Source organism: Sylvia atricapilla, chromosome 19 (assembly GCF_009819655.1).
Source record: "Sylvia atricapilla isolate bSylAtr1 chromosome 19, bSylAtr1.pri, whole genome shotgun sequence".
Classification (NCBI taxonomy): domain Eukaryota; kingdom Metazoa; phylum Chordata; class Aves; order Passeriformes; family Sylviidae; genus Sylvia; species Sylvia atricapilla.
In genome coordinates, this window is record NC_089158.1 from 11,015,065 (window position 1) to 11,136,960 (window position 121,896).

Consider the following 121,896-nt stretch of genomic DNA (forward strand, 5'->3'; position numbering starts at 1 on the left):
CACCCCCCGGTTCCCAAACCCCCCCGGTTCCCAGACACCCCCCGGCTCCCAAAGCCCCAGTGAGAGCGGTGCCCGCCCGGGGCTGTCCGGGGCCAGGGGCAGAGGGTCGGAGGGTGGCCGGGAGCCGTGGGCGGCCCGGGGCGGGCAGGACGGGCCCGGGGCCGCTCCCCGGGGCTCCGCAGCCTGGTGCCCAGCCCCGGGACCCGCAGCCTGGTACCCGCAGCCTGGTGCCCAGCCCCGGGGCCCGCAGCCTGGTGCCCAGCCCCGGGGCCCGCAGCCTGGTGCCCAGCCCCGGGACCCGCAGCCTGGTGCCCAGCCCCGGGGCTCCGCAGCCTGGTGCCCAGCCCCGGGGCCCGCAGCCAGTCAGAGCCGGCCCCGGCTGCGCTCCCCGCTCCCGGGGCAGCCGCGGCTCACCGGCGTCCCTAAATGCTTTCCTCACTGCGGGCAGAGGTGTTTCCTTGCCATCTTAGCTCAGGTGTGAGCTTACTTATTGGGGGTTGTTTAGTTTGAGGTTTTTTGTGGGGTTTTTTGCCTCTGCTTTTAAAATTCGGGGAGATTTTCTTTCGAGTTCACCCTTCCAGTCTTTACTCTCAAATTGGTGTTTCGTTCACTTCCCCCCAGCCCAGGATTTATTATTTACCCACACAGGATTCTAAATTTCTCTCTTCCACACACTTTGATAGAAATAGTTTTCTCCCTTAGTAATCAGTATATTACTCACCTCCTTAGCACCCTACAAGAAGTCAGTATTCATTTCAGTATTTGGTTTGTTAGAATTCTTGACTTCAATAACATCACAGCTGAGATTTTTATATTACCTACCCAGCTCAGAAAACTGGTGGGGGAAAGGTGGGGGGTTTTAAACCAAACATGCACTTAAACACATCTCAGATGCCAACAGCCATTAATAAATATTTCAGGTGATGCTCTGCATTGAGTGCATATTCTTCTGGGCTGGGCAAAACATTTAACTTCTTAGTTTTGCATAATGTTACCTTTTTTTTTTTTTTTTTTTTTTTTTTTTTAATGCCCAAATTTGAAATGAAAAAGCATCTTGGGTGTTTTAGTGATAGACTTGTTAAAGATCAAGACATCTCCTATGCACTTGGGTAAAAATTTTTAACTGAACTTGAAATTTAAAGTGTCACAGGAGTTTTTGAAACAGTTCGCCCGTGTTTTAACCCAGGGCTCACCGAGGGGATGTGGTGCTGCCCTTGGCAGCTGCTCCTGGTGCCTGCAGAAAAAACACTGAAGGCTTTCAGACCAGTTTGATCCAATCTCATCTAGGAGATTTCTAATCTGAGCTGCTCGACATATCCAGAATGGTTTATTTGGCTTCTGGCTGCAATTTTGCCCTGATACCCCTTTACTGGAAAACCACATTTAGAAAGGGAAAAAAAAGAAAAAAAAGAAAAAAAAGAAAAAAAAAATGTGTGGGAGAAGAAGGAAATACAAAGAGATTTTGCTGAAGAACTTGTGTAAGTTATGGATTTTGAAACTAAACTAAGAAAATCCTCAAAGATACAACCTTTGTTGTATTGCCATGAACACGAACACAGAACATGAACCCCCAGCTCCTGAGTGAACACAGGGAACTGGCAAAAGCAACTGCTTCAAAGTCAAATAGCTGCAGCACACAGCATGCTGCTGCTGGATGTGGAGCTTTCACTCATGTTCATCACTGTGATGAGCAGAATAGTCCTCTGCAATCAGCATCCTTGGGAAATCAAAGATACAGCTCTGTTCAGATGGCTTAAAAAATAATTTTCAAAACTATCCTCATTGAAAAATCTAAAGGTACTTTATTACCAGTAAGAATGAAGTTAAACTTTGTTTTTACTTAATTCTAAGCAGATTAATAACATATATTAATAATATATATGAATTCCATGGAACATCTTGCCCAGACAACTCCCTGATGAGGAAAAGGAGATGCCACACTCCATTCCCTGTCCTTTCACGTGCTTTTCGTTCCCTGCAATTTACGCTGCAGTTTTAGCCAAAGCAGCAATGACTCTGTTTGAACCTATATCTTAAATTCGGCTGACATTTTTGGGCTAAGCTGCTCAAACACGACTAGAAACACGAGCCTTTACCTTGCTGTGCTTCGAGGCCGCGGTGCCCGAGCTGGGAGCGGAGCTGGGAGCGTGGAAGGAGCCCGTGGAGGATTTGGGTGTGCTCAGCCTCTCCTCAGACAGGTGCACAAACACTTCCCCCTTTTAGGTGCTACCTGCTCTTTACTGGACGTTTATTACAAGTCGATGCAATTTCACAAAGCACCTGCATGCAATAAAACCCTATTACATGTGTGAGGCCTTAAGGAAATTAACAGTTCCTCCCTAGGGATGCATATTTTGTTAAGATGTTTATTACAGATGAAGTGGTCCTGGGGTAAAACATTAACAAGTTGTAGAGTGATAAAAGGAATTTTATCATTTCTCAGTGACACAAATAGGAAGAAACCTTTAACTAAATCTATAAAATTCCTGTTTCCTAATGAATTTGCTTTAACTATTTATTAACTGGATGAACTTACACAGGCTGCAATTTGGATTTTTTCTTCCTTGTCCCCTCCCAAAACCCAAGCAGAAGGCATTGTCCATGAGTTGATGTCAGCTCTGTTGCTCTAAAAAGAAACTTTAGATCAATAACACTTTTTTAAAAAATCATTTATTTTTCTCTGTGGGTTTAAGGCAGGGCCCTAAAACTCAGATAGTTCTTGTAATACTTGATTTTAGAATTAAATGCAACATTAAAATTCTGTGTTATAATAGTGCTAACTCATATTACTGAAATTATGTGTTGTATTTTTGGGTTCAATCTCAGGAATTTATTTTTGGTTGCCATTCCTTTTTTTAGCACCATATTAATGAAGTTTGCTCTTTACCATTATTAGAGATGAAAGCAGGAGCACTGCTTTGGACTGAGAATGCTCCATCTAATTGAATTATATGAATGTAGTTAAATGTCTACTTCAGAAAGGCCATATTCACTTTCAAGATTAGTTACTCCAAGAGTTAATGGCCTATTTAAGCAACATAGTCCAAGAGCCAAACACAGGTGGGCTGTGTTAATAACTTTATTTAAACCGTTTTTTCCCCTTTTGAGAGGCACAAGCCATCCATTAATGCATTCATTAGAGTTTATGGCATAGTTCTGCTTTTCTCCTAATGACACTATCCAGACTCAAACTTGCTTGGCTAATTTAGCCCAGCTGCCCTTTGCCTCTCAGCAACAGGTCCCTTGTTCTTCGGTCCTACAGGCTGAAGTGTCACCATGATTAGTTTTTGGTCGTTGCTGCCCTTTGCGATATTGTTTTGTGTTTTCTCTGCATCAGAATTTACTTTTTCCTCAGAGTTTTTGCCGAGGGTTTGTTGCAGCAGCTGTAGAAGGGGCACAGCAGTGCAGAGGCATTGCTGCAGCCCTCGCATTCCAATGTGATTGAACATTGTGGTTTATGACTTGACTCTGACCAAACAAGCTCACAGGTTTTAATATCCCGCTCTGCCAAAGGTATTTGTGGAAGTTCCTCACAACTGCAGCATCTGAGCTTGCCTGGATTTTTCAGTTTTAAGTCTGATCCAAATGTGCCTCTCAGTGATGTCATTACAGCTGTGAAATGTGTGACTGTGTACAGAAGTGCCTGTTTCCTCCAGTAGCTGCAGTGGAGCTGACCTGTGTGTGTTTAGTAATGAATTCCCCAGGTACTAATGAACCTCACAACAAATCAGAATGACCGATGCATCACTGGGAGAGGAAAAACCAGGGTGGGTCACACTCTGCACCGGCAGCTCCTGACACTTGCAGTGTTTATTTTGGATTATTTAATCAGTTTGGGTATGCATGTCTGATGTTTCTGGGAGTCCTGCATTAGCTGTTGGCTTCCAATCTGAAATCTCGCCTCTGGTAAACTCGTGCAAACAGTGGGGTGGCCTTGGCTATCATGAGATACTGGACCAGCCAGTCCTGGCCAGATCCCAGGATCACAGTGCCTCTGAACTCCAGCGAGCAGGGATCAGTGTTCCTGGGTGCTCCCAACAGAGGGCCTTGTAGGGAACAACGGCTCAGAACACTCCTGTGCCTGCACCTAGAGATAAGTAGCCCAACTGCAGTGGGGTGGCAGCGATGCTGCAGGTGTAACACTGTCACCTCTGCACGAGCCGTGGGAATCCTCACTGCGGACTCTGCACTTGCCGACTGCCACACCGAGCTGTTCCCTGACCTTCACAGCGGCACGCGTGCCCCTGATCGTCATCATCGTCATCATCATCGTCATCACCACGTCTCCGCTGCCCATTGATGGCTCTCTGCATTACCTGTCGCGAGTAATGCTGTGGGGCGTGTTCTGCCTGCTCAGGGCTGCGGTGCGCCGGCCCTTCCCCGCGGGGAGCGGGCTGCCGTGTCCGTGTCGTGTCGTGTCGTGCCGTGTCGCTGTCCCCGTGCCGTGTCCCTGGCCCCGCCGTGCCGTGCAGTGTCGCTGTCCCCGTGCAGTGTCCCTGGCCCCGCCGTGCCGTGCTGTGTCCCTGTCCCCGTGCAGTGTCGTTTTCCCCGTGCAGTGTCGCTGTCCCCGCCATGTCCCTGTCCCCGTGCAGTGTCGTTTTCCCCGTGCCGTGTCGCTGTCCCCGCCATGTCCCTGTCGCTGTCGCCGCCGCCCGCGCATGTCCCGGTGTGACCGCTAGGGGGCGGCCGGGGGCGCTGCTCCGCCCGGGCCGAGTCACCGGCCGCGTAACGGCGCCGTCCGTGCGGGGACACCTGTGTGTGACACCTGTGTGTGACACCTGTGTGTGACACCCGTGTGCGACACCCGTGTGTGACACCCGTGTGTGACACCCGTGTGCGACACCCGTGTGTGACACCCGTGTGTGACACCCGTGTGTGACACCCGTGTGCGACACCCGTGTGCGACACCCGTGTGTGACACCCGTGTGTGACACCCGTGTGTGACACCGGGACAGACACCCGTGTGCGACACCCGTGTGCGACACCCGTGTGCGACACCCGTGTGTGACACCGGGACAGACACCTGTGTGTGACACCTGTGTGTGACACCGGGACAGTCACCTGTGTGCGACACCTGTGTGCGACACCCGTGTGTGACAACTTTGTGTGACACCCGTGTGTGACACCGGGACAGACACCCGTGTGCGACACCCGTGTGCGACACCCGTGTGCGACACCCGTGTGTGACACCGGGACAGTCACCTGTGTGCGACACCTGTGTGCGACACCTGTGTGCGACACCGGGACAGTCACCTGTGTGCGACACCTGTGTGCGACACCTGTGTGCGACACCTGTGTGCGACACCGGGACAGACACCTGTGTGCGACACCCGTGTGTGACCCCGGGACAGACACCTGTGTGCGACACCTGTGTGTGACACCCGTGGGTGACACCGGGACAGTCACCTGCCCGGTGAGGGGCCCATCCCTGCTGGGTCTCAGGAGGCTTTCCCAGCCTAAAGAGTTGTGTGGTGTCTGGGCAGTGCTGGAATGAAGCCGCAGGGTGGGGGGAGCCCCCAGTGGGAGCTGAGGTAAAAGGCCTCCCGAGGAATGCATTTGGGGATTGGTTGGAGACTGAAAGCTCCCTCCTCTGCAGCAGGGCGTGCTGCCAGCCTCCTGCCCCATGCTGCTGTCACATAGAGCAGCTGCTCACTGCTGCTCCCGCCAGCTCCGGAAAGAAAGAATGGGAAAGGAAGCTCTTGCAGCTACAGGAACACCTCTGCGTTTCTGAGGGCTGCTGGGCAAATGTAGTTAAAGAGTGTTCCTTCATCCAAAAAGCGTTTGGGTGCAGTTGCAGCTCTCCTTGACTCTGGAAGGACAACTGCGACCAGAGACAATTTTTCATTATGGACAAGAGAATTATGAGGTACAAACGAGTGTGCACAAGAAAGTTCATAAATTACTGGGGATTAGCATCAGTGATGGGAAGATCTGCTGTGTGCAGCCTTTGCCTGGCAGAACAGGCAGGATCCTGCACAGTGTTTGTCACAGATCAGAAACAACAGCCCTTTGACAGATGCCACGTAGATCTTCATCTCCAAATTCACCCATCTGAGAAACATCTGTGTGCTTAGGCTGGCAAATCTCAAGGAATGCTCTGCCAAGCAGCCTCCTTCCGCTTTCATAGCTCTGTAATCCTCATTCCTCCTCTGAAAGGAACAGGAGTGTGTGCGGCTCTTCAGGAAAACTGTGTGGGTCCAGGAGAAGTCTGCGAGGAAAAGATTCATGGCGTGATCAAAAAGCACCCAGGCCTTTTACAGGCAAGGCTCAATAGGTGCTTCAAGCAGTTATAAATAACAGCGAGGAGTGAGGGAGCAGATTAAAGAGCCGAGCCCTGAGGTCTGTGGGGAGTTGGAGCAGGGACAGGCAGCACAGGCAGGGATGGCCCTGGCCCCTGGGCACAAACGTCCCCAGAACCGGGGACAACGTGGGCTCAGTGCCCATAGCTGCTGCCAGCCCAGAGAACAGGGCTTTGGGGCTTGGCTCGGGCATCTCCTGTTCCAGCAGCGTGGCTTTTCCCTGGAAATTCATGGCAAAACGAGCACCGTCCCTCAGAGTGCCCCAAGGCTGCCCAGGCTCTGTGCACATGCCCTGGGGCTGCAGCGGTGGTGCCCGTGGGGAGGAGAAGCACAAGGAACACGGGCACAGGTTCTGGAGCAGCTCTGTCACAGTTTCCTCCCCTGTCACAGCCTGGGGGTGAATCTCCCCAACCCCAGCTCCCTGCTGTGCCTCCACCCCTTCGGAGGCTCCTGGTTATAAAACAAGGCCCATTTCCTCAGGGGTTTTGAATTTGAAATAATTCTGGGAAGTCTATGGATTTTGCATACAGTCTGCAGCAGTCCTAGGGATTTTTTTGTAGTTTTGTTTTTTGTTTTATTTTGAGAGAGACCTTTGGAGAAGTATTACTTGCCTAGGGGCTGCCCCAATTTTTTCCATTTGCACAGGCAAAAGAATATTGATGGGGAGGGGCACAGGCACACACAGCACCCTCAGGGCTAAAGATGTTTCATAGGAAATTGTTGCTTTCAGACAGATGAAAGCAGATCCCTTTAATTTTTTGTTAGTGCACGCAAGGAACAAAGTGCTGTTCAGGTGTGCTGGATGTTATCCCTTGGGTCAGGCTTGCTCTCCGTGGAGCTGGCTCAGAGCTAGTCTGGAAATGAAATGTTAAAGAACAGCAGAAATGTTCTGTTCGTAAAGGAGCATCCCCTGCAGATGGGTCCCAGCAGGCTGAGGTCCCAGCAGGGCTGTCAGCTGCCCCGGGGGGGACACGGGGACAGCCCGTGGCAGGGGCTGGCCCCTCTGAGGGACAGTGAGTGCCTGGCACTGCCTCACTTGGAGCTGCTGAGCTCCCAGCCCTCAGTCTGCCTCCAGAGCCCCAGCTCCAGGGAACACTCACCTGCTCCCTCCTGCAGCCCTGCTGCCTGTCTCTCCTCTCCTGCCAGCCAGGAAGGCAGCACGTTTGCTTAACTTTTGAGGGTGTGATTTATAAACAACCCTTAATGCACCCTTTCACCTCTCTTTTTCATTGTTTAAATTTCAATTTTTTTGGATGCAAACTCCTTAAATCAGTTCAATATGCTCTGAAGGGCTTTGCTAGAATTTGGGCTGAATTGTTTCCAAATGGACACACAGCTCCAAAAAAAAATCATGTCAGTGATTTTAATTGACTCTCCACTCTGTGTGTGCCCTGAAATAATTGAAGTGTTTCCAATAGTCATCGATGCCTTGATTTGGCAGTTGTTTGGGTACAGGCATAAAAAGGCAGAATGTAGAAGTATTATACCTTGGGCTTCACAAGGGATTCCCTCAGGATTTAATTGGGATTCCTGTAAAGCTGTGCAGAATGTGGCCAATGAAACTGGAAGCCAGGTGAGCTCTTGGTGAACCTGTGTGAGGTTTGGTGTGACCCCAGTGGTTGGAAGGGTTTGGATGAGAACCAGGCAAAATTCTCTGACTTCACCTGAGCCTTCTTTGGAATTTTGGAGTTTTCTTTACTTGAAACACAAAACCAAATCTGAGGGCCCTCTGTTTCTCTGTCTGGAGCTTTCTTGAACGAGGTAGATTGTGAAGCAGATTTGAGGATTAGGCTGTTTCTCGCTGGAGGATCTGTGATGGTCTCTGCCGGCTCCAGCTGCCCCGAGTTGGCTTCTGCTCCCATCACACCAGGCAGGTGACATTTCTTTGCTGTCCTGTGTCAGCTCAGCACAGGCCTGAGCTCTGGTTGCAAACAAGAAAAAGTCATCAAGAGAACAGGAAATTCATCCCTAAACACCATAACACTGCAAGATTTGCTCTCATCAAATTTTACTGAAGTGAATTCCTCTTAATCCATTTAACATAACACTTAATAGGCATGATTTTTGACTCCTGGAATAAGACAGACAAGGTGGTGTCTTGTACAGGAGCTGCTTTCTTGGGTAACAAAGCTCTCAGCTGAGCAGGAGCCTGTTCCCCTTGTCTGGCTGCTGACCTTCCTTCTCATTTTTCAGAGGCACTGCCCCTGCACCCTGTGCAGAAAAACCCTTTCCAATGGCAGGGGGCTCTGGGGAGAAAGAGAAGAGAAACTTATTAAATGGAAGGAGGACTCTTTCTTGTGTCTTTCCTCTTTCCATGAGGAAAACTGTGTGATGAAAAAATTATTTTCTGTTGATTGCTTTTTACAGTCAGGAAAACAGCAGCTACTACTTTGTGTCTTTCCTGTTATAGAAGGCTACTTTACTAGAGTGGAAAGGAAGAACTCTTTTTATCGTGCTTGTGTTCAGGCAGAGAAATATCTGATATTCTTATTTTCCTCAGAGAAGGAAGCTGTGGTTTAGTAGTACAAACACTGTAAGCATGCTAAAGAAATGCCAGAAACGTTCAGAACACATGTATGATCCCATGTTAGTTTAGTCTCAGCTGAAGAATGTCAGGATGCTGCTCAGGGCACTGGCTGTGCCCACGTGGAGCCTCCCCTAGTTTTACTCCTGTGCACTCAGCTCCAAGGAAACTTGGAGGTCTTGGAAGCACACTCCATGGGCAGGGAATTGATGGGCTGCTGGGGCTACTCACCCCTCAGTTGTTCTCACAGGGTCTGGGGTGGTGCTGCCAGCCTGGGGCACGAGGAGGTCACCACCCTCAGGGGGTTACAGCACTGGGGGAGATCTGGAATTGTCTCTGTGCCTCCAATTTAAAAACCTCTGACACAAAATGCAGATTCCAGGCCAAACTCTGCCAGTCTCAACTATTTAATATCACAGCTTTTTCAATAGGTTTCTATTGCCAATAAAATAAAGTTTGGTTTCTAAAGTGTGTTTCACTACCCAAATCATGCAAGCCTCAGTGGCAATTATCTCCCACTCATCCTGTCACAGCACTTCTCACAACCTGACTGTATGTTCAGATCTCAAACAGATCCCCCAGTGCCCCCAGGACTCAAATGACCAGGCAATAGAGGGATCTGGCCCACCATAATTGACTGAAATGTTTCTCTCCTGTATGCAAAAGGTGTATTTTACACACTGTTTTGATAATGTGTAAAATAACCTTCCAACTTACATTGAAGCTTATGCTGCATCATGGCCTGTGTCCTGCACTCCAGGGAACAAAGGTGTCCCATGGATTGCTCCATCATTCCTGGCTGGAAAGGAAAGCACAGTAGATGTGCTGTACCAGAGCAAAACACACTCATGCAGATTTTGCAGACCAAAGTCCAGAGCATCACCTGCTCCCGCAGCACTCCATTCTTGGGATTTCATTGTGCCCTGGTGCAGTTGTTCAATCTTTCCGTGTCTGGGAGCCAAACCATCAGGAGAGCATCTGGGAAGGGCAGCTCATCCCCTGGCATGCAAACTATGCACTTGGGGAAGGATGCTGAGGAAGAAGAAAAAAGCGTGGAATTTCCACTGGCTGCAAGTCATGTTGCCCAAAGCAGTCTCAGAGGACGAGTGCTCTAATGAAGCACAGAGCAGGCCACTTTTCTGGGGCTCCCACACTCGCCCCATCCTCTCGCCCAAATATTGGCTGCCCAGCATCATCTGGGGCAGCAGCAGCAGGGAGTCCAAGGCAGAGACCCTTGGGGGATTTGCTCCTTCTATTTCCTCTTGTTTCCTTCTCTGTCACCTTGTGCATTTTCCTTCCCTGGTCTCGTGTTTGGATCCCAGCAGGTCTCAGGTGGCCAAAGGGCCCCATCCAGTTGTGCTGCAGCAGCATTAATCAAACCAGTTACTGATGCTCCCTTCCCTGTGGTATGGGAAAGCAAACTTTAGGCAAATAGAGACAGACTTCTTTTCAAGGCTGAGGAGGGAGTCCCCTGTGAGGCCAGGGAACGTCCCCCAGCTGTGTGTGTGGCAGGAGGCTGCTCCTTCCCCCGCCATGGGGCTGCTGTTGCCCTGTGCTGTCCTGGGCAGGGTGGGAAGGAGAAGAGGCAAAGCCTTTGCTGCTCTGGCTGCCAGTCGTGCCCTGGGTGTTTTGCCTGTTCCCTGTCACTGCCCCCTGCACTGAGTAGCTTTTTCCTGCAGCTCCATTGCCTTCCTACTTTCTCCTGTGCCCTGAGCTTCAGGAACAGAGGAAGAATCTGATCTTGGCCAGGAATTAATAGATAGCAAAACTTCTCTGCTCTAGCTGCTGACATGTTTCCAACCTGGAATAATTAAGAAGTATCAAGCATCTTGGAAAGCAGTTGACTCCCATTAGGTTTCCTGCCTGATCTCCAAGTCAAAGGAATCAGATAAGATGTGGTGATGTTGGGGAATGTTTATACAAACCAGACTCACCCTTCTCACATGCTGCATACATGAATCCATTACAGCACTCATCTTTCAGCAGACATCTCAATAAATAGCCTCTAATGTAGAAAACAATTAAATCCTCCTCATCTCCCTGTTAAATCCTTGTGTTTTTTCTCCATTGCGCTGTTCCTTCCCTTCTGAGCACTCCCAGTCCTTGGTGGGTGTGGTGGGGCTGGGTGTGGCCATCTCCCCTGTGCCATTGCCCTGCTCACCTTTGCACAGCTGGAGGGTCTCTCTGGGCAGGGGCAGGAGGCAGCAGTACCAGCTGTGACCCCAGGAGCCCCAGGGTGCCGGCAGACCCCTGGGCTGTGCTCTGGGCGTTGTGTCTGCACTCTGGGTGCTGTACCCACGCTCTGTGCCTGCCGTGGGGTGGCAGCAGGTTCTTCAGCTGCTCTGGGGCCGTGTGCCAGGCTCTGGGTGGTGCTGGTGGCCAGCACACACCGCAGAGGCTCAGCTGCAGGAAGCCTTTGCTTGGTTCTGCACAGGGGCAGGGACCCATTGCACAGCCCCAGCACAATGTGGGTGCTGCAGGAGTGCAGAGCTGGGCTCCAGGTCGTGGCCAAAGCACCCTGAGCTGCAGACAGCCTCCCCTTCCCTGTTTGTGCAGCCCAGGGCACAGAGGGGCAGAGGCAGGCTCAGCCTCTCCCCACGTCAGCTGCGTACCTGAGGCAGCCCGTCGTGGTTCTCACACCTTCCGTTCAGGTTGTGACGAGAAATAAAGTGTTCTGAGGTTTCTCTGTGTCACACATACAGGACATTTGCACGATATAATTAATTGCACCCACAGTGCAAATATCCAAGAGGAAATAAATAGTTTTAAAGGTGCATAATGTCTGGGAAGCATGCACTGATCTCTGGGGAGCAGCTTGATTTCCTGAATGCATTTTGAAACTACCACTTCTGACAGGTCTCAGTGTTTCTACAAGCCATTTTCCCATCAGTTACAGAACCCACTTCAAGCCCGAAATAAGGTTACCAATGTTTTCTAGTATTTTTTTATTAACCACCTCCACCATCTTGTAATTTAAAGCACCTGTCCATTTAAATTTTCCTCCTGACCTACTAAATAACCCTGCATGATACATACAATGAAACTAATGGCTTTTGGATGATGTTGTTGAAAACTAGCTTATGAAAAGTGAGTTGAACGAACCACACTGCAGGAAATCCTTTTCATACCCCCTGGAAAACTGAGCTGGAACACCTTTCTGCTTCAGCATACAGGGCTGAATTCTTACACAGTTATCACTCACTTTGCACTTGAGAAATGAGGACTGTCTTGTGATTTCTTGTGTTGTTGGTGTCACTGTGCAGCCCTTGCCGTGGTATTTTGTGAGGAATGCCAGAGGCATGGCACACTCAGGAGCACTTGCCCACTAAAGACAGCCACGCAAAGAGACTGTCTGCTGCCTTCTGCTTCACTTACTCTTGTTCTTACCAAAACAGAAAGCTTTGGCTTTTGTCGAGGAGCAGTGAGTCGATTTCCTCCCAGCCAGCAAAGGAGCAGCTCTGTGCCTTCCCTCCAGTCACCACTTCAGTGTTGGTGAATCCTAAAGCCTGGTGAGCCCCTGAGGGGACGTGGGCAGCACAGAGGTGAGATGACAAGTGGCTGTGGTGTTCCAGACGCTGGAAGAGGGGGTTTTTAGGTCCCTTGGAGCTGGGAGTGGCAGTGACAGCACAGGTGTGTGGCTGCAGCTCCATCCAGGAGGCCACAAAAAACAGGGACTTGGTATTTTCATGGAAAGCCACCTCTCCTGATGGCCAGTCAGGCACTGTTACCTACACCCTGCAGGGGCTTGCCACAGGCCCCTGAGATTTGTCAGAGCGAGTAAGAAAAAGATAGTTCAAGAGTTAGGTAATGATGTGCGCTGAGAATTGGAGACTGCAGAGATAAAAGGCAACTAGTAGCAAAGCATAAAGACTGACACCACTTAAAAGGGCAGGAGAAGTAAAATGGCTAGACACATCATAGCCCTAATGGGAAACACATGAGAGATGTTGATCAGAGAATGCTGGCAAACAGATGAGGTCTCTGAAAAAAAAGGAAAAAAAAAAAAAAAAAGGAGGAAACAGAAAACAAGATGGAAAGATAAAATTTCAAAGCAAGCCCTAAATGGATAGCAGCTCCAACTACTAGGAAGACCTGTAGTGATTTTGCCAAGTAGTACACAGAGAAGCTGATGATCATTAATATCTTGATAAATTTATTATCAGACAATTCAGTCCTGTCAATGTCAATTCCCTCCAAGAGATTAGAGGTGGTTAATGTGGGTAAAAGCATGTGAATTCCTAAAACCACTGATCCTCCTTGTCTGCATCTCCATATCCATGAAGTTCAGAGTTATATGCTAATGCGGTACAGAATCTGAAAAATGTGAAAGCTAAATGTTAAGGCACCAAAACACTCAGGAGATAAGAGAGGCACAAGAGCAGCCACCAGCAGCTTCAGGCCTGCCGTTGTGTCACCTTCCTCTGCCTTGTCCCTCCTGTGTCCCCCCAGGGGTGTCCCCCCCCAGGATTGCCCGCTGGCTTCTGGCACAGATGGAGAGTTGGGGACTCAGTCCCTGCTCCCTGACAGCTCCCTGCTGCCACAGTTTCTGGGAAAAGCCTTTTTAACACCTTCCCAGTGCACGTGGAGCTGGAGGGACACGCCCGTGGGCCCCGGACTGCTGTGGGGAGATGTCAGCAGGGCCAGGGAAGGCTCCCCCGGGAACACCCTGCTGTGTCCATGTGATGCTGACAGCGGTGTGCAATGCAGAAGCTGCATCTCCACAGCCCCACGTGAGCAGGGACACAGCCACTCTCCACACACACAGCCACTGGACCTCATGGAGAGAGAGAAAACTGAATTTCAGCAGTGCTGTCTACTCCTGCCACCACCTGGAGAGCTGCTCCTGAATTTTCCCCATTGCTTTCTGAAGGATATGCAGGCCCTGACCCTGTGCTGAAGTCATTCACAGGGCAGGGAGTCACTAACTTGTAACTTGCTGCCAGTAAGACACAATAAAAGCACAGAAGTCCAGGGAGAGCCAAAGCCTTGGCTGTCCCACAGGCAGCACAGCTGTGACACTGTGCTCTGCACACCGCGTACATCACAGCCAAGGCCAGCTCTGGGGAGGAGTCCCACGTTTGCTTTATGGCCTTTGGTATACCTTGATTTTTAAAAAAAGTTACTTACTCATGACTTACACCATCTTTTGCAGCCAGGCTCTGACACATTTTAAAACTAAAAATACTCTTCTTACATTTTTAATCAGGCTTCATTATGAATGGCAGATGCTTGGAACTGAAGTGAAAATCATCATCAGTTGCATTTATTGGCTAAATTCCTGCAACACTCAAAGCTACAGAAAAATCAAACATGTTTGACAGCTGGCAGAATGAAAGGAAAGGATAAATCTTACCCTGACAGCATGCACAGTATTTATCAGAAGCTGTTAAACTCAGAAGCATCAGCCTTCCACTGGAATACCATCCCTGCTCTGACAGGGCCCCTGAGCAGCTACTGGGGCAGAGGTGTGTCTGCAGGTGCTGGGAGCAGCTGTGGTGTGCCGGGGCACCTCTGCCCAGCGCTGGGCTGGGCTCTGGGATGTCCCTGGGCACAGTTTGGGTGGGCTGAGCTGAGCTGGGCTGAGCTGAGCTGAGCTGGGCTGGGCTGGGCTGGGCTGAGCTGGGCTGAGCTGGGCTGTGCTCTGGGGACATGGCTGTGCCCACCAGGGGCTGGGCTGTGCTGAGTTCTGGGATATCCCTGGGCACAGTTTGGGTGAGCCGTGCTGAGCTGGGCTAGGCTGTGCTGTGGGACGTGGCTGTGCCCAGCAGGGGCTGGGGTGTGCTGGGCTGAGCCCTGGGATATCCCTGGGCACAGTCTGGTCAGCCGTGTTGTGCTGTGCTGAGCTGTGCTGGGCTGGGCTGAGCTGGGCTGGGCTGGGCTGAGCTGAGGGACATGGCTGTGCCCCCCAGGGGCTGTGCTGTGCCCCCCAGGGGCTGTGCTGTGCTGTGCCCCCCAGGGGCTGTGCTGTGCCCAGCAGGGGCTGTGCTCTGGGGACATGGCTGTGCCCACCAGGGGCTGTGCTGTTGCTGTGCCCACCAGGGGCTGTGCTGTGCCCCCCAGGGGCTGTGCTGTGCCCCCCAGGGGCTGTGCTGTGCCCCCCAGGGGCTGTGCTGTTGCTGTGCCCCCAGGGGCTGTGCTGTGCCCCCAGGGGCTGTGCTGTGCTGTACCCACAGGGGCTGTGCTGTGCTGTGCCCAGCAGGGGCTGTGCTGTGCTGTACCCACAGGGGCTGTGCTGTGCCCCCCAGGGGCTGGGCTGTGCTGTGCTGTGCTGTGCCCACAGGGGCTGTGCTGTGCCCCCCAGGGGCTGTGCTGTGCTGTGCCCCACAGGGGCTGTGCTGTGCTGTGCCCCCCAGGGGCTGGGCTGTGCTGTGCTGTGCTGTGCCCACAGGGGCTGTGCTGTGCCCCCCAGGGGCTGTGCTGTGCTGTGCCCCCCAGGGGCTGTGCTGTGCTGTGCCCCCGAGGGGCTGTGCTGTGCTGTGCCCACAGGGGCTGTGCTGTGCCCCCCAGGGGCTGTGCTGTGCTGTGCCCCCCAGGGGCTGTGCTGTGCTGTGCCCCCGAGGGGCTGTGCTGTGCTGTGCCCACAGGGGCTGTGCTGTGCCCCCCAGGGGCTGTGCTGTGCTGTGCCCCCCAGGGGCTGGGCTGTGCTGTGCCCCCCAGGGGCTGGGCTGTGCTGTGCTGTGCCCACAGGGGCTGTGCTGTGCCCCCCAGGGGCTGTGCTGTGCCCACAGGGGCTGTGCTGTGCTGTGCCCCCCAGGGGCTGTGCTGTGCCCCCCAGGGGCTGTGCTGTGCCCACAGGGGCTGGGCTGTGCTGTGCTGTGCTGTGCCCACAGGGGCTGAGCTGAGCAGGGTGTGTGCCGGCTCTGGACACTGGGCAGCACTCCCGGTGTGCCCCGGGCACGGCTGGCCGTCCTGCAGCCGCAGCCTGGGCTGGTGGGGCCGTGGCCAGCTCCTCGCTGCTCTTTAGGCTCCTTCTTGGCACCAGGCTGTTGGCTGTGTGACAGACGTGGTGGCTCAGGTGGCCTCAGAACAGGGGGCAGCTGATTCCCCGGCCCCAGGAGGCGAGGCTGAGGCAGGAGCCGTGCGGGGCTGCGGGTACCGGGGCCGTGCCCGAGGCTGCAGCAGCCCCGGGGAGCGCAGGGACCGTCCGTATCTCCTCCATCAGGGCAGCGAGATGATTTCCCAGTAATTTAAGTACAGAAAGATAAAGTTTCAGCTAACTTGTTAACCTGATTGGTGAGCACTAACTCCGGTGTCACATTTCACCTCTAAATAATCGGGGGATTGTGATTTGCATTCCTTCCCTCTTCACCTGTGGGTCAGAGGTCCGTGGCATGTCCTACAGCATTTGAACAGCTGGTTTGAGGTAATGGTGCTGTGTCGGTGCCTCGGAGCCTGGGCAGGTTACAGCACTGCGGGCGACCTCTCCATCCCACCTCAGGAGCACCGTGTGGCTCAGGGTTGATTCCCTGTCACCAGCAGTTGTGTCAGTCCAGGAGACATTTGCAAACTTTTTCTTGCTATGGGCTAATATTGCTTGAAGGCTGTCTGTCTGTAAAATGTATTCTGAAGAGAACACTGGAAAAAAAAAACCCTATCTAAAATAGAAATACTGTTACAGAAAAATCCCGTTTTACTACCAGAAGAAGTTTGCAGATTATTATTTAGGTCTGTTTTCACTTGATTTTACATGATGCAGATTTATTAGGTTACAATTAAATACTGGGGCAAAATAATTCTGCAAATGAGTGATTTACTGTGCTTATAACCTCACGATCTGTATCTATAGCAATTATTATGTTACAACTTAAGTATTATATTTACTTTCTACGGAATGTAAGCAATTCCAAATTCTATCATCTTTCATTAAATATACATAAAAATACTGCAAGGGCAATAGGAGTGGTGAACTTTGTCTAATCCAAAAATGAACTACTATTTTACACTACTAAGAATCAACCCATTTCCCAATTAGAAAACATATTATTTCCCCAAGCTTCAGCACTGATGAGTTTCCAGCGACCCACTAAAAACCCAGAAGACCTACACGGGTTAGATTGACCCTAATTAAACATCAATATGGGTGAGGTAGGCTGCTTCCTGATCCTGGGACTGCTGACAGGAGCAGGAATTTCATGTTGCCTCTTCCCCGTCAGCAAACTGCTGCTGCTGTCTGCCAGAGGAAGGCAGAGGGGGCTCTTGCTGGGCAGGGTGCACATCTGGGGCTGCTCCTCGCTCTGGGGGCACGCACACCTTTGCTGTGCTGGGAATGGGCTCTGCCAGCTGGGAGCAGCCTGTGTGCGCAGGCACAGCCAGAGCAGCTCCCAGCCACCTGCAGCTGGCGTGGGCTGTGGGGTGCCCCTCCCGTGGGCAGTGCAGGGGGCCGGGACAGGTGGGGTTGGGTCTCCCTCCCTGGGTCTCTCCTCCTGTTTGCAGAGAGGGGCTTTATGCACAACCAGAGCACAGACAATATGTAAACTGTTGGGAAAGAAGAAAATGATTTGGGGTTGAGAGCCTTGTCTGAACTTTGTCCTTTTCTCAAGCAAAAGAAAATATTATTTCACCTTTTAAAGAGCCACACATAATAAGAGGCAAAATGTCAAGACCAATGTTGATATAAACCCCCAAGGAAAACAAACTCTATGTGACTTCTCCAAAAGGTCTCACTTCCTCACCCCTCTCCCCTAGTTTAAACAGATTTAGTAACTGAGGAGGAAGGGAGGAGGGAAGGCTCTCCTCTGGTCACTGAAGGTCCCGTGCATGGACCCACTTCTGCAGCACTCTTGGTGCAGGGGTCTAGCCCCACAGAATGCAGAATGCACGTCCAGGGTGGGAGAATCCCTGACTCTCCTGAGGGGCTCTGGCTGCACAGGGCCGAGCAGGACAGAGCCACGGATCCGTGGGGCAGTGCACAGTCTGCCACAGCAGATCTCTGTGCTGCGGGGCCCAGGGCTCCCTGGGGACACTGCTTGTCTCCCAGCACGGTGGGCACACGGACACCCTCACACTGTCACCTCTTTGGGTCTGTTGGCTTCTCCACGGACTCACAGGAGGTTAAAGCTGTTGGCATCTGGCACAGAGGAATGAAAAATTGCTTGTGTGTAGGGTCATCCTCTTCCTGTGTTACCTTTAGCAGGAGGCACAGCCAGGTCTGGGGCCACCCCAAAAGTGAATGCTGCACCTTTGCAGAGCAAGTTCCCATCTGCTTCTGCCATGTGTCTTCACAGCTGCTGTTGGTCTCACCTTCCCCCTTGGGCTCTGCATTCCCCAGCATCCTGATCCTGAAGGATCTTGTTTTAAATGGCATGTGTCCTCTTGCTGGGGACAGGTTAAAGTTCTTCCAAAGTCGTTCAGCAGTTAGCCTGAAATATGAAATTCCCAATGACAGTGCTGTTACTGGGGAACACAGCCACAGTAATTCCTACCCACAGCCCACAGTAAGTGTCACGTGGTGCAACACAAAGTACAGAAATTAATAATTAATAGCCTTGAAGAGGCTTCAGAAGAGCTGTGTTATTACGTGCATCAGAAGCAGGATAAATCACAAGCAATTCAGAAGTATATTCCCAGGTTCACTCATAACCAGCATGGTATTTGGAGTCGCTTTGGGAGCAATAAATGACAGAGAGTCCATATTATAAAAATAAACATGAACTTAAGTGGCAAGGATTCATTTAAACCAAAAGGGAAAAGACTTCTCTACTTGCACTATCAGTTTAACATAAGTAGAGCAAGTTTTACCTTGGAATATCTGCCCCATTATTGAGAGGAGGGAACCGTAGTGGAGGGAACTGATTGGCACTGGCTGCTTCACCTCAAGGGTTTTTAACTCAATTCTCCAAAATACGAGCCTCAAAATGCTGTTTCAAAGTGAAAATAAAAGGCAAGATGCAGCTGTTTGTCTCATGGCACTTTTACTCGGTCTTTTCTCGTATGTGAGAAAAGATTCCCCTCTATACAGCACTGGGGTTTTATCACAGGCATCGTGGCATTCAATAGGCTTTAGAACTGCCAGCCCAGGAGCCCTCAGTGAGATTCCCTGCGCTGACATTCCAGTCCTTGCACTCACAGCCAGGCTGACTGTGCCCCCCGTGCTGCTCTGAAGGCAGGAGGAACTCAAGTTTATTTTTTGACATTAATGGTTTTAAGCCACCTGAGTGGATTTTAAGAACCTGGTTTGAAGATTTTTGCTGAATAACAATTCCAGCATTTCGTCTGAAAATTCTTGTTGAGCTTTATATGATGACAAGTTTTTCCAATCTGACGTTCCTATTTTTTTTTCCTGTGGCAAAAACAATCCTGCAGTGTCCTCCAGCAGACCAAAGAATGCCAGTCAAACCATCGCAGTCCTTGTTCAGCCATGGCAGCTGTGAAGGGCCGTCAGTGCCCTGCTGGGAGGGGGCACAGCCTGGCTCCGCGCTCACTTGGCACAACAGGGAGCGCCTTGGGAGGGAGCAGGAGCCAAGTGATAGCCCTGGTGGAGGCAGAGCTGTATCTGTGCTCCGGGAATTACCGAGAGGCTTGAGGAAACAGGCGTCCCCTGACAAAGGTGCCCCTGGCACAGCCCACCCCGGCTCGGAGGGTCCCCGCTGCTCCCTGCTGCCCCAAACCCACCGCCCTCTGATCCTGGCTGCTGATGCCGGCTCCTCCTTACCGCCTCCCTTTCAATTAGCCCCCTAAATAAATACAGTTTTGATGTGTGGTCTCATAGAGGGTTATTAAACTGGCTCCAAAATGCTTTTCAGCGAGAAGCAGCTCACTTTCCGCTGGATTATCCTACTTCACACTTCTGATGTAAAAACCCCGCAGGGTAAACACGCACAAACACTTGTCTTTTCCTTCACAGCAGATTTTTTTCCTAATCTCCTGAAGAATTAACCTTTAAACGATTCTCGGTGGCGAGCAGGGAAGCGCCGGTGCCTCAGCCGTGTGCAATGTGCGGCGGCAGCAGTAGATGGAGCCAAGCGAGAAAGGAAAGATTTGGGGATTGCAGCATTTCTCCCACGGTGCAGCTTTAGCGCTTGACTTAACTCGATTAAGAAAAAAAATTTCATTTAGTTCCTGATGCTTTGAAGGTAATACAGGGAATAATTATGTGTAGCTCTGCCAGCACAATACCCGGTGGAAAACTGATTTTTGGAAAAGTAACAAGTTGGAGGCAGTTTGAGGGATGAAGTATATAGTGGAAGGGAGAGAGGATATTTGTATGATTTTGGGGGAAGTTGAGAAAGGGAGGGTGGCAATAGGGTTTTGAGCACTGGAATGTTCCTCTCTCTCCTGTGAGTCCTGAAAAGTTGCTTAGCTGGGCAGGAGTTATCCTCAGCAGGCCCAAGGATGCACTGGGAGTGTTGTTGCAGGCAGCAGGTTCAGAGGTTCAGCATTGCTGCCATCACCCATTGTCCAGGGCTTCCCCAGGGACACTGTCAGCAGCAGCAGGAGGCACGTGGAAGGTGACAGTCACGCTCTGTGCTGGGCTGGCACAGGCCGTTCTGAGCTGTGGTCTGAACTCACTGGTGCATGTGAGGCTGCCTCCTGTAACCGTGGGCATGCAGCTCCCCGAGCTGTGGAGGTGGTGTATGCTCAGCAAACTCTGCTGCAATGAATGTCAGAACAACATTTCCCCAAGGCACATTCTAGAATATGTGCTGGCTTGGTGTAAGATAGTTCAGGTCTGTGTTTTGGGGGGAAGCAATTTGCTAACCGGGGGAATGGAAAAAACCTCAAGTGAAATGTTCACAGCAGCCTCTTGGTGCAGGGTAGTTACTCACTGACCCGGCGCCTGCTCAGAGTTGTTCTGCTTGGGCTGCTCCTCACTGAGGGGGCAGAACTGCCCCCACCCAGGGCTGCCCCATCTTGTGCTGGCGGATTTGTCCTGGGCAGCTCTGGAGCTCTGGCACTGGGGTGGGGGAATGTCCAGGTGAGAGCTCAGCAGAACCGAGGAGAGCATTTACCCCCTGTCGCAGCGATCCTGGGCCAGGTGGGACTTGTCCTGGCCCTGGCAGCAGGAGATGGCTGCACAGAGCAGAGCAGGGACAATCAGCACCTGCACGCCTCGAGCAGTTCAAGCAGGTTGTGTAAGGGGCTGAAACAGGAAAAATGAATGAGACCATATTGAAGCCTCCATGCAACTCTCATAAACCATTCCCTTGTTTAATGTTTTTAATTGGGTTTAACTCATGCTGAATGTTGCTGTATGAAGATGCTGTTTGTTTGGCGGTTGCTGCATTCTAGTGGTCAATGAACACCTCTCTGTGTGCTCCAAGTTCTATTAAACATCACATGGAGAAAGGTGATGGAGAAAGAAAAGATGTAATCTAGGCCAGTCCTTTCTGTTTCTGTGTTTGTTTTATTTTCCGCGTCTGAGGTTTGAATCCTTACCAGGAATGCTCTGTATGGGGAGAACTGAGAAAGACAAATCACTCAGCATTATTCCCTTCTCCCTCTGCTGTTACCTGTCCCTGTCCCCTCCCGGGCTGCAGAGGATGTGACAAGGCCAGCGTCACTCCACAGCTGCAGGCAGCTCTGGATTCTCACCCAACACTTGCAGTACATGTCCAAAGGTGCCAACAGACCCAAAGGAGATGAGTGAGATGTTTTACAGAGGTACAGAGAGCACTCAATCTGCACAGTTTAATCGATACTTGAAGCAGTATTTGGGGCGGTATGTGGGGCCCCTGTGGTGCAGGAGATTTGGGGAGGAGAAGGTGGCAGCAGGAGGGCTGGGGTGTGTTCTCCCTTCGCAGACCCCTGGGCAGGTCTCTGGGAAGCGCTGGCCGGGCCTCCCCCTCCCCATGCCACTTCTCCATCTGCTCTGACCACGTAGAGACAGAAACAAATGAGTAAGATCTTTTCATGCACCCAGGGAAAAAACATGAAAATATTCTATTCCTCCAAAAGTATTCAGAAGGTGAATAACAAACATAGAACTGTGGTTTTAAAAAGATTTACAGCTCCAGCCTTTTCTACAGTCCATTTCTACAAACACATTGTGCCCGTGGTGCTCCAATGTCAATCAGTCAATGCAACTGGCAAACAAAACAATGCTTTGGAGTCGTAATTACCTAAATGTTCTACACTTAGCAAATAAATGTTAAATCCTCATAAATAATGTTGTCAAATCTATTTGATTTCAACTGCATTGTATTGTTGTTAAATGAAACAAACACTGTATTTAAATATATTCCCCTTGCAGTCCCATTGTTCAGCTTTATTTTGATTTCTTTTAAAAGACAAAGAAAAAGCACATCCATCCTATGAAGAAGGCTACAGCCAAAACAAATGCACATCAAGTAAGTTTATTTAAGCAGATGTGCTCATAAAATGTTAACAAGACACGAGATAATTACAGGAAAAGGCTGAAGTCCAACTCAGTATGGAGTCCAAAGGTCTGAGTTTTATTTAAGACTGAGATCAAATAAAATATGCACTGACAGTGTAACACCAAGTCTTCTATCAGTAGTGATGCAGCCATTGTTTTCAAGGCCAATAAACTTTAATGTACCAGTGGAGTTGTATCCAAATCACATAAAATGCCTGGCCATAGAACATGTAGAACAGACTAAAATGGGGGTTAGGGTTCAAAATATTACCCTGGTGCAGATTTGTTTATTCCCACTCGCATTTTGACATGGGGGCTGTTTCTTACACTGAGGTGGTGCTTCAGGTGTCGGCGTTCCTACTGCAAACACACCTTTGTTCTTCGCACACCCATCGTCCCCGCTCACCTACACCAGCGACAGGGGATGCAGCTCCCTCGGGATGCCACCCGGGATTCCTCACCAGGCAGCAGATGTGACCTGTGGCTGTCTCGGTGGCAGGGGGAGGGCAGAGGCCGTGGGCAGGGGGTGACTGCAGGGCCATGCTGCCTGTCACCCCTGCACGGGGACACTTCTGGTTCGAAATGCTGGCTCGTTCTGCTCCGCTCTCGTGGACATGGGCACGGTGCCCTAACACTTGCTGGAAGCTCCGGGGCCAAAGAGGTTCCTTGAAGGTCTTGAGGCTCTAAATAAATGGCTTATCCTCTCTTTGTTTCCATCCTTTACTTGTGGAAAGGGTTTGAATGCTCTCCCCTCAGCAGAGCTCGACTCTCCTGTCGTGTGTGTCTGCACCTCCCAGCGCAGGAGAGAGGGAGCCCTGGCGTCTCCGTGCCTCTGCCTGAGCTGGCGTGGAGGGGACCCTGATAAAGGCAGAAGCCTGGCTGGAAATGCAGCTATTAGCAGGTAGATGTGCCCTGGAAATGCGGGTACGAACGCTGGTCCTGGTTCTGCAGTCTGGGATGACTCTGCTCAGTCTGTGCAGAATCCAGGTGGGATGCTCAGGGGAGAGAAGTTTGGCTTTTCCCTGCACATCCTGAAAAATGCTTTAAATTTAAGAAAATCCTTTTTCTGGCTGCAAAGAAAACTTACAAATGTGACCAGAAAGGATGCTCTGCTTTAGCCAGTAGGAAAGAAAATAAAGGATGATTTAAGATCCCGTGCTTTTAAATTGCTCTCGTAAGCTCTCTAAAGCTAAGTGATGGATTTTGAGCACCTTGGCTTAGTGCTACCAGAACTGGCTTCCCCTCACTGATTATTTTATTTCTATTAATTCACTAACAATGGGCAGCATTCCTGCCTCCACCTGCTGGAGACACGCCGGTCTCAGTGTGTCACGTGAGAGAAATTTGGGTAACATCTTTCACTTCATTCCAAATTAGGGATCCAACAGATACAATTTGCATGTACTAGCAACTGTAAATATTCCAGATTGGTGTTGTAGGATGGCGACCAAAATCTGTGTGTTACCAGATGCTCCTTTTTAAGTGTTTCACTGTAGTGAAATTCATTCTTTTTTCTTCTTTTTTTTTTTTTTTCTTCTTTCTTTTTCTTTTTTTCTTTTTATTTTTTTAAGATGCCTACTTGATTTATATAATTTTAGAATATATAAACAAACCTTAAATTGGTTTCCCTGGAGACTGTCGGGATTGGAACAGCAGTCTCAGAGGTGAAAGTCTTGTAATTAATACAGCATGCCAATCAAATCCCATCAGTGACACGTATTTCTTTAATATCTCTTTTTTTATTGTTGAGCTACATTATAAACATTTTAGCAGTTCCCATCTGTCTCTCGTAGAACAACTGTAATTGAAATTAAAATGCTATTTTTCCCAACGTAATTATATTTTCGAGGCACATATCCTTGCTCGAGGATACGATGTTTTCAGCTCCATATCTCACAGTGCCGAAAACTCTAACCACCAATGGCAACGGCTCTGTACGTCTTTCACCTGCCACAAGGAAACAAAATGTTACCCTGAAAATTCCTCTTCATCTGTACCGTGTCCTGCCCTCGATACCTCCTGCTTTGGCAGCAGAGATGCTTTAGGACTCCCCAACAAAATGATAACGTGCAATGTTTCTCCGTTTTCTTTGTGGAATTGACCTTGAAAATTCAAAATCTTGCAGATTTCCCACCCGTTTCTTTCCCATTTAAGAGTAGCATTTTAATATCTTATCAATAACTTAATACACCTCATTAATGGATTGTTTAAATATATTCTTTTACTAATTAACCGCAACTTTTTCTTAGCATTTTTGACTACAACTCCTACTTCCCCCACAAAGGCGGGGAAAAGATTCTCTAGTGTAAAGGTGTGGGAAGGAAATCCCAAGGCGCTGCAGGCTGTGCGCTGGCCCCGGCTCCGGGAGGACCCCTGCCCTCCGTGTGCCCTGCAGATTCCCCCGAGGGAGAGAGGGCCCTGGCCGGGTGACCCCTCATCTCTGCCTTCGGCAACCTCCAGAGCTCCGGGAACGCGCTTCGGGGGCCGCTTTCGGTGGTCCCCAGAGAAACCCTATCACCTTCATCACAAACCCATCCACTCTCCCGCTCTGCGCCTCCGCTCGTGAGCGAGGCTTTGTTCCCTGACACTCATAAAACTGCACACCCCGGAGCTCGTGTGCCCTTGGGACCGAGGGGTCCGGGCCCGTGTCTGTGCCGCGGGTTCTGGCCCCGCGCCGCCGGGGCAGCACCGGAGCCTCCCGGGGGAAGGTTCGGGGCGCAGTGCAGCCGGGCCGGCTCTCTGCTGCCTGTGCCCTGTTAGCTGTCCCTCCGAGCCCCGGGGCCGCTTCCCGGGCGGGGCCGGTTCCCGAGCCCGGCTGCCCCGCGGCCGGGGAGCGCAGCCCGGGCTCCGCCGTGCTGCCCCTCTGCATCAATCGCCGCAGCCGCAGTCCCGGTGTAAATGCATTTATGGATCCGTTGGTGCGATGGGCTGCTTGGGACTGAGAGGTTGGTGGGGTTTGTTTGGTTTGGTTTTGGTTTGGTTTGGTTTTTGGGGTTTTGGGGTTTTTTGTTTTCTAAATCGGGCTCAAGCAACGATGAGGAGTTGAGCATGCACGGAACTCGTTCTGTGTGGCAAGTGATTGAACAAATCGGAGTTTTTGCAACGGAACTCGCTTTGTCTAAATCATAAGATGATTCCCGCGAGGGTGGTATGCTGACCCCGAGCGAGCTTTCAGGTGACCGAGACTGAAAACGCGAATGTGTTCATATCCACAGGGACCACATCGAAAATCACATTTTGGCGTTCTCAATCCAGTCTTTCAGTTCTCTCTTTATAGTCCCTTTCACCCGGGTTGGAAGGATGCTCCGATCTGTAGAAAATGTGACTGTTTGGGCGCGTGTGTGTCCCATAAATACTGAACTTCAGAAAAACCCAGGGAATCCCTACGGAAAGAGCAAAGGCAAAACTGCTCTGGGAACGGGGACCCTGCTCCATCTCCCTCTGACTCTTTCTCCCCATTTTCACAACTGAAGACTCGAGACACTAAAACGCCTCGATCGAGGCAGAATCTATCAACGCGACTCAAACGAAAAATTTGCGGGTCCCTCGTTTTGAGATGAGCAGGTCTGTGTTGTGGGGAGGGATTTCACAGGGACTCGTCTGACCTTGAATAACTGAGGCTCAAAGTGCTTATTGTTCATTATGACTTTTCGCCGCAGGATGAGTGGGGTTCTTTCAGGAAAAGACCTCGGGAAAGGGATTCCTCAACAATTCGATGCCACAACCGAGTTTACATAAATTTACGTCTAGAGATAAATAGAAATAGTAAGCAATGAGCTGGTGTTATTGATAATGGGAGGGAAAATTAACCGTGTCGCCCCGTGCCCGCCGGCAGGAGTGCAGGCAGCGGCCAAGGCAGCGCTGACGGCAGCCCTCGGCTCCCGGAGCTCTCCAAGAACCGCTCCGGGTTTCGCCATGCCAGCACCCGGCATGTCAGGGAACTCAGATATGCAAGAAAAGGAGACAGAACAAGGAAACGCTGCCAGAAGAGCCTGCAGCCTCAAGTGTGTCTTCCGAGCGATCAGCTGGCAGCAGGTGAGGAATCCCACGCTGGGAATTGCATCACGCACCGCTCGGCGCCACGAGCTGCCAGGAGCGAGGTGCTGGAGAGCAGGAGGCTCGGAGGGGAGCGGGGCAGGAGCGGCCCCCGGGACTGGGCTCGGCTTGGGGGGCAGGAGGGCCGGCCTCCCCCGGCTCCCTCCGAGCCTCTCTCGGGGTTTGCTCAGCGTTAGCCCCGCTTTTTGTGAGGCACAAGGCTGCAGCGTTTCGCTTCTCTCTTGAAGCGCTTGTGTTTCGAGTCCCGAAGCAAATCCTTCCACCCCTGCATTCCTTAATGACAGCACAATAATCGCTAATAAAAACCAGAGCGGAGCGCTCCGCTCAGGGCAGCGCTGCGTATTCGCGCGGCTTCTGATATCTCGCCGTTGTGCGTGATGGTTTTCTATTGACAAAGGCAGCTCCGGAGAGCCTCAGCAGCTGCTGCAAAGCCGTCACCCCTGACTGCAGCTCCCGCTGTTCATATCTTTACGTAAAAGAGACGTCGTCTGCAGGCAGAGTCCTCTCCTCTTCCTCCCCAACACGTTTTTTCATGTCTCTTTTCAAGAGGAGCCGGGGCAGCGGCGCTGCGTGGGCGCGCCCAGGGCGCGGTGAAGCGATGTCTGAGCGGTCCTGCCTGGCCCACGGGCTCCTGCCTGCCCCACGGGCTCCTGCCTGCCCCACGGGCTCCTGCCTGGCCCACTGCTCCGCTGGCCCTGCGCGGAGCTCCGGCTGCCCCGGCGGGAGAAGAAGGGCCCGGGGCGGCCGCCGCCCGCGCTGCCCTCGGCACGGATGGGGCAAACGTTAATCGTAACGGAGAGGCCTCCCAGAACCAAACAGAAAATATTTCTCGTTGATGTTATTTTTTTCTCCTGAAAAGCTGCATTTAGGTTCCTCGATTCAGCCTACAGAAACGATCCCGCACGCCTCGGAAAAGCAGAGGAGCGGCCAGCTCCCTCCTCCTCCTCTGAGGAGCTCCTCTGACGAGAGCCCGCTTCCATCGGGCCCGACGGCCCCGGCGCCCCTGGGCACGGCAGCCCTCCTGCCCCGGGAGCCCCGGAGGCTGCTCGGGGGCCGGCGGGTCCCGGGGAGCCGGGATCCTACCGGGCAGCCCGGCGCAGCCCCCAGCCGGCGGAGCGGGCTCCCGCCCCGTTCTGGACGCCGCCCGGTGGGCGCCGAGCGCTCGCCGTACCCCGCGGACAGCCCTGGCCCGCTGCCCCCGCCCGGGCTCCTCCACGCACCTGGCAGTTCTCGGGAGAAAAAGCAGCAGATTGGGGTGGCCCGGTCCTTTCCCGTCCCACTGCCCCGCTCGCGCCAGCTCAGGAGACTCGGCTCTGCCGAGCGTGGCCCTGCGGGAGCGCGTCCCGCCGACAGACAGCGACAGCCCCGGGCCAGCAGCGCCCGCCCCGGCCGCAGGTCCTCTCGGCCCCCGCCCGCTCTCCGGGGGCACCTGCCGAGCGTCTGCGCGGGGAAGGCCCCGGTGTGGGCACGGCCTCTGCCCAGCCCGCTCCCCGGGGGCAGCGGGGCACCGCCAGAGCCCCGGCAACGCCTCGGAGGCTGCCGCGGCCGCGGAGGGGCCCCGGGGGCCCTGGAGGGCAGCACGGGTGGGGGGCGCCGCCGCCCCCGTCCCGCTCCGGCCGGCGGGGCCGCTGCCGAGGCCAGGCAGATGAAAGGCTGCGCTCGCAGGCGTTCCCCGCGCCGTCAGGTCCTGCCGTCCCCCCCAACCCCCCCGGCTGCACATGTCAGAGTTCACAGACCTGGCTGCTGCCTTTTACAACACCGAGCTGTAAAAGAGCGGATATTAAACCCGTATAATGGATCCAGCTCCAAGGAGAGGTTGAATTTCCCAGTGAAACGAAGGTATTTGCCCTGAACTGGGAAAGGACCCCTCCCACACCCCCTGGGCTGGGAAACCCGCGGAGCCGTCAGAGACCGGCCGTAAACTCTGCCCCCAGCCTCGCACCTGGCATCGGTCGCCTCGGGGGCACATGTGCGCGACACGCTGCTGCCAGCCGGGCTCGTCCCGCCCGCCCCGTCGGGTCCCTGCTCCCGGCGAGCGGCCGGAGGGAGCCGCTTGCGTTCGGTGCGAGCCCGACCCGAGCCCGGCGCCCGCCGCTGCTGTCACGGGGCCTCCGCCGCCTGCCCGGGACACGGCTGTGCCAGTAACACAGCCCGAGCTAGAGCTGTGCGAGCGGGCAGCGAGAGCCGGAGGCCTGATGAGGCTGAGGAAGAGCAGCAGCCTCGGGCGCAGCCCTTGCGGGTCGTGCCCGGCTCCGGGTTAGTCGAGGGCACAGCGCGGAGCCGCCGGTAGCCGCAGGAGGAGCCGGGTGGCGGAGCTGCTCCGCGCCGGAGCCCGGTCCTGCGGCTCCTGGGGCGGGCGGGGGCCTCGAGCCCTGCGATCCTCCAGCGCCGTCCCGGACGGGCGCTCCACGGGCGGAGGGAATGCGGAGCCCGAGCTTGTTTGCCGCGCTGCCCTCAAAAATCCACTTAGGGAAGATGAAGGCGCATGCAAATGCGTGGCGCCTCCTCGCCTGTGCCTTTAATCATGGTAAATTGGCTCCCGTTCCTCCAGGCCCCCCGAAAAGGCGCACGGCGGCGGGGCTGGGGCTCCCAGCGCTGTGCAGCGCCCGCCGCTCCCCGGGGCTTTCCGGCTCCTCGGCGCGGCCCCGACGCCCTGCCCGACCCGCCTCGCTCAGCAATTTTCCTACCCAAATGCTGTCGTGACGGGAACAGAGCGCAGAGATAGATAGCATCAAGCGGCCTGTATCAAAGAGGTCCCGCTTAATTAAAACACCGGCTCGGTGCTCGCCGCTTTTCACGCGGTGCGGCCTCCGACCGCATTCTGCCCGATACCGCCTGCACCACCTCCCCTATCGGCCACCCTGGCTGCCCCCGTCCCTGCTCACTGGCCCTGTCACCTGCTCCGTGAGGCCGCCGGGAGAACAGGGTCGTTTCCCTGCACCGGGGAACAGCCGCTCGTCAGACGGGCCGGTCCCGGCGGGACTGCCGCCAGCCGCGGGGACACTCCGCGTGGTTCACGAAACATTTGTTTGCATTACTGAGCAACAGTCCGATAATTTATTGTTATTGTTATTAGTAACTACACTTAGTAGCTCGTTCACATCCATCCTTCCGAGGGGGGAGCGCGGGCTGGATCCGTCACCGTCGTGCGCCAGCGGCTGCAGCATCTCCTGGGCCGGGCCCGCTCCGCTGGGGCCACCGAGGGCCACCGAGGGCCACCGAGGGCCAGTGCGGCCAGGTCCTGGGAATGCCCCGCACGTCGGCGGCCGGGGGAGAGGCCCGGGGACGTGGAGGCACCGGGCAGCGGGCGCCGGGGGCTCGGTGAGAGCTGCGGGCTTGCGGAGCCGGTCTGGGGAGCGCCCTGTTGTGGGCAGCACAGAGAGCTCCGTGGACAACCGGCGGCGAGGCCGCCCGAGGGGCAGCCGCCGGTCTCGGTGCCGGTGCCGAAGCTAGGCAGCTGTCCGCCGTGCCGGGGCCCCGGTTCTCTGGACCCTCCCGCCGCGGGCGGTTTTCTGCGCATCGGCGTCGGTCGCTGGCGAGCGGGGAAGGCCGAGGCTCCGCAGGGGAGCGAGCTGCAGAGTCTGGCTGTGCGTGGAGAAAAACAGGACACAGTGAGCCGGCGGCCCGCGCCTGCCCGGGGGCTCCCCGAACGCCCCAGAGCAGAGCCGGGGCCGGCGGCCGGGCACCGCCGGGCTGGAGGCCCGTCCAGGGCAGGGAAGCGCTGCCGTCTCCGCGCTGTACAGCGCCCGGTCCGGCCAGCCCCGCTCCCCGAGCCCGCCGCTCCTCGGCCCCGCCGCTGCCCGGCCCCGGCCCCGCCGTTCCCCTGTCCCCGCCGTTCCCCGGCCCCGCCGCTGCCCGGCCCCGCCGTTCCCCGGTCCCGCCGTTCCCCGGCCCCGCCGTTCCCCTGTCCCCGCCATTCCCCGGTCCCGCCGTTCCCCTGTCCCCGCCGTTCCCCTGTCCCCGCATTCCCCTGTCCCCGCCGTTCCCCGGCCCCGCCGTTCCCCTGTCCCCGCCATTCCCCGGTCCCGCCGTTCCCCTGTCCCCGCCGTTCCCCTGTCCCCGCATTCCCCTGTCCCCGCCGTTCCCCGGCCCCGCCGTTCCCCTGTCCCCGCCGTTCCCCTGTCCCCGCATTCCCCTGTCCCCGCCGTTCCCCTGTCCCCGCCGCTCCCCTGTCCCCGCCGCTCCCCGGCCCCGCCGTTCCCCTGTCCCCGCTGTTCCCCTGTCCCCGCCGTTCCCCTGTCCCCGCCGTTCCCCTGTCCCCGCATTCCCCTGTCCCCGCCGCTCCCCGGTCCCCGCCGTTCCCCGGTCCCCGCCGCTCCCCGGCCCCGCCGCTCGCCCCGGCTGACCCCGGCCCGCGGGCCCTGCGGTGCCGCCGCTCGCCGGCAGGGGGCAGGCTGCGCCCGGGCCCCGCTCTCGGGCCCCGGGCCCGGCCGAGGGCAGCGCGACCCCGCCCCGGGCGGCCCCGGGCACCTCCGCTCGGCCGGAGCGCACGGCCCGCACCCAACCGCGGCCTGCGGGGCGCCGGGAGCCCGGCTGGCCGTGCCCACCTCAGCAGGGGAGCGGGCAGTGCCCGTCGGTACCGGGGAAAACGCGCGTCCGGGCAGTCGGGAATGCGCGCGGACACCCGCCCACGCATCGCCGGCACCGCACGCTTATGAGGAGAAAGGCCGGAGCCCCCGTTCCCTCGTGCGGAGATGCCCGAGGCTCTCCCGGGCCCCGCGCGGTTCTGTCCCGCTCAGGACTGCGGTCCCGTCCCGCTCCCCGCAGCGCCGGTCCCCGCGGGTGTGTGCACCGGGCGGCACCGACGGGCCGGGAGCGGGGACGGGCGGCGCGGCCCCCGGCCCGTGGGGTGTCGGTGCAGAGGGCTCGGCCGTGCTTACTTATCCCGATGGTTCCTTCCTCCTGCCCCGTTTGGGAAGCGTGGGGACACGCGTTTCTTCTTCGACTCCCAAATTTAACTCAAAACAAAGAGATTTCCCTTGCAAATAAAAGGACAATTCGAAGGAAGCCGCGGGGAGGTGGAGCCGCGTAGTCTGGTTTGGGTTTTTTTCTGTGATGGTTTTGCGCGTGGGTGTTTTAATTGCATTTCGTTTTTCGTTAAAAGCATGATATAAACCTATATAACACCTCATCGAATTGTTCTCGGGGCAGGAGCGGGGATAACAATTACCCGGCGCAGTGATCGCACACACACACGGAGAGAAGCAACAAACCTTTGGTGTGATATTTGCGAGTAAAAGCCCACGAACAAAGCTGGAATTACTGCTGCGGGTGCAGGGCTAGGGGCTCTCGCTCGGCTTCCCGGTCCCGCGGCTCCGCGCTGCCTTTTCGTTGGGTTTTGAGGTGGTTTGGGTTTTTTGGGTTTGTTTGGGTTTTTTTTCCGTTCTTTCATAGCGAGAATTTATGAAAACTCCTGCGGAAACAAGGGCTTTAATTTTCCACGTAATTGTAGAAGATAATTTGATGGAAGCCCGGTGTGATGGAGAACTCCGAATCCTTACGCGAAAATAGGAAAGGGACATAAAAAATTAATGTGAATGAGCAGCTTTTGCGCCGTTGATTGAACTGTGAAATCTTAGCAGCCTTTATCTTGATCTCAGAATTAAATAATCATACATTATTTTTTCAGCATTAACGACAAAGATGTTCCGATTTCTAGCGTCTAGAACAAAAACAAATAAGCTCTATTTCTGAAAACCTTTCCCAAAATAATTTACTAAAACACAGCGACGAATTTTTTTCCAAGATTTTTTTCTGTACGAAAACGACATAAAAAGAAGTTTTATCTTAAGACTCACGAAATAGAAGCATTAAGTAATTTAAGTTAACACTCGTCCTTCTCATTAAGAATCAGTATTTTGGGAGTATTACAAAATATACTCCTTCTTTTGGCAGGGCCATTGCGTATCACGGGTCACATAAGAATCTCTGCAAAGAATCTTTTCTGGATTTTCATTTCCTCATATTTAGATTTTTAACGGTATCGGGGGGGGGGGGGGGGGATGCACACAAAAATAGGAACAAAAACGAGAAAAAAGGAAAAATAAAACCCCCAACGAACACGAAAGGGGAGCCGGCAGCGTAGGCTCCGGCGCTCCGTGCAGGATCGCTGTTCCCATCGGTTTTTCCTCGGAGGGAATCCCGGCGCGGTGAGGGGGCCGGCGCCGTCCCGCACACGGGCGCGCCGCGCACCGCACCGAGCCCCTTCAAAAGCGGCGGCCGCCGGCCCGAGCGGGCAGCGCTGCCGCGGGAGCGGGCTGGGCTCCGCCGCCGCCCTACCCGCCCGCAGCCCTCGGGCCGCTGCCCCGCCGGAGCTTCCCCGCTGGCAGCCTCGGCTCCTCGCTCCGGAGCCGTCCAGCGCCAACTCGATCCCCGGTGCCCCGTCCCGCGTGCCCGCCGGGGCCGCTCGGGGCCCGCCGTCAGCGGGACGGAGCCGCGTCCCCGGCGCCCCGAGGGAGGGTCCTGCCGCCACCTGCCCGCGGCCCGGCGCCGGACGCGCGCTGCTACCTACCCCGGACAGGGCAGGAGCCAAGAGCCGCCGTCGGGCCGGGAGCACCGCGGGGCGCGGAGCGGGGCGCGGAGCGGCCGGGGCCCCGCGCATCCGCCACCCTCGGTAGCCGAGATCGCTGTCCCCGTCCGCGGCCGGCGGGGGCGCGACCCGGGCCCGCGCCGCCCGCGGCCCTCGGCCGCCCCGGGCTGTACGGAGCCGGCCGCCCGGGCGCCGCCGCGCTTCAGGGGCCGCGGGGGCCCGGCGGGGCCAGGGCACTATTTGACGTCGAGGAGACGAATCACCGCGGCGCAGCGATACGCCGCGCACCAATGGAGTTCAAATGTCAGCAAGTTTGAGGAGGGGTGAGGCGCCGGGGGGTGTGTTCCTCCGCCGCGGCCCCTGCTCTAAACGGCGCGGCTCCTCGGGCCGCCGCACGGCTCAGGGGCTGGGAGCGCCGGGAGCCCCGTGCCCCGCCCGGCCCGCGCTCCGCCCGGCACGGCCCGCCCCGGGAGGGCCCTCCGCGCCAAGCAGGGCGTGGGTCCGGCGCTGCCGGCGAGCAGGTGACACCGCGGCTGCCCGGCGCCGTGTGCGCGGCATGTGCGCGCCCGTGTAGCGGGGCGGCCCCATGGGCGGCGGCGCCGGCTCCTGCCTCTGCCCCCCGTCTCTGGAAGCCCGGGCAGGAAAACGCTCCTCATGTCTTCCAGATAAAATAAAAGCGACTCCTTCCTCCCGGCCGCAGAGTGTCCCTGCGTCCGGCCCGACGCGGGGCTGAGCTGGCCCCGCCGCCCGGCAGCGCCTCTCCCCGCCGCCCGGAGCGCCGGGCCGCGCCGCCGCTCATGGACATCGCGACGGGTCCCGAGTCCTTGGAGAGGTGCTTCCCGCGGGGCCCACCGGACTGCACCAAGATGCTGGACGGCATTAAAATGGAAGACCACCCCCTGCGCTCGGGGTCGGCCACTCTGGGAGTGCTGCTGGGTGAGTTGCCGGTCGCTTCTCGACTACGCCGAAAGCGGCCCCGCGCACCGCTCTTTGCTCGGGGCCGCGCTCCGAGGGGCCCGGCCGGTCCGATGCGGGCTGTGGCCGCTCGGCCCCTGACCGGTGCGGGGCGCGGGACTGTCTCGCCGGCATGCGCGGGGCGCGGGACCGGCGGCAGCCGTCGAGCTCGGTGTGACCGACCGGCCGGGCCGGGCGGACTGCGCTGCCCGGGACGGGCACTGGGGAGCGGGGCCGGGTCGTGTCGGGGCTGGGAGCGGGGCCAGGGCCGGCGCCTGACGCCGCCGTCTGCCGTTGCAGGGTCGGAGTGCCAGCACCAGGCCGTCTGCGAGGGCTGCCAGCGGCCCATCTCGGACCGGTTCCTGATGCGGGTGAACGAGTCCTCCTGGCATGAGGAGTGCCTACAGTGCGCCGCGTGCCAGCAGGCGCTCACCACCAGCTGCTACTTCCGGGACCGCAAGCTCTACTGCAAGCAGGACTACCAACAGTAAGGGCGCGGGGGGCGGCGGGGGTCCCGCCGGGGCGGCCCGGCCCGGCCGGGGCACTCGGCGGGCTCTGGGCGTGTTCCCGGCCGGGCCGCGCCCCGTGCCCGGCGGAGCGGGGCGGCCCGGAACGGGCTCACGGCCGCGGGTGGCGGCCGCGGCCAGCGGGAACCCCGGCGTAGGCTGCGCGGCGGGCACGAACGGGACCGAAGACGCCGGAGCCGTGGCGTCCGACCCAGGCAGGGCGCTGCCACCGGCCCCGGGCCCGCTGCGGTCCGGTACCGCGCGGCGCCGTCGGAGGGGACGGCGATGGGGCGGCCCGGCCCGGTTCGGGCTCCGCTCGGAGCCGACCCGCGGCTCTCACAGACCCGCAGCGAGGCCCGTGCCGCCGCCGCCCGCTGCCCCGGAGCCGCTCCGAGAGGGAACGGCCGCTGGCCGGCGGCGGGGGCCCCGGGGCTCGGCGGGGCCGCGGCTCCGCTGCTGCGGGAGCGGCCGCTGGAACGGCCGTCGGGCGCGGAGGGGGAGCGGCGGGGCCCGGCCCGGCGCTGAGCTTAGCCGCGGCCCCGGCCCCGCCGTTGCCCGCGCTCTCTCTTATTCCGGCTTTATCCCCAAATGTCAGGCGCTGTCGGGAGCGGCCCCCGCCGCGTCGCGGCCCCGCGCAGGGATGGAGCCCGGCCCCGCGCCGGGCCGCCCTCCCCTGCAGAAGCCCACTTCATGCTTGTCACCTAAATTGAGGATCCTTTTTGTGCCGGGAGGGGGGCGAACATGGGCATTTCAATCACTAGGACATAATATGGCTCTGCTAGAAGTCTGGCAACAAACAAAGAACAACAACTATTGGTTTGCATCAACTTTTGTCAGGCATTCAGCAGGCATCCAGAAAGGCCTGAAGTGGCTTAGTGGCAACAATGTGCATTTCATAGCTACAGCATGAAAATCCATCTCCATGGAAACGGGTAGTAAATGCTAACATGACATGCTGAGTATAAATATTGTGAGGGTTATAACTCTTGTATAAATGGCCCAGATAAATGTCCCCTTGTTTAGGAATTACAACAAAACATGTTATTTCATGCTGCAGCCCTCGCTAGCTCCCGGAGAGTCTTCCCGAGCCCGGGCGCTGTGCATGGGAATAACTCGGGGCTTGCCCGTGGGCTGCCGCCATCCCGCCCTTGTGGGGCCGGGGCCGTGGCACCGCCAGGGTTTTCTCGGTTTAGGGAGCCCGGCCACGGCCTTCGCTTTTCATTTCTACACAAAATAAACCACCCTGGGCTAGCTGTAGATGTGGATCGGCCAAACTTCTTTTTCTGTAGGTAGTAACACCTTACATATTTTTGTTAGTTAGCAAAGAATGTCGAATAGTCTTCAGGCTACCTAAAAAACCCCCATGATTTGGCAATGTAAATATTTCCATTAACTGCAAATAAATGTACCCTCTAAGTTTCCAATTTAGTTTCTGTAAAATAAAGAATTGTACTTAGTGACCTAAAAAGCAAGATCGGACGCTATTGCTTTGTAAAACAAAAATACTTTTCTGACTGAAAACAGAATCGTTACTGCTTCAGAAACTTCCCATATTACCCAAAGCGTCCAGTTGTAGAGGGGGAAAATGGGGTAAGCAGGCTGCCGAGCAATAAAAAGATATCAACATGTTGGCCTTTGTTGAATCCCAGCACCTAGTGTGACATGACATGGTGCCCTGCTGTGTGTGCCCCCGAGGACTGACAGCGGCAGCGGCTCGCGGCGAGGGGAGGGGAGACACGGTAAATCAGAATTTGTTTTCTCTGAGATTTTATTAGCCCAAAAGAGCAAACATGTGAAACTGTGCTGACACGGATTGTGTGCCCTTTCAGAGCTGGGGAAATATTCGTTTCTGGTAGCTAGAGGATAAAAATAGCTGTGTGTCCGTGCGAGTGGCCCTGGGCTGTGCAGGGCGGAGGGGCAGTTTTAGCCGGCAGACCGCGGGCAGCGGAGCCAGGAGCCAGCTGAGAGAGGCCACTGCAGCCAGGGGCAGAGCCGATGCTGCAGCTCCGCCGTGGAAGTGCCTGTGAGCTCAGTGAGAATGCCTTGGGGTACCGAGAGGGAGCAGAACCCCTACGGAGGAAGACAGGGATCAGGAGTATCAGATGCTTTTTGTTATCCTGAGTCCTATTTACACATATCTGGGAAAAATAAAAATTTAAAAAAAATACAAAACAAAAAAAGGAAAATTACTTTTACTTAAATATCTCAGTTCCTGAAATTTGCCTTAAATAGAATTTTCTGTTCGTAGTAATGTAATTTTAAAGGTCAGATTTCTCCAGAACTCCCAGGACTATAATCAAGTGCTGTGTATATATCTTTGGAAAAATGGTGTCTCATCTTTCTAATGAAAGCAAGCTTCTGATGGGTCAGATATCAGACCTTACACCTTTCCCTGGGTCAGGAATGATTGCTGCCCATCCTTGGATGAGGGCATTTCACATTAGGGGGAAGGGTGAAAACAGTTTTTCTTTTTTCTTTTTCTTTTTTTTTTTTTTTTCCTTTTTCTTTTTTTTTTTTTTTTGGAAAAATGTTGGCTGTGTGAAGCTACCCTTGTGCTTGGAATGTTACAGCACGTCCTGGGGGACGTGGATTAGTGGCCCAAGCCCAGTTTGAAGTAGTCAGAGGTGCCTGATAAATGTAATTTATCACAAAAATATCATCAGTATGTCAGTGGGATAAACTGGGCATGTATTTTGGTGTCTTTTTAAAGAAGGAATTGGACATATTCTTGCATGAGTACATACTGATGTTTTGAGTAAATGCAAAGTACTTATTTTACTAAAATTTAGGATTTTGAGGATCAGGTGCATTTGATGGTGAGGTTTTTAAGAAAAAAAAACCCAACAAAAACAAAGCAACCCAGAGCACTGGAAGCAGGGAAGACTGGCTTTCACAAGCCCCAGTCATGCAGAATCTCTTTGATTTTAATTAGAACTTTGCCAAATTGCTGCACTTTTGGAACCTTACACTTAAACTGTGTGGGGGGTTTTTTTGTTTTGTTTTGTTTTGTTTTTTTTTTCTTTAAAAGAAGTTTTCTCTCTGACAAACTGAAACCCTCAGAATTATTGTTGTTTTGGTTTTTTTTTGGTTTTTTTTTTTTTTTTCCCAAAAATAGAAGGCTTATGGTAGTTGTCTTTTGGTTCTTTGCTTAAATGAATTTACTTATTGTATCATTCATAACAGTGTTTTCTACTACAAAGCATTAGTATTTATAAATACTTTCCCATTTGTGTATTTTTGTCTTTTTTTTTTTTTTTAAGTTGTGCTTTTTTGGTTTGTTTTTCTCTCACTACCCAGTGTTATATAACGATTTGCCCTAGTTGTTGCTGATAGTAAAAAAAAAAAAAATGTTATGAAAAGTAACTCTTCCAGGATATGAATTTCATATGTAAATAATGCATATAATTTATAGAAAGATCTGTATTCCTGGTTTGGTTTTGGAAATAAAGGCTCAAAAAGAGGTTTTTATTCAAGGGACCACATAGCAAATACCCACAGTTGCTATTTCATAATTTTTCATTAATCCATTCTAAGTTTTGCTTAGGGTGAGAAAGATAAATATTCAGGCTTTTGTTCTTTTAGATGTGTCAGGTATTGTTCTAGCATCACTTTTGGATGCTATTTGAAAAGACCTGCCGTGTATTTCTGTTCTTCATCTTTGAGCCCTTTCCTGTCGCTGGCCGGGCTGAGCCGCACGTCCCCGGCAGGAGGGGAAGGGAAGGGAAGGGAAGGGAAGCCCATGGAGCCTGGCCCTCTCCAGATTTTGGGAATGCTTTCACGCGAGCGTAGCGCTGAGGCGGATGTTTCTCAGTTCGGTTGCGGCTCAGATGCAAAATACAAACTAAAACTCGCCGTCGCTGTCGCTGGGTTTGTGCCTGTCGTTTCTCGTGGGGCACGGGCTGTGGGATGTCCAGGAGCCCGGTGCCGGAGGGACCAAAGCTCCCGGCCTCTGCTGCATGCACAGCGGACAATAGCGATCGGCTAAGGGCAGGATTTGCCGTGTTTGCAGTGTTCCTGTTTGAGTTTTACCGGAGGGGCTGCTCGGCTCGTGGTGCAGCCCAGCAGAACCGCGTGGATCGGGATCCCTCCAGCCGCCTTCGCCCGGGGCTGGACGGGCACTGGCCCTTGTGTGCGGGTCACTGGGAAACGGCACAGAAACCAGGTGAAACTTGGAGACAGGAGCAGCCTGGGCACATGTTCAGGACATGGAGTAATGATTAAAGTTATGTCATCCGCTAAAAATGCTTTTCCAAGTCACTGGAATACTCCGGCATTTTTTCTGAAAATCCCACCAGCCCTGCACCGTCGGTCTCATCAGCCCCATAAAAACCCCTCTGTAGGATCAACTTTTGTGGCATCTCGAAGCGGGAGCCCGGAGGAGATGTGGCTCTTACTGCAGCCGTGACGTCAGGGCAGTGGCCGTCCTGGGACCGGGGGCTCTGTCCCCTCTCTCGGGGACTGTCCCCTCTCTCGGGGACTGTCCCCTCTCTCGGGGCTCTGTCCTCTCTTTCGGGGCTCTGTCCCCTCTCTCGGGGACTGTCCCCTCTTTCGGAGCTCTGTCCCCTCTCTCGGGGGCTCTGTCCCAGGATTCTGTCCCCTATCCCGGGGCTCTGTCCGCTATCCCAGGGCTCTGTCCCCTCTCTCGGGGGCTCTCTCCCCTGTCCCGGGGCTCTCTCCCCTGTCCCAGGGCTCTGTCCCCTGTCCCGGGGCTCTGTCCCAGGGCTCTGTCCCCTCTCCCAGGGCTCTGTCCCCTGTCCCGGGGCTCTGTCCCCTGTCCCGGGGCTCTGTCCCCGGGGGTGGCAGTGGCCCCAGCGGCACCTCGGCAGCGCTGGCCACGAGGCACCCGCTGGGCCGGGGCCGGGCCGCCTCAGCGCTGGCGGGGATGTGGGATGGAATGTGTTCTCAGGATTTGGGGAGACATTTTGGTTTGCTGCTGCCATCACTGTAACGTTGGATAAAATAATTGCAAGGGGAAGGCGCGATTTGCGCTGATCCGTGGCAGAGAACGATCGGGAAGATCTCCGTGCAGTATAGGCAATATGCAAGTAAATTAACAGGAGTATAATTTATAGTGCTTTACTTCTAGCCTGAGAAAGAAAATAATCATAGATATGAAATACATTGCAAAAATTTCTTCAGTTGTTACAACAAACAGGAATATTTTACATTCTGTTTAGAAACTGAGCGTTATTTTTTGGTCTAAATTTTTGAGGCAGTTCAAAAGCATACATTCCAGCTATCAATAATATATCATGATAAATCATCTGGATTATAATGTCTCTTTTTAAACTAATTACGTTATTAGTGTATTTCAGTGGTAAATACACACCCCTGTCACTTCCCTCCGTTTTGGAGCAGCCTGTAAAGCCTGGTATCTCCTCAAGTGCTCACTGCTCTGGTGAACCTGAAAGTGGAGGGGCAAATTTAACCAGCGGCTGCTTCATTTGGTCAGACATCTGGGCAGAAATATTCGGGAGAAAAAGTAACATGCTTTTCCTAACGCAGCTGTGATTTTTTTTTTCTTTTCATTCCAGACAAAATTCGGATTTATACTAAATCTGTTGGGGTTTTGTTTGTGTTTTTGTTTGTTTGTTTGTTTGTTGTTTTTTGTTTTTTTTTTACTAAATGCTCACTTTCTTGCGGTACCCAGAACGGATAATTTAATTCCACCTCTGTGGCTCCGGCGCGGGGGCCGCGGCAGCTGGGGCTCGCTCCGAGGAGCCCCGCGGTGGGGCGGAGGCCGGGCGCTGGGCGGCGATGGAGCAGTGGCCCTGGGCGGCCGCAGCCAGCCCAGCAGCCTGGGCCGGGGCTCGGTGGCCCATGGGGCCGTGTCGGCCCGGGGACAGGCTCGGTGGCCGCCCCCGGCCGTGTCGCCGCCGTGCGCGGGGCTCCGCGGGGCTCGGGGCCGAGTGCCGTGTAAATGCAGCAGCGGCGGCTCGGGGCACAAACACAAAAGGGTTTGACGCTGCCGGGGCCCGGCCTGGACCGTGCCACGAGCTGTTTAGAAGTGCCGAGTCAGAGAAAGGCTGTGGATTTCGAGCCCCGTGGAAAGAGGCCGTTCCGTGTCCTCTGTAGAAGGGGTACAAGGGCAAACGACAAACTTCCGAAAAGCAGAAAAATTCTTCTCTTTGCCTACAGTTTTTTTCCCCCACATAATAACTCCTGTTAATGCTCAAGTGAGTTAATTGCTCAAGAAACAAGCAAATAAATAAAAAAAACACGGTGAAGTGACTTGATCAGCAATCTCCAGTAAAGGTAAACAAGCCAGGTATTGCTCTGGGATGGTTTGGTGTGGTAGGAAGGGGTTTTGGCATGATTTGGGATGATTAAATTACTCACAAGGCAAAGATTGACTCATAATGAAATGACAGTTTCTTGTTCATTGCAGAACATAAAAACATAAAATTTCCACATTTGTTTTGAGACAAAGGACAAGATCAGTTCTAAGTAACAATGTGTTGTGAGCCCCAACAGCTGAGTGTGAGCAGCCAGACGAAGGAACTAGAGGAGTCCAGATAAATGGGTGCGATTAGGAACAGAATTTTCCTTTCTCCAGGTGGATTGAAATAACTAAATGAAGTGGGCAGGAAGTTTTTATTGAATATCCACCTTGTGGACTGTGTAGTTGTGGTTTGGTATAGCCAAAGCTATGAATGAAAACTGATCTTTTTGATAAAAAGGTATTCGAATTTATTTAGAAAGCAGAGGTGTTTTCTGAGTTATGGTATTTTATAAAATGTAACCGAGAGATAACCTCATTTTGCAGCAGTGGAACCTTAACAGCACTGGTTACATTTGGGAAAGAGACATCACTTTTCTCCATTAGTAACTAAGTAAAAAAAAACAAAAAAAAAAACATTAACAGCTTCACATCTAACTTAAAATAAATGTTGAAAGTCAAGTTAGACTTCCGAGTCTGAGAGGAGAAAGTATAAAAGAGAAAAAAGACGAAAATACCCATAAGGTAAAATTAGCCTGTTTTTGTTTGAAATGCAGTATTAGTGTTTCTAACATGCATGCTAATGTAGAGCTGAATCTTCAGTGCCTTGTTCAGGCAAATTATTCACTGGTTCTAGAAGCCTCTTTAAATTCAATACAAAATTGAGACAGATACTTGACTTTTTTCCTTTTATATAAAAAACTATTCTTACACATCAACCTTACATTTACTTTACATTCCTGAACTTGCTTTAGCTACACTCCTGCTTCTGAAACACAGCCCTGTCTTAGCCTTGCCTTGTTCTCTGGCATACCTGCAGTTGTTCTGGCCACACCACGAGAGCCACGTCCCCCCGCCGTAGCTGCTGCAGCCCCGAGCCCAGGGACAGCCCCTGGCCCCAGCAGCTCTGCCAGGAGCAGGGTGGGAGCACCAGGGCTCCTGCCCCTGGGCCTCAACAGGCTGCTCTCAGAACAGCCATCTTGCAAAAGAGACCCTGGTTGTTAAAAAACAAATTACTGGTAACTGTTTTCTCCTCTTGTATAGTCAACACACCCCCCGAATAGATGTGCTGCCACGGCCCTTTCTCGTGTGCTGAACACACCTCATAAGTAGAAACACCATGTGTGGTATGTTGTGCAGTTCTAATGCAGATCATTTTGAAGCAAGAGCCTTAAAATGAAGTATCTGTAGTCAGCATTAATGTCTGCTGTCCCAGGAGGGTGCGGTGTTGAGGTCAGCACTGCCAGTGGCACACAGGCTCTGGTTGCCCCAGCCCAGCCCACCTGTGCAAGGCGCATCCCCTCTCCCTCACAGAACGGGGGTTTTACCTTTCAAAAACTATTTGCCTGTGGGCAGTGAACAACTAGGCTTTTTTGAGATTGTATTACGTTAATACGAGTAATTTCAGTTCATTATTTTCTTGGGTTTGAAATTTTACAGTGATCTTCCTCACAGATACGGCAGAACTGCTGCAGCACAGGCTGATTAAATGCACTTGATATCAGCATAAATAAGGTATAGCACATTTCTTTGGGACTTGATAAGTGTTTGTGCTCTGATTCTCCCGTAACAGGCAAATAGAACGCTTGTCGTGGAGGTCATTTCTTTGCTTCCAAAACACAATGTTTTCTTTAATATGCACAAAATTTTCCTCTGCAAACATCGACATGAACTTGTGAACATGCAATTCCTGTTGGCTTCAGTGAGAGCCATCCTCGCTCATCAAAGGAGGGAATTTGGCTCTTGATTTTACTGCAATCAGTGTTTTATTTATAATGTACAAGAGTGCACGTGCACTCTCCCAGTAAGAGCTGATGGGATTTATGTGCACATGCTGAGGACCAAATCCTCCCAGTAGCTCTCAGGAAGTTTACTTTCACATGTTTGTTCCTTGGTGTAACCTGAATCACCATTCACTGATGACAAAGACAAAACCAAACCAAACAAAGAATAATTGTCTACATCAGTAATTTTTATTTTTTTTTCAGTTGTTACTTTCATCATGTTAGTACTGTGATAGGGAGCAAGCAGACTAGAATTCGCAGAGGAAACTATGAAAATCGTTATAAAGCATTTTTGGCTACAGCCAGGGATTACTCTCACAGAGAGAAGCACCACTGCTCTTTGGAGGCTGGCACTGGTGCATTCCTCGTGTGTCAGTGACAGAGCAGCCTGTGGATGGGGCAGTGTGATGGGGCAGTGTGATGGGGACAGTGTGATGGGGACAGTGTGATGGACACAGTGTGATGGGGACAGTGTGATGGGGACGGCTCTCCAGCCCCTGCACAGGAGCTGGGCAGGGTGCTGGACTCTGCCTGCACAGCTGGAGACAAGGTCTGGCAGCTCAGTGGGACTGGACCCAGGGGCTGTGGCACAGTTCCTGCCAAAGCTCACCAGTGAGAAAGGCCAAGCTCTCCTCAAACACTCTCCCCCAGAACAATTGTATCTAACCTGTGGGATCCTGGCAGGATGGTGTGTTCAGGGTACTGGAGCTGTGGTGATGTGGCTGGTAGCTCACAAGGGTCCAAAGGCATGGGCTGTGGTGGATGGATGGCAGCTGGAATGGGGCAGCAAGCTGCTTCTCCCTGCCTGTGTGGGGTGGGGTCATGCAGGTTACCTGTACAGGGGGTCTGCTGGTCTTCCAGCATTTCTGACTGTCCAGAAGAGGAAGAGCTGATTCTCTGCACTCCTTCCCCCCACTGTTAATAATCATGGTTTGCAGACTAAATATCTGTTCCATGAAGGTTTATGTGTACGTGGAAGCTGGAGTCAGTGCCTGCCATCCCTGTGAGCCCTCCTGGGTGCGGTGTGTGCAGTGGGTACGAGTGCCTGCAGGGCTGCCAGGGCACTCTCCAGCAGCCAGGGACATTCCCTGCACAGAGGGGCTGGTGCTGCCACCGACAGGCCCGGGGCAGGGGCTGGAGCCAGCAAATCCCTGCCTCTAGCAGTGCCAGGGAAGCCACTTGCCCGGGCATGCAGCAGCTTGCAGTGTCATGCAAGGTCAGTTTACCTGACAGCAAGTGTCTAGGGAGGGCTCAGTGGAGCTGCTCACTGCAGGTTTTGGGGTTGTAGCTTTTCACAGGCCTAAGCTTTTCACCCACCCTAATAGAAGTCACAGTTCAACATCCGAGTTGTCTTCACAGCTGCATCTTGGGGTGGGCTTCATCTGGCAATAAGAAGTTTTCCCTGTGGAGTTTGACCCTGTGGGGTCAGGTCCCACTCACACTGGAGTCGACACAGAAGTGTGGTGGGACCCTACATGAATGTTCGCTCTGGCAGTGAAGCCGATTATTGTTAAGTGTGCAAACAGTGCAAAAATACAAATGGGCTAAAACGATTTGAGGGAAGAAATGGCAGTGTAATCCTGCAGCAACACTCTCTGCACAGCATTATTCATTCGAACCTGCCAGGCTCGCTGCTTGGAGCTGCAACAAACAAGTGATTCAGCTGATGGGAGCAGAAAGTGTTAATAGCACTGACAGCTCCTTTGGTAATGGAGGAACAGGCGGATCCTACTACCAGGGATTCCCGCTGCGCCCTGGCTGCTCCTGGCCGGAGCTGCTGGAGAACAAAGTTCCACAGAGGAGGCAGTTTGTGTTTCCTCCATGTCTTGCACTGGGGCTGCAGGGGCAGGCATGGCCTCCGCGGGGTCGCTGGGCTGTGTGGGGGTGCCCTGAGCCGTGGGGAGCTGGCACTCTCTGGGCTGTGCGGCTCCCTGCAGCTCCTTCGATCTTGCCTCACCTCGCAGCCCGTGCTGGGGCTAGTTCCCAGCACTGTTTTGTGAGTGTAGAATAAATTAGCCGTGATGGCGCCTGCATTAATTTAATGTGGGAGAATCCCCAGGGATTCCAGAGCAATTACAGGGAGTGCAGTCTTGCCCAGTGCAGCGTCCTTCCCGTCCTGCCGCTGCTCCCCAGAGGGGGAAGCAGGAGGGCTGGGTGCTGCAGTGCTGGAGCGGCAGCATCCTTGTGACAAAGGCAATGCAGGGAGCTCCGTGCACTCCACAGCTGGCCCAGGCTGCCTGGACTGGGCGCCGGCAGCTGTGGGGCTCTCTCAGCTGATGTGTCCTGCAGAAAGGCTGGAGAACAGCCCCAAGGCAAGTGTGTGCTGTCTTGGCTTCACTTGTGTCCCTCGAACACTGGTTGTCTTGAGTCATTGAAGCCTGTCCCATTTGTGGCTTTTTTCTTTAAAAGATCAGCTCATGCTTTGGCAGGGGTTTGTGTGAGTGCGTAGTGGATACATTCAATGACAAGAGTTATAGCATTCAGTTTGTTGGATGCCACAATTAAACCTCAGGTTTTTCACCCAACCATCCAAAAGCTGACTGGACGCTGTCACTCAGGCAGCAACACACACAAACAAGGGCAATCCACGGCCCCGGATCCCAACAATGTGATTTTCATCACCTCACCAGTCTTTGGGGAGTCTTCAGCTTCCATCTGGAAGTACCTTCAACCCTTTCCACCTACAGATCTTGAAATAGCTATAACAGAGAGAAAACCAAAATTACATGGAGTTTATTGCCATTTCAGAAGGAAAAAAGTGTTTGAAAAAGTTTATTCAGGAAGCCAAGGGAAGTTAAGTGGGAGACATTTGCCATTTCATCAGTCTGTTGGTGATAGCCATTCATGTCATAAATGGCTTGTGTCATTTGATGCCAAAAATAACACAATTTTCCTCCCCAAAGGCCTATAGGGTTTTTTTGCAATAAATGTTTATTTGTTAATAATATACTTTAAACAGTCCAGCCTTGACCTCAAGTCTCCAAAAGAATCCATCTTCTCTCTGAAAAATCCTGCAAAGTTTGTGTAATTTTTTCTGGGGAGGTGTAATTGATGGCGCAGTGAAGGGCAGTGTGTTTGCTTTAACTACTGCAGCTGCATGGATTAACTGTTTATAAGGGCCTACTGTGCTTTGAATGGCGACTTGCTTAGATTTCAGGCTTTAGTTGACAGCACTTCCTAATTGTTTCTTGGATTTGCCTAAGTTCAATCAGTAAAAATAAATTTCTGCACTGAGCTCACCCATCGTTCTTTCCTCACCGCTGCTTCAAAACCTTTGAAATGCTCATTTGTAGGAGTTTGAGTCCATGGATCACCCTGCAGCCTTGAAATGGGGGTGACCCATTTCAGCATAGGGGCTGAATTTGTTCTACATTTCCTGTTGATTTCAGAAAAAATACCAGAGGAATTTGGGTGCCGAGCAAAGAACCTGTATGCAAATATTTTTGACAGACTTTTGGGTGTACTAATGGGAGTCTCTAGAGTCAAACATAGAACTGACAGATATGAAATGAAATTAAACATCCAAAAATGTAACAAAGGATTTTGTAAATATCCGTGATATAGAAACTGTTGTTTTGGGAGAAAATAGTAAGCAGGACAATTAATTTAAAAGATGTTGCACTGTTATGAAATTGCCCTGCCGAAAGCTGGAATTGGATTTCTACTGGTAAAGTGTTTGTGGAATGCCAGTGACATGTGACCAGCACCACAGTAAGGCAACAATTGTCTCTTCACTAAATCATCAACTACCACTGATTTAACCGACGTTAAATCACATTTATCAGCTGCTTTTGTTCTGCCATCAGCCACTCTGATCCTTCTCTTCCGATTTTCCATGTGAACTTTCACTAAACAAGCAAAGTATTAAGGCATTTGTCAGATATTTTTTTTCTAGTCCTCAAATGAAAATGTGGTTTTCTAGAACTCTGAAGGACTTATTTCCTTTAAGATCATCTGAGTTGTGGGAGAGAATTACACATTTAATTTCTCAAAGCAGTTCAGCTCCCTGTCCTAGTTTGTTTTCAGTTTGACAGGCACTTGGATAAAATAAAGAACAGTATGCATAAAATGAATGGAATTTATTTTTTCTTTGAACATTTTGCATTTGTGGAGCTAAATCCTTTGGATAACGTGGACACTCAGTGCTCTGTATAAACCTGATTTTATTGGGACTCCGTAGCACTAAATGGCACTAGTTGTTTGCTGTAGTATTTTTGTAGTTTATTAATTGTAACAATTATATGATGCTTTAAAAATCTTTATTTTGAGAATCAAAGCTTCTGGCTTGGGCTGTGCTGCCGAAGTTGGCGAATTTTTCTCAGTCTCCTGGAGTGCATTTTACAAGGCAAGTTACACACACACAACTGGTTGAAGAGCTGGGCTCCTTCAGGTGTGCAAAGTGATCACTTCTCCCCAGGGCCATTCCCTGGGGCAGTCTAGGGCACAGTAACCTGCCCTGGCCAGGGTTTGGCTGTTCACAGAGTCCCAGGATAGGTAAGGCAGGAAGGGACCTGTCCAACCTCCCCACTCCAGCAGGGTCACCCCAGAGCCCGTGGTACAGGATTGCACCCAGACAGTTCTGGAATGTCCTCAGGGCGGGAGACCTACACTCTGTCTGGACAATCTGTTCCAGTGCGTGGTCACCCGTGCAGTGAGGAAGTTCTTGTCACATTCAGGTAGAACTTCATATCCCGTGGTTCCTGCCTGCTGTCCAGGGCAGATGCACGTGGAGGCTCATGCAGCGGCTGCACAGATCCTGACCCGCTCCAACCCGGTCCTGACCAACTCCAGCCCGGTGCTGTCCCGGGCCAGCCCGGTCCTTACCCGCTCCAGCCCGGTGCTGCCCCGCTCCCGGCCGAGCCCGCAGCACGGAGGGCACACAGCCTGCGGAGGGCACACAGCCTGCCGAGGGCACACACGAGGAGCGCACACAGGAGGAGCGCACACAGGAGGAGCGCACACAGCCTGCCGAGGGCACACAGCCTGCCGAGGGCACACAGCCTGCCGAGGGCACACAGCCTGCCGAGGGCACACACGAGGAGCGCACACAGGAGGAGCGCACACAGGAGGAGCGCACACAGCCTGCCGAGGGCACACACGAGGAGCGCACACAGGAGGAGCGCACACAGGAGGAGGGCACACAGCCTGCCGAGGGCACACAGCCTGCCGAGGGCACACAGCCTGCCGAGGGCAGAGCCTGCCGAGGGCACACAGGAGGAGGGCACACAGCCCGCGGAGGACACACAGACCGAGGGCACACAGCCCGCGGAGGGCACACAGGAGGAGGGCACACAGGAGGAGGGCACACAGGCGGAGGGCACACAGCCTGCCGAGGGCACACAGGCGGAGGGCAGAGCCTGCCGAGGGCACACAGGAGGAGCGCACACAGGAGGAGGGCACACAGGAGGAGGGCACACAGCCTGCGGAGGGCACACAGACCGAGGGCACACAGCCTGCCGAGGGCAGAGCCTGCCGAGGGCACACAGGCGGCGCAGACACCGACGCTCCCCGACCTGCCCCTCCCGGCTCCCTGAAGCGGCTCCTGATTCACTCTCCGGTGATTCACTCTCAGCATCAGCTGCCTCTTCGTGTAACTGGAAAGAAGCAATCTGAAAGTGAAACAGTCACATTACTGGGGCTAATATGGATTTGCTCCTGTAAGAGGATGTTAAAAGTCCTTTTGTTGTATAGAGACCGAGCTTTGCGATGTTTTAGTCTTTTTGTCAGCATTCTTTGGTATTAAATCAAGTGACAAAACATTTAACTTTATCCCTGTGCATGAGCACTTGTGCTAATTAATTCAGTACCTCTTTTGACCTGCTGTTTAGAAGATCACGACTGCTGCTGTTCCTGCCCAGACACCACCAGCCCCCAGCAGCCTCGGCTGCTCATGGATTTGAAGCGTGGCTGTGGTGGGGATGGCTGGCATCCGTATGCTGTTATATTCTTGTAATAGCAAACATTAAGAAAGTTAAATGGACAAATGAATAAGAGAAAAAGCACAAAAGCCAAGGAGCAATTAAACGTAACTTTTCATCATGAAAAGGATTTCACTGGTTTATCTTCTAATAAGATTATGTCACCGACACAAGTACCTAGGAGCCTGTGATTGACAGCCTCCTGTACTTTTATCAGGCAGTGTGACACTAAACCTCGGGGCCCTTTGTCCGATAGAGTGAGCTCACGGAAACTCCCCGTCCTAATCCCCTTATTCATGTCAGGCACAGAAAAGAAGTTCTGATCAGATGGCATCTTACAAGAGTGTCACCTCCACCCCCTTGGTGCTGGATGGACATGGGACATGGGACGCTTTGTTCGCTTCTGCTCCCGGCCCGGGGCACTGCCCTGCACCACGCACTGCCCTCCCTGCCCGGGGAAACTGTGTCTGCAGGGCAGGACAACACACCCAGAGAGATGGCACCACGGTTTACAGGCTAGCCGATTTTGCTTCTATTCTGTTTTTATTTCTCTGAAGGATGTAGGACCTTTAAAGGAAATACTTCCTTTTGTGTTGTGTCTGTGAGATCATGTAGTGAAATGTCTCACTGAGCCTCTTCAGACTTTGCACCCAGGCAAAAGAGTAAGTGGAACTAAACCCCCAATCTTTTCAGAAGCGCAGGATCAATGTTGTAGAAGTCAGCAATCGATCCCAGTGCTGGTATTATAAGTTTCATAGCTCCAGCCCTTTCTTAGTTGTAGGAATTCCTTTGTGCATATCCCTGCGGTAACCTATTGCAAATAGCGGTTCCCTGTGGTGCTTTATTTACTTGTCCAACTGTTTGGAAGTCTGTTAGTCTAAAGATCAGATGCTCTGAAACAAATCTTATTACCTTAACCAGCTCTGCAAATTCTTCTTTCTCCATTTTTATTGACTTCTTTTCAGCTAGAACTAATACATGTGCAGCAGGTGGGCAAGTACATCTTTCAAAGTTTAGCCCCTCAGATTTAACATGAGAAACTATAAATCTTTTTGTTTTCCTTGGAAAATGTGGGAAACCACAGGTATTTGAAGAGTTGCCTCCTCAGTGGATTTGTGAAGTTTATACTGGTTGCTGTGATTTTTGAAACAGAAGTCTGGGAAATTTTGAAAGAATGCTGCATTCTGGGGCATAGTCCAATTAATTACTTTTTTTCCTTGCTGAAGTATTTTTTCAAGCTGAAATCAAAAGCAGTGGAATCTGAAATCAAAAGCAGTGGAATAGGAAAGTTTTAAGATTTTTTTTTCTTTTCATCCAGCCTGGCACCACTGGAATAGAAACTGTATCCAACTTCCTCCAACTCATCTGCTAGGAGCTGGTTCTGTCAGCACTACTCACCAGTCCCCACTTGAGAAGACATGTGCAGCTCCTCTGTATTTTTCATCTCTATGCACATTTGAAAATTAATTTTAGATGTAAAAAGTCAGTGCTATTTAAATGTTTTAAGAAATCATCCTGCAGGAATTCCCCTTGCTCCTCCCTGTGCCCCGGCTCCTGGTGACCTCGCGGGTGCTCCCCGGTGGGTGCTCACATCCCATCCTGGGCAGATGCTTCATCTCCTGTGGCACTTTGCTCCAGCAGATGTCAAAGTCCTTTGCAGAGCGACCTGCCCGGGGTTCCTGCAGGCTGGGGCCTGTCCCAGGCACATCCCTGGGACACACAATTTCTTCCCGTGTCCTCTGAGGACCAGGCTGCCCCAGGAGCCAGGCAGGAACGTTCCCATGTCTGGGTGTGTGGAGCCATTCGCTGCTGCTTTGCCTGTGTTTGTTTTTCCACTGTAAGCACCACTGGCTGCCAACATGAAATGCAAAAGGGAGCATACACAGGACTTTATTTTTAAAAAAGAGCACGCAAAGGAACCTGCAAGGCTGTGGCTTTCCTGCAGCAGAGCGTGTTTGCTTTGAACAGCCAGCTCTGCTGGGATCCTCGGAGTGCACTCTGGTGTCAGCTTGCTGTGGCCTCCGCAGCACAGACAGGGCTGGAGGTGCTCTGCTGAACAGAGCATTATGTACCCCGGAGATGTGTGAGGCTGGCACAGTCCATAAATGTCTGTAAACTTCCCAGGTCAATTAACTGATAGGTGAGTTGAGCAGACAGTGGGATGTCAGGGTGAGCTTGGGGAGAAGGTTCAGTAAAACTGTAAAGGGAATCAAAACATTGGCAAAAGCCTTACTGAAATACCAGAGTGTTGAACAGATCTGAAGTGCTGAATGCAAGCAGAAGTGATGTGGAATGAAGCTGTGTCTATGTCAGAGAAGGGGACTTGAGAAAGCATCTGAGGTCCTGCTGATATCCCAGGTTTGAGCCTGAGGGCTGTTTAGCACTCTGCTCAGAGCTCCTCCAGCTGTGGTGCCAGTTTGGGGTGTCCTGCCCTGACACTGAACACGTCTGCTGCAAAAAGGTGCAGGAAACAAAGGAGGGAACCAAGGCTCACCGTGTGCCCTGACACTACACAGAACAGCTCCTCTTGTTTTCCTTCATGTGTTCTGCCCTTCTGTGAGCAAGAGGATCTGTAAACGGGGAGAATGCATCCACTCACCGTGGGTTTAGGCTGGTATTCCTGCACTAGGAGCACTTGATGCTACAGCATTCTCATTGAAAGAAAAATAACGTTTGTTTGGACCAAAAAAAACCACACACAAAAAAACCCCACCAAAAAAACAAAAAACAAAAAAAAAAACGAAAAAAACCGATCCCACCAACAAAACTCCCCCCTTTGGGGATTGAATTTCAGAGCCTCCCTGCCTTACTCTCAGCCCCCTCTGAAGGCTGAAATGATTTGTGAGCCAGGTCCTGTGACCCAGGGAGTCATCAAGCAGCAGAGAAGGGAAACATTTGGAGTTCAGAGGGACAGTGGGTTTGATGACCAGTGTAAGACAATGCAGATGTTTCAGATCACAAGGTCCCTGAGGATGATAAGAAAATGCTCCTAACAGCCTCTGGGCTGGGGTCTTCCCTGCAGCCCTTTTTCCTTGGTACAATGCTGTCACATCTCACAGGATTGCATTTTTAGGGTTTGTCACGGAAGAACCTTGGTGCTTATTGCATTAGGTAATTCTGATGAGCAGGGTGGGATTTTAATTTCCCACTGGGAGGTGAGTTACTGCTCTGGCCCATGGGTAGTGGCCGGGGCACCCAGGGCAGTGGTGGTGGGGCTGGCTGTGTGTGCTGCCAGCCCTGACAGTGGCCCATGGAGGGATCTCTGAGAGGAGGTGAGCCCAAAGAGCAAGAGGTCTGTCCTGACCAACAATGACAGCACGTCCCATTGTCCTTCCTGACAGAGATTTCCTGGAAGGAGGACAGGTTCTGGAACAAGGAAAGAAAAATACTGATGGAGGAGGAGAAGGAGGAGGAGAAACCATTCAGGATCCTGACTCAGCAGTAATTCTGCACATCTAGGCACTGACCACTGGCCATGTTGGCTCTGTCCAGTCCCAGCCTGTTGATCTTGGTGCCCCTGCCCTGGGGAGCAGTAGAGAAGAACTGGTGAGGCAGCACCTACCCTATGGAGAGGAGCTCTGGGACCTAACCCCAGCACAGGGATTTGAACCTGCACTGCATCCAGGGCAAAGCATCCCCCAGCATCACTGCTGGGCCAGAGAGGCGTGTGAGTCTGACACCCAGGTTTGGGAAAAAGCAGGCCAGAATTGTGCACTGAATACATGTTCAAGCATCAAGAGAACAGCATAGGCTGTGGAGCCCAAGCTGGAGAAACAAACCCTGATTCTCTCTGGTCTAATGCTCACTAGGTGAGAAGCAGCAGACCCCACTTTGGTTGTGCTTGGCTGTGTGCTGCTGTCTCCACTGCTCAGAGACCGTGCCCCTACCCAAGCTCAGTGCAGGGCTTGGGTACCAGGGGTGCTGTGGGGCTTGGGGATGGCTTCATTCCCAGCCAGGAATCACCATGAGATGCCCAAGAGACCACCCTGAGCACCAAGGTGGGCATGGGTGCAGGCACCTCCTGCTCTCACCAGTCAGTCCCAGCACAGCTGGAAGTGACAGTGGGCACCTTTTCCTCATTCCACAGAGGAAAGCCCCGTCTCCTGCTGCTCCAGAGTGTGTGAGCAGTGGGGCTGGGCCTGGGCTCACCTCACTGCCTGTGCTGCAGCCACTGCTGCAGCAGCAAATCTCGAATTACATCTGCAGTGAGAAAATAGGACACAGAGCTTAACAATCCTGGGTGTTTGTTTTTAAAAAAAGCCAACTGCTCGGGGGAGTGCAGAGGCTCTTCGAGGCTTTCCTGAGGTCCGCCTGGCAGGGAGAAGGTGTGCCCTGCAGCCGGCAGGAGGGGACGGGGCTGTGCTGGAGTCAGGCAGGGCAGCAGCAGCTTTGCATCCTGGCACCGCTGCCAGGGGAACTCTGCCTGGAACAATGCCCGCACACGCTGCCAAGCTGGAGCCTGGCACAAGAGTGAGAATTTCCCAACTGTGACAAATGCCTGCCTGGAAAAATGTGTGTTTATTTATCAGTGGTGTGTTCAATTAGCCTGAGCTTTGGAAAAGCTGCCTCATTGCTCCGGCAGTCTCCCCTGCCGTTTGAACCACCTCTGCTGAGAAAAGGACTAGAGAATGTTTTGCTTTAAAAAATTCAGGAACTGCTTATTTCTGGTGCTCCCCTTTGCAGCCCAGCTTTGACTTCTGATGCTAACTGGAATGGGAACATGCCTTCTTGGTTGTGTTTGCTATTGAGAGACAAGTTTTTTGGGCCTTTTGTATCTGATGGTAAGTTATTGTTTTCTTATTGGCTATAGCTAAAAAAAAGAAACCAGAACTTCACTCCCAGAGAACTTCTGTCACAGGGGGTTTAATTTAAAAGCCACGTCCATGATCTGTGATTGTGATAAAATTCACTTTGTAAGTGTGAAGAGGTGGGTGCAAGCTCAGTGTGGTTCCCCAGCAGTGGGACAGACACAGTTTTGCCTTTTGACTTTGGCATTCAGCGTTGGGCTCGGATGGAATCTGAGCGTGGCCTTTATTGTCATTATGGTTGAAGGAGCGTTGTTACAGGCATAACTGGAGTTTTGTAAGCATATGCTGGAACATATACTTAAGATATTAAAAAGAGGTTTTCAATAACAATTGTGTTTAGAAACAAATGACCTTGGTTTTCCATTTCTGGGCTGTTCTGTTTGAAGCCAAATGATCACTGTTCCAGGGATGCAATCTGCTGCGTTGACTTCGGGGTTTCAGACACAAGAGAAGCAAGCTGCCTACTTTAAAATGGTGCTGAGCTAGCAGCAATGCTTCTGCCTCCAAAACAGCTCCACAAAGTACCATCTCTGGTAATCAGCTGATTTTTTTAGGTCATATGTAAATTAAGAACACATCTGCTTTCCATATGTCTCACATACACAGCTTACATATGTTTTTGGATGTATTATCTTAATCATATTTATTGGCCAAAGAAAAAAAAATTGAATTTTAAAATATTTTTGGATTCATGATATTATAAAATCAACAACTATAAAGCAAATGAGTCATGTACTGCACTGCAGTTGCAGTGTACAATTGCAACAAGTATTTAAGGGCTGTATTTCTTCACTGGATCAAAATCTGTAGGCAACTTTACTATCTCTCCTGTATTTTTGTCTAACCGAGATCTAAAGAAAAATTAATTACACTTCTCTGACTGATTGTTATTCTGCTGAAGTATGGTTCTAATCCTTATTAACATTCTCTAAAGTCATGCATGAAATATGACTTTTGCACCACACTCTGTGGCATATGTTTTCTCTTTCCAGTGTATTTTTCAAACTATCTTCAACCCTCACTGCTGTTCATTATTTTAAGATAGGTTTAAAGTTTGCCACAGTCTCAAAACTGATCCAGTACAGAGCATTGCAAAGAAAAAAAATGACACATCACTCTGCTCATGAACACAAATTGCTTCTGATTATTTAGCTTTGAATGTTCCCCTCATACTGTTTTTATTAAAAGCCCCAGTATATTTATTCTTGATAGTGTCTTCAATTAAATTAAAAAGAGTCCCTTTTCTATAGCAGTATGTAAAGAAAATAGTTGTTACAACCGCAAAATTACCGAAAAAACCTGGTTCTAGTAAAGTACTACTTCAGTTCAACAACCACAGCACGAAGTTTGCTGTTTTCTTGTAAACTTTCCAGCCATTAGATAAACAGTGTCTGTGTCTTCACACAGAGCTGCACCCTCACATTGTTTGAGGACAGTTGTTTTCCTGCAGGTCTCTGCAAGAAGTATGATCCATTAATCCATTTAGCAGTATTGGAAAATTTGCCTGTTTGGATATATATAGGATATATATTTGCCTATTTGGATATGTTTGGCCAGTGGTGAGTAGGTCTCTGCTCTAGGAACAGCTCGTGTAAGAAATTGCTGGAGGAGCTGGGCAGAGCACTCCAGTTCTGCCTCCCAAGTGCCATTAATTTGAGCTGTGACAAGGGGAAGGAAAGTTGTTACAAGTGGGATCCTGTGACTTCTGCACACATTGCACACAGCCAGGAATGTTTTCCTTTTCCTCTTATAAAATAGTGACTTAGGGAAATGGTCTCAGTTTAGCAGTTTCTCTGGCTTCTGCTCTCTTTGCTTGACAATAACTGATTTTTTTTTTGAAAACACTGTCTTTTGGTGCTGTGATGTCACAGCCTAATATTGTGCAAAGGTGTAACTGGACCAAACATGTCAGGAACATGTCAGTAACTTTCCATAAATTATTCAGTCTCTTTGGGAAAACCCCTAATTATGTATTAACTCATTTTCTACTTCAGAGAAGTTTTGTCTTGAACTCCAGGGTCCAGTTGCTGGGAAGCTTTTATTTATTTATCTATTCATTCATTAAAAATAAAATTGAGGGGTTTACTGTATTTCTGCCTGAAATTCTTTGTGTGTGAGCTCTGACGGAGAACTGCAAAGATCTGGCAGAAGTGGGACGTCGGAAATCAAAGAGTGGAGTCGCTTTAAACTCGTTTACAAACAGCCCTGGGAGCACAGGATGCAAAGGTCCCCGCCGAGCTCTCCGTCCTGGCCCGGCACTGCCACACATCCCCGAGCACATCCCCAAAGTGCTCCAGGCAATAAAGCTGTTTGTGCTTTGAAGGCCATGGGGTATGGAGGAGAGGGCTGTTTGAAACATGTCACTTTGAACTGTGCTGGAGGGTCCCAGGGAGCTGGCCACCTCCATCCCTCCGAGGTCTGCTTCCAGTCTGCGAGCCCTGGAGCCAGCCCCATCGTCTGCTCAGGTGGCCCCACTGTGAGATGTCAGGCTGATAAGTGAAAGTAGAGACTTTCGAGAGGAGATCAAGAGTTTACTGCTTGCACTGCATCCCTCTCTATGTGTAAGAGTTCAATATGGCAACAAAAGGGGTTTCCTGCCTGCAGGCAGATGCTGCCTTTTCAAAATGTTGCTTTACATTTGAAGCCTCAGCATATGCTGCAATAAAGGCCATCGTGAAACTTCAATGGATTGCATCATGAGGAAATTCAGAGAGGAAGGAGCTTTAGGTGGAGCTGTGGAATCTTTTATGAATTAATCCTCCGTGAAAAAAATGGGACTATCAAGTTGGGGTCAGTCAGGGCTCAGGATCAGCGCTGTCTTGTGTTTTAGCTCTGCTAGCATTCCTGCCAAGATGACTGGGTAGGGAACAGGGGCTGGAATGCTGCTGGAACACCCAAACTGTGGTGCTGCAGAGGGGAAAAATAAAACAGAAAATGTTGATGCCATGTTTCCTGCCCTAAGGGTACACTGTCCTGTTAGCTGATCCACAGAACTTAGGTAGGTGCAGGATGATGCTACATTTAGCCAGCTGCTGTACCAAGAGGTGGGAACTGATTGAATCTTGCCTTGGAATGAATCCTCTGTCAGTGGGGCTGGGCAGGCAGACACGAGCTTTTGGCTGTTCTGTGTCACCTTGGGTGCAGTTTTCTCTCGTTTTCTTACCACCTCTGTTCCTCCAGACAAGTCACAGACTTGCAGCATAAGGAAGCAAAGGGCCAGAGGCGGGGACACGATCCTGACTCCCTTGCTGAGGGATGCTAGGGCAGCACTCCCCGTCTCCTGTGAATGGGAAACACGGAAAACATTTCCCTTGGCCTTCTATTTTAAAGCAGTTGTTTTCAATATGCTTTTGCATCCTGTTTCTGAAGTGGGCTGGCCATTAAGTTTTACTTGTACAAGTGTTTGTGAAAAGCAAAACGAATAAACTATTGTTTATTCTTCAAAATTAATCTCACAATGTGCATTTAGTAATGCTGGAATGTATTGGGAGTAGAGGTTGTCTAAAGCAACACATGGATGCAGGGTGCTTACGGTGGATAATGACCAGAGTACAAATACTAGGGTTAGAACACGGAAAATGTGCAAAAGAGGGACAGAGTAATTGTGGTGAGGAGCACTGTTCATTCTCGGCAATTTGCTTAGTGACAATGCTGGGTGGAAGAAAGGCTGTAAATTCCTGTTGGGTTTGGGACTGACAGTAGGGAGCAGTGCTAAGCTGGCTGCCAGCGAGAGTCACGTGGGCTGGAATGGATCCTTGCTAAAAAATGTAAGGACTTTTAAAAGAAAATACTTTGTGCCAGGAGTTTGAATTCAGCTTGTGTTATGATGGGCTTTTTAGAGGCTGGATTTGTAATTTCCTATTTTTACATCTAAATTTTTGTCTAGAAGTAGTGTAAATCTACTTTGATGCAGAACAAAACCGGTGCAAAGTTTATGCAACTTCATCGAGCTCAGACCTTCCAGAGCAGGGCTGTCAGACGAATGTGAACTCTCCAGCCCCCAGTAAAGGTGCTGTTATTAAGTATAAATATAGACTAGCTTTTAATAGCTATAATTAAGACGTGTTATAGTTTTAAATTAATAGAAGCAGGTTTTGGTGGCGGTGAGCAGTCGGGCCCAAAGCAGCGCTGATCCAAAGGTGTTGCATTGGTTCCAGAGGCACCGTGGTGTGGGCACAGATCCCTTTGTGCCAGGCCTGCAGCTCTTGGGGCACCTCTGCACGGGTGCTGGGGCAGAACGGCGTGAGTGCCAGGACAGACTCCTTGGGCGCCAGGACAGCACTCCCTGGGTGCCGGGACACTGTCCCTGGGTGCCAGGAAATTCTCCCCGGGTGCCAGGACAGATTCCCCGGGTGCCGGGACACTCTCCCCGGGTGCCAGGACAGACTCCCCGGATGTCAGGACCTTCTCCCCGGGTGCCAGGACACTCTCCCCGGGTGCCAGGACAGACTCCCCGGGTGCCAGGACAGACTCCCCGGGTGTCAGGACACTCTCCCCGGGTGCCGGGCCCCTGTCCCCGGGTGCCGGGACACTCTCCTCGGGTGCCAGGACAGACTCCCCGGGTGCCAGGACAGATTCCCCGGGTGCCAGGACAGACTCCCCGGGTGCCAGGACACTCTCCCCGGGTGCCGGGCCCCTGTCCCCGGGTGCCGGGGCTATCGGCCGCCGGGGAGGAGCTGGCCCGCTCCCAGCTGACTGCCGGCCAAGGGGAGCTGCGGCTGCGCCCGGGCCCGGGGGCTCGACGCCGCGGTAGGCATGCAGGAGCTCACCGCGCCGCTGACAAGATCAGGTTTCGCACAAAACGCAGCGGCAGCCAAAATCTCCTCTTGCAGCGCTGCCGGAGGAGGGGCCGGCGGTGCGGCCCCTGGGCCCTGCCGCAGCAGCAGGGCAGCGCTCGCTGGCCCGGCTGCCGTGGGGCGGCCCGGGCACCGGCAGTGTCCTCGCTGCCCGCGCTCCCCGGACACTCCTCTGTGCGGGAGGCTGGGACCTGCCCCGGCACCCCCGGCTCCCAGGTGAGCCTGTTCTCCGGGCTGGTGAGAGGCGAGAGCTAATGCCTCCACATCCTCAACCCGCAAAGCTGCAGTCCACAAATGTCATTTTCGCAGGCTGCGGGTGAAGGCCTCTCCGCAGGACCACGCTGAGCCCGATTGCTGTTTGCAGTGTTGTAAGATAACACATTAATGTGTGTCCCGCGAAGGAGCAACGAGCAGCCCCACTGCACTGTTCTCAGCTCTGTGTGGAGGTGTCTGCACGTGGAACGAAGGGGCCACATCCCCTTGGCAGAGGCAGGGCTGTGTGCTGCATGCGGTGAGATGTGGCACACACAGCCCCGTGCCGGGCACAGATGTGCCTGCGCTGTGCAGGAGTGCTCTGTAAGGCTCTTCCCTTCCTGAAGGCTGGGGATGCGTGGGGTGAGGAGACGATTCAACAGGCTGGCCTGGTGCCAGCTGGGGGTGACTCTCCACTTGGATCAACCCTGGCACCGGGACTGCTCCCACACACAAACTGATGGGATGTTGCTGCTGCTTCAGTCCTGGGGGAAGTAACTGGTGTGCACGTGTGAGCCTGCCAGGCTGATCCCTGCATGATACTGAGCAGGATTCCTGAAGCTTCCTCAGGACAGGTTGAGTGTCAAACAGCCTCTGTCAGCATTTCCCAAGCTGTTGTACCCCCTGTCCCACTTCCAGATAAACTTGACTCTTACACCCCCACATTTCTCAGCCTGGGCACAGTGCCGTGCTGACATGGCTGTTCCAGCTCCAGGAGTGAATCCAAAGCCCCCAAGCATTCCCAAATCCTGTCAAGAAGGAGTACCCACAGTTGGAAAGTATTGGCATGTGTGGAAAATACTGGTTCTGTGGTCTGGAGAGCTCCTGGAAGTTGTAATTCCTGCTGATGTGCACCAGCACTGCTGGCAGCCTGTTGGAGAGGTGCTCATGAGGTGAGCAGGGGGATGGCCAAGAGCCTCCTTGTCTGAACCTGTGTGCTGGTGTCCGTGAGCAGAGGACAGGACCCTGACTGTGAACACAGGATTGACATTGGTTCAGCCCTATCCACGCTGAACATGGCCCAGCCCATGCACCCCTTTTCACTGGAGCCCCGTTACACCTGTGGACACTTTTGTGTCCCCAGCTCCTGCTCCAGCAGTCCCTGCTGCAGTGGCTGGGTCACAGGGCAGATGGAGTTCAAAGGCACACAGTCCTCTCAACTTCCTGATGTTAGCAGGTAAATGTCTCAGGGTTTAGAATCCCCATCCCCATCTCACTGTGTGTCAGCACTATGACTACTTCTGCCATATGGTGTTTACTCTGCTCTGGCCCTCCCATGAGGACAGGTATGGCCACTCTGTGTCCTCTTTTGATGAGGTCCTCGGACTATCAGCTGCACGTTCAAGAGGCAAGGTTGGAGAAAGGTACATAACAAGAAAAAGAGCACTGTGTTTGCCCTTTTCTCTACGGAGGATCATGACATGTTCACTGAGAAAATGCTTTCTTCTCCCTTGTTCATTGACATCATCACTACCTTATTCACTTATGCCATGACCTGGCCACTGACTGTTTATAAACTGGCAACATGTGGGCACAGACTTCCTCTCGACACAACCTACAGAAAAGCTTAAACTTTATTTGCCTCCTTTTTCCAAGCCATCAGTTGTATTCCATATACCAAGGCAATAAATGTACCACATACAGAAGGTGTCAGGAATGGAGCTGATCTTTGCAGGGACTTTAAACAAGGGATCCAGCTGATTGTCATGAGTGCATCTTGGAACCCTGCTGGGGACAAACACCTAACCATTTCATTACTTTTCCCCGTGCCTCCTCTCCCAAGAGGCACAGGTGAGGGCAGTTGCTCCTTTTTGCTGGCTTCACCTGCTGCCAAGTTCCCTAGAAGTTTGAAAATGGCAACTCCACCCTGGCTGTTTCCTGGGGGTTGGCTGCAGGCACGAGGGTGGTGCTGCTCTGCAGGGCACCCTGAGTTTCTGGGCAGATAAATGTGCTTAAGCCTAAGAGTGCAGAGAAGTTACTTCTGTGATCCCACTGCAAGTGTTCCTTAGGGCTGTGGGCTTGCAGCAGTTTGGCTGCTGTGGTACCAAGGTGGGTCCAGACAGCAGCAGGAACAGAGTGCCCTCGTTGTTGCTGCATGGACCAGGGTCAGCTCGGCACCAGGAGCAGGACCACAGGAGGAGAAGAGCCCTGGGGAAAGGCTGAACTTGAGGCTGCTGTGTGGTGAAACCTCCCAGGAGAATGAGTTGTGGCATTTTGCTGCTGCTGCAGACAAGGTACCTGTGAATTTCTTGGTGAATCCTTTAGTCTCTGGTGGTCTGTAAATAAGCATAAAATGCGTGTTAGTTTTGGCTTAGGTTTCTATTCTCAGATGAATGAATTTGAATGAACTTGTCTTATCTGTGGAATCTCTCTTGGAACTGATGTTTGCAGAGAAGATAAATGTGCTGCTGCCTGCCTGCTTGTCCTGACTTAATCTGAGATGCACCAAACAGTGTCCTGGGGGAATTAGGAAGGCTGGAAGCAAGCTTGGGATGTCAAGCTGCCAGAATCTGGTGCTATGACCTGTATCTGTTTCTCTGTGAATGATAAGGCTGTGGATTGCTTGTTAGCAGTAGAGCATCATGGTTGCAATGTTTTCCAAAATGGTTTTTTGGAGGGCAGAGTTAGACACTGGTGTTCCTGTTGTAACAGCATCCTAATGAAGGTACATACTGGATAGAATTCATTCCCCATTTGCCTAGGGCAGGCCGGCACACCTGCCCAGTACAGCACACACCAGGCTGGTCTTCCCTTCGATGGAAATGCTTTTCAGTTTGTTTTAGAAAATGTTAAACCAGCTTCAGGTTAACTGCACTGTTCCTCCAACTCCTTACTTAAATTTTTGCTGCCAAGAGCTTGTGAAAATCTGAAGTGAGGGCATGCTGTATGCTGCAAATATCATCCACATAAGTTACATTTATATATTGTAAACCACAAAAAACCCCAAACTATTGAAACTGTTTTATAATAGGAATCCTTAATGATGAATCCAAACTTGGTTTCATTGTCCTTAAAGACCCAAAATGAGCAACATGGTCTCAAAATTTCATTGTGATATAAATGATGTGTTTTACCAGAGAATTGCTTAAGCATCTTTTAGTCCAAGGATTCATTCAAGGTGGAAATAAAAAGAACTGAAAATGACTGAGGGGTGAGCAATGAGCAGTCCCCATAGGCCAAATCTCAGTAGGAGAAAACACTTAAAGTTTCTTTAGTGCTGGCAGGTTCAAAAGTCAGGGCTGGTTTCAATTAGCTTGGGAGAGTCTCAGTGATAAACAATTCCTGTGGTCTTGAAGCAAAGGGCCTAGCTGCATGCAGCCATCCGAACTACTTGAGCTGGCCCTATTCCCTCTGCTCTGGGAGTAACTGTCTGTTTGAATGAAGCATTTGTCATCGTTTGTATATGAATTCTTCTGAGTTTTTGAGAGCAAGGAAAACATGAAGTTTTCTGGTTAAGGCATTTTTGGTCTGAAAATCCCCCAGGGTATCAGTTTAAAATATGCACGACGCTCATGCGATTTATTTTCTTTAAGGGGCTGGAAAATGTGAGTGTGTGCAGATGTGTTTGTGTGCACATGTGCTCATGGCTGTGGGATCCTCAAGGTCTGCCTGAGGGGGAAGTCTGCAGGATTGCCCTGTGCCCCTGGGCAGTGCAGCCCCACAGGTGAGGGGGGTGGCAGTGCCTGTGTTCCTGCAGGCAGACTGGCCTCTCCAGCTCACCCTGCTCTGGGGCTCTTGTTCACCTCTGCCCGCAGGATTTCAAGAGAGGGGACAGCAATTCCAGGTTGTTGCAGCTGTGTGTGTGTGGCACAGAAACCCATCCAGGGCTCCTGGGGCAGCTCTGGCTCCGTGGCTGCACACAGGGGCAGAGCCCATGGTCCCAGTCCTGCTGGCAGACCAGCACCAGCCTCACTCCATGGTGCTCAGAAACTGCTGAGAGAGGCTTCTGTGTCTTGCACATGTTACAGAGGGGTGAAGCAAGAGGCTGGGATGAGAAATGCACTGCCTCCTGTCCAAAAAGATCATCTCCCCAATGCACAGTTCTGCTTGGGCAGGTAGTAAGGTGATAGTCCATCTGTCATTGCCTTGAGCCTCCCTCAGAGCTCATGCCAGCTGCTTTTTTCCTGCCTGTAGTGACTGGATGCTGTGCCTTTCCAGATGACCAGAACAACCTTCTGAAAAAAACCTTTAAACTAAAATCAATCAACAGTGTTTCAAATAATCTTTAAAACTGGTCCTGATACCTAAATCCGTGTCTACCCAACTCTCAGAAAACATGAGGGTGAATACATTTTTTTGGAATCACCATTATAGTGTTTCAATTTTAAGAGCATTAAACAGCCAAATCCATCAAAGAATGCAAACAATAGCCCCTAGTCTCCTGTTGGAAATTTTTAGCATGTTTTGGACATAGTTGTTTTGATTGTAGATTGAAAAGTCTGAACACACGCAAAATACTACTTTGTGATCTTGGATACCTCTATTCAGACTTACTTACTGTTAAAAGATTTATGGTAACATGCTTAGGGATGGGTTCTATAAAAGTTATGAACCACCATATGCTCTTGCTTCTTAAAACTTTTATTTTTTGACAAAATGCTAAGCTTTCCTTTTACATTTGGGAAAAAGAGGCTGTATTTTTCCTCTGTGGCCAATACAGCATCGCTTATTCAAATGAATCTTGGGGAAAAAAAAAAGAATTTTTGACAAATACGATTTCTGTGCAACAAAACAAACCACACAGGGTAGTTCAGTAGGGGCCCTTAAATCACACACAGTACAGAGCCCGTAGAGCAGGAGGGTCTATTTTTATCATGTGAGTTTCCATAGCAAAAGCTGATTTAACTCCTTAGGGTGAAGTTCACGCCAGTGCACGTCTCAGTGGAAGATCAAACTCCCTTTAGGGCGAGTGAGGGACCTGCAGAAGTCCATGTGTGGGGTGGGGAGCAGATGTCTGTGCACAGCCCCTCAGACAGGGGAGTTTCCCAGTTCCCCTCTCAGAAGTGGGACCGCTCTGTGTGGCTGTGACGTGCTTCCTGCCCTGTTCTCTCCTTCATGGTACAACACACGTTCTGCCAATTCACTCAAAAGATGGATACTTGTAATTAAAATGTTTGCTTGAACTCAAAAATGTGAAAAAAAAACCAAACAAAAATTTGATCAGCTTTGTAAACAAATTCAAATAAAACTTTCCTATTAAATAAATACGGAAATTAAAAGATAATTCCTTCAGCCTGAATCTTGCCCCTCTCACTACAGTGGAGTTTGGTTCTAAACTTTATTTCATGGTTAGACTTCTCCTGAAGATTAACTTTAGTGTGCAGAAATTCTTCAGGGACTTCTGCTTAAGGTCCCTAGAATACCAACTGGTTTTAAACACAATTTGAGTTCCACAATCTCTAATCAAGTAGGATTCCCACCGAGTTCAGGGTGGGCTGTGTTAATTTTAAAATGCACAGAATTAATTCCAGCTTCAAAAATTTGACTTGTCATGTGTAGGTAAGAATTCAGAGCAACGTGCAGGCTCTGCTGTTAAAATGGCTCGGGGTGTCAGTGTTGAGTTGTGGAGAGTGTATAAATCATATGTGTGTGTTTCTCAGGCTGGTACCTGGGGATTTGCTTGATATGATTATACACACGGCTCTGCTCACTTAGTTCATTTCACGGCTGCCTCAGGAGCGACCTCAGGAGGCGTTTACATTGATTATTTCCTTCACAGCAGCCAACACAGTTCAAATAAAGCAGACTATGCATAATTAAAGGCATCATTGCTTTCTCACTCAAAATAGTAATGGGGCAGTGGATCTAATTTCCTACTTAACACAGCAAAGCTGTGCTTATTAACTATTCCTCTGATTATTGTTTACTAAACTAATTTTAATAATGGCTTGTTGTGTGTTTTTTTCTCCTGGAAGACCCAAGCTGTTCTGCATGTACTGTAAGAGCATGACAGGGCAAAGAGTGGATGGAGAGAAGGGTCGTGCCCAGCAGCCCAGAGGCTGGGGCAGCCGGGGGACTGCAGGTGCTCAGCTGGGGCTTTGCTCTGCGGACTCCTGTTGGTGCTGGGCTGCACCAGGGTACAAACCGCCACCTGGAACAGTGCCAAACAGAAGTGAGGGTGTGGAAATGCCCAGGGGGGCCCTTCAGCCCCTTGCCTTTAGGAAGGCAGGGCAGCCGTGGCACGGCTCAGCTCGGTGTCCCCAGGGCCTGGGGAGCTGCCCTGTGCTGCAGGGAGCAGCAGGCTGCAGGCACTGACCTGTCAGCACGCCCCAGGCAGCCTGTGTGAGCTCGCTCATGTGGTGGACAGCTGTGGTTTCTGACAATGCAGTGGTTAGTGTAGAAGACGCCCACTCTCAAAGCCAGCCTTGTATCTGTTTTTCCTGTGGGAGAAGTTTTTAACACTGCCCCTGGCCTCTGGCTTGCGTGCTCCGGAGGACTATTGTGTTCTTATTTCATTAGCATAATAAAATCTGCACCTCCCAGATCATTCCAAAATCAAAGTACCCAGCTCATACACTGACACCACTCATGCCACTGAAAGAGAAAGTGAGCTGCTGAGGAATGGTTGCAGGGGTGTGCCAAAGGCACCCAGAGGTGTCTGATCCAGCCTGTGTCAGCTGTGAGCCTTGGTGCAGACACTGTGCCCCCGCAGCAGGAAACCATTGCAGCACACAGGGATCCTGCTCAGGCAAGACCTGCACGTGGTGTCAAGCCCTAAATTATCAGCTCTCCAGAAATAGAAAAGCTTAGACATTTTGTAAACTGCTCTTATCATCTGGTGGAATTACTAAGCCCGGGGATCCTTTGCTAAACTAAAAATCCAGGGAAGCTTGGGGCTAAATTCCAGGTGAATTTAGCCAGAGGTGGCAGGGAACACGCTCAGCTTGGGGACATGTAGTGAGAAAATCTTAATCTGATCATTTTCTCATCTTCAGCTTTTGCTGATCCTTCCCAGGGCTGCACCATGCTGGTGGGTGTCCTGAGGCCAGGCTGCTTTGCATTTTCAGTGCTCAACCTAGCAGGGACACAAATGACAGTAACTTTATGATGACTTCAACATGCTCTCACTTGTTTAAATTGTTCATATTTCTGAGCAAGATAGACACCCACCTTGACAACATCTTGCTTCTGATGAGTAGGGGAGCCTATAACCTGTGATCCTTGAGAAAAATCTGTCAAACCTCATTACTTTCAGTGAATGAGCACTGTCAGCTTTCCTGGTTTGTAGTTCTCTAGCAAAGGTCTTGAACCTCTTATGAAATGAGGACACCACTGATTGCTTGTTCTCCTCTTTGTTTGGCCAGTCCTACCACCCTTGTCCACCTTCCCCTGTGCCTAAGCTGTGCCCTGCATCTCCTGGTGCAGTTGAGGCCAGGGAAGTACCTCACTCAGGCCAGTCTGCTGCCTTCTTGGACAAACTGAGTTAAACCAAAAGCTGATGATTTTAAGAAATAACTGGACAAACTTCTGTGAAACAGGTCACAAACTGAGTTTGCTCCATGAGCTGTTAAATATCTGACAAACTTCTGGTTAACTTTAGGAAAGACCAACGACAAGGGGGTTATTGCCATTGTAAATTGTATCTAACAGTTTAATAGTTGTAATACCTGGTATGTTCTGTTTAATCATAAGTGTCTGGAGTGTTGCAGAACAGAGAAAGCATCTGGATCTAGAGCAGCTGAAGTAGAAAGTTGTTTTTCTGTTTACAGTATGACTCTGCTCAATAACTAAGTGAAATGCCTCTGGTGTGCTTTGGCTATGTATTTAGTGTGTGGAAAAGGTGTGGTTTTGTGTACCAAAGTTAAGATTATAGTGATTTTTTTTTCTTTTTCGGATTGGAAATGAGGAAACAAACACAGTAAGCAAGCCCATGTTGTTAACACTGGAAAATGTCTGTCAGCTGGCTGCAAACTTGTGTTACGTTGATGACAAGGAGGTGAGGGATGTCCATCTGGGCTTTGTCACATCCACAAAGACTGGCCTTACTATCCTCGAGCTGCAGCAGCCCAAAGCATTTCCAGTGCACAAAGGCCCTGCAGGCAGCTCCAGCAACTTAAACTTTTCCAGGCTGCAAGTACATGCCTTTTTCTATTCTCTTAATTGAATATTTTCTCTTTAATTGAATGGCAGTGTGTCCAGCTGAGAGTAAAGGGATTGTAGATGTGGCCATATCATTCCTGGCTGTACTTTAGAGACTTTCCCCAACAGCTTCTTTTACAGAGGAAATGTTCGCTCTAACTGATAGATAACTGGGAGGTAATAAATGTGATTTTGCAGAGCTTGGTGTCATGGTGTCTGGTCTCTGTGCAAGGTCAGTTTTGGAATAGGTGAAAAGGATTCAGTTTACCCTAGTCTGATGAAAACCAAAGCTGTACAGAGGGATGGGGCTTTTCCAGCACAGCCAGAGTGAGCTGTGGTAGAACTACAAGGCATGTCAGATGAGACTGAGATAGCTCATTTTTAGCTGATTGTTTCTGACCTGTCAGTGAAATAAACTAAAACCTATTCAGTAACTGAGGGTACTCTGGCTCAGCAGTGCAGGGTCCAGCTCGGGGCAGGCTGCCCTGCTGGGGGACAGGCTGCCCAGCCCTGAGTGCCTCTGATCCCTGCTCTGGGGTGCTCCAGCCCTGAGTGTCCCCGTGTGCCCCAGCCCTGGGCCATGGCTCTCACCCACTCCTCTCGGGGACGGAGACAGCAGGGCTTGCTGCAGGCATTCCCCTTGGTTTAGCATGAATCCCCAGACATGATGGAGAGGTGAAAGCAAAAACATTTTAATAGGACTTTTGTGAAATGGAAACAGTAAAATAATGCCCAGGCTGGGGATGCTTTGCTTCTCTTCCTCCTTTACCTGCAGGTTTTTAAATGTCCTGTTTCCGCAGCTCTGTTGGGACGTGGAGGAGCAAACCCTGGCTTTCTCGTGCGTGAAGCTTGTTGAGGGCACAGCTCCAGGCAGGGTTTGGAGGCTGGCAGAGCCCCAGGTGCAGGATTTGCTCCCTCACTGCAGGGGCTGCGGTGCCCAGGCACATGGGGGTGCCCTGGCAGCCCTGCCCCGGGGCACTGCCACAGACCTATAGAGAAACAGAGACAGAGGTCATTTTAATCCCTGTGAGGCTCCAATCCTTGTCCTTTAAATGAGATACCGGCGAGCAGGCGTGGCAATTGATGTTTCAGTGAAACTGGAAAAATTGGAGGATTTATCAGAGCAAGTTGCCTGCTGTAGCCCGTTTATTCCAGCCAGCTGCTAGTGTTCAATCTTGCCAGATTTCTTCCTCTTGCTTCAAAAGGGTATTAGCTAAAGTATTTTTAATAACAAACAAATGGTTTAATCACAAGCAAATGTTTGAGAAATTTGTGGGGTATAGGGGAAAAGCCCCTGTGTCATTCCCCTCTCTGTGGATGGATAGGAGGGGGTTGGGGAGCCCCAGGGTCAGGCTGGTGTAACTTTTGTCATTAATATGCATGAGCCACTTGACAATCGGACTCTGGAAAAGGGTCTGGCTAGGTGGTTACACAAATGCTGACACCTGCACTTACGATTTCATGCAGAGAACCCAAGCTAAAAGTACTGTGATGGGCAGTAGAAGAGGTCCCTAGCCATCACACTTTTGCGCCTTTGCAGGGATGAAACGATGTTGACTGATTTTGATAGGTTTTGCACAGGAAATTTAGCTTGCCAGGGCTTATAGACCAGCCATGCATAAGGTCATTGGGATTCTCCACAGCTATTCTGGCTGTTGCTCTCACCAAGAAAGGTGTATGCACTGTTGTGAGGTGGTTTTTGTCAGGACTGCAAGCTTGCTTTATGTGGGCTGCTGGTTTCTAGCTGATAGGCTAATTGTGGCTACTTTTCATTTTTGGTGTGGAGTATTCCTTACAAGCCTGTAGGAAGTAATACCTTGTGTTAGTGATCATCAGCTGTGGCTTAAGGCTGTCTCACAGTGTTCACACAGCTGAGGTGTGGCTCAGAGTTCACTCACCTGAGCCTTTAAAAGTGCCTTTACTTTAATTTACACATTTAACATGTATTCTGTCATTTAAACCTTGTGCTACCTCTCCCTGTGTAGAGCTGGAAGGAACATGTCATTTCTCTAAAACGCCAGGACAAATGGCATCAGCAGTATCCAACCTCAAAGAACAGCTCATATGGAGGAAGATGTAGTTATTTGGTCTGAGATCTGCTCAGTTCTGAAATTATTCCTGGGATCAAACAAGTGGAATTGACTTTTAGTAAGTGTCCCAGTAGGCCTAAATAGAACTTGGTTTTCTCAGATTCTGGGTTTGTGCTGGTGTTAAATAAAATCAGTAACGTATCATTTGAGCCTGTGGATGCTGACACAGAAGTGGAGAGGACCTGGAACGTGGTCAGCCCACTGCCCTGCTAGCAGTCGTGCTGCTTTGTGCTGGCCTTGTTCTCCAGCTCACAAAAGGAAAAATAACTGAGATTTGTCTTGTCTTGGGCTGACAGTATAGCCAAGTGATTGCCAGTCCAATTTGGCAGTTTTTAATCATTTTATCTCTGTTCTCTTCTCTCTGGGGAGACAGGCAGTGTTTAGCAGTCTGCTCAGAAAGACCTTGGGGCTAGTTTCAGCGGCAGTGGCTCAGAGCTCCGATTATTAGCTCTGCTCTTAGGAGCACACTGCGATCCTTCCCAGGGGAGTGGTGTGAAAAATTAACACAGGCTTAGAGCAGCAGTGCAGCAGCAAGCTATGTAACTGTAATTACTCCATTGATATTCCTCACACAATAACACTGTCATCAGTCATTTACATAAACTTTTTCTCCATGAAGAGGGAATGGCTGCTTATAACCCTATTGGGTGCTTCCAGAGCATGCATTATACATTTTATTTGTTCTAATTTCAGACTCAAGGCCTGTAGGAACAGAGTGAGGAAACGTGCAGCCTTTTTGTTGTTTTCTTTTCTCTTGCAGCAGTAAGCGTGCCACTCTGCATGCGTGAGCATGCAAACAGGCAAAAATGTGTCTTGACATGGTTGTGGGAACTAATTCCAGGATTTGAAACCTTCAATGTAATTTCAAGAAATACAACAGTATATTTTAAATGTTTTAAACAACGTAGTACGCAAGCTCTGTTCCAGGTCCCAGTCTCTCACCATTTTGGTCAGGCTGGGTCTGTTGGCCTCTAGAACTCCTTGGGGCACACCAGGTTTGCTTGGGTTTCTTCTTCTTCCACAAGCACATGGCATGGCTCTGTGCCCTCTGCCTGTACCAGCTCTCCTGTAGCTCTGTTTCTTTCACTGTCACCAGAAAGAATGGGTGTTTAAGCTACAAAAATGCTCTTCCTGCCAGCAAGGGATCCGAGAAAGCAGCAGAAAATAAGTGGTTAGTAAAATTTGAAATTAGTACCATCCTGTCTTCTGGCAGAGATGGTTATTTCTTTTGTGTCCCTCCTACCACGTAAAAGACAGAGCTACACAAGGCAGATCACCCTTCTCCAGGTCAGAGCCAGGCAGAGAGGAGCATCCCAGAGCCTGTGTCCATGGTGCCTGCTGGCCTCAGGGTCAGGCTTTTGGGGTGGGCACCACGCTCTGAGCTCCCCACACACAGGTGCCCACTGCAGTGCTGGCCAGCCTGAGCAGCTGGCCGTGTTCCTGTCTCAGTGTGCAGGCTCCTGCCCTTGCTGGGGCACCCACCTGCAGAAGGGGCTAGAGAGGAGGCCATTTAGCGCTCAGCTCCATCGGGGACAAAATGTCCCTGCTCTCCTAGCAGGAGCGTCAAACTTTTTGCAGATATTACGCTTCCTCTAATTAAAGTCTTCAGAGGTATTCCTGGGGCCAAGACTAATAATGTATTCAGGAGAATAATCACCCTGTCTGGGCTGCAGTGTGTTTATTGATGGCGCCAGGACCTGCTGGTGCTGCCCGTGCCCCGTGTGCCCTGCAGGGCACAGCCGCCCACGTCGCTGTCGCCGCGGAACCCCGGGCGCTGCAGCACGACACATCGAGTGGGGAGAAAAGGCACATGATAGTCAAATTTCAGTTGCTGAATATTTAATGAAGCCTGCAGTGTTTATTTGGTTAGCCTGTCGATTTTTATCGTTCTGTCAATAGCTTCTCATATGTGGCACGGTGATGATCTTTAGCAGCCTGTCCCCTGGGAGCCAAAGCGCTAAATGCAATTATGGATTTTATACCGCAATGTGTTTGATATTTCCAGTGATCTAATTTGCAGTCTGGTAGTTTATTGTTTGGCATTTTAATGGCGTTCAAATGCTACGGAAAATTTGATTTCTCTGTATAATTCATCCTAACATCATTAATGCTGGTAGCCGAATGGCATGGATTTTAGAGGGCTAAATATATAGGAAAGTCATTTTTTTAATATGGACCAAAATGAACAGAGTTTTAACTAAAAGGAAAACCATGTTGTATTTTTTCACACTTCCTCTCTTTGTCACTTTCCATTAAATATTAAGATTACTTTGAGGAAATGGTAAAACAGATGCTTGACCTTACCAAACAAACACGAGTGCAGTGTGTTGTATGATGGAAGGTTCACCATACAGCTCACAGCTCCTCAGGAGCTTTTTGAGAGAGAAACAGAATGAGTTATATTAAGAGAGAAACAGCCAGGAAAGTCTTTTTCAGTTCCAGATGACTTGTGATTGATAATTAATCCTACATATATATTTTTTCCTCTTTTGTAGCTCACAGAAGTCCTGAGCCAACCACTTGAGCAGATGCATCTCTTTCAATTTTAAAAACCCAAACCAAAACAAAACCCGAGCCCAGCACTACCAACAATCCCAATCCCAAGCCACAGTGTGGTTGAGTTTTGGGTTGGGGCCGTTGGCAGAATGAAGGGGCACACAAAACTGTGTGGGGCGGAGTGGCTTGGGGGAGTTAATCATGGTGTTATTTTACACATCTACAACACTTTTATTGTGCAGTAACTCATGAGTTATGGGTCCTCTGCAACTGCAAAATAAATCCTTTAATTAACCACCTACTCAGAAACAATTTAACCTCCTCAGTGTATCTCATAAACTACATTAGCCCCAGATTTATTTAGAATAGTGTTGTGCAAGTGTGATCTATTTACATTAAGGAGTATATCCCCTTTGTTATGTCAAGTATTCTGGGACAAGAAAATACAAATCTATTTTATATGGTTTCATCCATGGCTTTTAATGTTTTCACTGAGTGTTTCCCAAACAGAAGCAAGCACATTTTTGCACTGTTGGATGAAAGCAGACAGGGTGATAAGCATTTCACCTGGGCAGAGAGCATGTGAATCCATTCCTTGTTGTTAGAGACTATTTCACGGAGAACAGTGTTAGAGAGAAACGTCACTCTCCTCTGTTATCCAGTGAAGTCAAACTTCACGGTGGCGTGTGAACAAGAAATTATTCTTTTTCTTGAGTGCTGAAGAATTTGTTTCTGTCTTTCAACAGAGGTGAACACAAGTCCAGTTTGTGTAATACATCTTACAGGCTGACAGAACTAGAATATGCTTTGTGGTTTATGAGTTTAAGAAACATTAAAGAAGTTGAAGGGAGTTCTTTTAATGTAACCAAGTAGAAAATATGACAAAGGAGTCACAAAGGAGAGCGAATGAGGTGCCAAAAGCAGTAATGAATATAGAATATTCAGCTTTGTGTTTGACAAAACGCTTCAGTGTTGGGCTGGCCGACCTGTTTGCTTTCTGGATGAGGCTCTTACTGATGGAGAGGTTTCCAGTGCCTCTCACGGTGTGGTAACAGAGGTGCTTCTGCCACTTGTACCATACTCGGCCGTGGTGGCAAACGTTGATTACATTTGTAACTCATCTCAAATCTTTCCCCTAAAAAACTTTTCCTAGAATAAAGTCCGTTTTTTCTCTGAACTTAATGAGTGACAAGATAACAGGTCGTCATCTAGAGGAGAAACTGTCAAGGGCCATATTTCTTTCAGTGGGGACAAAGTCCTTCTCAGGTCCTTGCTTTGTCCTGTATTTTGGACTGTGTTGGACCACAGCACCGTTGGGCACTTGGTTTGCTGGTGCCAGGAGAGGTGGTGTGGAGGTCACCTGGAGTCAGAGATCCTCAGGCAGACCCTTCTGGAAGCAGCTTTGCAGGCAGACCACAGGCAGTGGCTCTCTTTGGGGCACCTCTGCTGAAGAGCAGATGAGAGCAGTGGCCTCAGCAGGGTGCTGGGAGCACTGTCCTGCCCTCATCCTCTCTGTGTGCCCTCACATGAGTCCTGGGCTCGGCTGGGGACACATCCTCCTCCCCAGGAGGTGCAGAGCAGCTGGGCTGGGAGCTCAGGGGATGGCACAGGGGCTGCCAGGAATCCTGCTGCTGTGGAGAGGAGACAAAGCCCTTGGAGACTGCTCGGGGATGCACAGACTGTGCAAATGCAAATAGGCTAAAGCATCACACAACTGTGTAAATCTCCAGAAAATATATCAAACCCTCACTGTTGCTACTCAAGCTCTGGCCTTGGATGTCTCTGTTGATGATCTTGTTTGTAGGAGTGACAGCTAACAGGCCCTCCCAAAATTGTTGAGAAACCTAGTTAGCAGGAGCTAAAAAAAAAAAAAAAAAAAAAAAGCCACCAAGTTGTGGTGTGCTGCAGGCTAACGACATGAGGCTGGCCCTCCAAGTGATCTGCTAGCAGATGATGGATGGATGTGCACCTCACTCAGCAGCACCACCAGCCTTGCTCCATTCTTGAATATCTGTCAAGATGTTAAGTGGGTGACTGCAATCAGCAGTGAAATAAGACCTGTGTAATCTGATGTTCCACTTAGAAAAGAAAACAGAATTCCTACCACCTAATATGAGACTACACCAGCCAACACATAAAGGTCTTTGAGCCGGCCAGGTATCTGATAAAATCTTTACACCTCATTATCACTTGTAATTTAGAGATAGGGCTGCAGCTGTATCTACAAACACGGCATTATGACATTTCCAGGGATTTTTTATCTGTGTCCCTTTCCAGCGAACAGCTCTTCCTTCACACATATGCTTTTCTATGACTTTTAATGTATTCTTTTATTGAGATTTTATCTGGCTGAGAAGGGAGGCCTGCCTGTTATGTCCTTTGACAATTTATGAAAATTTTTGTAGATTAACAAAAAAGGTAACCTTCTACTGCTCTTTAGCATTTACTAGTGAAATCATGGCAAAGATTATTATGGAAGGTATTGAAAAACATGGAGTACAATGTAGTCATCAGTAACAGCTAGCCCAGCTTCACGAGGGAAAAGTCCTGCTTGTCAAACTTGATTTCCTCCTACGACAGGATAGCCCAGCTAGATGACCAGGGGAAGCCAGTACATGTAATCTGTTGGGACTTCAGCAAAGCTTTTGATACTCTCATATTACCCCTTCTGGACAAACTGTCCATCTCACAGCTGGATGACCGTGTGCTGTGATGGGTGAGCAGCTGGCTCATGGATGAGGCACAAGGAGTTACAGTGGCTGGGGTGACATCAGCTGGCACCATCCAGCTCCATCCATGGGGCAGGTACCAATCTCCTGGCTCTTGTGACTGGGACAAGAGTAGAGAAACAAGTGGAGATCTAAATTTAAGTGGAAATCTAAATTTAACTGGAAATGGTGATTGAAATACATATATTTGTCATATGAAAAGGGAAGCTCTTGACCGTACAATTGTCTAAGCTATTCTATTTGTTGTTAGCATCTCTGGACAATTTCCCTGAGAAAAAGATGAAGACTGTTTAAAGAGAAAAGGTAAGAAGAAAGAAAGGAAAGGATGAAGGAAAGGAGCAAGGTGAGAGAACAGGTTAGACAGGCTCAGGTAGTGATTAATGAAGATGTGGACTTTCCCAGGCACTGAGACAGCAGCTTGCCAAAAGGCTGGAGCAGGGCTCTGATGGGACTGCAGATCTGAGAAGGGAGACCAGGTCTGGTGACCTAGAAAGCTTATGGCAGATGGCTGCTGCTCTGCTACTGCTCTCCCAGTCCAGTGTGATGTTTGATGTCTAAAATCTGTCACCTCTCTGGGCTGAAAATAGTCTGTGTCCCATCTCAGGCATGGTACAATGTACCATGAAACCGCTTAATGCTGTAGAAAATTGCTAATGCAACGAAACAGAGCCCCTTGAAAAATCAGTTAACGCCTCATGATGCTTTTCTGGGTCCTTTCTGACCCCATTCATGGGAGAACCACTTCACACAGAAGAATTGAGCTCCATGTGGCTGCTCCCTGGGATCCTGGAATACTGAATGGTCTCTCTGAAACTCAGTCCAAACACTGCAGCCAAGATCAGACCTGTGTCCTGGTCAGGGGGAGCCCAGAGGAAACAGACTGTATCTAACGCTCCCATGCTCTGTATTCTGGCAGTTTCTGTCCCTGTCTAGGTCACTGGTAGGTTCTGGCTCCAGGATAATGCTCAGGCATGGACCCTGAAACAGCTGATGGCTCTGAGTCTCCTTTATTTTAGTACACGCAGACAAAACTCCCAGGTATATAAATAAGATCTCCCTAACTTAGCAATGCCAGCATGCACATCACAGCTAGCCGGGCCATAAAAATCAGATTAACAAAGATTGCCGATGTAAATGCAAGGAAAACAAGGCCCAAAACAAGCATTGTCAGTATGTGCATAAATTGGTTTCAGGCAAAAAATACAGGGACTCCTATGGGAAAAGACAATTACAGAATTTCATACTTTCTGGGAGAATGAAAGTCATTAAGATGTGTCAGCCTCTCTCAGGGCAACAGGAAAGAGCAGCAAAGACAGCTGCTCTGGTGATTCCAGGTATATTTTTATCTGACCAATAAATTACCTAGGCAGGAATACCTGGTTAATCATGGATAACCTAGAGAAGGAGGGATTGGGAGAGAAGACACAAGTGGTGGCTGCTGTTCCCACGGCTGCTTTAGCTGCAGAAGGAGCATAAAAATACTCAAACGCAGAGACGTGTAAAGGGCTCCACATCACTGAAAGTCAGGCAGCACAAGAGGTGCTTGAGCCCCTCTGAAAGGAGGGGGAGCCTGTGGTTGTGTTGATAGACTTAAGCCCCTTCCAGCCTCTCTGCAGCTGGGTAAATCTCCCTAGGATTGGGCTGGCTAACAGAAATATTGGCATTCCTCAGTGCCGGGTGAGAGAGTACAACTGATTCATTTCTTTGCTCTGCAGAGTAATTCTCAGCAGCTTCTTTTTAACTGAAAGGATCAAAGTCCCTAAATGAGAATGTGGTGAACTTGATACTTCTTCACAAGCCCAACAGACATGGACAATATACGTTCTGTAACCGAAACCTTTTGGGGTTTGTGTAATACAATACCCTTTCTGTAACCCCCACCCTTCCCTCCATCCTCTTGACCCTGTTGCAGCTAAGGGACTGGACAGTAGAAAAACATGTCAAGCATGAAAAGCAGCAACTTGAGGGCAAACATGACCCCTCCACTGCTAGTTACTGAACTTCTGAAAGTGCATCAAGCAAGCAGAATCAGCTAAAAAGGGAGGCCAGGGACACCTCATGTTGTGCAAGATGGGAGGTGAGGTCTTTGCTCTTTAGAACTAAAGTGTTTTGTTTTAATCATGGGGAGAGCTGCTGGCTTGGCACTGTGTGAAATAGATTTAGAAATCCTGAGGAAGGAGGAATTTCTCAAAACAGTAAGGAAAACAAAAGTCAGCAACAGGGAAGAATTGGCCAGCATTTTTACAACAGGAAATGTGGAGGATACTGAAAAGAGAAAATTAATGGCACTGGGAGTATGATCCTGTTAACCATTATTGTTGACACCTCATCATTTCCAGACTAAAATGCCAGCTAAGGCCATGTTTCACTTCACACTATCTTAGGTCATCTTTGTCTTGCTCAGAGCAGAAGAAACTCCACAATAAAAATGGAGCACGTCATGAGAAAGTCCTTTGTGTGTGGAGTCAGCTCAGCAGTCAGGACGTGGCTGCAGCGGTCCTCGGCTTGATTGCACCAAATATTGTGCTGCATTTTATTTTCTGAGGTAGAATAAATGTTCCGCTCTGAGGAGTGGAAAATGCTAGCTATACCTATTTTAAACACCAGAGTAATGCTTTATAGCCCATAGAGGGATAATTACAAAGTACAAAATCACAGATTTTATAGCACAATTTCCCGGGAGTGCAGTTAGGAGAACAGCATGTGTCATGTAGCCAATTTAGATAATGATTCTGATAAAGATAAACTGTATTGTTTATAATAAGTAATTGGGCTGACAAAGGCCCAAAAGACACAGAGGAGTGGGAGCTGCAGGCCCAGGGCAGCGGCTCCTGCCTCGGGCTGTGCCCGCAGGACGCTTCCCTTCCTCGGAGCAGCGAATACACCAAAAAGGCTGCCAAAGTCCTCCGTGGCCGAGACTGCGAGGGGCGGCTGGTGCGAGGGTCTGTGCCGGGGAGGGATGTGCTGGGGGAGAGCCAAGGAGCGGCCCCAGCGCCGGGGAAGGGGAGAGGAAAGGCTGGGCTGCCCCGCTCCTGAGGAAATCCCGGGGCACTGCGGAGCGCCACCGTCCCGGGTACCGCCCTGGGAAATGGACAGCGGCCCTTTACCACAGGCAGCAGATTACTTGTTGAGTAGATTATCTCTCTTGAGATAAGGCAAAATCCTTCAGATGCAGTGGAGTATCTTGCCAGGCCTATTAGCACATGACAAGATGCAGTTTGGGTCCAGTGAACCTCTATCAATCACGAGATGAAGTAAAGCCCTAATTATCATTTAATTGCTGCCTTCAGCTTGAGCTGCCCTTCTTCACAGCTTTCTGCATCCATTGGAGATTAGGTTGTACTAAAATGAGAACCGTAAAGGGCCTGGCAAAGGTGTGAAATTCCCTGGCTAAGTGAATTAATGGCAGCGGGTTCTGCTGCTGGGGGGGGTTCTGGTCTCTCTGCAGACAGAATGAGTGAGGGTGAGGCCTTTAATGGGCAATTGGAGGCGATAGCTCTCAGCTATTTGTTCACGAGAAAGAATGACACAGAATATGCCAGTTCGGCCAGGCTCAAGGGAACAAAGAAAATACCACTCATAAACATTTGTTTTTATGCTAATTTTGTGAAATTATGTTCTGAACTATTTTGTTGAATAGGAAAAAGTAGTAATATGTTCATGTAGGCTTGTGCAGGGAAGTACAAGTAGCAGAATATGAGCATGGATGACTGTTGTTTTTTTTTTTTTTTTTTTTCCTGGCCATTTTGAAGTGGATTGACACACAGATTTGAGATATTTAGGCTCTGGTTTAGTTTTTAAGTCAGGCTCGTTGTTGATCTGCTTTCATATGCTCTATGTGTGTGTTTTCTAAGTAAATTGCAGAATCAGAACAATTTCTCATGATGAAACTCTGACATCAGTAGGACACTTGTCTGTACTGTGTAACTTCGCAACATCAAATCCAATTTCAAAGATAATTACAGGCCATTAGTGCCTGACACAGAGTTTAATAACAGAGTAAATATTGTGGTGATCTTCGGAAATGCATAAATAAATAAGTAAATACACAAAGTAGAGTTGTCTGGCTTTAAAAATGAGCTCTTAAAACTGGTATTGCCTGAGAAACAGGTGTAGTTGGAACTGGTCACTTAACCTCATTAGATGAAAGACGGAGCACTATAAATCCATCATTTTACTAGTCTGCCTGGCAAGCAAATGCTCCTCTTCCAAACGATACCTGTTTGCAGTGCCCTGGAACAAGGTGAGCTGGGCAGACTTGGTACCTGGGAGCATGGGTGCTGCGGTATAAAGCAATAAAGTCCTGCTCCTCCTGGTGACATGCTAATCGAGCTGTAGCATTGTCTGAGCAGTGCTAAACGTAAACGGGGCACTGGATGGTTCAGTTCTGCTCTCCCTTTGCAATCATTGCGGGTTTTAAGTGTCTCATTGTGTTGTTTGACTGCACAAAGCTGGTTTGTGGCTTGGCACAGCGTCCCTGAAAAGGGCAGTGATCTGTGCACTGAAGAGATTCTGAAATTATGATCAAAACGAGAAGAGTTATATAGTGACTCCGGCAGGTAAAAATACCAGAAGACTGCTGATGATTTCACTTGTAATAGATCACATCAAATTCTGCTTGTTCCTGGGGAAGCAAAGGTCAGCCAGCAGCTCTGAGACTGGCGCAGTCCTGCTGCCCGGGTCAGGGAGGGAGTCTGTGTCCTCTGAGCTGCTCTGTGCTCACAGTGTCACCACACAAACACAGGGATTCAGACCACCTCGGTGTGCTTTATGTCCAAATCCATATTGCTGTAGAAAAGTTATGTTGTAACGAATCAGAAGCTCTTTGCCTCAGCTTTCTCCTTGAGCATCCTGCGATGGCTGTGAAGCAAGGAGACCTGGTGGCTTGGCCCCCAAACCCTCCCTGCAGGAACAGCACAGCCCATTGTGCGTGGAGCTGCCCTGGCGCTTGGCCCTTTTTACAATCAAACGTAGCTGCTGCCCTCAGAACCTTTCTTGAGGAATCATTCTATCCCTGGGATGTGCAGCAGAAGTTGTGGATCCAGGCAAAGGACCTAAAGCTCCTCCTGCTCCCTGCCCCTGAATTACTAATTCAGAAGATATTTGTCCTTTAAATGCTCATTTTATTTTCATAGCTGAGACTTCTAGAAAGATGTTAAGAGAGAATATGAAAATAATAGTAAAAGGAAAAATAAGAGAAGCTGTGAAAGTCCTTCTGCATTTCAGGGCTCAATGCAGAGGCCATGGATCCTCCTGCAGGCCCATCACTGGCAGAAGCAGGGCTGGGCAGGTGATTAATTGCAGCATAGGTATTAACATTGCACAGGTTCCTTTGAACCTGTTCAGGTGTTTAATAGTGGGCTTGGGTCAAGTGTGAAAGCCAAAGAGTAACAGATATGACTCGTTGACCGAATTGCAGGGTAGATTTTGTTCTCCTATACTCACTGTCTCTGGTGGGGAAAATTGTACTTATAAGACCAAAATGTGATTAGAAGTGGAGCTCTGTTTGCTTTGCAGCTATTATTATAAAAACTGAAAAGTATTTTTTAATCTGTCCATTCCTTGTGCTATTTTTTCCACTCCAGCGGTTTTTTTTTTTTTTTTTTTTTTTTAATTACTGTTTATTTCTCAAGAATTCTGATGGAAATTTTTACTAAGTCAGAATTTTTTTTTGTAGTATGAAAAATAATTTCTTTCACTTGGAGCTTGATTTGCTTACAACAACAATTTCTCGTATTTTTCCTAAATAATAAAATAAATAGACCATAATGGGGAATAAGGAGTTTACATTCCCAATGGAAAGAATACATCTGTGGAGATGAGTCTCATTAAACTGTTAACTGAAACAGTGACTTTTAGAATTGATTCCATCTTTATCCAGTGTAGTCAGTGCTCTCCAGAAGACTGTGTTTATGAAGAATTCTTTATTTAAGATAAGCAAAAAACATAAAAGGAGGCCTCCTCACCCTCTTTTGCTGCTCTGGGTCAACATCACAACCTCCTGATTAGATTTGGAACCTACTAATTAGATATAATTCATTACCTGCAAGAATGAGATCAGAAATCAGGAGCTGCTTTTCCGAATAAGGCGATCCTTCCCCTCATCCATCATGGCTGTTAGTAACCAATTTAAAGTCAGACAAATGCATAACCAGCATTATTACCTTGTCATAAATAGTTAGGGAGAAAGACCTGGAATAACCTGGCATTATAAATGGTTTTTATCACATTATTTTGCAGTTATTTGTCAGCCACTTTGCTTAAGATAAATGTAGAACAATAATCAGATTCTAAAACAGAGCAGTGAACAAGGTTTTGCTAATTGTGAAACCTCTTCGTCTGGCAGAACTCTGTCATGGGGCACAGTTTATGAATTTCCTTATGGAGAGATTGCATTGAGCACATCTCCATCTTTGGACTTGAAAGTCTAATGGGCCCAAAAATAGGAAAAGGGGTCTCGTCCCCTCCTTCAGGCACAGTGAGATCTCGGCAGTCGGTGTCATGGCTTGTGTCCCCTAGGACTGCTGAGCCAAGGGAGGGGTTCTTCAGCCCTTGTTGTTCCCAATGTGTGCGGATCCTAATGCAGCACGCCCCACCAGCCCTGGAAAGGAGCCTTGCACCAGGACAGAAGGGAGACTTTTGCCATGAGAGGCTTCTCAGCAGGGCAGACAGGTTCCCTGGGTTGGGTTTTGGTGATCACAGATGTCTGACAGAAAGAAGTACATGATTAAAGGCTAATTGCAATAAGATGATATTGAGATGAGAGTGGCCAGTGTCCACAGCACTGATCCCACCGTGCTTCTGGAGCAGCACATTCCCATCCTCCCTGGGGTGGAGGGTATGGAGACCTGAGCCCCTGGAGTACCTGTGGATTTCCCAGGTGACTGAAGGAAACCAGGATCTATATCCATGTTTTAAAGAGGCATGCTGAAGGGAACATAAGGGCTAGGTTCTGCAATGTAAATCCCAAACCGTTCTCTCAGCTCTATTTATATCTAGATAATTAGTGACTCCAAATTTAAACCCCTACTGTGGAGAGTAGCATCAGCCTGTGACTTAATGCCAGGGCTTCAAGGATCATGGGAACCCCTCTTAAAAACAGGACACTTCAAACCCGGAGGAAGGTTTCAAGCCTGCCAAGGGAGGCCTGAACACCCAAATCAATGGGCACCTTTCTGTGGAATTAGACAGAGCGTGAGAGTGGGGAGCTTGCACTGAGGGCGAGTGCTCATCTATGCAAGGGGAAAAAGCTCTTCAGAGATCTCTTCTTCTGATAATAAAAATATTGAATATTATTTATATTCAATTAAAGCATTTAGGGGAACAGTTTTAAAAGCAACAGAATCACTACAGTGTGGTTGAGATGACAGAACAGCTCCTCTGGTGTCAGGGGATACAGAGCTACTCAGTAGTGGTGCAGTACTAAAATGCAGACAGAAGTCACAAAGTCAGCAGATCTGATTAACTGTAAATCCAGGTTTTTATTACACTCCCCCCATAGGTAGAGAAGGACAATAACTTGATTTTGATCTCAGCTGCAGCACAAGTAAGATCTGAGAGGAAGATATTTACTAAATTATTTACCTCATATAGCGCTGTCACTGGAAAACAATCATGTTTGAAGTGCCATGTCAGTGCAGCTGGCCTCAGAAAGAAATATTGAAGGTGTGTTTACTGTCTGGTGTTTCTGTTCGTTTTCCTAAAGCCACATCTCATTGAAAGTGTTGATATAATTGCAATTTAAGGCAAAACGTAGGAGGAATAGGGACACTTGCAAGTGACGGGCCATTAGAACTTGAGTTGTCCTTCCGTCACCTCAAAGCTTAAGCCATCACTAGTCAGGGTAGAGAGTAGTTATTTTCCTTTTGACTGAAATTTCAGTGGAAGTTCTGGGCCCTGTATCAGCACACTGTTGTGTTTCTGCCTCGGCTGCCAGCGTGTCAGCATCCAGCTCCATCCTCTGCAGCTCTGGGAACACGCCCAAAGCCACTGTGGCTCCCCTCGGAGCCTGCTCTGGGCAGCACTGCGGTCTGCCTTGGCATGCACTTGGATTTCCAAACAAATACATTCTGAAAGGCAAAGAAAAGGTTTCACCTGATTTTTGTATCCCAGGATCACATTAAAGGCTGATCAATCGCAGCCTTTAGACAAATTTTCCTTTTTTTTCCCTTCTGGTTCTTGCAGTTTAGGTGGCTGTAACAGGAGAAGCAGTGACAAACTGTTGGCATTAATGTACTGAGCATAATGAACACCAGCCATACAGCACATGGTGCTTGTCTGCTTATTGGTGAATTTAACTCACTTTAATTGCAGTGTTACTTAACATGATGGAGAAGTAGCCCTCAGAGGGATCATTTGAGGGACAAATAATGTATTTGTGTAAAATTAAAAAAAATAAACCAAACAACTAGAAGATAGTACTACTAGCTGTAGTAAATTATAGTTTAATAATTATTATCTAGATAGTACTTGGCTTAAGGTTAAAAAAGAGGCACTTCTGGAAAGCAGGATGAAAGCTTGCCTGGAGCACAGCCACGGGGACTGGCTTTTGCAAGCTGCACTGGTGGCAGACATTCAGAGAAGCACCTGGGAATAAATTGAGTCTGCTGGGAGGGGAAAGTATCTACCCCTGGGGCATGTCAATGGAAATAGAAGGTGACAATGAGCCCAAGGCCTGCTTGGCCGTATCACATGGGTCTCCTGATTCTATTGAAGGTATTGCACAGCAACCTGCCCTCTGAGCAGATCTGACACCTGGGAGGTTTGCTGTGCAAGTGGGAGGTGTAGGACCTTTACCCCCTGGAACAGAGCTGGTGCCGTAGGCAGTGAGACGCTGGTGGTGTTAGAACCTCCTTATGTCTGTCATTTGTACCCCGAACATTAAATATCTTTCTCATTATTCATCCCACCACACTAGAAACAGCTGGTCTTCAAGGGAAATTACCTAATGAATCAACAATAAGGCTATTGTGTAGGCGTGACATTTCTGATAATAAATTACTGCTTTCAGGAGGTTGACCACACTTGTCAGGGTTTTGTGAGTTACAAATTCAGCTGCCTTGTCTTATGCTGTTTTACATAACTGACAGTGTAAAACCTTGGCATTTGACTGTAAGTTATTCCCTCAACTTCTAGATCTCTATCATAAAATTTCTTTCTTCCTTCATTCAGAATAATCTTTGAGCATTTCCAACTCATACACTGAAATTATTTTAATTTGGTTTGGTTGTATTTATTGTGTCATATATATCTTGTACTTAAATATTAATTTAAATATTTTTAATTAGAAATGTAAACAGGCTTTAAATGTAAGGATTGCATTTTAAATTTTCATTTAGATAAAATATGTGTTTGCATTTTTCTTGTATGCTTACACTTGAAGGAATACTTTTTCCTAAACTCAAGGTATGGAGGAAGATCTAAATATTGCCTTAACGGCTTTCAAAAACTACCTGGATGTACCTAATTAGTTTAGAAGTGCTTGGCCCATATGAAGTGTGCTTCGAGGATGAATATTTTACAGAGTGATTCTTTTTTTCGCATGCAAGTGTTATTTGCCTTTTACTTTGTGCATCCAAGGATGTGACTGGTTAGTGATGAAAAGCAGAAGTCTTTGCTCCCTCTTAGCTGAATGCAAATGGCACTGAAATTCAGGCAGTATCTGCACCAAATTGTGTGTTTATCTCTGTGGAATTCTGTGGAACCAGTTCTTTAGCTTTTCATACTGTAAGTCTTTTCATAAGTAGCCAGCAAGGAGAGCAGGACAGGAGTTCCATTTTCTGCCAGATTTCTCGGGGCAAAATGCATTCTTGCAAACGTGAATGAAGCCGGCAAAGGTGGGGCAGGCTGGAGAGGAAGTTGGTATTCTTATGCAAGGAGTTGTGGAAGCTAAAAATGAGATCTAAACCAGTGAATACATGTTCTAGCAAGTATACTGGGTTTCAAGTGCTCCCAGTTTCTTTGTTACACTCATTACACTATTGTTACACTCGTTTCTTTTCACTGGTAGTCAGTATCTTAATGTCTGGACATTGCTGCTGCTTTGCCTCTCACAGAATGTATTCTTATTTAATACAGCAGGGCCTTTTAAGGTTTCCATGAACCTCACTTAGACATTGGTGGATTATTATTTTAAATAACAATTCAGATTTTCAACAGGAAGAAACTAACCAAAACCTGGTGCATGCCAGAAGTACCTTCTGACAGTCCTGTGTGAGAGCAATAAAAGCATCCTTGGCCAGTGTTTGAGCAGGGCTTTGTGATGGCTCCATGTCTGGCGTGGTGCCAGGATCCTTCTGCCTGAGGTGCTCTAGAAAGGCCAGGTGGAAGTGGAGCAAAGCTAAGAATTATTGCCCTGTGCCTGCCCTTCAGCCCCCTAAAGCCAGAGAGTCCTGGGGAACCTGTCCTTTGGAAGGATCACACCTTGAACACCTTCAGTGGTGCCTGGAGGCAGAATCCTCTGCCATGATCCTGCTGACCGTGGCCTGGGGTAGGTCTGAGTCTTCCAGTTTTCTTTGCCTTCGTGTGTTGCACCCTGTGTGAGGTGCTTCAGGCGCTCTGAGCAGTCATTCCTCACCTGCCATGGGGACAGTCACAGGTGACAGTGCCAGCAGCCGTGCCTTTCCCTGCAGGAAGCCTCTGCCTTCACTGCCTCCTTGTTTTACAGCAGGCATGAAGAGACCTCCTGTGGCTGTAGGACCTCAGCTGGGTGTCCTCGGGGATGGAGGCTCTGTGTCCCCTGGCTGGTGGCTCTGGGCACAGCTCCAGGGCTGTGGCAGTGGGCTCTGTGCCCCACAGAAGGGGTTTTCAGGCAGGGTCCTCATCCTCGCCCTGCCACGCTGCCAGATGAGCCAGGGCTGAACTGAAGAGGGGAGATACTGTGACCTTCCAGTGTAATATCTTGGCACCAGTTATTTAATGGTGCATTTTAACCGTGCTGATGGTGATGAGTTAGTGTGGAGTAACTGGTTAGTCGTGGATGTGTTCTGTTTATAAAGCAATGTCTGTCCCCAGGGTCAGGTTTGCTGGGCAGACAAAGGCAGACACCCACGGGCAGGAGCAGCTCCAGAGCCTGCAGTGCTGTGGTGCCTTGGAAAGGGCATTTTCCATTGTCTCCTGCCTTCACTGCAGCACCCTTTGCTCCTGTTCCCTGCTACCCTGAGGAGCACTTGTCTCCCCAGTCGTCCTTCTGGGGACGTTTCAACTGCTCATGGCCCTCAGGTCCCAGAGGATGAGGACAGCCCTGTGAAGTCACCTGTCCACATGGCCAGCTGAGGAGCACAGCATCATCTGGAGGGCTCCAGGAGGTGGGCTTGTCACAGCTCCAGTGAGCTCACTGAGGGTGTTGAGAACAGCCACAGCATCTTCTCCAGCCTTCTTTGGTTTGGTTGAAGGTCACTGGTATCTAGTCAGGGTCTTGTGCTTCATATGAAGGCCATTCAGTTATGATGCAGAGACACGATGAATGAAAAAATAAGTGGAAAAGAATTTTAAAAGATACAGCCAAAGACTGACCCTACACTGGTTTTGGGTGGGATTGTATCGTCCCAGAAAATTTAGTTAGATGTTAGTGATAATCAAGGTCCTCTGAATTCTATATTTTTTTCTACATAATGTAGTTTCCAGGGATCCACTGTTGAAAACAAGTGCTGGCTGTGCTCTTTCCTTTTCTAAATAATGGAAATCCATCTGAACCAAACAAAGGTGTTATAATGGTGTCACATTGTCATTCCATTTTCCTCAGCAGCCTTCTGATAAAGACATGTTGTATTCAGCAGCATACAGACATAAGAGCAGTTCTGTCTCCAAAATCTGGCTTTGCAGTGTAAGGCCTGTTGAGTTTCCATGGCAATGGCCACAAATTCCTCCCCAGCTCTTCAAAGTGAAAGACATATTTGTTTTGCTGGCGCAACTTTGTAGCACAAAAGCTCTCTCTCCTTTTTCACGTAACACCTGCTAATCTGAGCCTGGGCCCTTTGAAGCCTCCTGCTGATCAGAAATTCAAATACATTTTTGCATGCTAATCTTGGTGGTAATCTAGAGTTTGTGTCTTTCACGTTGTGTCTCTGAAAACAGTTTTCTTTATAAATCATCAAAAGTGTTGTCCCTGGTTGCTGTCCATGGGAAGATGAGTTGATAGGGTTGTCAGCAGCTTGGATGTCCATTCTCTCGAGGTGCAGCCTGGACAGAGCTATCAGATCAGGCCTTTTTAACCATCCCCTGGCCCTTTGTGAAGAGAAGGGGGCGGGGGGCAGAGGGGGAAAGGGTCTCCTAGATCTGGTTCGTGGTGTTCTGTGTGTGTGGCTGTGCAGGGCACCCAGCCTGCCGTGGGCAGAGTGTGGCACTGCCTCTGGGCTGTGCCTGTGCCTGGCTTTGAGTTGTTCCTGTTCCTGTGCCCATGCCTGGCTTTGGGCTGTGCCTGTGCCTGGCACTGGGCTGTTCCTGTGCCTGTGCCTGGCACTGGGCTGTTTCTGTGCCTGGCTTTAGGCTGTTCGTGTGCCCGTGCCTGGCACTGTTCTGTTCCTGTGCCTGGCACTGTTCTGTTCCTGTGCCTGGCTTTGGGCTGTTCCTGTGCCTGGCTTTGGGCTGTGCCTGTGCCTGGCACTGGGCTGTTCTGTTCCTGTGCCTGGCACTGGGCTGTGCCTGTTCCTGTGCCTGTGCCCGGCTTTGGGCTGCAGAGCTGGATCACTTTCCCCAAGGGCTGGTTGGGAGCTGAGCTGGGCAGCTCCTTACTATGAATTTTATAAAATCTGAACTTTTGGAAAAATCCTTGTTTATGAAAGCTCAGAGTGCATTTCAGGGAGGAATGCAGATTTGCTGTTTCGCACAAAATCACCAGCAAAATATTCGAAAGAGTGTTTTGTGCTCATTGTCAGCTGCATCTCCCTGCTATTCAGACTGTATTCTATTCAAATTTTCTTCCTTTCTTTAGGGGAAGGAGTCTGAGTGCACAAAGGGGCTGTGGTTCCTGCAAGCAGATAGAATAACCATGTAATATAAACATGGCAATGATTTCCTTGGGCCCTGTGATCCATCAGGCGTGTTTAGAGCAGTTGGCAAGGCTCTGGGAGGTTCCCACTGCTGCACAGCAGCTACAGATAAGATGCCTTTCTGCCTTGGTCAGCTGCAGGATCCACACCCCTGGCGCTGGAAGGGTTCATCCCGGCCTCTTTCCTGGAAGGGAAAACCTCTGCCTTTGAAGTCACGTGCCCACAGCTTGCAGAGCTGACTGATGCAGCAACATCAGTAATTTACCAAAGTGGAGGGCAGGGGGGGAAGAAAACTGCAGCATAAATCTCAGTCTAGCTTTATTCTTTTACCTTAGGTTATATGTCTTTAAAGAAAAATGCTGACAACATGCTTGCTCACAAAAAGCCTTTTGAGCCAGTGCCAAGAATTTGCTCAAACCTGGTAAAAAGTCACAGCTGGGACCTAAGACCAGCACTGAATTCTACTTCCCTGCTTTATCTTAATTTTCTGGGGCTGAGGAGATGTTCAGTATGCCTTTTGCCTCCTGCTCTGAGGCTGCCTAAGAACCTGCCTTTGTCCTTTGGAGCAGGCAGTCGCTGGTGCCTGATGTGGTGAGAATCCACTGTGGTTCTATGTTTGCTCTCTCTGTATCACTTACTCTTCAATTTAGAAAGTTTAAAACAATATTATTTGGACTGAAATAGCGCAGCCAGGCAACAAGGGGCCTCCAGCCTGCAGGAAGGGCACGTCCCCTCAGCAGAGGGCAGCTTTGTGAACGGCAGCATCTGCAGCCCAGAGTGCCTCAGAGCCCCCAGCCCTGCCTGCAGGAACGGGGGCAAGCTCACCTGAAACATCCCAGCCCTCTGCTCACCCTGCACTGCAGCCAGCCTCGGGCTGCTGCAGTGCCCAGGGTCCTGGTGACCAGCTCCTCGGGAAGGTTTCCAGCATAATAAATCAGAGGGGACAATTTTTTGATGAGTATTGTACCTGTCTAAGGGGAGCTGACCGCACACATTTTTCTTCTCTCAGCAATCTTAATGCCTCCTCTAATGACTGGGCAGTGACTGCTTGTGTCTGCAAGCACCTATTTGGGATTTTGGTAGAGGACCTTCTACAAGGGAATGGAAACATGGGACTTTGTATCCGCATGGTTCCCACCTGAGCACTGCACGGAAGAGCAGCGCTGGAAAAGTAGTGGAGGAGCCACTTCTGCCCCCTCCAGAGCTCCAGAAGGACCGTGGTCAGCATTGCTGTGTTTGCACACAGGCCTGAAGCACCAGTGTTAATTGTACTAAGTGCTAACAGCAGCTTATTGACCTGTACAGATCTTCTCTAAGAATTACTACCTACCCCTTGAAATGTGGAGAGCAAAGGGTCTGGAATTACTGAAGAGTTTAGGATATGAATCCCAGGGAATCTCCTGCCAGAATGTTTTTTCCCTGAACTAGGGGAGGCAGTGAATGTGTTGTGTTCCCAGAGATGTCATGTCCTGCCACAAAACAGTATTCTTTGCTTTCTCCCGTACTGATGGCTCTTCTCACTACCTTACTTGTGTCAGTCAGATGCAATGTCTTCTTTTCTGCTGAAGCTGATGGGTCAAGTCTTGTGTCCAAATCTTGATGCTTTAATTTAAAAAATAAGCATGTAAAAAAAAAATCTATTTCTAATCTTTTTATTACAAAATTTGATCTGTATGAAATTATGGAAGCCCACAGCTGCAGTAGTGATAGCAACATGCCTGGTTTTGCTTCCTGTGCTGCATCATGTACTGGCGCTGTAGCTCCCCAGGAGAATGTAGGAAAAGTTCTTAAACCTTGGTGGCCTTTGTGATCTTCTCACTTGTGATGTACAGCCGATTAGGGCTCTATCATGTGATATAATGATAGATCCCCCCCACAGTTTATTGATCCCAGTGGGAATGAAGGGCATTCAGCACCTCACATAAGCAGACCCTTCATGTCTGTCTTGCTGCTCCTTACAGAATATGAGCAGTAAGGCTGAGCACTCCTCGATTTTCTTATTCAGACTCATTTCAAGCTCCAGCTCAGACTGGAGATTTGCTGAGTAAATAGTCTCAACAATAATCTCAGCCTGATTCCAACTAATTAAATCCTGTACAAACATCCCTCTCTGGGCCAATATAGCAAAAGACAATGAAAACACAGAAAACCAGACATAGCTTTCCTCCAGATTTTGCTCGGCCCTTTAATCCTGTATCTTTTGAAAGATAGTAACGTCCATAAGATGAGGGGTCAGCCTTCCTGCCCTTAGCATCAAGCAGTGGAATTTTTCAATAATGAACAGCTGGGTCACCAGCGACACAAAAGCTGCTGTAATATCCTGTAGGCTTACAGGGCACAACAGAAATCCCAAAGCAAATCATGATGTACACAGAAAGGGACCGTCCTTTTCTATTAAGGAGACCACTTCAAACCAGTCTCAACACCACCTTTTCTCCAGCTTTTCGAAGGAGAGATTATCCCCTGCGTATATTTAATCACACATTATGGGGTGGCTTTGATTGCCTTTTTAGAGTCAGAGAAGTTAAAGAACATAGTTTGAAGGCTCTTATTCTCAGTGCTCCATGCTCGTGCTCTCAGCAAGATGTGTTTACAAACAAGTGGGAAGGGGTGGGGGAGGCAGGACTGCTGCCCGGCCCACGGCTGGCCTTGGCACTGCGCTCACAGCCCTGCTCCTATAGCCCTGGCTCCAGCCACGCCTGGGGAGGAGGGGGACGCAGGGGGGCTGCATTTGTGGTTTCATTTTTATGAAGCCCTGTGGACTTCATCTCCTTTTCCAGGGAAAGAAGAAGTTATCTTGTAGGGGTTTTCCTACACAGAAAAGCGAAGAGTAGACCAGGCTAACATGAACAAAAACTAAACGCTATAAAGACTTTTTTAATGTACCACAAAAGTCAGTCTGAGATGTGTGCAAGATATGCTGGAGATTCCTGATTAAAAGCAGTTTGTGTCAAGGAAGTTACCACTTGCAGCATGTAGAACATCTGACAGTGATTAACTGGAGCTAGCTATTAGATTTTCCTAAAGAAACAATACTTAAACATATCTCCACAAGTATGAAACACTTTATGTACTGTATCTGGTACACCTCATTTAAATTGACTTAGATGGAACAGACACACTAAGTCTAACTAGTAGGTTATTAAGAATATAAACCTGGTGCCCAAGAATTTACAATCAGTTATATGGGAGGTATCCTGACTTTCCTCCTTTTCCCAGGGCTTTCATTTACTAAGCATATGCTGTAAAGATGTCACATTTACAGCAAGGGACATGTTTAGGATGTTTCTTACAAACAGTTTTAAGTTACATACCTGTAGCAAATGCATCTTGCTATGCTGCATGTGCTGTTAGAAAGTCTGCTCTGAGCTCAGGAAAATGTGGGTGAAAGGAGGAATATATGCATTGGTACAAATGCATTTGTAACCTAGTTTTTCAGTTTACTTATTAGTGCTTGTGAATTTTTGATAGAAAAATGACATAAAATTGTTTTCTATGGGAAGATGAACTTTTCAGCTCTGTTAAAACACTTAGAGGTTGGAGAAATATGGTTTAAATTAAGCAGATCTTACCTCTAGTTCTGTGGGGAGGTTACAAAAAGAAGAGCTTGGAGATTCATCCAGCCTGGAGTGTTTGGTAGTTGCAAATAAACCGTGCATTATATGTAATGATCATTTCCCTAAGAAATACCTTTCTGTTCCCTGTCCCTTGTTGCATCAGGAGGCTGATGGTTACTGCAGGGCTGTGCTTGCACAAAGGTGCTGCTCTAATTCAGATTCGTGCATCACAGGGGAGGAACAGGGAGTTAGAATACTTGGAATTCAGCATTTCAACAGGCCTTTAATTATGGATTTCCCTACTATTTGTGAAATGAGTGGTGAGAATTGCTGAAGTAACCACTACAGTGCTATGAGCCCAGTTAAAAGCACTGTTCAGTGTGGGATTTGTGCAGAGTGTTTCTGCCTCTTTGCTGTTTGCCACTTACACTGGAAGGTTTTTAAAAACAATTGCACTTCTATTAGCAGCCACAGGAGCTCTGCTCTCCAGGCTGGCTCCTAAAGTCCCAGCCTACCTCAGTCTCTCTATCCATACAGAGTCAAATCAGGAATTGCACTGAGCTTCTCCAGAGCAGAAGAATGCTGAGGGTCAGGGTTTAGTAGGTGGAAAATCATGGAAACAGTCCTCTGGGGGCTAAGAGGTAATTTACAGTTAAGTCCAAACTTCTCTAATTTGCGTAATTCCAAGCCTAATAAAATATTCATGGTAGCTTCTCTCACTTTCAGACAATTTAAGATAGACAAAAATTAAATTGGAAAATACTGCTTGAAAATAAGAGAGAACATTTGAAGACAATGTCTTCAGATATTTTCCTGCTTTTAATTTAATGATATTTTTCAGAGTTACAGAATTGTTTGCAGTTAGTGCCAGGTAGAAGTCTGCCTTATGCACAAAACTATGCAGAGTTTGATCTTTTTAATGGGAATCACAAAAGCTGCTGGAATTCCAAGGTGGAAGATGGACTTGGAGGCTGTAGCATGAGTCCTTCATGGGCTGGCAGAAATGGTCACACTGTGAGCAATGACAGCTTGGGTGGTAGTTGGTTTTCTAAGAGCTGGATTCAGTTGAAATGACCAGAGCCAGAGTTCACCCTTACCCAAGGGATCATTACTGGGATTCCGTCGTGGCTGTGGCCAGTGCATTCTGTGAGGGGTCAGAGACTGGAATGTGTGGGGAGCAGGAGAAACCACCAAAGGAAGTGACAGCTCTGGGCTGGGTGCTCAGCCCCGGGATCTGTGTCCAGTGCAGGCTCTGCCCTTTGGCAGCTGATGAGCAGAGCACTCACACCAAGGCAGGCAAAGCCCGGGGCTCTGGCAGCCCTGGGTGCCTGAGATGGGGCAGCTCCTCCTGTGCTGACTCACAAAGAGGCATGAACTTCTCCTGACCAGTCTGGAAGTCTCTTACTGGCCGCTGCTGCACACAGTCTTGATATTTCAACACCTGTCTAGAGTCTTGTGTTTGGAAAATGCTGATTTCTGCATTGTTTTTAACTACCACACCTGCACAGTCTTTCTCCCATTTCCGACAGAATTTGGAAATAAAAATTAATGTATATTTTCCAAATGAGATTGCAATCCAGTGGTTCAGCCCACTGGTCATCTCACCTAGATGTGTATCTTAAAGAGTGTGGGAGGGGAACTGACTGTGTTTGTTCTTAGCATTTTTTGTGGGAAATTATTTTGTTTGTATCTATTCACTCATGTGAAAGCATCAAATTTCAGTAAAGCTTATACATTTAGTCAATGGTAAAATTGAATCACATTAGCATTAGCAAACACAGGTTTTCCCAGCATACGGCCGTGAGGTGGTGCCTTCCTGACCAAAACAATTGACACCTGACCTGTCCCTTTCCTTGCTGCTGTCAAGTTACATTTATTTTTTGGTAAGAAAGCATGAAGTGGAGCTGGTAATGGTGCAGGATTGCTCTCATCTGCTTACCTGTATGAATAGTGCCAATGGCTGCAGCAGGCACATGTCTGAAAACTGTTTCTCAAAGCCCCACTGGCCCATGGGAGTGTGATTGTCCTCACCCACAAGGGTGGGTGAAAGCAGTTTTGTCACTGATGCTTCCTTTATGCCAAAGAAATCATATCACACGGGGCCAGTATAAAACACACTCCTGACAAGGAGACATTAAACCAAAGCCCACATTTGGGGTGCAGAGGGAGGCTGAGGCTGCCAGCTGCAATCAGATGACAGATATTTTTTTAGGACATAATGTCTTCCCCTGATTTCCTGAGAGGTTGAATATAAAGCATAAAACAATGGACAGTGATGAAATCCAGAAGAATTACCTCTGTGTATTCTGGAAGAGAGTAAACAAGTACCTCTGTGCTGTGCAGGTACACCAGGCACTGTTTGGACAGCTGCACTGCCCATTCAAAGGTGTTGCTTGCCAATGGCTTGGCAGTAGGAATGCCAGGTTCATATAAGGTTCATATAAAATTGTACAGCTCCACAGACATGGCCATGATAATAAACCCCACACAGCAGGAAGGTTGGATTTCCCAATGCATACCAACTACTCATGTAGAACATGCTCCAGTGAGGATTACTTGAAAAACTGCATTTAGGGCTGCAATAATACTAAAAGGTCACTTTGGATCACATTTGCAAAAGGTCAGAGCTGGTGGAGATAACAGCCTGTGCACACAGAGCAGAAGGTGGTCGGCTCGTTTTAGCTCCATCTGCAGTCACAGCTGAAAACCTGTCAGGATCAGACATAGAAAAAGTTTCTTCCATTTTGATTGATGCTGTGCTGGAGGAGTTCCTCATGTAGTGAGGGATGTCTTTGGGCTTGGTAAAAACTCTAAAACAAGGCAGAAGCATTTTTAAATGTGCCATTCTCTATTCTCAAGATGCATTGGGGTGAATGCAGGTTTCCAAAGTGGTTTTGGCAGCAGAGTTTCATAGAATATGTGACATGGCACGAGGTATGTAATGCACATTGTAAAAGCATGTTTTTCAGCTTGAAATCTGTTTCATGGATCTTGTATACAGAGGGAATTTTTGTCCCCAGTTTGTTGGGAAGAGTTCATTATGAAATGGTGGGAGTGCAGTTGTTTGGTGCAGGGGATACTGCATTCTCTAAAGTCAGTTTTTTTGAATTTGGGAATGCAACCCTCACAAGTTGCTGCTCTTCTGCAGCCACTTTGCAGCCCCACCAACAGCAGACAAACCTCAATCCAGGGATAGAGAAGTTTGTACCCAATATTGCCTCTCCAGCTGTTCTCAGCAAGTTGTCATGAGAATATTGCAAGCTTATTGTGAACATTGTAGCTTTTGGCTTTGAACTAAATATATTCCTGGAGAGGTTCCCGTAATTGAAATGGTCCCAGGAGGAATTAGCATCTCTGTACACATCAGCTGTCTGTCCATCAGGTCAGTGGGAGCAGTGACTGGTGGGGGCTGTGGGACTGAGGATCCCACCTGAGAAACTTCAGGTCTTCATCACCATCTCACAGTCCAGCCTCTCCAGTTCTGCTGTACGCTGTGATCCCCTCCAGCGTAGCTCAGGGGAAGTGAATTCTTTTCTGATGGATCCACATTGTGTTGAATGATTCTGCTGGCAATTTTCTATTTGGAACAAGGTCCAGAGGTGCTCTGTAAAGTAAGGCCTGCCCCTGCACAGAGGGTAAATGAAGGTCTTTGCCTAATTAATTTCTATTGATTGTAAGCAAGGTGCGTTTTCTTTCTCCACATTTTCTGATAGCAGTTGAGAGACACAAGAAATGTCATTTATCTTTGAAAATGCAATATTAGTACATGTAGAGGCTCCCAAATGCTTCAGTGAAGGAAGGGAGCATATATTCATGGCTGGAGTCTGCCCTTAAATCTGATCCCATTCTCTGAGGGCCCCTAACTCCATCACAGTGACCCTTGCACTCTAAGGTATAATATAAAGCAGCAACTGACAGTCGTTCCTGCAGCTGCCAGGACGAGGCAGGGCCTTGCTGGGTGCACAGGGGCATTCAGCCCCATTTGCTGGGGGTCTCTGAAGGATGCGAAGTGATCAGCGTCTGTGGAAATGAATGGGCTTTTCATGGTGATGATTTCATTTCTGGATGGACACAGCACTTCCAGCCGTGGCGATTCATCATCCTGGCTGGATGCGAGTGGAAGGCAGCCAGCACTTTGCACTGGTGCTCAGAGCAGACACTGAAGAGAAAGCGTGGGACTCGGGCAGAGCTTTCTAAATATTTGACAGAGAACTGCCAGGGAAGCACAGTGCTATTCCTATTTCCAGGCTGCCAGCAGAGTCCAGTAAATTCTCCCAGAGAATCGCTGCTGTCCACGACATGGCTCCGGCATTGCCTTAAGCCCCTTGTTCTGTTCAGGATTTACCTTTGCCTCTGAGGCAGCTCAGCGTTGCTAAGAAAGCGCAGTCATTGTGTGTGTGGCGTGTTTGGGGCACCGGTGCTGCTGGGTACCCCCCAGAGGAGCCCCAGGGCTGGGCTGGGGGCCGCTCTGCTGGCACCACTTTCCTTCTGCTGTACAGAAGGAGGCAGAGGCTCCAAGGGGGCATTGCCAAAGGGTGCTGGAGTTCACAGGGTGGGCTCAGGGGTGAGCTGGGCACAGGGTGAGCTGGGGGCAGGCCCTGAGCTGCTGCCCTGCCCGGGTTAGGGGCTCAGTGAGCACCGCCAGCCTGAGCTGGGTGGCAGCTCCAGCCCCTGCAATGCCATCCTGCCCTGGCACACGGCTGCCCATGGAACCTGGCCACCACCGAGGGCTTGTTCCTCACCTTCTGTGGGGAACGGGGCAGGGATGGACATGGACCAGCCATCTCAACTTTACAAGGTGTCTGGATGGAATATTGATGGATTTGGGCCTCAGAGTGACTAATTAGCATGCAGGGTTCCTCAAAAGGGTTAACATGGGATCTTTTTAATTGTCAAAAGCGTTGCAGGCTATTAGGGTTGGCATATTCTTCAATAATCTGTTTTATTTTTACCTGCTGGGAGCTTAATTAAAAAACAAAGAGGCTCAATTTAAAGCCCATTACTATGCTAATTTTGTAAGAACTGGGCGGTGATTAAGAAGCTTTAAAAAGAGGAGTTTAGTTTGCTCTAGGGAATGGGTTGGAGGCAGGTTTTATTTCGTTTCATTAGCTAGCTACAATTATTTATAAACTAAATGGAAATGATATTAAAGAGTAATGAAAAAAACCAGCATCTATGTATTATTGAACAGCAGAACTTTTTTTAATTTAGCATCGAAGTGTGCAGAGCCTTTATTACTGCAACTCACAGTTAACACAGCTAAATGCAGTTGTTAAATATAAGAGGCTTTTAAAATATGCCCATAAATACAGAGCTGTCTGGTTTGCTTTTCCAGTAGATCACTAGAGTAAGTTTATAAAGATATCAATGTGACAATAAAGATGAACCACTGTCTCTTTAAAAAAAAAAGAAATCTGGGGTTTTATATAGGAAAATTTCTTAACAGAATAAATTACAAAGGCTTACTCTTTTTGTATTATGTATATAACGTTGTATAATCTAACAGCACTGCAAGCCTTCTACTGCCTTTTGCCTGTCATGTGAGCCCAAAACAATACCTGCAATTGCAGTCACTTTGGAGTGCTCGGGAGGAGCCGCTGCAGTTCGCTCGGAGCTGAGGGCAGCAGCAGGGGCAGAGCTGCTCCCCAGGCGGGGACAGACGTGGGGCAGCAGCAGCCTGGCTCCCAGGGGGCTGTGTGGCCAGGGAGAGGGCTCTGAGCCCGGGCAGCATCCCCCAAACAAAGGGTCTGTGGAGTGTGTGAGGACGTGGGCAGCGAGATGCACCCCGTGCCCGCCAGAGGAACCGGTGCTGCTGCTGTGGATCTTCACAGCTCCGGGAGGAGCAGCAGCTGCTGAGCCTGTGCCTGCAGAAGCCACATCTCTGCTGCCACCAGGGCCTTCTACAGAAACAACACGCTCCTGTAAAACAGCCCAGCCCGTGTGGCACGAGGGAGAGCTGGTTTGCGTGTGCAACCCGGTAGCTGAGTTCACTCAGCACTGGATTCCTCACTGCAAAGCCACTCTGGACTTGCAAAGGACAGGAACCCCATGGCCCACCAGCCAGCATTGCCATTCCGTGCTGAAACCCTTTGTGCTGCTGCTCTTTCTGGGGAAGCTTTGATGCTGTGCCAGCGCTGGGGAGTGGGAGGAAGGTTTAGTAGTAAGAGACATCAATATCTGTAAGGCAGAGGGGTGAGGAGGAACAAGGAGGATGGTAGGAGGGCCAGCAGTGGATGCCAGCCCACCCTCCTGGGCCCAGAGCGGCTGGAATTTAACTTTGTAAGGGTCCATCAGTCTGGCTGTGACACCAAAATTGTTGGTGGGGCATCTTAATTTAAATAGTTGTTGCAACCAGTGAAGTGTTTCTCGATGAAAGAATTAAGTTAAAAGAAGAATTAAAATTACCTGCACATCAGTGATTTAAATGTCTATGGACACCAGCAGGACTCCTGCTGCCAGAGCCTTCTGCGTGGGTCCTGCATGGGTGGCACAAGGTAGAGCATCCTGGAGCCATTCAGGCTGTCATATCAAAATTCCCAACGTGGCTCCCACAGTCGCGCTGGGGAGAACAGCCTCACACTGCAGGTCTGCTGCTCCTGTGGGTAAACTCTGAGCAGAGCCCAGAGCTGCCGCTGGAGATAGGGGTCATACAGCAGAATAGCTTCAATTCCTCTCCTGGTTCTAAAGGCAAAGTGAGCTATCCAAGATCCCTGAGGTTGCAAATGTCCCTTGGCCTTCTTTTGACCCTATATACACCTTACATTCTTCCTTTAATGATTGACATCCAGTGGGTTTGTGCCTTCGGGCACACTGAAGTTGTAGCTGCTTCTTCATCAAAGCAACTGTTTACAGCTGGTTTGAGTTGGATGCCAATAAACAGTATTCTTTTTGTCTCAAAATAAAAAGCAGCTTAAGTCCCTAATGATAAGGATTTTGTGCTTTGTTGAGGAAAAATTCAGCTAGTTTGGGACAGCCAGCCACTTAGCTTAGCAAGTTGGAGCACTTTATACTTCCTGCTAAACTGCCTTTATCTCCTCAAGTGAGGCAGCTATAGATTCTTATCATTGTGGCAGAAGTGATGAGGGTAACATCTTTAGTTGGAAATCATTGGCAACATGCGGAGAAAGCTTAAGATGTTGTCACACTTTAACTTGGTCCTAATCTGTTCAAAGGCAGTTGATACTTTCTAACTGTGCCAGCAGGTAGTGAGAGGGAGTCAAAGACCATCAGGGTGAAATAGCTCCTGCTTTTCTTTGGAGAGTTTATGACTTTCATAAAGCGGACACAAAGACACTGTGGCGGTAACTGTTATTGTCTAAATTAAGAGCTTATGTTCACCCAACCATATTTCATTAACTTGTACACCCAAGCTTCTACATTTCCTGCCTGCTCCATGCAGCGCTAGAAGCAAATCTTAGATATTTGAAGGCCTATTGTCAGTGAAGTGACAAGAGCGATGTGCAGGTCAGACCTGCCTGTGCGTGGTGACCAGCCCGGACTGGGACTGCCGTGTGCTCACGCTCCCAGGGCAGGCTGCTCTGCACTTGGGACCTGGGAGACCAAAACAGAGAATTCTGTTCTTTCCAATAACAAATTGAGATACTGTGAACAACCCTTAAATGCCAAAATGCAGGCCAAAGTGCCGATGGAGCTGATCGTTCCTAAAGTCATCTTTCCTGTGAGTGAGGACCCAATCCTGCTCCTGATGCTGCCGAAGGAGTTCTACATCTCACTTGAAGCAAAAGCTGACACAGCTTCTCCTCCCTTATTTTTCTATAACAGACCATCTTAAGGACATCAGAGCTGTTGGTGAGCAAACTTTGATGCGTTTCAGCAAATACTGTGTTTTGAAACAAAGGGCTTTGTCAACTCTCTAAAAAGGACAGTGTAATCAGAGCAGGATTTCATTTCGACCAGATAGTCAACAAAGCATCTCATTTTTGGAAATATATATGGAGCCCTGAGCAACACCATGTATAGGATAATTCCAAGCCATACAAATTTTCTTGCTGAAAGAAAGGAATGTGCTGATAAGATATGAGGGGATTTTGTACACTTTTTCTCTAACAGGCATCTCTATTTTTTTTCTCTCTGTGTATGTGTATATACTATACACATACACTTAACCAAAAGTTAAGTAGTATTTAAGTATTTCAGCTTTGACCTACTTACAACTTTTCATTTAATTAAAAAAAATCTGAAAAAGTTAATAAAATGTTTAGACAAACCTTTCAGTCTTGTGAGCTTAAAGGAATAATCCTCTTTGCATGCCTAATAATGTTGTTGGTGTCTAATGGGATTTCATTTTCACACATGTGGAAGTGTCCTGTGTTATAAATGTTTGACTGCTGGAATAACTTAAAACCTGTGCAGACATTGGAGGCAGGAGGAGGGTCTGGGCGTGCTGTAGGGCCCTGCTTACTGATAAATCTCTTTGTATGGGTTTCAAGCATCTAGTTTACTAAAGCCTGAATACAAACACAGATGCTGATAGCTGAGTCTTAGGACTCTGTCAACCATATTTGGCTTTACAGAAGCCAGGAGCTTTTCATAGTTCTGTGTCTAATCTTAAAAATTCAGTTTATAGAGCAACTTTAGTAGTCATCCACATTAGAATGAGCAGGCTCATCTGCTCTTTAATTTAAAAAAGATGAATCAGATGTTGCAAGTCTTAAAAAAAACCACTGTATGAAGAGCAGTATTTATTTTCCATCCTAATAGTAAGTAATTGACATAAGCTTAATAAGAGTCACTTCACGTTACAAGAAAAAATTATCATTCTTAGGCAGCAGCAGACGCCTTTGGTTACCTGAGTTTTGGAGGTTTGAGTAGGGGTTCTTTAGTTTTCCTTTTTCTGTGGTCCTTTTTACAAAGCTCCATGCCTCTGGTAAGAGCCTCCTGTTTTTACCAGAAGCACAAAGTTTGTGAAAGAAGGACTATAAAGAGAAACTATGTGAGATGATTGGAGGAGAAAAATTTCGTCCATTAAGGGTCAGCCTAAAAGAGCACGATTTAGAGCAGAATATAGCTGGAACTTTTGTAAGACAAGCAGCAACTTTTCATGCTCCGATGGGGATTCTTGGGTTAAATTGCTATCTTTGAGTTCTGAACTTGGAAAGGTATTAAAGTGGAATTAAACCTTTACACAATCCTGCTCTTGTGTCATTCAGGATTTTTTTGGGTTCTGTTTAATTGTACATCACAGCAGGGTTCTGAGTGACTGGTGCTTTAAAGAAATGAAGGGTAGGGTTAAGTCTGCAGCCCACTGCTCCCTGCTAATCCTTCTTGTTCCTTGAAGAAGGATTTACTTTTGCTGCCAGCTTGTGAAAGACTTTCCTCCTCCCGAAGAGATTGTTGTGGCTTTCCTGGGGAGGTGTGGTTGCTATAGCAGGGAGTCACGCCTGGGTATTCTCTCAAACCCTACTGAGAATGGGCCAAAAAAGAGCCAAAGAAGAGTAAAACTGGGGATTAAAAAATGGAACAATGGGAGACAGGAAGATAGGAGTGGGAACAAATGGGAATTACAGCACCAAAAATAATGCAAAGTGACAAAAAGAGGAAATAGAAAAATAATAGCTGACAGTTGGACTGAAAAGACAAACACTACAAAAGAACAATTTATTTTCAACAGGCAAAGAACATAAAAAGGCATCTGGGAAATAAGACACCCTATGTTGAGGACTTTTTTTCGTTCTTACTCTATTGCAAACATGCATGCACCAAGTACACAAAACTGCTTCGTGCCTCCCTCTCAGTCCCACCTTTGCCACAATCTGTTTATTTGAAACAAAACCTTCTTGTGTTTTGAACGGTGTGTTTATTTATTTGTTGTTAAATTATGTCTCTAACTGTGTCTGTTCCTAGGGACTTAAGGTAGGGTAATTCTGGCTTTTCACATTAAACATTGTCATGCATATCAATAGTGGAAGAAAGGATCCAACTCTGCTCAAATTCTGTTCTTGAGTGCTTTCCAGAGAAGTAACTGCCTCTAGTGGGCACTTGGTTTTGCTGCTGCTTTCTGGAGACAAATTCTTCAGCTCACGCCATGGCAATGCCCCGAGCCCTGTACCTGGCCCTGCCCCAGGCTGTGCCCCCTCCTCACTCTCCTGCAGCTGCCTCCTCCTCGCTTGGGCTCTGCCCTGTCTCCAGGAGATTTACTCTAGCAGTTCAGCAGCTGTAGTTTGCTCCTAACCCCCTTTGCTCTACTGACAAAACACCGCCTAATTTTGCAAATATTCGCGTATTTCCATCTCAGTGAAAGAAGCAGAAATTTTCATTCAGTGTAAAATTTGTCACAATGCAAACAGAATTTTAAAAGGAGCCTGTGCCGCATCTAACAGCAAATCTCTCTGAATGCCTTTCCTGCACCCCACTGCTTTATATACAGGGGAGGCAGAGAGATATAATAGATGAAACATTTTGTTTATGAAGTGTCTATGTTTTGCTTTATTTCACATGTTTTTGCAATATAGATAACAGATTACACCACAGAGCTTTCATTGCCTTGTGCTATAAAGATACTATAAAGCCTTTCTGGGTATTAATAATAGATTGTGTTGATGAGTTTGGAGAAGCTGGCAATAGACCCCCCACTGCAAAGACATTAACACCACAGGACTAAGGTATCTTTCCCTTGCAAATCAGTTGCTAAATTGGCTGTGCTGATGAGTTTGGGCACTAGCTCTCCACCAGCATCACTGCAGCAGGCACAGGAAGTGATTTTGTTTTATACTAGCAAATAACGTTTCTTCCTCTCGATGTTCTTAGTTGCGAGGAAAGCCTTGTGTAAATTCTTTCCCTAAGTCATTCTTGCCAGCCAAGAAATAACTTAGAAATTACATTTGAATTGCTTTGACATGATTATTTTTTTCTGTAAAAGTGAAGACTGGGCCAGTGAATCACAACAGTACAATTTCCCTGCTTATGGGGCCTTTAGGGTGAAATCTCATATAAAAATTGCATTAGAAGACTTTCCCTGTGTTGTTGGTGATGTAAATCCAGTGTGTGATTTAGTGAACAAGAGGGATAAGATGTCTGTGGGAGCAGGACCAGCCTGGGCAGGGCTGTTCCACAGACCACTTCATCCACTGGGTACTGGCACGGGCACAAAGGGAGAAGACGAAGGTGGATTTAATTTAATTTGTGTAAAAAAACTGAATTAAAGTCCAAAGGGAAGAAAAAGGAGTGCCGGGTTTGCTTGGTGCCCACCGCCCCCCAGCTGGGTGAGCTGTGGCAGAAGCACAAATGCCTCGACAAACACGATGCTTTTCCAGCCCATCAGTGGGATTTGGAGAATGCAAAAACCACGGCAGCAGAAGCCTGTTTAGCCTCTTTGAAACTCACTGACAAAAATAACATTATTTCACAAATGTTTGCTCTGCCTAGAAATATAATTCTAACAAAATCATCATACTTTGTTAATTCATTAGGTCTTCTTAATTGCAGCCCCAGCTTTATCAATTCAATTGGTGCCCTTAACTTTTATAACAGTTTCTGTTCTACAGAAAAGATTAGGAGAAAATTGCAGCCATAATCTGTACAGTGCAATTGCTGTGCTATAAAGAGGAATGGGAGTAGCTGAGAAGAGCAATTGGATTCCCAAAGGTGGAGCACAGTAGAGCAATATCAGTGACTTTGTAAATGAAAAATTGTTTTAATTCCCTTCTAACAGCAATAATTCTATTCTTCATAAATTTTTCCATCAAAGTGTTGTATGGAAAAATGCTATAAAATAGAACAGCATGGCATTGATGGAAGACAGTTGAACAAAGTGGTCAATTAGGGGATGAAAATTAAGCAAAGAGAAGAATTCATTCTGTCACATTCTGCTCAAAGCCAGAAACTGCTCTGCACTTTGCATTTTATGTTGTACTTTACAGTTAAGGGAGATGTAACTATTTAGGTCATTCTGGTCCCAATTGACCAAGTTGCATCAGGCTGTAAGCTTTAAATTCTGTGTGTCTTTGTGCTTGTGTTCAACGATCCCTGTTCCAGCCCAGAGCCCCTGGTGCCTACAGGTCTGAGGTGGTCAGGGGTGCTGTGGGACAGGGACAGTGGGTGCTGGGACACAGTGACAGTGGGTATTGGTGGGACACAGTGACAGTGGGTATTGGTGGGACACAGTGACAGTGGGTGCTGGGACACAGGGACAGTGGGTGCTGGGACACAGTGACAGTGGGTGCTGTGGGACAGTGACAGTGGGTGCTGGGACACAGGGACAGTGGGTATTGGTGGGACACAGTGACAGTGGGTGCTGTGGGACAGTGACAGTGGGTGCTGGGACACAGTGACAGTGGGTATTGGTGGGACACAGTGACAGTGGTTGCTGTGGGACACAGTGACAGTGGGTGCTGTGGCACAGGGACAGTGGGTGCTGGTGGGACACAGTGGCAGTGGGTGCTGGGACACAGTGGCAGTGGGTGCTGTGGGACACAGTGACAGTGGGTATTGGTGGGACACAGTGACAGTGGGTGCTGTGGGACAGTGACGGTGGGTGCTGGGACACAGGGACAATGGGTGCTGTGGGACACAGGGACAGTGGGTGCTGTGGGACACAGGGACAGTGGGTATTGGTGGGACACAGTGACAGTGGGTGCTGTGGGACAGTGACGGTGGGTGCTGGGACACAGGGACAATGGGTGCTGTGGGACACAGGGACAGTGGGTGCTGTGGGACACAGGGACAGTGGGTATTGATGGGACACAATGACAGTGGGTGCTGGTGGGGCACAGTGACAGTGGGTGCTGGGACACAGGGACAATGGGTGCTGTGGGACACAGGGACAGTGGGTGCTGTGGGACACAGGGACAGTGGGTATTGGTGGGACACAGTGACAGTGGGTGCTGTGGGACAGTGACGGTGGGTATTGATGGGACACAATGACAGTGGGTGCTGGTGGGGCACAGTGACAGTGGGTGCTGTGGGACAGTGACAGTGGGTATTGGTGGGACACAGTGACAGTGGGTATTGGTGGGACACAGGGACAGTGGGTGCTGTGGCACAGGGACAGTGGGTGCTGTAGAAAAAGTCACTTATGACCAGGATAGGCAATATGTAATTTGTGAGTGTAAGTCCACATTGTGAAGTGCAGATTTAACACAAGCTTTCACCAGTAGCTGGTGTTCATACTACAGCACCTGTGGATAAGGGTTAATAAATATTTTCTTCAGTTCTCACTGAAGAAGAAAAAGGTTTCTTTGTTTTAGTTTCTCTCTAAATATTACAGATTTTTTTCTAGAAACTTTTAAATTTTACACATTTGATTACTACTCGATGACAGGGAATTATCTTTCTTATACTGAAGTTTCAGTATGAAGTTGGCTTTAATAAACTGTGTAATTATTTCTTCTGCAGGGAAAATATTTTAAATGGATTATTTCTTTTTTAAGGGTGGGGGGGGGAGTTTCAAATCATAAATTTATAATATTCCTGTTCTGCTTTACTGCATTCAAGATGCTTTGTATATTCTGAATAGAGTGCAATCAAGCAATAGTTTTTCAACTTTATAAGCACCCATGAATTGTAAGACATTACAAAAAATATTCAAGTTGTGTGCTGGAAAAACCCCATGCATACTGTTTTTTCAATCCTATGTCATTTAAAGAAAGGAGTAACAAAATTTATCCCAAAGAACAAGGAGCAGATGTCTTTCATCAGTAATTTAATTTCTTCTCTTAATAAAACTCAGTTGTGTGAAAAACATACTGTATATTACTCTATCTGCACGCTGTTTCACAGCTCAGGAGTGTGAACTCCCAGGCTCAGAGCAGGCCAGCAGGGCTGTCCCAGGGTGTGAGCAGAGGGGAAAGCAGCACACATACAGACTGCACCAAGGCTACTTACAAAAGCTATGACCACTACCTTTGCATTTTTATTAAATAAAGAAAACCCAGGTATCTGCTGGGGTTGCTGCAACACACAATGTCAGAATAACAGAGAAAGGGGAATGACTGAAGGTCTCTGGTAGGTAGGAAGCAGCATCTGTCCTCTTGCATACATCAAACACAGCTTAATAACTTCCTATTTACTGCTTCATGGCAGAGGCCCAGTAAATAAACAACCTGACTGAATTAGTCTATTTTTCTACCTTTTTCCTGTATAACAAACCTCTTGAACCACGCTTAATGTGAACAGCAAATTTCACACTGCACATGGACATCTCTCAGCACAGATTAAATTAGTTATAATAAAACAATTAAAATCTATTTGCCCACAGACAGGAGGAAATGAAGGACCTGGCTCAGGCACAGAAAGGTAAAGGGTGGGTTGTCAGGGCACCAGGAGAGCAAACAGCAGAGCTGTGATTCTCAAGAGCAAAGCAGGGTCAAACTTACTGCGAGATAACTGCCCGGGATACAATAAATCAGGGCTCCGTATTGCACTCCAGATGGCTGTGCCATGCAGGAAGGCACAGTGGATCATGTAACTGTGGTTGTTTCTAAGGATTACTGATTCTGCCTGCCTTCACAGGGATATCCTAACAAATAAAATCTTTATGGCCTCTTCCGCTGGTGAACATTTTCATCTACTGGTTAAAATCAGGACGTGTCTTAGCATTTGCATTGCCCCTGATCCATATGCAAAATTAATTTAAGTTCACACAGTTTTCTGTGGTAAAGACTTTTTGATTATCTAGTACTGTAAAGTTGCTTCAGAGCATTTATTGTAAATACTCTGATGGACAGACAGGCCATTGTTCTGAGCTTTAGCTTGGCTGAGTCCCCCAAGTGTTCCAGGCATAGAGGCAAACACACTTAAAAACTCCTAAACCTATTGAGTTGTCTTTCAAAATTGTCCAGGCAACAGAACTTATTTATAAAACTCCACAATCATTGATTCAAAACAAGGTTTTCTTGTTCTGCTTTTCTTCTTTGTCCTCTTTGAACGGTTTTCTCTGGAATGTTTTCGTTGTGCTTAGGAGTCGGAGATTTCCTGCGGCTTCTAATAAAGGCATTTGATTTCCACTCTCCACATACTTTAACACATCCAAGGATTTTGAGGTTTGACATTAGCTTAAGAGAGCTGGAGATAATCAGCCACGAGAGTAAAAAGCCAGAGTTATGTAAATTATTTGTAAAATGTATAGAAAGCAAAAAAAATTATTCCTTTAAATGTGGTTGGTATGGGGACAGAGTCTTTGTCTCAGCACAGAATATCTGTGTGCTCCCCTTCAAATTTATGGCTTTGATTGAAACCTGTAAAGGGGTGATCTGTAAAGTATTCCTGCTATCCTACACTTCCCAACAGGTTTATTACCATTCGTTTATAAAATGAACAGTCTAACGAGCAGTGGTTTAGATCACAGCTATCAAAGTCTGGTCATTTGTCAAGATTAGTTTCCTGTTGTGAGATTGCCTTGTGCAAAAAGAGTGCATAACCTTGTGTTCCTCTTGGGAAGCTGAAAAAATACCTATAAACACCCTATAAGATAGCTTTTATGAAGATTTTATAATCTCAGAATTCAACCCAACACGCTGCTCTGTGTGTATTTGTGTGAATGGATGTTATAATACAGAGTACCTGTGTACAGGGGAGAGGGAATTTTCTTGACAAGAGTTAGATTCAGGATATGAAGTCCGTGCAGTCAGGGCAATTTAATGTTCATTTGAATGAGTTAATATACACTGATGACAGTGTAATTGGTTATAGCTAAAAGGCTGCCTTGGGAAGCACTGTTGCAAAAGCACCATCTTTACAGGAATAGTCGGTTGCCAGTAAATAACACAAAGGATTTTCCATTCATGTTAAATATATTTATTTTGAAGAAAAAGGAAAAACACAAACACTCACTAGGCAGTGAGACGGCAAAGGTGCAGGTCAGGGATACAACACGCTCTACAGGACAAGGAGTTCATCTTCGTGTCCCTGTTTGAGGGAAGGTGCAGGGGATTTATGCCTTCCTGGGCTTTTCTTCTTGAAAGTATCTGTAAAGTGTGTTACATTTGTGTTTTCACTGCCACTGGACGGTGGCGTATCGTGCGGTTTGCTTGGGAGACGAGCGGAGGCGGGCGCAGCCCGTCCCGGAGCGGTCCCAGCCCCATCAGGGCCCGCAGCCCGTCCCGGAGCCCGTCCCGGAGCCCGTCCCGGAGCCCGTCCTGGAGCCCATCCCGGAGCCCATCCCGGAGCCCATCCCGGAGCCCATCCCGGAGCGGTCCCAGCCCGTCCCGGAGCCCGTCCCGGAGCCCATCCCGGAGCCCATCCCGGAGCCCGTCCCGGAGCCCGTCCCGGAGCGGTCCCAGCCCCATCAGGCCCCGCAGCCCCGCCGGCTGGGCCGCTCCCCGGGGAAGGCTCCCGGCGGAGGTGGGCACCTGCCCCGGGCGGTGGCCGCAGGGCGGGACCCTGGAGCTCCTCCGCGAGCCCTTCCCGGGCCGCGCTGTGCCCGCACACGCCACGGCCGGTGTCCCGGGTACGGTCCGTGTCCCGGGTACGGGCCGTGTCCCGGGTACGGTCCGTGTCCCGGGTACGGCCGGTGTCCCGGGTAGGGCCAGTGGCCCGGGTACGGTCCGTGTCCCGGGTACGGTCCGTGTCCCGCGTACGGCCGGTGTCCCGGGTACGGTCCGTGTCCCGGGTAGGGCCCGTGTCCCGGGTACGGCCGGTGTCCCGGGTACGGCCGGTGTCCCGGGTACGGCCCGTGTCCCGGGTAGGGCCGGTGTCCCGGGTAAGGGCGGCCATGGGCACCGGCACCGGCATCTCGGTGCGGTACACGGCGGGACAGAGCCTTCGCAGCAGCTCTGCCGCTCCTGGGGTCTGCAGGCGTGCCCCGTCCTCAGGGCATCCCCTCGGACACAGAGGCCAGCCTTGCTTCAATGAGTCAAGTAGGTTTAAGCAGATAAATAGAAACAACTTTTTTCAGTGCATTCCCCCCCCGCCCCCCGTGTGTTAATCCTTTCGGATATTAAATTGTGTAGAGATAAAAATATTTTCTGCTTAAGAATTTGCTGGCTAAAGCATTGTAAGGAAAACCTTGCGGGCAAAGCAAGCTGAGCGTATGGAACGAGCCGTTCTGTTCGTGGCAGTGCCCAGGGCCCTGTGTGTGCACCAGCCTTCCCTTGACAGATGGAGCAGGTTACACACCTGAGCAGGAGCTGCCCAGCCCAGCTGGCTCCGGCCCCCGGAGGCTGTGGTGATGTGCACCGAGCCCGGCGGTGCCCGCTGCGGTCACCCCTGGCACAGCTGGGCAGCGGCCCGCTCCCGTCCCTCCGCCGCTTTCTGATGCTGGGTGCAACCGTATTGACATTTGCTTTTCCCCGCTGCCCGCTGACTCCAGCCCCTTGCCGAGGGCTCGTACTGCCATTTTCCTGCACTTCTCAGCTCAGACAAAATGGAGGCTCTGGAGGAATGAATCACTACCACAGCCTTAGCGTTTTAAAATCAGAGGGAATTGCCTTTTTTGTGAAAAATTATAATTCTGAAGATAGAAAAAAAGTCAGCATACCCCATGCTAAAATGCAGAATCCAATTTTTTTTTTTTTTTTTTTTTCACCGAGCACGCTGGAGCAATGGTGTTCATTTTCTTGCTGAAATGTAAATGTTCATGCACCTTGCACTGTGATGTATTGCCATGAAAGACACTGAATTTCAAATCACCAGCGCACCATGTGACACAGGGATGTAACAGAAATTCATCTTTATTTGAGGCAGCCCCTTTCTGAAATCTCACTTAGGGAGATTCCCAGTTGCCATTAGAAAAGCAAAATAAAATTAATCTGAATAATTCTAACTTAAACCTAGAAAATTAATGATGGATGAAAGACAGGGTTTATAGAGCATTAACAAGAACTAGTCTGGATACAGCGAGTGTTCTAGGGTCTGTGATTATACTGGTAATTTGACAGATTGTATCACTGCCTATCTCTGCCAAAGGATGTTTCACACCATTTAAAATGCACAGTACTTCCTTCAGAGACAGGTTGTTCTGGAATAACTCAACATCCAAAGAGAAGCTGTGTTATTTCACTCCTCTCTTTATTGATTGCATGTGTACAATTGTGTGTATGCGCAAGTGCTGACTCTGCCTCAGCAAAAGCACAGAGTTTTCATGCTCATTTCTGTGTTTATCGGCCTCCTCAGAGACAGACAATACCAAAAATGGAAAGTCATGAAATCTGTTCAGAATAGAGCTTAAGTGCTGAAACCAGAGACCCTGCATAAAACAAAGCATGAGTTTGTCCTTCCTCTAAAAGGTGAACTAAATACATTTGGGTTTAAGCAATTATCCAACTTTGGGAGCTCCCTTTTGTTTCTCATTTTGAAAAGGAAAAAAAACCACTGAGATAAGGACAGTTCTTAGTGGGTTTTGTCCAGGAAAGGTGATTTAGGGAGTCTCGAGACCAAAGCGATTGAGATTTGAAAGAATTGCATGCATATGACGTTTCCAAGCCTAAGGATGCGAGTCTTGCAGTGTGCAGGAGCACGAGCCAGGCTGATCTGTGCAGACGTTGCTGGATTTAGAGCCACGCAGGGTTTGCTCTGACTGTGCTGCCTGTCCCTTGCAGGCTGTTCGCTGCCAAGTGCAGCGGCTGCATGGAGAAGATCGCCCCGACCGAGTTCGTGATGCGAGCCCTGGAGTGTGTCTACCACCTGAGCTGCTTCTGCTGCTGCGTGTGCGAGCGACAGCTGAGGAAAGGCGACGAGTTTGTCCTCAAGGAAGGGCAGCTGCTCTGCAAAAGTGACTATGAGAAAGAGAAAGACTTGTTGAGCTCGGTCAGCCCAGACGACTCAGACTCAGGTGAGATTTTCCCACACCTGCTCTGACTGGAAAGGCTGCATGAGTCTGTAGAGCTTTCATGTAGAGAAGTACATCCATTTTCACATCCACTTCATCTCTATGCCTGTGCCACCTATGCAAATTTGCAGACACAGCTGAAAACATTCCTACTGGCAGTCTGCTTTCCTTAAACTAACTCTCTTCCTTAACTTCCTGCTTGGTAAAAGACAAAATCTTTTTGCTTTCATGGATGTGTTTTTCTATAAGATCATAAAGCATGAGCCAGACTGACTTTAGCTACCCAAGGTCTCACTAAAGTGAGGCATCAGCATGCTGTTCTCCATAGGCATTCTTCCATCCACTTAAAATATTTTTCAGGGGATCTTCTGCACGTACAATTTCAGCACTAAACTAGGAAAATGGGCACAGCAGTAATATGATTTTCTAGAGGAATCTCTCTGCCAATTACAAATTGTACCTTTAAGAAAGATTGCAAGGGCAAAACAGAAGTTCTGAAGAGAATCTGAAAGTAAATGAGGTGTGGGTGTGTGCCATCATAATTGCACACTTGTTTTCCAAGAAAATATGTAAGAAAATCAACAGTTACCATTCCATTACATGTACAAATGACATATTTGCCTCTGGTTTATAGGAAAATGCGTTACTCCATTTTAACTGGGAGCAGAAATTTTCCTTAATCTCTAATCTGAGAGTCGTATTCTCCACATGGCCAAAGTTTCAATTTCCACATCAGGAATGCCTGAAGACAAAGGTCTCTGCAGCCTCGGCAGTGTGTGGAGCAGGGCCATTCTCGGAGCAGTGTTTTGGTCACTGTCACTCTGCCTTTGCAGGATCCTGAGTGCTGGGTCTGGGCTTTTGGTGAACGTGCCTGAGGCACGTGAGTTTCCTCCTTGACCATCAGCATCCTTTGCCCCTCGCTGTGCTCCTGCCTCGTGTCCACCAAACCCGCTGAGCCTCTGTGCCTGTGAGGCTGTCCCTGTCTGGTCACAGGCACCTTCCCCTGCTGCTGTCCCCACTCACACCACCCGAGCTGGCAGCTGCCTTTGGCACCAGCTTTGCCAGGGGTGGGCTCCTCTCCAGGACCAGATCTGGCTTGCGATCTGCAGCGAGGAGCTACCACGGTAGCACAAACTAGTCTTGGTTTCAATTTCATTTCCCTTTGGCACAAAGGGGAGTTTCTTACTCCTGGAGATGCTTTTTTCCCCCCCTCATTATTCTCTGTTAGCCAAACCCAAACCTGAAAAACAAGCTGACAAATTAAACAAGTTGTTTGTCTCCCATTGTCTAACACAGTGAAAACACTCATCTCCCAGGGGGCTGGGGGAGAGCGCACGATCTGCAAAGCCCTGGCTGAGAATGTGTCCTGCTTCAGTCAAATGTTTATCCACTGGACACAAAACTAACTCTCCAATGAGCAGTATTAATCCTCACACACTTTTCCTTGGAAATAGCATGCTGGAAAGTTAATAATGTCATGGTTATTAAAATGACTGAACTTCTCTTTAATCATTAGGGCAAAGATGCTTATTAAAGTAAAAGGTGATTAGACTGCTAGGTGCATAATAATCACACCCTAAAATGAATTCAATTTGTTGATTCCCCAAATGTAGTCCATCAGTATATAAAATTTCAGTGTGTTTCTTCATGTTGAAGTCCCTATAATAATGTGATAGTGTTTTCTGGAAGAAAAATCAGTAGTCTGGTCAAATAAAATATGCAGAGTTGAAAAGCTGATTTTCACACCAAAATGTGTATTTACCCCTGAACATTTGTCACTATGCTTGAGATTTCCCAGGACAATATACTAACATGTAATATCACCAGACTGTATGAGTATTCAGAATTTAATTATAGAAAATACAAAGAATCTCTTTGGTCCACTCAAGCACATAGATACTTGTATGTATTTACTAAGAAAGAGAAGTTTGTGCTTGTACAAACAGACACATTTTAATGCACAGAGGAAGATTACTGATGTGTTCAGTAGGAAGTGGAAATGAGATGACAAAGATTATATTTAATATTATCTCTGGAGTTTCGAAACATTCAAAACAGTATTCAATAACTGGAATCTGCTCTATATTGAGTCAGATGGGCTTTGAGATACTTGTGTGATACTTGCTTTATGCTGTTTTGCTGCCATAGCAGTGCAGGTAGTAGTACCTGTCTGCAGATAATGCTTCAGGAGAAGCTGGAGTTCAGCTGTGAAGGTAAAGGTGTATCTGGTGGTGAGGTTGGAGCAGGTGAGCACATAGGACCAAGAGGGGGTGGAAAGGCACAAAGTGTCTCTGTGCCCAATTCCTGGAAACACCGAAGCCTATGCTGAGTTTCCATCCCCTGATCAATTATAAAAATGTTTTCAATTAAAAATTGAAAACGTTTTTATGCTTTTGTGGCATTTGATTTAGGCAGAGCACACAGATCTAAGATAGTCTCTTCCTGCCCACGGCTGCTTTAGGTATTCAAATAACCATGGGACAATAGTTGAACATGTTGACTGAAGAGCAGTTCTCAAACATCCTGTTTTCTTGGTGGAACAAGTGCAATTATAAATGCTTTTTTCACCAGTCAAAAGCGATGATGAAGATGGAGATGTTAAGCCCACCAAAGGCCAAGTGACCCAAGGAAAAGGAAGCGATGATGGGAAGGACCCAAGAAGACCTAAACGACCAAGGACAATACTGACAACACAGCAGAGACGAGCATTCAAAGCATCATTTGAAGTGTCTTCTAAGCCCTGCAGGAAGGTGGGTGCTTCACCAGAGACCAAGTCAGCCCTGACACCAGGCCACAGCCCCAGACAGCCCTGCCCCTTCCTGGGGCAATAGCAGTTCTCCTGGGGTGAGAGCAGAGCACTCTTTTTTGCACAGAAGTCTTTTATGGGTAAAATTTAGTGCAATTTTCCTCAGCTCAGACTGTTTGTTCAGTAGTTACAGAACTGGTAGCGCCATCAGGGGCAGAATTTGACAACACTATGCAAAAATACAATGAATTTTTAAAAGTAATTCCATACATGCAATTTTTGTTGTTAATACAAATGTTCCTCCTAACAAAACTGATTAGTGTTTTTTGGGGTTTTTTTAACTTATGAAAAATTGCATCATTAAGCATTTCCTCCTGCAGGTCAGAGAAACATTGGCAGCTGAAACAGGGCTCAGCGTGCGAGTCGTCCAGGTCTGGTTTCAAAACCAAAGAGCAAAGGTAGGCGGTTTGTCACACTCTCAAAAGTCAAATGCAGGCTGTGCCTCAACAAGGGCCCTTGCCCTGGCTGCAGGTCACACTGCAGAAGTCCCACGGCTGAGCTCTGCGTGTTCTGCCTGCTCTGCTCTCTGCCTCCACACTAGAAAGGCGACTTCCAAACACAGACATTAAATTCATATGCTCAAAGCAACTCGGGGTTGGGAGTAAATTCTGCATGCAAATCTGGACTGGAAACTGAAGTGTTTAAATGTTAGTATTTGAAACTGAACCCACAACAGTGTGTGCATAAGTATAAATGGTCTGTGTTAACTGACAACATGTTTGCAGAGAGTTTTTTAAGAAAAAAATTGTTGCATTTGGAGCTATGAGATTGTTCTGTTCTTCTGCTTTTTTCAGATGAAAAAGCTAGCACGAAGGCACCAACAGCAGCAGGAGCAACAGAACTCGCAGCGACTAGGACAAGGTAGGAGATTTGTGAAAAAGCAAATTGAGAGAGAGAAAGAATCTGTAGTTGGCTGGAAGTGCCATTCCCACGTGATACTTCAGTACAGCAATCCAGGGCACGTGCAGGTCCATCAGTGTCCATCAGCAGTGGAAGGGCCTGAGTGCCCATGCCGGGTTACTCCAAATTCTCCTGGTGGGATCAGACCCCAGAGGTGCTCGTGCAGAAGCTGTTACCTCATTTCTAGTAGAAATGTGCCGCGTGGAGGTGTTTGCACTGGAGGGAATCTCCAGGAGACTGACTCCAGACAGATCCTCCAGTTTGTTTTGTTCTGCAGTAAGGGGCACAGTGCTCAGCTGGAATCTGCACAGGCATCAGCATTGCTGCCCCAGCCAAGGCATGGAGAGCCCCCCGTGCCCCCACAAGTGTCTGGAGCCTGGGCAGGCACTGCTCAGAGGCACTGGGGCTTGCTCTGCTGCTCTGTGGGTACTCCTGAGTATCTCCAGTTCCCAAGACCTTGCGGCCTCAAATCCTCCACTTTACCCAGAGCAGAAAAACTGGGACCAGCACAAGTTAGAGAATAACTGGGCTCTGTCACACAGAATAGACAGACTTTGGGAGGATAGGATCCAGGACCTAGGAACTCCAAAAATTATGTAGTCAGAAGTTACAAGCCTTTCAGCTTATTGCTCAGGGTTCTACACTCAAACAAAATTTGGAAAGTTTCTCTGACTGATAGGATACCCCTGACTGCATTTGCTAGGGTTCATTGTTGCCACTGATTCTGCCCTGTTCCCCAGCAGTAACTGTGCCTCCTCTTTGCTTTGTAGAAGTAATGTCCAACCGAATGGAAGGGATGATGACATCTTACACACCACTTGCACCACCACAGCAGCAGATTGTAGCAATGGAGCAAAGCAGTTATGGCACAGACCCATTTCAGCAGGGTCTTACCCCTCCACAAATGCCAGGCGACCACATGAACCCCTATGGTAAGGCATGCCTCATTCTGCCACATCCCAAGTAGCTGGGTCCATGTGCTGGATCACATACCACAGGGGCAGCAGCTTTACTGGCTTTTAGAATATTTTTTCTGGGATTTGTACCAGGGAATTTGTACCAGTCAGTTTTATATGTGTATTTTCTTGTACACATAAGGGGGTAGAACAGAGCTCATCTCAAGCTCTGGACACCTTTCAAAACTATTTCACAGTATAATTCTGATAAATTATAAACAAGCAACATCACTTCTCCAAGCTCCACTTTTTTTAAACCACTGTCCAAGACACTGAAAAATAAACAGTACCAAATTCTAGCTCCCTCACAAATTTTTCCTTTTTTCTTAGAAGCTTTGAGGAAAAAGTGCCTTCAATAAAGAGAAGTAATCTATTCATTACAAAATGAATAAGCAGCCCTGTAAGACCACTCAGATTGGATGCGTGGATTTGTTAAAGAACAGTTCTTGAGCTCCTAAGAGATGGGTTACCACAGGACATTTCTCCTGCATAGTTTTATTCTCTGTCCCAAATCAAGATGACGGTTTGCTTTCACGATTGCTTGACCACAGATCAAACGCATTACAAGCACTAAATGCTCAGTTATTGATTCTGGACAATTGCAGTGTGGCATTTAAAAAGAATGTCAGAGGATTTTTCAGACTGTGGTTCCCGGCCTTGCGGTAGCCCCCAAGGGCCTGTTTCAGACTCCTTTCTGCTGACCAGGAGCACTTCTCTCACCTCACTGTAGAGGCTCACAGGCTCATCACTGTCCCCAGCACAGCGGGCACAGGCCAACAGGAAATCTGCTTGGCGTCTGTGTCGGTACTTTTGCCACTGAGACAAGTCCATGGTGCACACCAGGAAGTTTGGGAGGTCCTGTAAGGAGCTGAGGACATATGAAGTGCCCTTGAGCATTAGGTGGCTTGTGATTTTGCTGGTTTGCTTGGCTTTCTGAGTAAAACTCCTCGGGAAGCAGGTTCTGTGCTCCAAAAGGGGTGCAGGGGATGGCACAAAGCCATTTTGAATGAGCATGTGGGGAAAAAGAACCAGATTAAAACCTTTGCAGAGCCCCCAGGACCTGAGCTAGAGCTTTTTCTGGTACCTTCAGTGTTGAAGTAAGTTGAAATCTTAGTTGCTAAGGGAATTAAAAGGTGCTGTTCCAAACCAGCCCTAAAAGTGTGGAATTTTCTGAAAGGAGAGCACATTTACAACAGTAGCTCACCTGAGGCCAGGGAGGCTGGGTCTCTTCCTGGGTCTTGTCCCACTGGTAGAATTTTTACCTTGTGTGCATATGAAGACCAGTATGATTATGGCCTTAGACCATGCTTCCCTGTCATGGGCACTCAATATTTGGTCCCACCTTTCTCGGCAGTCCCAGTGCTCCCATGGGTGCCAGAGCCTATGGAGAAGTCGGGGACCTGTTCCTCCCCAGCACCATTTGCTCCCGTTGTCAGCCAAGACTCAGTTTTGTGCTGAAATTCACATTAAATCCTGGCAAGTCTGCGCGTGTTGCTGCCAGCTGACCCCTGTGGGTTGATTTCAAACCCTCCTCCTTGTAGGTCAGACCCTCAGAGCCAAGGTTAACCTGTGAGCAGAGGAGCAGGAGTGTTGCTGGTGGCTGCAGCGTGCAGCCTGTGAGCACCCGTGTGTACTGTGTCCTCCCCTGGCCGCGCAGCATCCAGCTTAACGTGTACATTTCATTTGCAGGAAACGACTCCATTTTTCATGATATCGACAGTGATACCTCTTTAACTAGCTTGAGCGACTGTTTTCTTGCCTCTTCCGAAGTTAACTCCATGCAGGCTAGAGTAGGAAACCCCATTGACAGGCTGTACTCTATGCAGAGCTCCTATTTCGCCTCATGAAAATAAAGAAAACTAACAGCCGGCGTGTGTTTAGCCAGTGACTTTTCCAGTGCAGACTCTACAGCCATATGTTGCCCAGCTCTTCCTTCACAGTGACTCTGCTGCCTCTGGACTGCAAAGAGGGATTTTTTAGGAAGACTGTCTCTGTTTGCATATATGTGTATGTATGTATATATATTTTAATACCTACATACATACATATATAGAGACACAAAACACATCCACCCGTCCCATACCCTTGATTCCCAGCTGGCGCCAGACCACGAGACAAGCACAGAAGGAACAGAAGAACCTGCTCGTCCTCAGCCTTTGATCTGGTTTGGTTTGAGCTCATCATCTTAAAGGAAATGGATTTTGTGGAAAGCTAGACCTTTTCCTCCTCTCTCTCCTCCTTCTTTTGGATGTCTAAACTTTTTTTTTTTAAGCCACTGATACTGACATCAGTCAACCATATGACAAATAAATCAAAGAAACTGGAGATTCCTCCTTTTCTTACTGCATGATTCATGCTATGTTGTGGATAAATTGCCATTTGAACTGTGAGAAGTTAATGTAAATGTGACGTTCAACATTTGTTTCCTTTCTACACTTTTTCTACATAACCTAGATCTGCTCATTAGTTTATAGCCCTTATGCATATGATGCTGAGTAAACTGGTTAACAGTATTTGTGGAAAAAGCCAGTGATTTCAGAGTAAGAAAGGTCTATGACCCTGGAGGGGAGATGCATGTTAGGGACAGAGGCATTTAGGTTAGCATTGATCGTAAATAATTAAAACTAAAGGTGCTTACAAGACAGATTTATTTAATTTTTTCTGATGTGTGAGATTAAAACATTAACATTTGTTTGTAAGTATTGCAGTGCCAAATTTCAAATCTAGACCATGATTGGCAAACAAGTGTTTTTCATTCTGTTCTGTTTATTTGTTTTGCATGAGGCATAAATGTGCTGTTCTCTATTGTCCATCTGGAATAATCGAGCACTCCTTTAGTTACCTTGCCTCAGCAAGAATCAAGGATACACAGTTCTAGACTGAAACACCAGAAGTCCTGAAATGTGCACCAGCCAGGAACAGGAAACTATGAAAGAACTTACATTCAGGTATGTTGAGCTGAGATTTTACCACGGCCTGCAGGTCCCCCCTGCCAGAACTCGTGGCTGTGGTGGCAGCTGACTGATCAGTGCAAGAACAGGTGCACCAAGAGAAGGGGATGGCCCAGCCGAAGGCTGTCTCTGATGCTGAAGTTTGAGCATTTGTCATATAGATTTTCGTAGGGCATAAAGTATCAGAAATAATAATAGTATAGCTATAAATATTGCCTGGTGATAATTATAATGTGGAGAAGCAGACAAGTACAGTCATGGCTCTCAGTGGAGAAAACTTCGTGGGGAATATTTGCCAGGGTAATATCAGTAATTATAGGGTGTGTTCAAAATAGAGCTCATGGGGAAAGATTGGCAGGATAGGCACTTTCTTAAATAAATACCTTTAATATATTGACCATAATAGCTGAAAAACAAGTCCAAAGCTTTGGTTAATCTAACTCCTCCAGGCTGAGGACTGGTACCAGGCCAGCACTGCAGCGTCCCTGTGGGGCTTGGCATCTTCTGTGGGATGTGGGTCTCCCATGGAAGGGGAGGCCAGGGCAGGACCCCGTAGCCTCAGCACCCGGGGAGGGAGCAGCCCTGCTGGGGGAGCTGCAGCCTCAGCCCCGGGGAGTCCTGCTGGGAGCTGAAGGTGCCCTCCTGGTGTCCCAGAGGCACGGCTGGCAAGGACAGGATGATGGGACCAAGGGAAAAAACACCTTTTCCCCCAGCATGGAAGTGTGCACTGAACATGTTGGAGGTTTCTTGAGAAAGCCAAGTTTTATCTGCAGGGTAAGTGCATAGGTTCTCACTTGGGAGATGACGGGAGCACCGTGGATGAGGCTCTGTGTGTGCACATGTGTGTCTGTGTGCGTGTGTCCATGTGTCCGTGTGTGTGTCCATGTGTGTGTGTCTGTGTGTGTGTCCGTGTGTGCGTCCGTGTGTGTGTGTCCATGTTTTCATGTGTGCGTCCATGTGTGTGTGTGTGTCTGTGTGTCCGTGTGTGTGTCCGTGTGTGTGTGTGTTTCCGTGTGTCCGTGTGTGTGTCCATGTGTCCGTGTGTGTCCGTGTGTCCGTGTGTGTGTCCGTGTGTGCGTGTGTTTCCGTGTGTCCGTGTGTGTGTCCGTATGTGTGTGTGTCCGTGTGTGTGTCCATGTGTCCGTGTGTCCGTATGTCCATGTGTCCGTATGTGTGTGTGTGTGCAGTGCAGGGGCAGAGCACAGTCCAGGGGCCGCCCTCCCACTGCCGGCGGTGCAGAGCCCGAGTGCCCTGAGTGCCACACTCAGCCTGGGTCAGGGAAGGGGCTGGTGGCTCTGCGGGGGTCCCAGGGGACATCGCTGTCCTGTCCCTGTCCCTGTCCCTGTCCCTGTCCCTGTCCCTGTCCCTGTCCCTGTCCGTGTCGGTTCCAAGCACTGCCATCCCCAGGAAGGTGACTCTGTTGTGTCCATACGCTTTGCCTGGTGACCATTCCCTGCTTTCTGGCAAGGATGTGCTTTCAACTGAGTGTTGTGAGCCCCTGGACATATTTTGAAACTGAAAGGATTTTCTTCTCTTACCCATTCGGTTCAAGTACTTTTCCCTTTCCTTGTGTATCAAAATAAATAACAATTTCCTTTCTCTCTGCATGATAGCAAGCATCTATAAAGAACTCAGGTGATCCTCACTGCTTGCAGGGCAGAAGCAAGCAGGTTTCATATGGCACATGTAAACATTTGTCATTTGTCACCACCGATCCTGATGGATTCATCGTTTCCCTCCTCTCCCCTCTGCTGTGCTACTTTACAGTCATAGAAAAGCCTCTCAGATGTACCAGTTTGTAGACTCCTCACACAGGCACAGCCTTGCTTTATTATCTCATTACTGGCAGGATCAAAAATGGCATTTTTGGTGTTTACAGGGACTTACATGAGAACTATAATGTGACCTACAGTGTGGAGAACTGCCTTGTCCCAACTCTACCTCTGCATCTGGGATGGATGTTGAAAAATAATCCATCTCCAAGGAAAAAATCAGATATCCCATTTTATAGCTGAAGTATAATCTGTTGATTTTTTTGGATGACTGTTTGCCAACTTTTTTTTTTTCATGCTTGTACATACTATCTCCTCCCCCTTGGTGTGTCGTATGATGATGCCTTAGCTGTTTGTTGCCCCGTGTTCTGCCACCTTTGGAGCCACATACACACACACATTCAGGCCCTTGGCATGTGTAACCTTTGCCACGCCATGGTGGGCTGCTGCTGGTCCAGGGAAAGTGCACAGGCAGGATTTCCAGTGGGCCTGCGATTGCTGGCAAAGGCCAAAGTTCATTAAAGCAAAATAAATGTCACTTTCTTTTCGTGGAATAAATTATCCTACTGGAGTGTGATCATTGTGGTTTTAACCTGGGACCTTGCAGTAAAAGATTATACAGCAACCTCTGACCTCTTTGATTTCTGCTTTACTCTTCTGTTGTCAAGGGAATGTCCCCGATCAGGTGAAGGGAAAATGTTTAATGGGCCATATCACAGCAATATCTTACATTGAGTCAAATTGATAAACTCTTGCCAAAAATTCTTAGCATCTGGCACTTCCACGGAAACCACAAACAATGATTGCTCATATGGGAGCTCAAAGGCTAGAGGTCATGACAGCAGTTTATTACATGCACCTTACACTGATCATTTTCCCTAGGAAATTAACCCCTCTCTAATTGAAGTGCATCAAGTGAGCTCTTCACAGTGTTTCCATCATATTGTTTTGGCTAATCAAGGAATACGTGTGCAGCTAAAGTGGTGACAAGATGCAATTAAATGAAAGATGATTGATTAGGTTTCAGTGTGCTCAATAATGTATAAAAAAGGTGATTGTGAGATCAGAATGAATCTGCTGGGTACGAGCTCAGAGGTCCTTCTTGTGCAGCTGCAGGTCTGTGACTGTGGCAGAGTTCCCAGCACCCACAAAGGGTTTCTGAGCTGCCTGGTGCTGGGTCCCAGCTGGGCTCTGGGACAGCAGCACCTTCCCCTGGCACAGCTGCCTGCTGAGGGGATGACTGTGGCCGTGCACTGCTGTCTGCAGACCCTCCTTATCACTGCACTCTGGGGCAAACCCTGGGCTTTCAGGCACAATACTGAAGACAATTATGTTGCTGTAACTAAATGGTGGTGGTCGCACTCAGTCATATTGAAACATGATCCTGGGCATTATGATCTTCTTTTTTTCTTTAAACTCTGTCATCAAAAATGTGCAGATCACTTGGCCCAGGCACAGTCACCGGTGCCTGAGGCGTAGCTCTTGTTGGTCACACACTAGCGGCTGAGTGGATTTTTCAAATCCACCCTGCAGAACTCAGATGATCGTTACCAGGTCCTTTGAAGGGTCGTTGCTCAGCCACCTCACTGTGCATCATGTCATAGGGAAGGTCCTTCATGCCAGCAAACCTTGCAGAGATGATGTGAACCCACTTCCCTCTTCCTCCTGTGCTCAGGACTCCCTTCCAGTTTCCTTAAGGGTCAGAGGTATATCCCAAGCCACTGCCCCAGATACTCCAGTGAACCCGACTCTGGGATGCTGCTGGGATGCTGCAAGCTTGGGTTTACAAGAGCATCTCTATGAAGCCTGTCATAAGTACTCTGTCTCTTCCTGAAAGTCACTAGAAATGAGCAGCAGAATCATGAGGAAGGGAAGGATTCTCACAAGCTGGAGCTGGGTCACAGCAGTGAAAGGACAGAGGCAGCTGAAGCACAGCAGGCTGTGGGAGCTGGAGCCACTGTACCCAGAGCCTCAGTGTTTCAGATCATGCTTCACACAGCCCCGTGCCCACCCCACCCCATGGATTTGTGACCAGTAGCTGCTCCCAGCATGCAGGTCCCTCCACAGCCCCTCCCTATGGCCTAGGGGCACAGGGCAGGGCTTCAGGCACCGGTGCTCCTTGCTTAGGGATGTGCTGGGGCATTGGCTTGCCTGAAGTCTTTTTGCTCCGGTGGGGTTTCAACACGGTCTTGCTTCTCTGAGGCCGATCTGACTGCGCTGGTGGCTGTTTTCCTCCTGGTGGCTGCAGCCTGGATCACCTTGGCTCAGTGCACTCTGGTTCTGTTCAGCAGCAGCTGTGAAGGGGCTGCCAGATACTTTGCATTGGGAACTCTGTTTTTAGGTGAACACCCTATTTTTTAGCTGTGTATGGCTGTATTACTTGTATATTTATATATTCTGTATTTATGTTATTGAAATGTAGTATTTTGTAGCTGTCTGTTACAATTTGTTTAACTTGTAAAAAATATGACTGTGCTCTCTCATACTTAACCAGCTCCTTTCACTGTAGATTCGCTGCTCCTTTCCCTCCGTGTTGGAAACAAACCACCATAATGTATGTAGGTTGGAATTTTTTTAATTTAATTATTTGTCATTATTAAATTATTTATTAGTGTTTTTAAATTTCATTTCACTTCAGTTTTTTTTCCTGCCACCTTTCTGGCAGCTAAGATCCATGAGTTTCTCATGCATCATGTTCCTTCCCACATGTATGTGCACACACACACACACACATACACACACAGTCTAAACAAAAACAGAAAAAATGAAAAAAAAGAGAGAGATTACACTTCAGTATATTTGTAAATAAAAGCAACCTGTAAACTAAGCAGGACTTTCTCTCAGTGTGCAGTTCTTTCTTTGCTTTTGCAGACTGAGAGTGTGTTCTCTGTGAGCTGGGGCTGGCACCAGTGTCCCCGCAGGCGGGAGAACCCAGGGGAGGGACAGCTGAGCAGGGTCTCAGGGGGTTTAGTGCTGTGGAACTGGAGCCCAGGCAGCCTGGTGGAGGGACACAGCAAGGGTGATGGCAGAGGCTCCTTTTGCACTGGTTTTTGGCCCCTGCAGGGTGAGAGCTGTTCTGTCGGGATGGTGACGGACTGTTACACACCCTGTGTGCCCAGACGCAGGGAGGCAACCCAAACCCAGCCCTGGCAGAGAGAGGAGCTGCTCCGTGGGGATTTCAGAGACCCAGTGGGATCTTTCCTGTGCAAAGTGCATGCAAGGGCAGCCTGGTGCTAAAGCAGACCAAAGTGTGTAATGCAATGGATTATAAAGCATCCATCTAGTAATGGCAAATTTGAGACTAATATAAAATGATAGATACTTGCTGGTGTCTCTTGGGCCGTGTAAACATAAACTCGGAACCTCAGCTGAGGTTTGGTCTGGTCACAGCTGATTGCTCATTGCCATTCCCTGGGTCCAGAAACACCACATTTCTTTTCTATGCCTTGGACATCAAGTCACAATTTCTATCAAAGCATGCAGCTTTCCACATAACCCAGTATCACCAAGCGGGACAGCCCTGTTCCCACCCCCGTGCCATTTCAGCATATCCCTGTAGCCCTTGTGCAGCAAGGTGGGATCACCTACCTGGAGAAGCATTCCCCAGCCCTAAGAGGCCTTGCCCAGCACTGAGGACAGGGGGTATCCCAGGGTGCTGCCACCACTG

The 121,896-nt window shown here is 49.1% G+C and overlaps 1 protein-coding gene across 3 annotated transcripts; it reads left to right on the forward strand.

The window, feature by feature from the left end:
• The first annotated feature begins 33,301 nt into the window (after positions 1–33,301).
• Positions 33,302–115,823, forward strand: LMX1B (LIM homeobox transcription factor 1 beta). 3 transcript variants are annotated; one of them, XM_066333013.1, is made up of 9 exons: positions 33,302–33,659; positions 33,978–34,164; positions 108,615–108,847; positions 111,416–111,594; positions 111,971–112,048; positions 112,445–112,522; positions 112,926–112,947; positions 113,321–113,461; positions 115,196–115,823. In XM_066333013.1, the coding sequence occupies exons 1-9, from the start codon at positions 33,521–33,523 to the stop codon at positions 115,351–115,353; spliced, it is 1,215 nt and encodes a 404-aa protein (XP_066189110.1). In that variant the 5' UTR covers positions 33,302–33,520; the 3' UTR covers positions 115,354–115,823. The 3 variants fall into 3 exon arrangements, with proteins under 3 accessions (XP_066189110.1, XP_066189108.1, XP_066189109.1); XM_066333011.1 differs by lacking the exon at positions 112,926–112,947 and having other exon boundaries at positions 112,445–112,511; positions 113,321–113,482; XM_066333012.1 differs by lacking the exon at positions 112,926–112,947 and having other exon boundaries at positions 112,445–112,511.
• The last annotated feature ends 6,073 nt before the right edge of the window (positions 115,824–121,896 follow it).

What these genes read in the sequence shown, in the direction of transcription:
- LMX1B (XM_066333013.1), top strand. Translation starts at nt 33,521, where the DNA reads ATGGACATCGCGACGGGTCCCGAGTCCTTGGAGAGGTGCTTCCCGCGG. An exon ending in TAGGACAAGGTAGGAGATTT is followed by an intron (nt 112,523 to 112,925) that starts GTGAAAAAGCAA and finishes AAGTGTCTGGAG; the next exon opens with CCTGGGCAGGCACTGCTCAG. An exon ending in TGGGCAGGCACTGCTCAGAG is followed by an intron (nt 112,948 to 113,320) that starts GCACTGGGGCTT and finishes TTTGCTTTGTAG; the next exon opens with AAGTAATGTCCAACCGAATG.